The sequence below is a fragment of the Zea mays genome, chromosome 3 (genome assembly GCF_902167145.1).
Source record: "Zea mays cultivar B73 chromosome 3, Zm-B73-REFERENCE-NAM-5.0, whole genome shotgun sequence".
Taxonomy (NCBI): Eukaryota; Viridiplantae; Streptophyta; class Magnoliopsida; order Poales; family Poaceae; genus Zea; species Zea mays.
This window is the reverse complement of record NC_050098.1, coordinates 113,227,191-113,371,369: the sequence shown is the minus strand read 5'-3', so window position 1 is coordinate 113,371,369 and position 144,179 is coordinate 113,227,191.

The window sequence follows — 144,179 nt, the reverse complement described above, 5'->3', positions numbered from 1 at the left end:
TACTCAGCCGAGGATCTCCAATCACATGACATATGTAGCACTTAACCCTTGCATATGTCAACCTTCCACCGGGGTTCTTAAGACCAGATCAGGTTCACGCGAACCGAGAGCACAGATACACCACCGTCCAGCATCTTGCCACGGAGGGTACACGATACTCTCGCCACCGCTCCATGCCCATTCCGTGTTATCTTATTCTGGCCTTAGTCTGCCCGAGGCAAGGCTTACCCATGACGAGGCATGTGACCAGTTAAAGGGTCCTCGGCCAGCAAGCCTACATCGACATGGTCCTTAATCAACTCAGACGGAGACACTACACCGAGACTGCTTTCTCGTGCAAGTCACCTGCCCGGTCTCAGCTTAATCATTTCAACCCAAAAACTTGGTACCTGGTAGAGGTACATCTTTTCCGATGTTGAACCCATCACGGCCATGATGGATCCACCACCAAGTTTTATTTTTGAAAACAACCCTCCCACTTTGCCAAACATCTTTTGTAAAACAAATCCTTTTGTTTTTCTAGAGCAATACTAAGCATGGTAAAACCTTTTTGTAAAAACAGGGTTTCAAGGAGGGTAATCAAGTTCAAGGAAGGTAATGCAGGAATTGTTTAAGCATTCAACTCCTATCACCTAATGCAGCAATCAAGTGAGAAAGATTTTAAAAACATTAAGGAAGGTGGCAAATGCACCGGGGCTTGCCTTCGTTAGTAGGTGAGTCAGGCTCGGGCCCGCAGATGTCAAAGTAGAGACAAGTCCCTGCCTGAGATTCCAAAGGTGGTGGTGTCTTCTCTTCAGTCACTTCGATCTCTTCTTCGTTTTCTAAACATAACCATATATATGTATATAAGAATGAATGCCATGTAATGCTCATGAGAGTGCAAAGATAATAAGAATTTATTATCTAAGTCTTGAATACAACTTTCCTTCATGGAACTCTGAGAACTTAGGGTTTCCGGAGTCAGTAAAGGAGTTCAAAGGGCAGGGGTAGGGTTTTGGGTTCTAAGTATCAAACAAGGTCCAAATCAAACCAAACTCTACCCAAGGCTTCTAAATAATGTGTAGAGCTCATAGAAAAAGTTTGGGCATTTTTGGACTTATTATCTATTTTCTAAAAATCTAGAATCAATGCTTTAGGCTATTTTAAATAACCCAAAATTCCTTATTTAATCTAAAAATCATGAAATTATTTTTATTAAATACTATGAAAAATAAGGAACCTAGGAAAATTAGTTTGACATTTTTAGGATTTTTCTACCATTTTCTATAATTTCCTAAAGCTTCATTGAAAAAGAAAAAGGAAAAATATTAAACAATACTGGGCCGGTTTCAGCCAGGCGGCCTAGTAACACAGGGAAAACGGGGCACGCCAACGCTAGCGATAGAGACTTCACTGACCTAAGGCAACCTAGGAACAACCATTAATTTGACATCAAACCCACTGGGAGTCGCTTGCCCACGATCACGGCGGACACCGAGGTCGGGATCACGCGTTCCCGCCAAACCAAGGCCGAGTTGTGAGAACAGATGCCACAGTGAGCTTCACAAGCACGCAGGGCTATGGAAACAACACATGAATTGGGCAGAGCCTTACCAGAGCGGTTCAGCCACGGTGGGGTGTGTTTCACGGCGGCGGAGACCGAATTGGGGGAAGTGAGTGATTCTCCGGCTATGGGGGCTAATCGGAGACGGGAGTGGTGGCTATGGCTTCGCAACTTGGAGACGAAGGTCGGAGCTCGGTTGATTTGAGCGAAGGGAGCGAGGATGGGGTGAATTTATAGGCGCGGTGAAGCATAGCCGCGACCACGGTGATAACCATTGCCGGCCTTAGCTGGCGATCAACGGCGACGTCAAGCGCTACCCTTTTCTTATGGCTTGCCACGTCCCTGCTGCGACAGTAACATGGCCGAATCGATGCGGTGTGGAAGAACGAAGGTGAACGACGCCGATGATCGGACACGGCCGGGAGGAGGGATGGCCGCGTGGCAGCCTGAGTTAGTGCCCTCCACCGCGACGGTCTTACCCGGAGCAAAAAGATCTTCGCACGGAGATGCTCGCCGCCCGATCATCCTGGCGCAAATCGCGGCGCGGATAGGTCGTCGGCGGTGAGGTTGCCGCGCTAGCGGTCTGATCCAGTTTAGTTACTGTACCATGGCAATCCACCATCAGATGGCCTGACCGAGTGACTTGAAGCCAAATTTTCTCTCAATTCCATGTGGTACCAAACCCAAACACCTATAACAAAGTTGTTCCTCTTTAATAACTCTACAACTTTGTTATAGCAACCCTAGGTAGATTCTCATTGGATCTTAGTCGAAATGGCTCTCAAACTTGGATCAAAGTCACTGTCCATCTGAAGTTTAGACTGTATCAGCCTGACAGCCTGACTTCAGGCTTAATTATCTCCAATATCTTCTCCACAACTATGCTTACACCCTTAAGCAAAGTTGTTCTCCTTTGATAGGCCTACAAATTTGATGTGGTGACCTAGGGAAATTCTCACAAATTTGAAAACTACAGAGCTCCAAAGTTGAGCCAAAACTCTGAAATTCAGACTTAGACTATATGGGGCTTAAGAGGTGATTTTTGCAAATAGACCCAAAACTTAGGGTTTGGCTTGTAAATCTTCCCAAATGTGAACCATGTGACTTTATATGCTTTAACATAGTAGTTTTTACACTTTAGTCCAAATGTGCACTGTTTTTGCACATAGGCCCCTAAGGTTTGGACTTAGGGTTTTCAGGGTTCCAATGGGGTTTTTTGGTATCTCAGGGGTATAAATGTGATTCAAGTTCATTCTTGGGAACATTTTATGACTATCCCCCTAAAGCTTTTAGGTTTTCTCAATTTGGGTTATGTTTTACCCCTTTAATCCCTATTTAGGGTTAAGTTCCTTATCCAGGGTTCTATTTGCAAAGCACTATAACAATACAACTTGATTGAAATTTTTACCTAGTGAATGCACTCTAGGTGTGTCAAACATATGCAATGCCAATGTTTATGATGCCATGCTCAAGTTTTAGTTATAGTAACACCAAGGGTGTTACATCCTTCCCCCCATAAAAGAATCTCGTCCCGAGATTAAAAGTCCTAGGGTAAGTAATGGTAAAGGAAACACATCACGTCTTTATTTCCTTATTCTTGGTACAAGGCATGAGTGGTTTGGGAATTTACTCCTTTATTACAGTAGCTACACATGCTTTACAAATTACAAGAGGCTAAAAAGCCTGGGAAATTCTTATCTAAAAAGTCTTGAGTTTCCCATGTAGCCTCATCCTCGGAATGTTGGTTCCACTGTATCTTATAAAACTTGAGAGTTTTTCTTCGGGTAATCCTGTCCTTCTGGTCCAAGACTCGAATGGGATGCTTGGAATATGTCAAGTCTGGTTCAAGGACAACATCTGTCGCTTCAACGGTTCGATCGGGAACCCGAAGACATTTCTTCAATTGTGACACGTGGAGCATATTATGTACAGCAGACAAGGTTTCGGGTAATTGGAGTCGGTATGCCACTGGTCCACATTGCTCAAGTATAGGGAAAGGACCAATGTACCGGGGTGTAAGCTTTCCTTTAACCCCGAAACGTGATACCCCCTTCATTGGCGAAACCTTTAGGTAGACATAGTCTCCCACCAGGAAGTATAAGGGCATTCGCCGTTTGTCTGCATAACTCTTTTGACGAGCTTGAGCTTTCTTCAAATTATGAATTATTCTTTGAACTCTTTCTTCGGTCTCTTTCACCATATCAGGCCTGAAGAAGTACCTTTCACCAGGTTCAGACCAATTTAGCGGAGTACGACATCGTCGTCCATATAAAGCTTCAAAGGGTGGCATCTTGATACTTTCTTGATAGCTATTATTATATGAGAACTCCGCTAACGGCAAACATTCATCCCATTTCTGTGGGAATTCCAGAACACATGCCCGCAGCATATCTTCAAGTATTGGGTTCACTCTCTCAGTCTGTCCACTGGTTTGAGGATGGTAGGCCAAACTATGGATCAACTTAGTACCCAAGGATTTGTGAAGTGCTTCCCAAAACTTGGCTACAAATTGAGGTCCACGATCCGACACTATGGTTTTTGGAACACCATGCAGACTAATAATACGAGCAATGTACAATTGGGCATAGACAGTAACCGGGTGATCTGTCTTGACTGGCAGAAAATGAGCAATTTTCGTAAGCCGATCAATTATAACCCAGATAGAATCATACCCTTTTGTAGTCCTGGGTAATCCCACAATGAAGTCCATACTAATATCTTCCCATTTCCATGCTGGGATAGGTAAAGATTGTAATGGACCGGCAGTCTTCATGTATATGGCCTTGCCACGTTTACAAGTGTCACATCTAGCTACATAGCGTGCAATTTCAATTTTCATCTTTGCCCACTAATAGAGACGATGTCAGCCAGAAGAACACATAAGGTTCCATGTGTGCAATTTGCTTCTTCTGATGACACTGTACTATCTGAGTCTGTTGGGGGGCAATTATGCAACTTTACCCAAACAGAATCAGATGCACCATCTTGGGTAAAACACAGAAAGAGGTTTACCAACAAGTGGTTATAGCACACGAGACGGGTGTGAATGTCGAATAACATCACGGTCAACTCGTGTTAGCCAGGGAATCCAAGCCTACGAAAAGTGAGATAGATTTAGGAAAAATCACCAGCGGAGGGATCTGTAGATGTGGACTTTGCATCCAGTCCATTTTATCCGGCACTAGTCATGGATCGGCATGATCACACACGCAGGAAAAGCACGTGTGAGGCGGTCGAGGCGCGACTAGAGCGATAATTTACTGGTCGACTTAATTTGATTTTGGTAAGTACTTTCTTTAGGGTGGGTTGAACCAAAGTGAGTTTAGACAACTCGATAAAACGATCTCTAAACTCAGCCTTCGTTCATCGGGCAGTTACAAGTTAGTCAAAACCAACTTGTTGAACTACTTTTGACATTAAGCAAATCCTCTCAATACCATTGGTAAGCCAAGGGTTGAGAGTTCACTCTTTGTGAATAAGAGATTATGTAGGTGGGTAAAAATCTATTTGGTCAAGTTGTTCATCCGTTTTCTCATGCGAGATGAATTATCCACATGTTTAGGGAATATATGGATTAAATAAGAGAGCGAATGAACAAACTCCTGCATTTCAACAGTAGATCTCTATTTTGAGAGCTAATCAGTTGTTTTCCAACACTAAAAGCTCCAAGGCTTAACCTTTACACAAAGGATGTAAAGGGAACTTGTACGAGTAATCACTACCAAGATCAAAAGAAATAAGACCACACATGAAAGTGGTATGCCCTTTTGATCCAACGGAAATGACATATGTTGCTTGATCTCTTCACAAACAACATAGAAATTGTTTCAAGGAAACGTCAATGGAAGATAACACATCAGTGTAATTCCATAATGGATCATGACTAGAGACCTCGATACCGACATGCGCCAAGCAGCAAAATCCTGTGTGCACATTCACAGGAGGCTCTCAGTTTCGCCGCGGTACCATAAGTTCTTAACCATGACACCATTACAAAACTAGCACCAATAATGAATCTCACAAGGTAAGAACAATTTGCGCAAAGATAACATATCGATATAGTCTAATAATGGATTATGACTATTAACGGTGATACCAACGGGTGCCAAGTAGCGCAACCATTTGTGTGCATCCACAGGAGGCCCTCGGTTTCATCGCGGTGCCATCGGTTTTAGTCATAACACCATTGCTAGACGTAACCAATAAGAAACCTCGCGTGACACTAATGGATTGGGTAAGGGTGACAATATACAAAGAGATACTCCACCAGTAAAGATGGTTACAAGTAGAGAGCCAAATAGATCATGGCCCGATGAAGTGAACAAGGCATGGCCATAACCTAAACTTGATGAAATAAGTACGATGGGAGACTGTTAATTCAGCCCCAAGCATATTTCTATGCCCATCATAGAGATCACAAGGTCAAGGATTAGTATCTGATTAGATACGTAGGGAAAAACAATCACAAGGTTAAGTTGGTATGCCTTAGATAGGTATGGGGAATTCAAAGGCATCAAATAAAGAAGATGGTCAGGTGTAACTTTCTTAGGTTGGGTTGATAAAGCAACATGGCGATCCGCAAGGAGAGGCCAACTATACTAGAGACGACAACCTGTATCAGCTAAACAAGAGAATGGTTGTAAAAGGAGACATGACTTGAGATCCTTGTTTGAGGTCCAGGTACACGTTAGGTCCGACAAAGAAATTACCTAGGCATTTATTTGTATGGGTGTGGTCATGGAGCGATATCAGAAAATTCAACTTTGGGTCGGGTCATGGTTCCTTAAATACGAATATAGCCTAATCTTGGGTTTAGGCAATCAAGTCACCAACTCTCTATTGGCCATAACTCATCCTGATGGTTCTCAGATCAGGGTTGAGAATTGCTTTATGCTGTGCTAACCAGTTCATGCCCATGATGACATCCATGTCTTGGCCTTTTAGAACAATCATATTAGTAAGAAAGTCCCATCCGACCAATGTTACGGGCACTTGATAAGCCACTTCTTTTCACTTTTGGTAGCTTTACTGTCAGGCGGGGAAGACCATTCGTCAACCAATCTTCATAGAGGGAGGGGGCCTGAAAAGGTCCAGTTCACCATCAAGTGCTTCTCTAGCTATATGAAAAGGTCCGGCTTCCATCCCGATTGGATCCGCAGGGACGTTCGGGTGCAGTTGTGAATACAACACACGAACTTCTTCATGTAGTGTATTATAATAGACCTGCAAGTTATCCATAGCTAAGCTAAGCTCCTCCACGCAGGCTTGAGCTTTGGCTTCCTTAGCCCAGGTGAGTGGACGAGAGTTAACCGCCCAATCGAGCGCTAGATCTCGTTTCGCGAGTTGGTCTTGGAAGTAGCGGATGGCTGCTCTCAATTTGTTTCTTCTTTCACCATCCGCGACCCATAGATCATTCCAGTGATGGAGTTCTGATTGAAGCAGTTCGACTTGTGCTTCCAGATCCCTGATAGGATCGTTGCTACCACTGCTACTTTCTTCATGTCTTGGGGCAAGTTAATGGCGGGGTACGCCAATGGGTCTAGTAGATTTGTGCGCGGTCTTCCTGGTGCGCGACAGTATTTCTCTAAGGGGAAAATTTTATTAGCATAGTTCTTAGCATGATGCATGTATAATTACAGAATCAACCTTAGTTGATTCACACCTTCTATATGTTGCACTCTTACTACCTGGTCTTTAAAATAAACTCTTCAGAATACTTAGGTAAGAAGGGAAGAGATTTTCTAGGTAAGTCTTTAGAAAATCTTTTTGAAGATGCCTCATAATATCTGCAGAGAAGGGCTTCGCTCCGATACCAGCTGTGACGGAACCTCCCAAGTAATTAGGCCCACCTACAGTTGTCCTTGTCCAACAGACATCAGACAACCCTGTAGATGTTCCTGAATCACTCGACAAGTTCGGTATCTTCTTTCTTACCTTTCCAGGAACGTTTCACTCGTCTTGCAGACATTACAGAACATCGGAGATATAGAAATGCGGAAGCAATTACATAAACTTACATTTATTCAGAAAGTAAGATCAAGTTATTTATTACAGACCAGAGTTATAAAACGAGTGCTGAGCAGTATTATTACAATACCAAGGGACGCAAAAACTCCTCCCGATAGTTTTTATAAAAGTTTTTATGGAGGACCATGTCCTCCCGCAGCTTCACTCTTGTTTTTCTTCATTTGGAACCACCTTAGAGCAAAAGCAACAAAAGTTTGTTGCTTTCCCACCTAAAAACAACGGGGGAATAAACCCTGAGTATGGAATTACTCAGCAAGACTTACCCGACTAAAGAAAAAACTCTCAAGGGTATGCTGGCTTAAGTGAGTCAAGGTAAGGCTTCTCAATAATCAAAGACTCTATTTTGCAGAAATGCTTACTAAAGTGGATCCTTAAAAATCCAGTTTTATTTGTCAAGTTAAGTAAAATTACCTGCAACTAGAGTTCTTTCTACCCTAGTTCAATCACTTGACCTACACTAGCCAATTTCTTAACAAAACCTTTCATCTTTACTGGAGTTCTACGTATAGGGAAGTGACCAAGTCTTCATGACCGCGAAGGTACGGCGATCCGAATCGATTATACTCAGCTGAGGATCTCCAATCACACGACATATGTAGCACTTAACCCTTGCATATGTCAACCCTCCACTAGGGTTCTTAAGACCACATCAGGTTCACGCGAACCGAGAGCACAGATACACCACCGTCCAGCCTCTTGCCACGGAGGGTACACGCTACTCTCGCCACCGCTCCACGCTCATTCCGTGTTATCTTATTCTGGCCTTAGTCTGCCCGAGGCAAGGCTTACCCATGACGAGGCATGTGACTAGTTAAAGGGTCCTCGGTCAGCAAGCCTACATCGACACTGTCCTTAATCGACTCAGACGGAGACACTACATCGAAACTCCTTTCTCATGCAAGTCACCAGCCCGGTCTCAGCTTAATCATTTCAACCCAAAAACTTGGTACCTGGCAGAGGTACATCTTTTCCGATGTTGAACCCATCACGGCCATGATGGATCCACCACCAAGTTTTATTTTTGAAAACAACCCTCCCACTTTGCAAAACATCTTTTGTAAAACAAATCCTTTTGTTTTTCTAGAGCAATACTAAGCATGGTAAAACCTTTTTGTAAAAACAGGGTTTCAAGGAGGGTAATCAAGTTCAAGGAAGGTAATGCAGGAATTGTTTAAGCATTCAACTCCTATCACCTAATGCAGCAATCAAGTGAGAAAGATTTTAAAAACATCAAGGAAGGTGGCAAATGCACCGGGGCTTGCCTTCGTTAGTAGGTGAGTGAGGCTCGGGCCCGCAGATGTCAAAGTAGAGACAAGTCCCTGCCTGAGATTCCAAAGGTTGTGGTGTCTTCTCTTCAGTCACTTCGATCTCTTCTTCGTTTTCTAAACATAACCATATATATGTATATAAGAATGAATGCCATGTAATGCTCATGAGAATGCAAAGATAATAAGAATTTATTATCTAAGTTTTGAATACAACTTTCCTTCACAGAACTCCGAGAACTTAGGGTTTCCGGAGTCAGTAAAGGAGTTCAAAGGGCAGGGGTAGGGTTTTGGGTTCTAAGTATGAAACAAGGTCCAAATGAAACCAAACTCTACCCAAGGCTTCTAAATAATGTGTCGAGCTCATAGAAAAAGTTTGGGCATTTTTGGACTTATTATCTATTTTCTAAAAATCCAGAATCAATGCTTTAGGCTATTTTAAATAACCCAAAATTCCTTATTTAATCTAAAAATCATGAAATTATATTTATTAAATACTATGAAAAATAAGGAACCTAGGAAAATTAGTTTGACATTTTTAGGATTTTTCTACCATTTTCTATAATTTCCTAAAGCTTCACTGAAAAAGAAAAAGGAAAATATTAAACAATACTGGGCCGGTTTCAGCCCAGGCGGCCCAGTAACACAGAGAAAACGGGGCGCGCCCACGCCCGCGAGGGAGACTTCACTGACCTAAGGCGACCTATGAACAACCATTAATTTGACATGAAACCCACTAGGAGTCGCTTGCCCACGATCACGGCGGACACCGAGGTCGGGATCACGCGTTCCCACCAAACCAAGGCCGAGTTGTGAGAACGGATGCCACAGTGAGCTTCACAAGCGCGCAGGGCTATGGAAACAACACATGAATTGGGCAGAGCCTTACCAGAGCGGTTCGACCACGGTGGGGTGTGTTTCATGGCGGCGGAGACCGAATTGGGGGAAGTGAGCGATTCTCCGGCTATGGGGGCTAATCAGAGACGGGAGTGGTGGCTATGGCTTCGCAACTTCGAGACGAAGGTCGGAGCTCGGTTGATTTGAGCGAAGGGAGCGAGGACGGGGTGAATTTATAGGCGCGGTGAAGCACAGCCGCGACCATGGTGATAACCATTGCCGGCCTTAGCTGGCGATCAACGGCGACGTCAGGCGCTACCCTTTTCTTACGGCTTGCCACGTCCTTGCTGCGACAGTAACACAGCCGAATCGATGCGGCATGGAAGAACGAAGGTGAACGGCGCCGATGATCGGACACGACCGGGAGGAGGGATGGTCGCGTGGCAGCCGGAGTTAGTGCCCTCCACCGCGGCGGTCTTACCCGGAGCAAAAAGATCTTCACACGGAGATGCTCGCCGCCCGATCATCTCGACCCCAGCGCAAATCGCGGCGCGGATAGGTCGTCGGTGGTGAGGTTGTCGCGCTGGCGGTCTGATCCAGTTTAGTTACTGTACCATGGCAATCCACCATCAGATGGCCTGACCGAGTGACTTGAAGCCAGATTTTCTCTCAATTCCATGTGGTACCAAACCCAAACACCTATAACAAAGTTGTTCCTCTTTAATAACTCTACAACTTTGTTATAGCAACCCTAGGTAGATTCTCACTGGATCTTAGTCGAAATGGCTCTCAAACTTGGATCAAAGTCACTGTCCATCTGAAGTTCAGACTGTATCAACCTGACATCCTGACTTCAGGCTTAATTATCTCCAATATATATCTTCTCCACAACTATTCTTACACCCTTAAGCAAAGTTGTTCTCCTTTGATAGGCCTACAAATTTGATGTGGTGACCTAGGGCAAATTCTCACAAATTTGAAAACTACAGAGCTCCAAAGTTGAGCCAAAACTCTGAAATTCAGACTTAGGCTATATGGGGCTTAAGAGGTGATTTTTGCAAATAGACCCAAAACTTAGGGTTTGGCTTGTAAATCTTCCCAAATGTGAACCATGTGACTTTATATGCTTTAACATAGTAGTTTTTACACTTTAGTCCAAATGTGCACTGTTTTTGCACATAGGCCCCTAAGGTTTGGACTTAGGGTTTTCCAGGGTTCCAATGGGGGTTTTTGGTATCTCAGGGGTATAAATGTGATTCAAGTTCATTCTTGGGAACATTTTATGACTATCCCCCTAAAGCTTTTAGGTTTTCTCAATTTGGGTTATGTTTTACCCCTTTAATCCCTATTTAGGGTTAAGTTCCTTATCCAGGGTTCTATTTGCAAAGCACTATAACAATACAACTTGATTGAAATTTTTACCTAGTGAATGCACTCTAGGTGCGTCAAACATATGCAATGCCAATGTTTATGATGCCATGCTCAAGTTTTAGTTACAGTAACACCAAGGGTGTTACAGTGTTGAGCCTCCTCTCGGTCTGGCAACGCTCGGGATGAACCAGCGAAGCCATGGCTGCTATGGCGGCGAAAGGCAATGAAGTGTGAGTACGACATAGGCGCAGAAGACTTAGAGGAGGAAGAATGCGACAATTAAAGAAAAGCGCAAAAGCAAAACCGCTGGCCGCGGCATAAGTCCCCTTATCTCAAAAAGGGGGTCCTCCGCACGCGCGCCGACTCCACCCAACGCGCACCTAGTACTCACAGTGACTCGGTCCCCGACATGGGGGCCTAGGTCCACATGTCACGTACCTGGAGAACCAGGCAACCAACTTCCAAGGGCGCGGAAGACGGGCCGTCCATCTCCGGAAGCAAACCGTCACGCACGACCGCACGTCGCCTAGGGGCCGCTGAAAGGTATTTTTGAGGCAGCGGCAATAAGACGCCCCGCACACAGCCCGACGAAACCGGCGGAGGCAGGGGCCACGTACCTGCCTGCTATGGGAACAGACGGGGCAAGCAGCACGATTGAAGACAGATTGGCAACCATTGCGTCAGCAAGTGCCCATAAATGGCACGTCAGCCAGGCTTTGGCCCCACCTACAGGGTCGTAGCCTCCCCTGAGGAGGGCCCGGGGGCCACTGTCGGTACCCTGGAACAGGGGTACCCCTTACTATAGTAAGGAGGCACAGTAAACCACACCTCACCCCCCACGGGGGCAATCTCCGGGGCCACCAGGATCCGGACCCCCGTGAGGGAATGCCGGACCCCAACACACCTAATTGGGATCTCAGTGTTCCCGTAAGACGGAACCTGGGCCCCTCTAGGTGAGGTCCGGACCGTCCACAACAAGATCTCGGGATGGGGAATATCCTGGCTTAAGTCGGGGGCGTACAGGGGTCCGGCACATACACTTGTCGAGATTTTGTCAAGCACGCCTACTCTCCCCGCCCGGGCGGAAACCCGATGCTGCCACGTGTCTGTGGCCCGTGACGAAAGCCGAAGAGCAGGGCCTGACGTAAGGATTCGGGCCCATGTGATCTCTGCATTTATTGTGGAGATCGCGCGCCGCCTGACCGCCCTGCTCACAGGCAAAGTGCCGACTCAGCATTTAATGCACCCCGTCCACTCTGTTTGCAGGCGTCGACCAAAGCGGGCGGCATACCTGTTGTCGGGTACCATAATTAGGGGTACCCCCAACACTCCTAAACTCGGCTGGTAATCACCATCAGCGCAAACTGCAGAGGCTGATGGGCGCAATATAGGTCAAGGATTGGTCTACTCAAGGGACGCAATCTCGCCTCGCCCGATCCCAGCCTCGGGCGGGAACAGTAGTCCCGGACGGATTCACGCCTCGCTCGAGGACCTCCTCAAGCAACGGGCGCTCCCTCGACTCGCCCGAAGCCCAGCTCGGGCAGGCTTCATAGTGAAGCAACCTTGGCCAAATCGCCTCACCAACCGATTGTATCGCAGGTGCATTCAATGCAAGGATCGCCTGGCGCCTTATCCTGACACGTGTGCCCCAGTCGGCAAGGTCGAAGTGACTGCAGTCACTTCGCCCTCCCACTGACTGACCTGACAGGAAAACAGCGCTGCTCGCCCCTCTCCGACTGCTATGCCACCCGCTAGGGTGAGGCTGACAGCAGCTGAGTCCAGCCTCAGGCGCCACAGGAAGCTTCGCCTCGCCCGACCCTAGGGCTCGGCCCCCGCCTCGACCTCGGAAGGTGGACTCCGCCTCGCCCGACCCTAGGGCTCGGCCTCGACCTCGACCTCGGAAGGTGGTCTCCGCCTCGCCCGACCCCAAGGCTCAGCCTCAACCTCGACCTCAGGAGGAATCGCGTCCTCGCCCGACCCCGGCCTCGGCCTCAGGAGGAGTCTCCGCCTCGCCCGACCTCCGGCTCGGACCGACCACGCCGTAGGGGGTACATCATTTACCCTACCCCTAGCTAGCTCAGGCTACGGGGGAACAAGACCGGTGTCCCATCCAGGCTCGCCCCGGTAACAAGTAATGATGACTCCCCACGTGCGTCCATGATGACGGCGGCTCTCAGCCCCTTACGGAAGCAAGGAGACGTCAGCAAGGTCCCGACAGCCTCGACAGCTGTTCTTCTACAAGGCTCAAACGCTCCTCCGACGGCCACGACACCATGTACACAGAGCCCTAGCACCTCTCCGACAGCCACGTTGGCATGTACATAGGGCTCCGGCTCCTCTCTGCCGGACACGTTAGCATATTGCTACACCCCCATTGTACACCTGGACCCTCTCCTTGCATCTATAAAAGGAAGGGCTAGGGCCCTCATACGAGAGGGTGGTCGCGCGGGACTCTCTCTCTCTCCCTCGCGAACGCTTGTAACCCCTACTTCAAGCGCACCCACTCTGGCGCAGGACAACACGAAGCCGCGGTTTTCCCCCTCTGTGTTCCGTCTCGCGCCAACCCATATGGGATGGGGCACGCAGCGACAATTTACTCGTCGGTCCAGGGACCCCCCGGGGTCAAAACGCCGACAGTTGGCGCGCCAGGTAGGGGCCTGCTGTGTGTTGACGAACAACTTCCCGTCAAGTTCCAGATGGGTAGTCTCCAGCAACCTCTTCAACCCGGGACGCTGCTCCGTTTCGGGAGTCTCGAGTTCATGTCCCTCGACGGCAGCTACGACATGGTACTCCTTCCTCCGCAGCGTGACAGCGACACCGACGGCCGTCAGCCCGCCCGGCGGCGGCGGACTCGGCGACGTCTTCCCCCCATGGCGGAAGAGCAGCATCCCGGTTTGTTCCGTCGCCTTCCTCACCGCAGGAGAAGGAGGCAGGGCAACCATGGCCAAGCAGGAGGCAGCACCTCGTCGGCTGTCGAGCGAGTCGACGACGCCGGCGCCCCAGCGGGAGACACGTCGGGCGTTGACCTCGCGCCTGAGACGACGACGAGCGTCGTTTCCCCGCAACACGCCAACCCCAAGCGGACAGATGACGCCAGCACGCTCGCCAAGGGCCTGCTGGGCGTTAGCCTCGTACCTGAGATAATGGTGCAGTCCGTCCCCGACGTGAAACACCCGGGTTTTAGGGGCACCAAGACCCGGGCGCGAACATAATCACCAGGTGTGCTGGGACCAAGTCTCACACATATGATGAATCATGGCACAGGATCGAATGTCACATCTTTACTATATAACAGAAGTTCTATACAAAATAATTACATTATAAGGAGACAACGGTCCAGCAACCCAAAGTTGACTGGGAGACGACGACCTAGACCACTCACGAACTCATCACAACATCCTCCATGCGCCTCATCCTGTGGTACCTGTTCTTGACCTGTGGGGGGGTGTGAGACAGCAAGAGTGAGCTCACATACGTTCATCGCTCAACAAGTTGTGGGGAATAATGTGCATGAACTCGCCAAAGATGGGAGCTCACGTGAAGTGTAAGGCTTACCAAAGAGGATGGTTAGAGCTGAGCATTGCTTTTAAAGTTGGTCAAAATTTTATTAGCAGTTACTAAGTATAAGTAAATACCAACCCAATTAAGTAGTAGAACAAAAGTAACAACATCACCTGCGATGCAATGCATATGACAAATTGAATTTAGTTCCATAAATTAATCATTAGAGAGTCCTGAGCTGCTCATGACCGTGAGCTCGGCTAGTATACCAGTTTTACACTCTGCAGAGGTTGTACCCTTTACCCACAAGTCATGTTACCCGTCTGCCAAGGGATCGCGACTTCCCATACACCTCTACCGAGGAGGCGAGGCAGGGTAACACTACGAGGCCTTTACAAAGTTCCACTAGCTTCAGAAAACCCGCTACAGTTTATAGGAAGCTCCAATGCAGGGTTCTTGTCTGACCGCCATCGCAGCAAAATCAACCAAGGACCTCCCTACACTAACCACTCCCCTACTTCCCTTGCCCCTTTCGGGTAAGGTAGTCTTCCACTAGCTTTCCTAATTAGTCAGCCAAGGGCGTCCCATTAAACCCTTGTGGTGGCACGTGTTTCTCAAGTTAAGCTCTATGTTCCAATTAACATTTAATGATCTTGTCATGAACATAAATAAAATAACAACATAATTGGAACATAGATATGATAAATGATTATCCCAAAACCATGTAAAGCAATAGCAAACTACCCAAGTGCTTCAGGGGTAAACAAGGTAATGAGATAAACAATCTAGGGCAACCTATTGGGTCCCATCAAAATTAACCTATGCAGATCATTATGATTAATCAGAACATGAGTAGGTAAAAAGAAGTGATCAAGGGCACAACTTGCCTTCAATGAGCTCCTGCTCAGCTACTTCAATCTGCTGCTCACCAGGATCCTCGGTCACGGGCTCTTCTACTCGCCACAATACAAACAAGCACAGTGTATATAGAGAAATTAACATCACACCAAACATGTGAACAAAATATACAGAAATATTCTACTCAATAAAATAAAATCCTAGGAACAGAAATCATAATTTTTGGAGTTATAGATTTTAAGATATGAATTTTCAAAGGTTTTATGTGTTTAAAATAGGATTAAGTGTGGGATTAATTTTCTTACTGTTGTCATGATAAAACAGAGACACTAAGTGCTAGAGAATAAAATTACAAAAATTTAGAAAGTGAAATGGCTCAATTTGGACTAAAAATGGATTTTCTATGAATTTATCAAGTTCTAGTGGTTATTTTCATATTAAAATTCTATTTTCAATTCATTTATTCAATTTTAAATCAACCCTGGACTAGGCCTCAATTCCTGGGAAGCGCAGGGGGCTCGGGGCAAAAGGTCCCAAGACACAAAGCACTGCTAGTTGGACTGCGGGTGTATTCTCTAATTACCAGGGGGTTCTTTAACAAAAGCGCCCGAGAAGGGGTATTGGCCGCGATCAGCCATTGGATTCACCACCGAGGCCACGGATTAGATCGAAACTATCATGAAACCCCGGCCACACGATACAGATGGACGCCCAGATTTAAAATCTTCAGATCGATTTCTGCCCGCTCGATTTCTGTTCAACGACATAGATCTAATCTACACCAACCGGTACGCTAAATCTAATCCCGGCCGCCACGTTAGGATCGGACGGCACAGAGGATCTCTCCTACCCTTAGCGCTGGCTCACGGCGAGCAGGCCACCGCACGACGACCGGTTCATCGGAGCCCGCGAAATCCGGTCCTCCCAAGCGCCATACCCCAAATTCGAACGACCCACACGAAATTGACGATGCCCCAAGCCTATTTCACCCCTCAATTTCAATCGCCACACAACGCAGACCCCCGGTCCACGGTGCTTCGCGATTTAGGGCGGCCGACGGTGCTCCGGTGTGAAATTCCGGGGGCACACGCCGAGGTTTCCGCGTGGCGCTACTTCTATTGCCTTCTAACAACTCCAGAGAAGGGGTCGGTGCAAACCTTGATGTTCCGGCTGACGCAGAGGCCCGATCCCACGGTGGCGCGCCGTCCGCTGTTCGTGGTCTGCGCCTTGCCGAGGTCCGCGAGCGATTCCCAGGTGAAGTTGAGATGGCGGTGCAATACGGCGGAGGAGGAGTGCAGAGGAGACGGGCCGAGTGGGGTTTTATATCCCTGGCATGGATATAGCTCAGGCCGTGCCGAGAATCCCGGCAGGTCCGCTCCATCCGCGATTTCTCAAGGGAAGACGACGACCTGATGAAAGGGCCCCACCCGCAAGTGTCTCGCCCGCGCGCAGTGATTAGAGTAGTGGGGCCGGTTTGACAGAGCGCCGCGCGCGGTGAGGAGCGTGGGCCGCACGGGAGCAGTCCGGAGCTGGGCCGAAAACGGGTAAGCCAGCCCAGTAAGGTTCCTTTTTCCCTTTTTCTTTATGTTTTATTTTTTTTGTTTTCTTTAATTGTTTTGAATCCAAATTTGAATTTGAATGTGAGTTTATTCTTTGAGTCCATTATACAAATTCACGCTGTAATGTTGGAATAATATATTTTCATTTAGTTATATTTATCCTCACAATATTTATTTCCTTCTCTTTTCTAGATTCAAGAATTTCTTTTAGGTTCTAAATTCCCTTTTTGGACTTTAATATTTTCTTGTCACATTACTTTTATATTGCCACATAATGCACACAAAATAAAGAACCGACATGATGCACATTTTTTTTGTGATAAGTCTTTTATGAACCATTATTATTATTTTTTTGAATATGGTGTTCACATGTGATGATAAGTAGGTTCAATCATACACATAAAATATTGGAAAATAACTTTTCTCCGCTTTTATTACCTTTACAAATTAGGTATTACAAATCCTACCCCCCTTAAAAATAATCTCGTCCTCGAGATTTTGTAAGAAAAGGGTATATAACCATGTTATCTCAAAACCTATGCACAAACAAAAATCTCAGCATGATGTATAATTTATTAGCAAAACATATGGTCGATTGGACCATATTATTATTCCTAAAATAATAAAATACTGGTTAGGAGATGGTTATGAAAATATGGACATAGTATGTCTAGGCATCTATGAGATTCCCTTATGGTCAGTATAGGTCGTGGCAAGGAAGAGTATAATAAGGAAATACTTTATCCAAAATGTTTATGTCTTGATTCATCTTGAGATTCGCTTTGGCCGTTATATCCTTCCTTGTCGAGGTTGATCTCCTCGTTTCTTTTGGTCTTGGTGTCTCCATCCGAGCTAGGGAGCTAGTTATAGTTAAGATAGCTAGGGTATATGGGTAGGACAAAATCTTGTTTATCGATAGGTTAGCATAGATGGATTATGTAACCTTTTGGGAGTGTATGACTGAGTTGATCTAAGGCACTAACTTAGGCCCAAAACATGTTTATTGGGTCTAATCTATTTCACCAGTATTAACTAACCTATTTATGTAACTCACTTTAGATTAGATCATATTAGGTTAGATGGGATCTAGATTAGATTGGTATGACTAGTTTAACTAGATAAGATCTAATTAATTTGCATTAGGTCATGGGTGTTAAACTAGGGTGGATAAGTATGCCTATTAGGATAAGATGGATCCATAAAGATAAGATAGAATCTTTTGAGGTCAGTTAGATCTATTAGGATGAGATAAAATCTTTTCAAGATAAGATGGATCTATTAAGATCAGGGAGAATCTTTTAAGATAAGATGAATTGGTTAGAATGAGATCTTTTAGGATAAGATAAATCTTTTAAGCTAGATATGTTCCAATGGGGATAATCTAGGTTGTCTAGTTATTTTTATAAGCATTTTTTTCTATATGTATATGCAGATGTAATTGTGGACATTACTCCACAACTCATCATACTCAATCAAAGATCCAAATCAGACAAGTATCATAAGAACAAAACATTCAAATTCATAGATATCTATAAAAATAGTTTTATTTTTGTTCCTAAGAGTAGGTCTCCTATTCCAAAAAGTCACTTTAACCACAAGATTTCAAAGTGTGAAATCCAAGTTTGTCTTTAGAAGTGAAAAGGTAAGAATAATCAGAGTAAAGCGGAAATAGATGAGAAAAGATTAAGAGAAGTTTAGAAAAGAATCAGAGTAGCAAAGGTAAGTCGATAATGGTTGTCCAGTTCTATTTAGGTTTCGTCCTACAGTCAACATTCCTCTGATACCACTTCTGTCACACCCGGGTTTTAGGGGCACCAAGACCCGGGCGCGAACATAATCACCAGGTGTGCTGGGACCAAGTCTTACACATATGATGAATCATGGCACAGGATCGAATGTCACATCTTTACTATATAACAGAAGTTCTATACAAAATAATTACATTATAAGGAGACAACGGTCCAGCAACCCAAAGTTGACTGGGAGACGACGGCCTAGACCACTCACGAACTCATCACAGCATCCTCCATGCGCCTCATCCTGTGGTACCTGTTCTTGACCTGTGGGGGGTGTGAGACAGCAAGAGTGAGCTCACATACGTTCATCGCTCAACAAGTTGTGGGGAATAATGTGCACGAACTCGCCAAAGATGGGAGCTCACGTGAAGTGTAAGGCTTACCAAAGAGGATGGTTAGAGCTGAGCATTGCTTTTAAAGTTGGTCAAAATTTTATTAGTAGTTGCTAAGTATAAGTAAATACCAACCCAATTAAGTAGTAGAACAAAAGTAACAACATCACCTGCGATGCAATGCATATGACAAATTGAATTTAGTTCCATAAATTAATCATCAGAGAGTCCTGAGCTGCTCATGACCGTGAGCTCGGCTAGTATACCAGTTTTACACTCTGCAGAGGTTGTACCCTTTACCCACAAGTCATGTTACCCGTCTGCCAAGGGATCGCGACTTCCCATACACCTCTACCGAGGAGGCGAGGCAGGGTAACACTACGAGGCCTTTACAAAGTTCCACTAGCTTCACAAAATCCGCTACAGTTTATAGGAAGCTCCAATGCAGGGTTCTTGTCTGATCGCCATCGCAGCAAAATCAACCAAGGACCTCCCTACACTGACCACTCCCCTACTGCCCTTGCCCCTTTCGGGTAAGGTAGTTTTCCACTAGCTTTCCTAATTAGTCAGCCAAGGGCGTCCCATTAAACCCTTGTGGTGGCACGTGTTTCTCAAGTTAAGCTCTATGTTCCAATTAACATTTAATGATCTTGTCATGAACATAAATAAAATAACAACATAATTGGAACATAGATATGATAAATGATTATCCAAAAACCATGTAAAGCAATAGCAAACTACCCAAGTGCTTCAGGGGTAAACAAGGTAATGAGATAAACAATCTAGGGCAACCTATTGGGTCCCATCAAAATTAACCTATGCAGATCATTATGATTAATCAGAACATGAGTAGGTAAAAAGAAGTGATGAAGGGCACAACTTGCCTTCAATGAGCTCCTGCTCAGCTACTTCAATCTGCTGCTCACCAGGATCCTCAGTCACGGGCTCTTCTACTCGTCACAATACAAACAAGCACAGTGTATATAGAGAAATTAACATCACACCAAACATGTGAACAAAATACACAGAAATATTCTACTCAATAAAATAAAATCCTAGGAACAGAAATCATAATTTTTGGAGTTATAGATTTTAAGATATGAATTTTCAAAGGTTTTATGTGTTTAAAATAGGATTAAGTGTGGGATTAATTTTCTTACTGTTGTCATGATAAAACAGAGACACTAAGTGCTAGAGAATAAAATTACAAAAATTTAGAAAGTGAAATGGCTCAATTTGGACTAAAAATGGATTTTCTATGAATTTATCAAGTTCTAGTGGTTATTTTCATATTAAAATTCTATTTTCAATTCATTTATTCAATTTTAAATCAACCCTGGACTAGGCCTCAATTCCTGGGAAGCGCAGGGGGCTCGGGGCAAAAGGTCCCAAGACACAAAGCACTGCTAGTTGGACTGCGGGTTGATTCTCTAATTACCAGGGGGTTCTTTAACAAAAGCGCCCGCGAAGGGGTATTGGCCGCGATCAGCCGTTGGATTCACCACCGAGGCCACGGATTAGATCGAAACTATCATGAAACCCCGGCCGCACGATACAGATGGACACCACAGATTTAAAATCTTCAGATCGATTTCTGCCCGCTCGATTTCTGTTCAACGGCATAGATCTAATCTACACCAACCGGTACGCTAAATCTAATCCCGGCCGCCACGTTAGGATCGGACGGCACAGAGGATCTCTCCTACCCTTAGCGCTGGCTCACGGCGAGCAGGCCACCGCACGGCGACCGGTTCATCGGAGCCCGCGAAATCCGGTCCTCCCAAGCGCCATACCCCAAATTCGCACGACCCACACGAAATTGACGATGCCCCAAGCCTATTTCACCCCTCAATTTCAATCGCCACACAAGCAGACCCCCGGTCCACGGTGCTTCGCGATTTAGGGCGGCCGGCGGTGCTCCGGTGTGAAATTCCGGGGGCACACGCCGAGGTTTCCGCGTGGCGCTACTTCTACTGCCTTCTAACAACTCCAGAGAAGGCGTCGGTGCAAACCTTGATGTTCCGGCTGACGCAGAGGCCCGATCCCACGGTGGCGCGCCGTCCGCAGTTCGTGGTCTGCGCCTTGCCGAGGTCCGCGAGCGATTCCCAGGTGAAGTTGAGATGGCGGTGCAATACGACGGAGGAGGAGTGCAGAGGAGACGGGCCGAGTGGTGTTTTATATCCCTGGCATGGATATAGCTCAGGGCGTGCCGAGAATCCTGGCAGGTCCGCTCCATCCGCGATTTCTCAGGGGAAGACGACGACCTGACGAAAGGGCCCCACCCGCCAGCGTTTCGCCCGCGCGCAGTGATTAGAGTAGTGGGGCCGGTTTGACAGAGGGCCGCGCGCGGTGAGGAGGGTGGGCCGCATGGGAGCAGTCCGGAGCTGGGCCGAAAACAGGTAAGCCGGCCCAGTAAGGTTCCTTTTTCCCTTTTTCTTTATGTTTTATTTTTTTGTTTTCTTTAATTGTTTTGAATCCAAATTTGAATTTGAATGTGAGTTTATTCTTTGAGTCCATTATACAAATTCACACTCTAATGTTGGAATAATATATTTTCATTTACTTATTTTTATCCTCACAATATTTATTTCCTTCTCTTTTCTAGATTCAAGAATTTCTTTTAGGTTCTAAATTCCCTTTTTGGACTTTAATATTTTCTTGTCACATTACTTTTATATTGCCACATAATGCACACAAAATAAAGAACCGACATGATGCACATTTTTTTTGTGATAAGTCTTTTATGAACCATTATTATTATTTTTTTGAATATGGTGTTCACATGTGATGATAAGTAGGTTCAATCATACACATAAAATATTGGAAAATAACTTTTCTCCTCTTTTTTTACCTTTACAAATTAGGTATTAAAAATCCTACCACCCTTAAAAATAATCTCGTCCTCGAGATTTTGTAAGAAAAGGGTATATAACCATGTTATCTCAAAACCTATGCACAAACAAAAATCTCAGCATGATGCATAATTTATTAGCAAAACATATGGTCGATTGGACCTTATTATTATTCCTAAAATAATAAAATACTGGTTAGGAGATGGTTATGAAAATATGGACATAGTATGTCTAGGCATCTATGAGATTCCCTTATGGTCAGTATAGGTCATGGCAAGGAAGAGTATAATAAGGAAAGACTTTATCCAAAATGTTTATGTCTTGATTCATCTTGAGATTCGCTTTGGTCGTTATATCCTTCCTTGTCGAGGTTGATCTCCTCGTTTCTTTTGGTCTTGGTGTCTCCATCCGAGCTAGGGAGCTAGCTATAGTTAAGATAGCTAGGGTATATGGGTAGGACAAAATCTTGTTTATCAATAGGTTAGCATAGATGGATTATGTAACCTTTTGGGAGTGTATGGCTGAGTTGATCTAAGGCACTAACTTAGGCCCAAAACATGTTTATTGGGTCTAATCTATTTCACCAGTATTAACTAACCTATTTATGTAACTCACTTTAGATTAGATCATATTAGGTTAGATGGGATCTAGATTAGATTGGTATGACTAGTTTAACTAGATAAGATCTAATTAATTTGCATTAGGTCATGGGTGTTAAACTAGGGTGGATAAGTATGCCTATTAGGATAAGATGGATCCATAAAGATAAGATAGAATCTTTTGAGGTCAGTTAGATCTATTAGGATGAGATAAAATCTTTTCAAGATAAGATGGATCTATTAAGATCAGGGAGAATCTTTTAAGATAAGATGAATTGGTTAGAATGAGATCTTTTAGGATAAGATAAATCTTTTAAGCTAGATATGTTCCAATGGGGATAATCTAGGTTGTCTAGTTATTTTTATAAGCATTTTTTTTCTATATGTATATGCAGATATAATTGTGGACATTACTCCACAACTCATCATACTCAATCAAAGATCCAAATCAGACAAGTATCATAAGAACAAAACATTCAAATTCATAGATATCTATAAAAATAGTTTTATTTTTGTTCCTAAGAGTAGGTCTCCTATTCCAAAAAGTCACTTTAACCACAAGATTTCAAAGTGTGAAATCCAAGTTTGTCTTTAGAAGTGAAAAGGTAAGAATAATCAGAGTAAAGCGAAAATAGATGAGAAAAGATTAAGAGAAGTTTAGAAAAGAATCAGAGTAGCAAAGGTAAGTAGATAATGGTTGTCCAGTTCTATTTAGGTTTCGTCCTACAGTCAACATTCCTCTGATACCACTTCTGTCACACCCGGGTTTTAGGGGCACCAAGACCCGGGCGCGAACATAATCACCAGGTGTGCTGGGACCAAGTCTCACACATATGATGAATCATGGCACAGGATCGAATGTCACATCTTTACTATATAACAGAAGTTCTATACAAAATAATTACATTATAAGGAGACAATGGTCCAGCAACCCAAAGTTGACTGGGAGACGACGGCCTAGACCACTCACGAACTCATCACAGCATCCTCCATGCGCCTCATCCTGTGGTACCTGTTCTTGACCTGTGGGGGGGTGTGAGACAGCAAGAGTGAGCTCACATACGTTCATCGCTCAATAAGTTGTGGGGAATAATGTGCATGAACTCGCCAAAGATGGGAGCTCACGTGAAGTGTAAGGCTTACCAAAGAGGATGGTTAGAGCTGAGCATTGCTTTTAAAGTTGGTCAAAATTTTATTAGCAGTTACTAAGTATAAGTAAATACCAACCCAATTAAGTAGTAGAACAAAAGTAACAACATGACCTGCGATGCAATGCATATGACAAATTGAATTTAGTTCCATAAATTAATCATTAGAGAGTCCTGAGCTGCTCATGACCGTGAGCTCGGCTAGTATACCAGTTTTACACTCTGCAGAGGTTGTACCCTTTACGCACAAGTCATGTTACCCATCTGCCAAGGGATCACGACTTCCCATACACCTCTACCGAGGAGGCGAGGCAGGGTAACACTACGAGGCCTTTACAAAGTTCCACTAGCTTCAGAAAACCCGCTACAGTTTATAGGAAGCTCCATTGCAGGGTTCTTGTCTGACCGCCATCGCAGCAAAATCAACCAAGGACCTCCCTACACTGACCACTCCCCTACTACCCTTGCCCCTTTCGGGTAAGGTAGTCTTCCACTAGCTTTCCTAATTAGTCAGCCAAGGGCGTCCCCCCTTGTGGTGGCACGTGTTTCTCAAGTTAAGCTCTATGTTCCAATTAACATTTAATGATCTTGTCATGAACATAAATAAAATAACAACATAATTGGAACATAGATATGATAAATGATTATCCCAAAACCATGTAAAGCAATAGCAAACTACCCAAGTGCTTCAGGGGTAAACAAGGTAATGAGATAAACAATCTAGGGCAACCTATTGGGTCCCATCAAAATTAACCTATGCAGATCATTATGATTAATCAGAACATGAGTAGGTAAAAAGAAGTGATGAAGGGCACAACTTGCCTTCAATGAGCTCCTGCTCAGCTACTTCAATCTGCTGCTCACCAGGATCCTCGGTCACGGGCTCTTCTACTCGCCACAATACAAACAAGCACAGTGTATATAGAGAAATTAACATCACACCAAACATGTGAACAAAATACACAGAAATATTCTACTCAATAAAATAAAATCCTAGGAACAGAAATCATAATTTTTGGAGTTATAGATTTTAAGATATGAATTTTCAAAGGTTTTATGTGTTTAAAATAGGATTAAGTGTGGGATTATATTTCTTACTGTTGTCATGATAAAACAGAGACACTAAGTGCTAGAGAATAAAATTACAAAAATTTAGAAAGTGAAATGGCTCAATTTGGACTAAAAATGGATTTTCTATGAATTTTTATCAAGTTCTAGTGGTTATTTTCATATTAAAATTCTATTTTCAATTCATTTATTCAATTTTAAATCAACCCTGGACTAGGCCTCAATTCCTGGGAAGCGCAGGGAGCTCGGGGCAAAAGGTCCCAAGACACAAAGCACTGCTAGTTGGACTGCGGGTTGATTCTCTAATTACCAGGGGGTTCTTTAACAAAAGCGCCCGCGAAGGGGTATTGGCCGCGATCAGCCGTTGGATTCACCACCGAGGCCACGGATTAGATCGAAACTATCATGAAACCCCGGCCGCACGATATAGATGGACGCCCCAGATTTAAAATCTTCAGATCGATTTCTGCCCGCTCGATTTCTGTTCAACGGCATAGATCTAATCTACACCAACCGGTACGCTAAATCTAATCCCGGCCGCCACGTTAGGATCGGACAACACAGAGGATCTCTCCTACCCTTAGCGCTGGCTCACGGCGAGCAGGCCACCGCACGGCGACCGGTTCATTGGAGCCCGCGAAATCCGGTCCTCCCAAGCGCCATACCCCAAATTCGCACGACCCACACGAAATTGACGATGCCCCAAGCCTATTTCACCCCTCAATTTCAATCGCCACACAACGCAGACCCCCGGTCCACGGTGCTTCGCGATTTAGGGCGGCCGGCGGTGCTCCGGTGTGAAATTTCGGGGGCACACGCCGAGGTTTCCGCGTGGCGCTACTTCTACTGCCTTCTAACAACTCCAGAGAAGGGGTCGGTGCAAACCTTGATGTTCCGGCTGACGCAGAGGCCCGATCCCACGGTGGCGCACCGTCCGCAGTTCGTGGTCTGCGCCTTGCCGAGGTCCGCGAGCGATTCCCAGGTGAAGTTGAGATGGCGGTGCAATACGGCGGAGGAGGAGTGCAGAGGAGACGGGCCGAGTGGGGTTTTATATCCCTGGCATGGATATAGCTCAGGCCGTGCCGAGAATCCCGGCAGGTCCGCTCCATCCGCGATTTCTCAGGGGAAGACGACGACCTGACGAAAGGGCCCCACCCGCCAGCGTTTCGCTCGCGCGCAGTGATTAGAGTAGTGGGGCCGGTTTGACAGAGCGCCGCGTGCGGTGAGGAGCGTGGGCCGCACGGGAGTAGTCCGGAGCTGAGCCGAAAACGGGTAAGCCGGCCCAGTAAGGTTCATTTTTCCCTTTTTCTTTATGTTTTATTTTTTTTTGTTTTCTTTAATTGTTTTGAATCCAAATTTGAATTTGAATGTGAGTTTATTCTTTGAGTCCATTATACAAATTCACACTCTAATGTTGGAATAATATATTTTCATTTACTTATTTTTATCCTCACAATATTTATTTCCTTCTCTTTTCTAGATTCAAGAATTTCTTTTAGGTTCTAAATTCCCTTTTTGGACTTTAATATTTTTTTGTCACATTACTTTTATATTGCCACATAATGCACACAAAATAAAGAACCGACATGATGCACATTTTTTTGTGTTAAGTCTTTTATGAACCATTATTATTATTATTATTTTGAATATGGTGTTCACATGTGATGATAAGTAGGTTCAATCATACACATAAAATATTGGAAAATAACTTTTCTCCTCTTTTATTACCTTTACAAATTAGGTATTACAAATCCTACCCCCCTTAAAAATAATCTCGTCCTCGAGATTTTGTAAGAAAAGGGTATATAACCATGTTATCTCAAAACCTATGCACAAACAAAAATCTCAGCATGATGCATAATTTATTAGCAAAACATATGGTCGATTGGACCTTATTATTATTCCTAAAATAATAAAATACTGGTTAGGAGATGGTTATGAAAATATGGACATAGTATGTCTAGGCATCTATGAGATTCCCTTATGGTCAGTATAGGTCATGGCAAGGAAGAGTATAATAAGGAAAGACTTTATCCAAAATGTTTATGTCTTGATTCATCTTGAGATTCGCTTTGGCCGTTATATCCTTCCTTGTCGAGGTTGATCTCCTCGTTTCTTTTGGTCTTGGTGTCTCCATCCGAGCTAGGGAGCTAGCTATAGTTAAGATAGCTAGGGTATATGGGTAGGACAAAATCTTGTTTATCGATAGGTTAGCATAGATGGATTATGTAACCTTTTGGGAGTGTATGGCTGAGTTGATCTAAGGCACTAACTTAGGCCCAAAACATGTTTATTGGGTCTAATCTATTTCACCAGTATTAACTAACCTATTTATGTAACTCACTTTAGATTAGATCATATTAGGTTAGATGGGATCTAGATTAGATTGGTATGACTAGTTTAACTAGATAAGATCTAATTAATTTGCATTAGGTCATGGGTGTTAAACTAGGGTGGATAAGTATGCCTATTAGGATAAGATGGATCCATAAAGATAAGATAGAATCTTTTGAGGTCAGTTAGATCTACTAGGATGAGATAAAATCTTTTCAAGATAAGATGGATCTATTAAGATCAGGGAGAATCTTTTAAGATAAGATGAATTGGTTAGAATGAGATCTTTTAGGATAAGATAAATCTTTTACGCTAGATATGTTCCAATGGGGATAATCTAGGTTGTCTAGTTATTTTTATAAGCATTTTTTTCTAGATGTGTATGCAGATGTAATTGTGGACATTACTCCACAACTCATCACACTCAATCAAAGATCCAAATCAGACAAGTATCATAAGAACAAAACATTCAAATTCATAGATATCTATAAAAATAGTTTTATTTTTGTTCCTAAGAGTAGGTCTCCTATTCCAAAAAGTCACTTTAACCACAAGATTTCAAAGTGTGAAATCCAAGTTTGTCTTTAGAAGTGAAAAGGTAAGAATAATCAAAGTAAAGCAAAATAGATGAGAAAATATTAAGAGAAGTTTAGAAAAGAATCAGAGTAGCAAATGTAAGTAGATAATGGTTGTCCAGTTCTATTTAGGTTTCATCCTACAGTCAACATTCCTCTGATACCACTTCTGTCACACCCGGGTTTTAGGGGCACCAAGACCCGGGCGCAAACATAATCACCAGGTGTGCTGGAACAAGTCTCACACATATGATGAATCATGGCACAAGATCGAATGTCACATCTTTACTATATAACAAAAGTTCTATACAAAATAATTACATTATAAGGAGACAACGGTCCAGCAACCCAAAGTTGACAGGGAGACGACGGCCTAGACCACTCACGAACTCATCACAGCATCCTCCATGCGCCTCATCCTGTGGTACATATTCTTGACCTGTGGGGGGGGGGGGTGTGAGACAGCAAGAGTGAGCTCACATACGTTCATCGCTCAATAAGTTGTGGGGAATAATGTGCATGAACTCGCCAAAGATGGGAGCTCACGTGAAGTGTAAGGCTTACCAAAGAGGATGGTTAGAGCTGAGCATTGCTTTTAAAGTTGGTCAAAATTTTATTAGCAGTTACTAAGTATAAGTAAATACCAACCCAATTAAGTAGTAGAACAAAAGTAACAACATCACCTGCGATGCAATGCATATGACAAATTGAATTTAGTTCCATAAATTAATCATCAGAGAGTCCTGAGCTGCTCATGACCGTGAGCTCGGCTAGTATACCAGTTTTACACTCTGCAGAGGTTGTACCCTTTACCCACAAGTCATGTTACCCGTCTGCCAAGGGATCGCGACTTCCCATACACCTCTACCGAGGAGGCGAGGCAGGGTAACACTACGAGGCCTTTACAAAGTTCCACTAGCTTCAGAAAACCCGCTACAGTTTATAGGAAGCTCCAATGCAGGGTTCTTGTCTGACCGCCATCGCAGCAAAATCAACCAAGGACCTCCCTACACTGACCACTCCCCTACTGCCCTTGCCCCTTTCGGGTAAGGTAGTCTTCCACTAGCTTTCCTAATTAGTCAGCCAAGGGCGTCCCATTAAACCCTTGTGGTGGCACGTGTTTCTCAAGTTAAGCTCTATGTTCCAATTAACATTTAATGATCTTGTCATGAACATAAATAAAATAACAACATAATTGGAACATAGATATGATAAATGATTATCCCAAAACCATGTAAAGCAATAGCAAACTACCCAAGTGCTTCAGGGGTAAACAAGGTAATGAGATAAACAATCTAGGGCAACCTATTGGGTCCCATCAAAATTAACCTATGCAGATCATTATGATTAATCAGAACATGAGTAGGTAAAAAGAAGTGATCAAGGGCACAACTTGCCTTCAATGAGCTCCTGCTCAGCTACTTCAATCTGCTGCTCACCAGGATCCTCGGTCACGGGCTCTTCTACTCGCCACAATACAAACAAGCACAGTGTATATAGAGAAATTAACATCACACCAAACATGTGAACAAAATACACAGAAATATTCTACTCAATAAAATAAAATCCTAGGAACAGAAATCATAATTTTTGGAGTTATAGATTTTAAGATATGAATTTTCAAAGGTTTTATGTGTTTAAAATAGGATTAAGTGTGGGATTAATTTTCTTACTGTTGTCATGATAAAACAGAGACACTAAGTGCTAGAGAATAAAATTACAAAAATTTAGAAAGTGAAATGGCTGAATTTGGACTAAAAATGGATTTTCTATGAATTTATCAAGTTCTAGTGGTTATTTGCATATTAAAATTCTATTTTCAATTCATTTATTCAATTTTAAATCAACCCTAGACTAGGCCTCAATTCCTGGGAAGCGCAGGGGGCTCGAGGCAAAAGGTCCCAAGACACAAAGCACTGCTAGTTGGACTGCGGGTTGATTCTCTAATTACCAGGGGGTTCTTTAACAAAAGCGCCCGCGAAGGGGTATTGGCCGCGATCAGCCGTTGGATTCACCACCGAGGCCACGGATTAGATCGAAACTATCATGAAACCCCGGCCGCACGATACAGATGGACGCCCCAGATTTAAAATCTTCAGATCGATTTCTGCCCGCTCGATTTCTGTTCAACGACATAGATCTAATCTACACCAACCGGTACGCTAAATCTAATCCCGGCCGCCACATTAGGATCGGACGGCACAAAGGATCTCTCCTACCCTTAGCGCTGGCTCACGGCGAGCAGGCCACCGCACGGCGACCGGTTCATCGGAGCCCGCGAAATCCGGTCCTCCCAAGCGCCATACCCCAAATTCGCACGACCCACACGAAATTGATGATGCCCCAAGCCTATTTCACCCCTCAATTTCAATCGCCACACAACGCAGACCCCCGGTCCACGGTGCTTCGCGATTTAGGGCGGCCGGCGGTGCTCAGGTGTGAAATTCCGGGGGCACACGCCGAGGTTTCTGCGTGGCGCTACTTCTACTGCCTTCTAACAACTCCAGAGAAGGGGTCGGTGCAAACCTTGATGTTCCGGCTGACGCAGAGGCCCGATCCCACGGTGGCGCGCCGTTCGCAGTTCGTGGTCTGCGCCTTGCCGAGGTCCGCGAGCGATTCCCAGGTGAAGTTGAGATGGCGGTGCAATACGGTGGAGGAGGAGTGCAGAGGAGACGAGCCGAGTGGGGTTTTATATCCCTGGCATGGATATAGCTCAGGCCGTGCTGAGAATCCCGGCAGGTCCGCTCCATCCGCGATTTCTCAGGGGAAGACGACGACCTGACGAAAGGGCCCCACCCGCCAGCGTTTCGCCCGCGCTCAGTGATTAGAGTAGTGTGGCCAGTTTGACAGAGCGCCGCGCGCGGTGAGGAGCGTGGGCCGCACGGGAGCAGTCCGTAGCTAGGCCGAAAACGGGTAAGCCGGCCCAGTAAGGTTCCTTTTTCCCTTTTTCTTTATGTTTTATTTTTTTTGTTTTCTTTAATTGTTTTGAATCCAAATTTGAATTTGAATGTGAGTTTATTCTTTGAGTCCATTATACAAATTCACACTCTAATGTTGGAATAATATATTTTCATTTACATATTTTTATCCTCACAATATTTATTTCCTTCTCTTTTCTAGATTCAAGAATTTCTTTTAGGTTCTAAATTCCCTTTTTGGACTTTAATATTTTCTTGTCACATTACTTTTATATTGCCACATAATGCACACAAAATAAAGAACCGACATGATGCACATTTTTTTGTGATAAGTCTTTTATGAACCATTATTATTATTATTATTATTATTTTGAATATGGTGTTCACATGTGATGATAAGTAGGTTCAATCATACACATAAAATATTGGAAAATAACTTTTCTCCTCTTTTATTACCTTTACAAATTAGGTATTACATGACGCGACTTCATCGCCGTCCATCGATCGAGAGGTACCATCCGTTTTCCACCCTGTGCCTTTTAGATTCAGCTTCGATCCACCAAGCGATCCCACTTCGGTGAGCGCTTTCAGAAAGGCATATCCTAACCTTCCGGGGTACCATATGTGGTCAACCTGGGACCGACTGACGGCCGTCTCGACCTACGGGCCCCCGGGCTCTGAGGAAGACGACGAGCTCGACTCTGGTTGGGATTTCTCTGGGCTCGGTAATCCTAGCGCCATGCGAGACTTCATGACCGCATGTGACTACTGCCTCTCCGATTGCTCCGATGATGGCCACAGCCTTGACGATGGAGGTTGTGGCCCAAGTCGCGAATGTTTCCACGTCGATCTGGGGGTCATGACGAAGGCAACCACCTTGGTATGCCGGAGGACGATGATCCCCCTGGGCCTGCGCTTCGCGTTGACATCCTGCGGGAGCTAGCTGTGGTCCCAGTCCCTGCGGGGGGTCAGGACACACAGCTCGAGCAAATTCGCGAGATGCAGGCCAAGCTCGAGGAGGAAGCAGGACAACTTGTGCAACTCCAGCAAAACATCGGGCAGGAGTGGGCAGGCGAGCACTAGCCGGAGAAGCGCGTTATCAGGCCCAGGACATCCAGCGTCGTATCACTGACGATGCCAGGGCAAGGCTGCCCCCGACTTCCAGTGGAGTCGGCCAGAACCTGGCTGCAGCGGCAACACTACTCTGAGCGATGCCGGAGCCATCCACCACCGAGGGGCGGCGTATCCAGGGAGAACTCAAGAATCTTCTGGAGGATGCCGCGGTCCGACGGGCCGAGAGCTCTGCCTCCCGAAGGCAAGGGTACCCCCCAGAGCATCGCGCCGCGACTTCCCGATTCATGCGGGAAGCCTCGGTCCACACCGGGCGCACGCGGGACGCGACGCTTGCAGCCCCAGGTCGCCTCGGCAACGAGCACCGCCGCCACGACCGTCGAGGCGGGCTCGATGAAAAGGTGCGCCGAGGCTACCACCCCAGGCGTGGGGGACGCTACGACAGTGGGGAGGATCGGAGCCCCTCGGCCGAACCACCTAGTCCGTGAGCCTTCAGCCGGGCCATACGACGGCTGTCGTTCCCGACCCGATTCCGAGCCTCGACTACCATCACCAAGTACTCGGGGGAAACAAGGCCGAAACTGTGGCTTGCGGACTACCGGCTGGCCTGCCAGCTAGGTGGAATGGATGATGACAACCTCATCATCCGCAACCTCCCCCTGTTCCTCTCCGACGCCGCCCGAGCCTGGCTGGAGCATCTGCCTCCTGCGCAGATTTCCAACTGGGACGATCTGGTCAAACCCTTTGCTGGAAACTTCCAGGGCACATACGTGCGCCCTGGGAACTCCTGGGATCTCCGAAGCTGCCGCCAGCAGCCAGGGAATCCCTGCGGGACTACATCCGGTGGTTTTCGAAGCAGCGCACCGAGCTGCCCAACATCACCGACTCGAATGTCATCAGCACGTTCCTCGCTGGCACCACTTATCGCGACCTGGTGAGCAAACTGGGTCGCAAGACTCCTACCAGGGCGAGCGAGTTGATGGACATCGCCACCAATTTGCCTCTGGTCAGGAGGCAGTCGAGGCCATCTTCCGGAAGGACAAGCAACCTCAGGGACGCCAGTCGAAAGACGTCCCCGAGGCGTCCGCCCAGCGCGGCACGAAGAAGAAAGGCAAGAAGAAGTCGCAAGCGAAACGCAACGCCACCAACACAGATATTGTCGCTGTCGCCGAGCACGGGAATCTTCGGAAGCCTCCAAGAGGGGCCAACCTGTTCGACAAAATGCTCAAGGAGTCGTGCCCCTATCATCAGGGTCCCGTCAAGCACACCCTTGAGGAATGCGTCATGCTTCGGCGCTACTTCCATAAGGCCGGGCCCCCGACAGAAGGTGGCAGAGGCCACAACAACGACAAGAAGGAGGGCAACAAGGCAGAGGAGTTCCCCGAGGTCCACGACTGTTTCATGATCTACGGTGGGCGAGTGGCGAACGCCTCGGCTCGGCACCGCAAGCAGGAGCGCCGGGAGGTCTGCTCGGTGAAGGTGGCGGCGCCAGTCTACCTAGACTGGTCCGACAAGCCAATCACCTTCGACCAAGGCGACCACCCCGACCGCGTGCCGAGCCCAGGAAAGTACCCGCTCGTTGTCGACCCCGTCATCGGCAACGTCAGGCTCACCAAGGTCCTCATGGACGGAGGCAACAACCTCAACATCATCGCTCAAGATGCTAGAAAAAAGCAACCAGACCAGTCGAGAAGACTCGCTGGACCAGCTGGAAGAAGCTCGGGGCGTGGCCTTGCTACACTCGGCGCGATATCAGCAGTCTCTGCGACGCTACCACGCCCGAGGGGTTCGGCCCCGAGACCTCCAAGTGGGAGACTTGGTGCTTCGGCTGCGGCAAGACGCCCGAGGGCGCCACAAGCTTACTCCTCCCTGGGAGGGGCCATTCATCATCGCCAAGATTTTGAAGCCTGGAACATACAAGCTGGGCAACAATCAAGGCGAGGTCTACAACAACGCTTGGAACATCCGACAGCTACGTCGCTTTTACCCTTAAGATGTTTTCAACTCGTTCATATACCTTATTTTCTATACATACACAAATAAAGCCTAACCATCAAGGAAGGGTCAGCCTTGCCTCGGCAAAGCCCGACCCTCCCTCGGGGGCTAGAAGGTGGGAACCCCCTCTGCGTAAAAATTTTCCTTGGAAAAAGTCTTTCTGCCAGAACATCTTTCGCGCTTTTCGACTGCTTCGATAGCTGAATCCTGAAAACGACGGAGTAGACATAAGCGGTAAGGCCGATCGAGCCGAGGGACTCCTACGCCTCCGGGATACGGATACCTCACTCATCACCTTCTGCGATAAGTAACTCACGCTCGGATAAGCGATTCTGCTGACCGAACAAGTCTTAACGCTCGAAAACTTTTCTGCCAGAACGATTTTCGTGCCTTCTCGACTATATCGATAACAGAATCCTACGAATGAGTAAGAGTGCATGTAAGCGGCAAGGTCGACCGAGCCGAGGGACTCCTACGCCTCCGAGATACGGATACCTCACTCATCACCTTCCGTGAAAAGTAACTCTCGCTCGGATAAACGATTCTGCTACCGACGAAAAGTCCTGATACTTGAAACAAGAGGAAAGGAAACACAGCTTTACAACACGACAATGGTATGTTTGGGCCTCGACGGCCACAAAAAACATAAGCACACTTCAGACAAACTCTCCCTGCAGGTTCAGACATCAGCAGAGGGAGCAGCACCACCTTCGGCATCGTCTCCACCTTCGAAGGAATCTGGCCCGGCCTCGGACGGCGACGCTGGCGGAAGGATCTCCACCTCGAAGGAGGAGGCGAGCACCAAGCTCGGGCCATCATAGCCAAGGTCTCTGTAAGGGTCCCGGCCCGGGCAGACACCTCGACCGGCCGCTCCGTAGCCTCAGCCAGCTGTCCCCCGAGGACATCAGCCTGGCTCATGGCCTCGGCAGCCTGACTCCGGGGTTGGTCCCGCTAGCGGACGACCTGGCCAAGCTCCAGCCGCCGCTGCCGCACCTCCTCGACCAAGGAGGCCACGTGCTCCTGGGCCAACGAAGCTTCTTCTCGAGCCGACTCCGCCTCTGTCCACGCTAACACCGCTGCCTCCGGCTCCGGCTTATCGCAGAGCAGCCGAGGGTTCTTTAACTGAGCAAGAGAAGCCTTGGGTGGCAAGGCCGACCGAGCCGAGGGACTCCTACGCCTCCGGGATACGGATACCTCACTCGTCACCTTCCGCACAGGGCAACTCACACTTGGTTAAGCGGTTCAGCTAGCCAACAGGCGAGTCCTAGTGCTCGAAATGAGGAAGAAACACGGTATTACACTTAAATACCTAGATGTTCAGGCCCTGACAGCCACAATGAACAAACACCGGCACTCAAGGTGCCATTACAAACGGAACTCCGGTTCCACTCCCGCGGGTATGAACAACCTCCACACCGGAGGGCCTGCGGGACGACAAACTCCGGGTGGCTCGCCGCCGACCACTGCAGCAGCAGCGACAACGACCTCCGCTTCGGGCGGCTAAACAACAACAGCGATGACCTCAGGGCAGACGCTACTGCGACAAGGCCCTCGCTCGCGTCCCCACTCGAGGGGCGAGGACAAGCTATCAAAGGCAAAGAGCCGGAGGTCAGTCCGTGGGTGGCGCCGACGGTCTCGTCGGCGGAGAAACCTTCTTCATCTGCCACCACCTCAGCACCGACGACAGGCAGCCACCCGCCCACTGGCAGATCCCCACTCAAGTCCTCCCGGACAGGCAAGCACCGACCTCCGCGTAGAGGCGTAGTGCCGGAGTGAGGACAAGACAACCCAAGAACACGAACGCCGCCCTAGCGGCGTGCGGCGTCTTGGGCGGTCCCCCGGTGCGCACGGCGCAACAGCCGCCCGTACGGTGGGCAGATAGCCACACTCCACCCCAGCGGTGGGAGGTGGCACCGGAAGCTGCGCTAGAGCCAGCTGAGCCAGCGAGCCATGCATGCTGGAGCTGACGACGCCTGTGGCCGACCGGCCCCGCACTGTCAAAGTCCGCCCCCTCCGCTAGGCCGGTGAGCGCCCACTCCCCTGAATGCTGAAGGAAGAGGTGGCCCGCCAGCCCATATGGGAGGTAGAGCTCCGGCTCAACTCGCCCCCCGCCCCAGCAAGGATGATGAAGATCCTTGAAGCTGAGGGTGGGGTAGAGGCCGCAGCCCGGCTTGCTTCTCCCCACCATCGAACTGGTGGTCACCATCCTGGGTGACCATCGGTGAGGGGATGCAGCCGGGCTGCCTAATGAAACTCCTTGAAGCCGAGCGATGGCTGAAGGGTGCCCACCTCCGTAAGGTTGTGCTCCTCCAACGACAAGACGAAGGCAACGCGGGCGCTCCCCATCCGGGGGCTCGGAAGGTGGAAGGATGCGATGCATGAGGGGAGTGCGAAGGCATGGCTACCGCTCGGGGGATCGATCCCTTTTTAAAGGCGGCTCTCCCTCAAGCGTCGCGGGCTAAGTCTTCACTAACGTGCCCAGGGTCCTCCCCCTACGACACGGGGGCTGGGTCCCACGCGTCATGCAAGCTGGCCCGGGACAGAAGAAGCCAAACCGCCGCGCGCAGAGCGTTTAACCGCCCCGCGGTTACAAGCACTCCTCCACCCTCGCCGAAACCGATGGTTGAAAGGGCGGACCGCCATGCAGGTGGCATGCAACCGCACCACGGAGACGCACCCATTCGATTTTGACGCATCCAGCATGGAGGCCCAGGCCCACACGTCATGTAACCGGCGTGTCGGTTACTACGTGCAAAAAACTGCACCGCCATTTGCGTCAATGCCGCGCCTTCTTGACTGCGGAACCGGTGCCGCGACTCGAGGCAACCCTGCGCGTGGCCCAACAATGCCAACCAAGCACATCGGTCACGGGTCAGTCAGCCGCGGGAGGAGGCGCGACGGTCGATATAGCCAAAAGTGGGCCGGCAGTAATGGCGGCAGCAGGCGAGCGAAAGCAGCAGTCAAATCGTCTGTAGACTCATGTCCTCTCCTGAAGCAACAGGGGAGCCCTCTCCCACGGCGTGAAGACGACGCGCCCGTGTTCTGTCCCTCGAACGGCGCGCACGCACAACGGCTGCCCCGCGAACCACCTGTCCCGTCGCATTAACTTCGCGGCAGGGCTGGCGACACCTTTGGCAGGCGAAGCGGGCGACGTTTCACCTCCGCCATGATGACCACATCAAAAAAGGTGTGCCACATCGTTTAAATTCGTATCCTTTTCTCCTTCCCCTTTCTCTCTCTTGCTACAGGGACCGAGAAAGGGGATATTTCGAAAGGGATCCTTCTCCGCGAAGGAAGCGGGCCCCGAGCCCTCCTACTAATCAGGGGTTCTAAGGTTGGCCCCTCGGAAGGGTTCGATAGACACCCCAGAGCACTCGGGCTTCAGGCTCATTACTGATCAGAGGTTCGAAGGCTGGCCCCTCGGAAGGGTTCGACAGCCGCCTCCGAGCACTCGGGCTCCGCGCCCACTACTGATCAGGGGTTCGAAGGCTAGCCCCTCGAAGGGTTCGACAGCCGCCCCAGAGCACGTAGAGCGAGGGACTCTGGGTACGTCCGATACATGGCCGAGGCTCGGGCTACGCTCCCGAGGTACCCTAGGACATTTCCAAGACCAGCAGGAGCGATTTTGTAACAGAATCCCATCAGAGGGAGGCATCGAGCCCTCGGACCCTATCGAACGGGACCGGGTCCGGCAAATCACCTGCAGGTGCTTTTGGAGCACGCCTCTGGGCCACTAGCCGACCCTTATCAAATGGGGCACGGGTGTCCACTCGGATCACCCGTTAGCAACTCACTAGAGACACCATGTTCGGCGCCCTCCGAGGGCAACATGGCGCTTTCCCCCCCCTCCTTGCGGAAAGGCGACGAAGGGGCGTATGATAAAAGCCGAGTCAGTCCTTGATCGTCCTCTCGCTCTGAGCAGAGGCTCGGGGGCTGCTCTCGCAAACCCGACTCCGGCCAAACCGTTGACAGCGTCAACAAACCAGCCTGAAAACTTGAAACCTGACCATGCACCCGGACTACGATCAGGTCGCATGAGGGAACAAGACCGGCCAAGGCATCACGAAAAGCATTAAGACCTCGGAGGAGTCAAACCACTCCTCTGAGGCCTCGGGGGCTACACCCGGTGGGTGCGCTCGCGCGCACCCACCGGAACAAAATATTACCGAGAAAGGCCGGTCCCCTTGCAAAAAAGTGCGACAAAGCCTCCAAGCGAGTACCAACACTCCCTTTGAGGCTCGAGGGCTACTATCGGGTACCATAATTAGGGGTACCCCCAACACTCCTAAACTCGGCTAGTAATCACCATCAGCGCAAACTGCAGAGGCTGATGCGCGCAATACAGGTCAAGGCTTCGTCTACTCAAGGGACGCAATCTCGCCTCACCCGAGCCCAGCCTCGGGCGGGAACAGTAGTCCCGGATGGATTCACGCCTCGCCCGAGGGCCTCCTCAAGCAACGGGCGCTCCCTTGACTCGCCCAAAGCCTAGCTCGGGCAGGCTTCATAGTGAAGCAACCTTGGCCAACTCGCCTCACCAACTGACCGTATCGCAGGCGCATTCAATGCAAGGATCGCCTGACGCCTTATCCTGACACGCGTGCCCCAGTCGGCAAGGTCGAAGTGACCACAGTCACTTCGCCCTCCCACTGACTGACCTGACAGGAAAACAGCGCCGCTCGCCCCTCTCCGACTGCTGTGCCACCTGCTAGGGTGAGGCTGACAGCAGCTGAGTCCAGCCTCAGGCGCCACAGGAAGCTCCGCCTCGCCCGACCCTAGGGCTCAGCCTCGACCTCGACCTCGGAAGGTGGTCTCCGCCTCGCCCGACCCCAGGGCTCGGCCTCAACCTCGACGTCGGGAGGAATCGCGTCATCTCCCGACCCCGGCCTCAGCCTCAGGAGGAGTCTCCGCCTCGCCCGACCTCGGGCTCAGACCGACCACGCTGTAGGGGGTACATCATTTACCCTACCCCTAGCTAGCTCAGGCTACGGGGGAACAAGACCGGCGTCCCATCCAGGCTTGCCCCGGTAACAAGTAATGATGGCTCCCCGTGTGCGTCCATGACGACGGCGGTAATCAGCCCCTTACGGAAGCAAGGAGACGTCAGCAAGGTCCCGACAGCCTCGACAACTGTGCTTCTATAGGGCTCAAACGCTCCTCCGACGGCCACGACACCATGTACACAGGGCCCTAGCACCTCTCCGACAGCCACGTTAGCATGTACATAGGGCTCTGGCTCCTCTCTGCCGGACACGTTAGCATATTGCTACACCCCCATTGTACACCTGGACCCTCTCCTTGCATCTATAAAAGGAAGGGCCAGGGCCCTCATATGAGAGGGTGGTCGCGCGGGACTCTCTCTCTCCCTCGCGAACGCTTGTAACCCCTACTGCAAGCGCACCCACTCTGGCGCAGGACAACACGAAGCCGCGGTTTCCCCCCCCCCCCTCTGTGTTCCGTCTCGCGCCAACCCATCTGGGTTGGGGCACGCAGCGACAATTTACTCGTCGGTCCAGGGACCCCCGGGGTCGAAATGCCGACACCTGTCCAATCAAAGCAGTGGGCAGTACGCCCGCACCGCTGCATGCGCGCAGTAGTCATCATAAGTTGGTCCATTCCAAGGAACCTTAGGTAGCACGCCAATTCTACTCAGGCAATGGATGTCAAGGCCCAGGGAGATAGTGCAAGGTGACCAACACTAGTTGCTCCGAGTGTTCCACCCTTATGTCTCTGGGCCCACATGTCGGGGCTCAGGGTCTCTTTGTACATGCCCCCCTCTACTATATAGGGGGAGGCCCGCGACGTTACACACACACGCAATCTTAGACTCGCTAAGCTCATACAAGCTCTTGAGCAATACAACTCACAGTGGAGTAGGGTATTACGCTCCGGCGGCCCAAACCACTCTAAACCCTCGTGTGCTCTCGTGTGTTGATCCACCAGCCTGTTTCCCAAGCAGAACGCTTAGGCCCCTTCTCTCTTCAGGATTTAGGGCGGGTGCAATCCGCCACCTGGCCGGGGAGATTTCTTCTCCGACACTCACCCATAACGAAAAGTTTGGGGTACTTCTACCACATTAGCTCCTCAAGTTCCCAAGTAGCCTCGCGCTCAGACTGTTTAGTCCACAAGACCTTAACATACTTAATTGTTCTCCTTCTCATGACACGCTCCGAGGACTCCAAGATACGCACCGGGCGACACTCCAGAGTCAGATCTTGCTGCACTGCAATCGGTTCCAACTCGATTTGATGGTCTGGATCCCACAAAAACTTCCTCAACATAGAGACATGGAATACTGGATGTACCCCTGCCATAGATTTCGACAATTGCAAGCGATAAGCCAAGCTGCCAACCCAGGCCAAGATAGAGAACGGTCCAATGTATCTCGGGCTAAGCTTCCTAGAGACACCGAACTGAACGACTCCTCTAGTAGGTGATACCCTGAGAAGGACTTGATCACCCACTGCAAATTCCAAGTCCCGCCTCCTCACATCAGCATAACTCTTCTAACGGCTCTAAGCGGCCAAAATATTCTGACGAATCTCCTGAACTTTCTCGGATGTCTGCTGAACCCAATCAGGACCGACCAAAGATCTCTCTCCCAAAGTCTCCCAGCACAAAGGGGAGATACACCGCCTACCATATAAGGCCTCATACAGTGCCATCTTGATGCTATCCTGATAGCTGTTGTTATAAGCGAACTCAGCCCAGGTGAGATGATCCTCCCAGCTACCCTTCCATGACAGAACACAAGCACGCAACATGTCTTCCAAGGTTTGGATAGTTTGCTCCGACTAACCATCAGTCTAAGGGTGAAAACCAACACTAAGGGAAAGCTTGGTACCCAAAGCACTGTGAAGACTCTCCTAGAATTTGGATACAAATTTGGAGTCTCGATCTGAAACAATGGACTTAGGCACACCGTGAAGCCTGATTACTTCTTTCATATACAAGGGAACCAACTCTGAAGCTGAATTTGTGGTCTTCATGGGAATAAAGTGCGCAGACTTAGTTAAGCGATCCACGACAACCCATATAGCATCCTTGCCTCGAGAAGAACGAGGTAAGCCAACCACGAAATCTATAGTGATATGCTCCCACTTCCACTCTGGAATTTCCAACAGCTTCAATAAACCTGCAGGTCTCTTATGTTCAGCCTTCACGCGTTGGCACACCTCACAGGCTGCCACATACTTAGAAACACCAACCTTCATTCTCTTCCACTAGAAGTTTTGCTTCAAATCCCTATACATTTTGGTTTCGCCAGGGTGAACAGTGTAAAGCGTTTTATGAGCTTCTCTCAAGATATCCGTCTTCACCTCTGATTTCTGTGGCACATAAAGGTGGCCCCTGAAACGAACCAAATCATTCTCATCAATGATGAACTCACGATGTTTACCATCGCCAACCCTCTTTCGAGCTTCCTGCAACAAACGATCCTGCTGTTGTGCCACGCGCACTCTCTCCAGAAGGGAGGATTGAATGAGCATATGAGTCTCCTCCCTAGCTGTGCCAACATTGCACAAAGCAACTCCCATACGGTCCAGATCTGCAATCAAAGGCATGGCCACTTTTGGAACATTAGTCCTACTAGGGGCATCAGCCACCACATTTGCCTTCCCTAGGTGATATTGAATTGACAGATCAAAATCCTTTATCAACTCAAGCCATCGACGCTGCCTCAAATTCAGCTCTTTCTGAGTGAAAATATACTTGAGACTCTTATGGTCGGTGTAAATGTCATAAGATTTGCCATAGAGATAATGCCTCCATGATTTTAGGGCAAAAACAACAGCGACCAACTCGAGGTCATGTGTAGGATAATTCCCCTCATGCTTCTTCAACTGCCTCGAGCCATAAGCAATCACTCCGCCTTCCTAGATCAACACACAGCCAAGGCCAATACGAGAAGCATCCGTATAAACTGTGAAACGCTTACCACTTCAGGCAAGGCTAAGATAGGAGCATTCACCAACTTGTTCTTCAATGCCTGATAACTGACCACATAATCGTTGGACCAGACAAAAGGAACACCCTTCTCCAAGAGTCTAGTCAATGGCTTAGTAATGCTGGAAAAATTTGGCACGAAATACCGATAATATCCGGCAAGCCCCAAGAAACTTCGGATTTCTGAGACACTAGAGGGTCTCTTCCACTCCACCACAACAGTGACATTTCTTGAGGTCAACCGCAATGGCATGTTGATTAATCACATGACCCAGAAAAGCAACTTTAGACAGCCAAAAGGTACACTTCTTCAGTTTGCCATAGAATTGATTCTTCCTAAGAGCACCCAGAACGAGACGGAGATGCCGCTCATGCTCTTCCTCTATTTTCGAGTAAATCAAAATATCATCCAGAAACACAACCACAAAGTCATCCAAGAACTCATGCAACATCCTATTCATTGCTTCCATAAAAGCAACAGGGGCATTAGTTAAGCCAAAAGACATGATGATAAACTCGAAATGCCCATACCTGGTGCTAAAAGTTGTCTTCTCAATATCCTCCTCGCGAATCCTCAATTGATGATACCCAGAGTTCAAATCAATTTTAGAGAGTACCTGGGCACCTCTCAACTGTTCAAAGAGAACATCAATATGAGGTAGCGGATATTAGCACGATAATCCACACATAACCTCTTGCTTTTATCCTTCTTCTCAACAAACAATACCGGGAAAGCCCATGGTGACCAGCTAGGCCTAATGAAACCCTTAGCCAGCAGATTGTCCAATTGTCGCTTCAATTCAACCTGCTCCTTTGGAGCCATCCGATACGGGGCTTATGAATAGGCTACGTACCCAGAATCAGCTTGATTTCAAAAGCTGCATTGCGCTCTGGTGGAAGGCCTTGTAGCGCCACTGGAAACACGTCGGCATAATCACTCGCCACACTGATGTCCTACACCCGCAAGGCAGCCTCACTTTCCACCATCATGGAGAAAAGGATTCCCGACTTCCTTGACCGATGATCCAAAAGTAATTGGGACAACAAGGAAAGAGTGTACTTTGGAGAGCTTCCCAAGAATACAACCTCCCTACCCAACGGCGCCTGCAATAACACTGTCTTCCAAAAACAGGATATAACTGCACGATACTAAGTTAAACAATCCATACTCAAGATAACATCAAATGACCCTAGGGAAATCACCACGAGATTAGTTGAAAAGACCTCATCAGCAAGAACGACAGAACAACCCGGGCAGACTGAACAGCTACTAACGGAGCCATTAACAGAACTAACCACAATTGGGTGACCCATCCTCTGCACTAAAAGACCAACACGTGACACAAAATTCTCCGAAATAAACGAAAAAACTAGCACCAGAGTAAAAAAGAGCATGGGCATCAAATGAATCAACTGAGACCGTACCTGTCACCACGTCTCCCTGCTCTCTGCCATCCGCAGAGGGTAGCACATAAGCTCTAGAAACACCCGTAGAAGAGGAAGCTCCCGGAGTGAAATTAACAGAAGAACCCCATGGAGTTGCAGGATGAGGCAGACGTGGAGCTCCAAACTGGGATGGTACAGGAGCGGCCAGTGCAGGAGTGGGCGCGACCAGGTACTGAGGGAAACCTGGCATAGGCACGAACTGAGAAGTCCCGGGCATATAGAACTGCTACTGAGGGGGCGGTATAGAAAATTGTTGCTCAGCGCTTGGCATCATGTTGAGAGTGCCCTGCGAAGAGGAAGAAGTCACTGGCTCCTATTTAAGTTTCCCATTGGGATTCCTCCTACACTCGACACGGCGATGTGCTTCACCACAACGGAAACACACCAACCCCAATCCAGGCTTATGAACTGCCCGATACCTCTGAGTACTCCCTCCTGAAGTACTCGATTCAGAGGGTTTGCCACGATAGGCATGGTGGCGCTGGTGTTGTGACTTTCCTCTCTTGTGGGCTGGACCCACAGTGTTGCCCCTCCTCGCGTCCTGGCCATGAGGCTGATCAACACCTGAAGACTTCTAAGATTCCATGGTGTACTGATGCTGCATCTCCACACCCAATTCCTGCTCCACCGTAGTACAAAAATCCACCAGCGGAAAGGCACCCAGAGCATGCCTGATAGAGGGTTTCAGGCCCTGACGGAACTGGCTCACCTTTTCCATTTCATTGTAAGCCACATGAGGAACAAAGCGGACAATCTTGTTAAAGCCCACTTCATATTCTGTGACTGACTTCTTCTCCTGCTTGAAAGACTACAAATCTATCTTCATCTTCTCTAGGAAGGTGACTGGGTAGAATCTCCTTTCGAACTGCCTGATAAAAACATCCCAGGTCAGGACTCCCGGTGAAGAGGAGTGAGCTGCATGCACGCCTCTCCACCAAATTTGAGCCTCCCCCTTCAGCAGCTGTGTGCCAAAACGAACACGATCCTCATACACAATCTCAAAAACATCCATCTTATCTTCCACATAAGTCAGCCAATCCACCGCCTTAACCGGAGTACCACTGCCATTAAAGGTGTCCAACTTCATGCCCATCCACTGCATCAGAGAGAGACCACTGACGGGAAGGGGCACCTCAGCCCCACCACCTGGAGCAGCACCTGCAGGGACAGCGCTCCCAGGAACTCCTCCACAACCGGCACCCTGAGCAGCACCAGCAGGAGAAACAGGAATGGCCAACTCCTGCTGCATGGCCTGCATCACGACTAACATTGCCATCGGACAAATAGAATCCCCACTATGATCTTGCGGGCTGCCACGAGCCCTATGAGGCAGCATAACTGCAGCCACAGGAGTAAGTAAATAAATAGATAAATAAATAAAATTGGCATAACACAAATTTCAAATAATATTGAACAAGCACTGACAATTCATAATATAGCAATAGTAAAGCAAGCAACCCATCCTATATGTGCAGTGTGTATATTTATCATCAATTCCTTGCTAGGACCTACAGTCTATACCTTTGATACCAACTGTAACACCCCATTATCCCAAACACAATAGGTGTCACCAGATACCCTTCCCACAAATTGCTGTGTATAAAAAGATAAAGACCGAAAGAAAAATTCGGCAGCACCTCCCTTGAAAGTTGCATAACGATGAAAGCACAGTGTATAAACATGATGCAAGAGAAGAGTAAACATTTTGTAATACTATAAAAATCATCAACTAAAAATAATGCATTTAGTTTATTAATGGTAGAAATGGTAATGCATTTTTCTTTCAAGTGTTTAATTTTATTTGCATTTAGAATAATTTTTGTTTGCTCATATTTGATTTTGGATGTTTAGTAGAAATTCTTTTATATTGAAAATCCAATTAATTAATATAGAAATATTAGTCCAAAAATAAATATTTTAGTTATAAATAATTTTGGTATAATTATTATGATTTTTTGAATTATTTTAAAATATATTTATTTATATTTTTAAAAAAAGAAAAGAAAAAACGAAAACCTGAAACCCTAGCTGTTTCGGCCCATTAGGGGCCCAGCCGCCACCCCACATTCCCCCCTCTCTCTTGCAGGTGGGGCCCGCCCACCCACGGCCCCTCCTCTTCCCCCAGGCCGCGCCGCCGCCGCCTGGACCTGTGCGCCCGCGCCCGCCTCTCGGCGTCTGCGCCCAAGCCGCGCCCTGGCTCGCCTCCCCCGCAGCCGGAAACCGCCAGCCATTCCTCCTCTCCCTCCCCATGTTCTCCTCCTTAACGACGCCATTAATGGCCGACCGCCCTCCCTCTCCCCCGGTGCCCTCTCCTCTCCCTCTCTCGCTCTATAAAAGGCCGAGCTTCTCCCTCTCTCCCCCATCCCCGAGCTTGCCCTCTCTCTCGCGCGCTCTCCTGGCTCCCGAAGCTCGCCGACGACCGGACCGTCCGCCACACCGCCGTTCATCGCCAGAGCTCCACCGTCCGCGCCCAATGCCGCCGTCCATGGCTACTCGGCCGAGTCCTTGCTCCCTTGCCCGGTCGAACTCCCTCCCCCGTCCATCCCATCCCCGCTCGTGAGCTCTAGCTCAAGGTAGAAGAAGCACATTTTCCATTTTAGTCCCTGGTTTTGTAAATTAAATTAATTCCAAGATTTTTAGTTTAGAAATTACCGAAAAGAGACTCCGATGTATACGTGTAATCGTAAACAAGCCTCGCAACAATATTTTGATAGGTGTATGAATTTATATTTCAAAAATAAGTTATGTCACTAGTCACTAACTTGGTGAATTTCACACTAGAAACGATTACGACTGTTCTCGCTTTAGCACATGAACGATAATTGTTAGTAGTGTTTTAAGTATAATTTTATTGATATAGGAAAGTATAAGAAAATACTAGGCCACGTATTCTCGGTCAGATGAAAATATATATTTTATTAGTTATGATAAAGGTATTCATAAGTATAACACTTAATTACATAGAATTAGTTACTTGTTTATGTCATAATAACCATGATTATGTTATTAAAAGTCCAATTAGTAATTTACATTAATTCTTAGAATATTAATGTTAGAGGAGTTATAAATAAACAATTTTTAGCTATACGTATAATTTCTATTTAGAAATAAAAGGGATAAAACTCAAAAGTCTATTATTAGTAATAAAGATCATAAAGATTGTTAATAAATGTTTATCTATATTTTACTAGATAAAACTAGTGTTATAGTCACTTATTCATATTTCACCAATATTGACTCGCGGTAATAGTCATAAGGAATTAATAAGTATTTATGCTTTAAGACATATTTATGAGTATAAATGTGTGATGTATGAATGTGTATGTAATGGTGAATGATTACCCCTGTAATGGTGTATGTTTATTTATTTGGTGTACATATTCTTTTTGTATGTACGATACACAAATCGATGCTAGAAGTTGACTGTGAGGTAGACGAACCAAGCTCGTTCGAGGACGACCCACAGGACACTTTCGAGCAAGGCAAGTGGATTCTCCCTCTGCATATTCTATTTGTACCCAAGTAATGCATATAATAATGTTTACTTTTTGGATATATTGCATATTTTTATGGGATTTGTCTAAATAAGGATTTCCTAGAATTACCAACCCTATTCCTTGAATTACCCTGGGAAAATACTTTGCTTAGCAATTTTTGCAACGGCTCAACTTGATGAATATGATGTCACTCTTTTAATGATACTATGTTCCGAAAATGAAGTTTTATTTTCTTGTTAACCCGATGGTTAAACAAGAACATTTTGTGTTAAATGGAACATGGAGTGACCACCCAGGATAACAGTGCAACCACGAGTGCTATCATGGCTCTAGCTTTGGTAATTAGCGCTATAGACTTAGTGCTTACCAACCCTATCTAAAAGGTGGGCAAGAGGGCGGCGGCAGTGGTTTGGTGGCAGCTCATGTTAACATGGGGTGGTAGTCTTGGCTAAGTTACCTCATCCAGGGGCCATCAATACTAGCGTGGAAACCTTAGCGGGTGGCTTCGTACTAAGGATATTTTGTGAAAGCCTCATAATGGATCCCTAGCCATTCACCTCAGCAATGTTTACGAGTCCGATCAACCCAGGCTAGACGGGATACATGGCTTGTGGGTAAAGTTGTACCACCTCTGCAGAGTGTAAAAGTGATATGTCACCCGTGCTCACGGTTAAGAGCAACCTGGACCCTCACATGATAAATAAACTTAAAGATGGACAATAAATCGATACCTGATGATCTACCAATGGTTTGCTTAAGTGGTTTCACTTAAGTGCTTTTGATATACTCTTATATCTTTGATTAATTGGGATACTTGGGATACACACTTATTAGTAAGACATGTGTTGTTAATAAAATATTGACCAACGAAAATGCTTACGGCTTATCCATAGCCTACCTTGCACCTTGCATTAATTTTCCCCCACTTGCTGAGCCCCGACCATAAGTGAGCTCACCCTTGCTAATATTTGATCAGAGGGTGATGCTAAAGACTTCGCTGATGACAATGATGAGTTTTAAGTCTAACGATGCGCCAGTAACCTTTCTATGGAAGAGTGCCCATATTTACTTCCGCCCTACTTTGATGTTGATACTTGTTAAAGATACAATGATTCAGATGATGTAATAAAATACTCTACTCTCTTTACGCCTTTATTGCATTGTCTTTTGATACATTACACTTGTGACGTCAATATATGTGTGGTTAATGGATCTTGGCCCATATATGCTATGCATTCGGTTTTGCCCCCAGAACCAGGTGTGACAGAAGTGGTATCAAAGCAATGTTGACTCTAGGTCGTTAAATTAGTTAGAAATGGAAAGACTAGACTGTTCAAAACATGCTAATTTTGTTATTACAAAATTATTTTATTAACCTTACATCTTTAAACATCAACTAAGTTGACATTTTCTCTTATAGATGGTCCGTACCATTCAAACCACTCGGATCAACACCAACTTCATCCCTCCGCCACGACAAGTTCCTGTCTACCTAGTGGTAGTTGAGGAAATTCCTGTGGATCTCCCTCGCATTCGGGTGGAGAACGGAGTCATTCTGGAGGACAGCTCGGAGGAGTTTCTGCCTACGCCCACCCCGTTGGTAGAATCACTAGCCTTCGCAGCTAGATCGTCAGCTTCAGCACTGGTAGCACCAGCAGTCCAAGCCCCTGCTCCCGGAGGCGACGACCCAGACGACTCTAGTGACGATGATGAAGACGACGAGAAAGAAGAAGAAGATGAGGAAAACCTCAACAATGAAGCCAACGAGGAATAGCAAGACGACTACGTGGTGTTATGGCCTGTCACTGAACATTACACTTCAATGTTCGAGACAGGGCACTTCCCTAACCTACTGCAGGATGTTTGCATGCGTTGGGAACCTACGTCCGGCCCCTGTATGAGACAAGGCGAGTGTACGTGCTTCCCCAGGCTTCCTACTACATCACTCGCATTCATGTTAGGGTAATGGATGCAGGTGATAGAGGGTTCATGACTCTGTCAGCATATGAGTCTCTGACGCCGCTATCCACCTACGCTGCTTCAATCAGCGATGCTGCTAGGCGAACTCTGTGGTCTCTCAACCACACCTACCGGCAACAGCTGCACAATACGAAGTACAAGCATCTTCCTCTACGTATTTGTGGAGAGAACTAGACCAACATTGTTCCAGGTGGAGCAAATGAAGATTGCCTCAACACCTTAGCTAGTGTGGTGGTAGGTCTTAACACCGACCTGGATAGTGCTACCCTAGACCTTTCTAGGGTACACTTGGAGCTGGAGGATGCACATGCAAGGATCGCAGCTCTGGAAGCTCAGCTTGATGGAAGGAATCCCCCTGAAGTTCAAGTCCCTGCTTTAGCGTTATCCCCTCCCCGCAAGAGGATTCGCTATGGAGAACCAGGATCCATCACCAGGCTACTTTAGATTTTAAATTTATATTGTAATAAGTTAGTTTCCACAATAGATGAAAAACATCTTTTATATTATTACGATATTAATAATAACAACCATGTGATGGTGTTGTTTGAAATGTTTGATTTGGATTTTTGCTTGAGTGTGATGGTCTTATGGAATGATGGCCATAAGAGCATATAAAAAAATAACAACAAACTTAACATTAATAATAAGCTATTCCGCTTAGAACATTCTCTACTCCTCACTTACCCCGGGAGTGCACTTTCTAACCGAACAGATGGTGAACACTCGACCAGGTCCCAATAATCACTAGAACCAGCGTGGTCAGCAGTTGCCACCACCACCACCACCAAATCCCACGATGGATCAGTTCATCGCAGCGCAGATTCAACTTCTGCAAGGACTTACAACGTCAGTGTAGCAGATTCAGTAGAATCAACAAAACCAACAGTACCAACAACAACAACAGCATGCACACCAAGCTAGAGACAAGCATCGGGACTTCATGACTCATCACCCGCCTGCTTTCTCTCATGCAGTAGACCCTTTGGATGCCGATGACTGGCTTAAGGTCATTGGAAAGAAGTTATACATCACCCAATGCAATGACCGAGATAAGGTCTTGTACACCTCGGGAAGACTCGAAGGAGCCACGTCCGATTGGTGGGATGCCTTCACTGCGGCACACACCAATACTGATGTCATAACTTGGCAGGAGTTCCAAGTGAACTTTCATGCTCATCATATTCCCTCAGGAATTATGAAGCTTAAGAAGGAGTTCCTTTTCCTCACTCAAGGGAACATGACCATCAGTGAGTATCGTGATCACTTCACCTAGCTTTCACGTTACACCCAGAGGAAGTGGACACCGACGAGAAGCGCCAAAAACGTTTCTTGGAAGGCTTGATTGGGCCATTGAACTACCAGCTACAAAGTCACAATTTCCCCAATTTCCAGACTTTGCTGAACAAGGCAATTGGCCTTGAAAATAAAAGGAAAGAACTGTCGGACCACAGGAGGAAGTACCAAGGGCAGACTAGCAGAAACACTCGGCAAAACAACTCCCAAGGTTCTCAGTTCCGCTCTAAAAACCAGAGTGGCAACAACAACTATCAATCACAACTCTCTGGACAACAAGGTCAGAGGAGCAGCCAATACCAGAACCAGCAGAGAAGCAGCACTCAGACCGGTCAAAGGTGTAGTGGTCAATAGCAGAATCGTTAGGGAAGCGCAGTGAACACACCGGCCAAGAACAATAACACAACTACCCAGTTCAACCCAATGGTTGTTTCAAGTGTGGTGAACTTGGCCACTATGCCAACAACTGCCCCAGACATAACCCACAGACACCCCAGAAGAACAACAACTAGAGGAATGACCAGAACACACCTGCTCGTGGATCTGCACAGAACAAGACTCCACAGTACCAGAGTAGAGGAAGAGTCAACCATGTGACAGTGGAATCAGTTCCTGAGGATTTCAACGTGGTGTATGGTATGTTTCTTATTAACTCCATACCTGCATCAGTTTTATTTGATTCCGGAGCATCTTATTCCTTCGTAACAAAGTCATTTGTGGAACAACATAATATACCAAACTATCTCTTGAAGAAGAAACTATTAATTCGATCACCAGGAGGTGAAATTAGAGCCACTCTCTCATGCCCTCAGACTAAGATTGAAATTAGAGGCCTAAGCTTTCTAGTAGAGCTGATAATTTTAGAATCAAGTGGAATCGATGTGGTACTCAGAATAGACTACTTGACCAAGTATGATAGAGTAATATCTTGTGCTAAGAGGATGGTTACATTAACCAGTCCACAAGGAGAAAGAATTGAAGTCAATTTCAGTATGCCAGCAATAGCAGAGACAATGGTGAATTAGTTGGAAGAGAAATCTTTGGAGCACATCAGGATAGTGTGCGAATACCCAGACGTATTTTCGGAGGAATTACCAGGTATGCCACCTGATCGTGATATAGAGTTTTCTATTGAACTATTACCCGGAACTGCACCAATTTCGAAAAGAGCTTACCGAATGGATGTCAAAGATCTATTTGAATTGAAGAAACAAATAGAAGAGTTATTAGAAAAAGGTTTTATTCGCCCAGTTCATCACCATGGGGAACCCCAGTTCTATTTGTGAACAAGAAAGATGGTTCAAGAAGAATGTGTGTGGACTATAGAAGTTTGAACGAAGTAACGATCAAGAATAAGTACCCGTTACCTCGGATTGAAGATCTATTTGATCAGATGAGAGGAGCTACAATATTCTCAAAGATAGATCTAAGATCATGCTATCATCAGTTAAAAAATCGGACTGAAGATATACCTAAAACAACTTTCACTGCAAGATATGGACTATATGAGTTTTTAGTCATGTATTTTGGACTGACTAATGCACCAACATACTTTATGAACTTGATGAATAAAGTATTTATGGAATACCTCGACCAGTTTGTGGTGGTATTCATTGACGACATACTAGTATACTCTCAGAATGAAGAAGCACATGAAGATCATCTGAGATTGGTTCTACAAGAGCTTCACGACAATCAGTTGTATGCGAAATTTTCGAAGTGTGATTTTTGGCTAAAGGAAGTTGCTTTCCTAGGTCATATTATCACCAATGGAGGAATCAAAGTAGTCCCCGGTAAAATAAGTGTAATACTAAATTGGAAACAATCCACAGATGTGTCCAAGATCAAGAGTTTTCTTGGATTAGCAGGATACTACAGAAGATTTATCGAAGGTTTCTCCAAAATAGTGAAACCCCTTACTTCACTGTTGGAGAAAGGTAAAGAGTTCAAGTGGGATGAAGCATGTCAAAAATGTTTTGAGGAATTAAAGGAAAGGCTAACCACTGCACCAGTGTTAATCATGCCTGATATTCATAAAGGATTTGATGTGTATTGTGATGCATCACATCTAGGACTTGGATGTGTGTTAATGCAGGAAGGAAAAGTGATTGCCTACGCTTTAAGGCAGCTACGAAAGCATGAAAAGAATTGCCCTTCACATGACTTGGAATTAGCAGCCGTACTGCACGCTTTGAAGATTTGGAGGCACTACATGATTGGAAAACAAGTGTAAAATCTTCACAGATCACAAAAGCTTGAAATACGTGTTCACGCAGAAAGAACTCAACCTAAGACAAAGAAGATAGCTTGAGTTAATCAAGGACTATGATTTGGAAATACAATATCGCCCAGGAAAAGCAAATGTAGTGGCAGATGCTTTGAGCCGTAAAAGTGAAGTGAACAACATCACTGATCATTTGATGTCACAGGAATTGTGCTGGGAGATGGAACAACTCAACCTTGGCATGCTCAATAATATGGAAGCAACAGTTATGGAAGTTGAATCTTCTTTAGAAGAAGAGATTCGTAAAGGACAAGAGACTGTTGAGAAAATCAAGGAAATTAAGACACAAATTAGTTTGGGTAAAGCCCCAGATTTCACAGAAGATGATCAAAGCACGATATGGTTTAAAAAGAGAATCTGTGTACCAGAAATCGAGCACCTACGCCAACTTATCTTAAGAGAAGCCCATGATTCATCTTATTCTATTCACCCTGGAAGTACTAAGATGTACCAGGATCTTAAGGAAAAGTATTGGTGGTACGATTTGAAAAGAGATGTGGCTACTCATGTTGCACTATGTGATGTGTGTCAGCGAGTTAAAGCTGAACATCAAAGACCAGCAGGATTGCTACAACCTCTCAAAGTACCGGAATGGAAATGGGAAGAAATCAGTATGAATTTCATAGTTGGACTACCCCGTACTCGGGATGGCTACGATTCAATATGGGTTATAGTGGACAGGTTGACTAAAGTGGCACACTTTATACCTATGAAGACAACCTACTCAGGAGCCCAGTTAGCAGAGTTATACATGTCAAGAATTGTTTGTTTGCACGGAGTACCAAAGAATATCGTATCGGATCGAGGAACCCAATTTACCCCGCGCTTTTGGAAAAGACTACATGAGTCCATGGATACCAAGCTAAACTTTAGTTCAGCTTATCATCCGCAAATGGATAGGCAAACAGAAAGAACAAACCAAGTGTTGGAAGATATGCTAAGAGCTAACGCTCTAAAGCATGGTAGAAGCTGGGATAAGAGTTTGCCTTATGCAGAATTCTCGTATAACAATAGTTACCAGGCAAGTCTAAAAATGGCACCATTTGAAGCACTTTACGGACGAAAGTGTAGAACACCGCTTTATTGGAATCAGACCGAAGAAAGTCAAGTATTTGGTCTAGAAATTCTCCAAGAAGTAGAAAAACAAGTATAGATTATCAGAGAGAATTTGAAAATAGCACAGTTGAGACAGAAAAGCTATGCTGATAATAGAAGAAGAGAGTTGATATTTGAAGTTTGAGAGCACCTAGAGGGGGGTGAATAGGTGATCCTGTAAAACTTAACTTATAGCCACAAAAACTTGTTAAGGGTTAGCACAATAATTGCCAAGTGGCTAAAGAGGAGATCTTGCACAATACGACAATCACAGAGAATTCAACACAGAGAAGACACGGTGATTTATCCCGTGGTTCGGCCAAGTACAAAACTTGCCTACTCCACGTTGTGGCGTCCCAACGGACGAGGGTTGCAATCAACCCCTCTCAAGCGGTCCAAAGACTCACTTGAATACCACGGTGTTTTGCCTTGCTTATCTTTATCCCACTCGCGAGGAATCCCCACAAATTGGAGTCTCTCGCCCTTACACTTAAGATTCACAAAGAAGCACGGAGTAAGGGAGGGAATGAGCAACGCACACAAGACTTCAAAAGATCAGAGCAACAACACGCACACAAGTCGCAACAAGAGCTCGCAACACAACTCAAAGAGTTCGCAACTCAACAAGAGCTCTAGATGCTATCACAATGAAACGAATGCGTGAGATCGATGTCTTGGTGCTTAGGACTGTTGTAGGAATGCTTGGTATACTCCTCCATGCGCCTAGGGGTCCCTTTTATAGCCCCAAGGCAGCTAGGAGCCGTTGAGAACAAATTCAGAAGGCCATCCTTGCCTTCTGTCGTCGGGCGCACCGGACAGTCCGGTGCACACCGGACAGTGTCCGGTGCCCGATTCCCTTAAATGGCGAAGCCGACCGTTGCAAATCTGGGAGCCATTGGCGCACCGGACATGTCCGGTGCACACCGGACAGTCCGGTGCCCCCTTCCGACCGTTGGCTTGGCCACGTGTCGCGCGCAGATCGCGCGGCTGACCGTTGGCCCGGCCGACCGTTGGCTCACCGGACAGTCCGGTGCACACCAGACAGTCCGGTGAATTTTAGCCGTACTCCATCAGCAAATTCCCGAGAGCGGCCTCTTCGGCCGAGGTAGCCTGGCGCACCGGACACTGTCCGGTGCACCACCGGACAGTCCGGTGCCCCAGACCGAAACAGCCTCTTGGCTGTACACAGCCAACTTTCTTCTTTTCTTCTTCTTCCTGTTTCTAACACTTAGACAAGTATATTAGTACACAAAACCAATGTACTAAGACTTAGAAACATACCTTTGTTCTAGATTTGCACTTTGTTCATCCATGGGCATTGATTCACATTTAAGCACTTGTGTTGACACTCAATCACCAAAATACTTAGAAATGGCCCAAGGGCACATTTCCCTTTCAATCTCCCCCTTTTTGGTGATTTATGCCAACACAACATAAAGCAACTAGAACAAGTGCAAAATCACTTCAAATAAAACTCAAGTTGATTTTGATTTAATTTTGGCATATATGGATCATCCTTTGCCACCACTTGGTTTGTTTTTGCAAATCAAACTCAAATCTCTATCTCTATGTCAAACACACATGTTGAGGCATAAAGAGAGTCATTCCAAAATAGATTGATCAAAGATTTCAAAAACTCCCCCTATTTCCCATAATTACAACTTCTCCCCATAAGAAGCCAACTTTTGACAAGGGACACAATAAAAGAGTTTTGCCAAAACAAAAAGCTCTATTCTATTATTTTCAAAATCTCTCAAGTGGTAGCTGATCCATTTATCACTTTGGCCTTTATTTTCTCCCCCTTTGGCATCAAGCACCAAAACGGGATCAATCTTGGCCCTTTTAACCCCATTGCCTTACCAAAATCTTCAAATGAGAACACAAAGGCAATAAGAGTCTAAAGATGAACTTGGAATAAGTTACCCTCTCATCGGAGTGCAGTGGAAGTCTTTCATGGTCCAAGTCCACCTTTTCCCTTTCAATCCTCCTTCGAGACTAAATCATCAAACTCAAGCACATGGTTAGTCTCAAAGGGTCAAGTTGTAACACATCTCCCCCTAAACATGTGCATCACTTTGCAACGGACTTGTGAGGTCCAGGGAGTGTTTGTACAACTTGAGCACCATAATAAGCAACAAAATGCAAAAAGGAACATGATCAAAAGCATAAATACATGTATGCTACAATTCAATCCAGGTTCCGCGAATCTAAGACATTTAGCTCACTACGCAACCTGCAAAAGGTCTTCTCATCTAGAGGCTTGGTGAAGATATCGGCTAGCTGGTTCTCGGTGCTAACATGAAACACTTCGATATCCCCCTTTTGCTGGTGGTCTCTCAAAAAGTGATGCCGGATGTCTATGTGCTTTGTGCGGCTGTGCTCAACAGGATTTTCCGCCATGTGGATAGCACTCTCATTATCACATAGGAGTGGGACTTTGCTCAGATTGTAGCCAAAGTCCCGGAGGGTTTGCCTCATCCAAAGTAGTTGCGCGCAACACTGACCTGCGGCAACGTACTCGGCCTCAGCGGTGGATAGGGCAACGGAGGTTTGTTTCTTAGAGTTCCATGACACCAGGGACCTTCCTAAGAATTGGCACGTCCCCGATGTGCTCTTCCTATCGACCTTACATCCAGCATAGTCGGAGTCTGAGTATCCAACTAAGTCAAAGGTAGACCCCTTTGGATACCAGAGCCCGAAGCAAGGCGTAGCAACCAAATATCTAAGAATTCGCTTCACCGCCACTAAGTGACACTCCTTAGGATCGGATTGAAATCTAGCACACATGCATACGCTAAGCATAATATCCGGTCTACTAGCACATAAATAAAGTAAAGACCCTATCATTGACCGGTATGCTTTTTGATCAACGGACTTACCTCCTTTGTTGAGGTCGGTGTGTCCGTCGGTCCCCATCGGTGTCTTTGCGGGCTTGGCGTCCTTCATCCCAAACCGCTTTAGCAGATCTTGCGTGTACTTTGTTTGGGAGATAAAGGTGCCGTCCTTGAGTTGCTTCACTTGGAACCCAAGGAAGTAGTTCAACTCGCCCATCATAGACATCTCGAATTTGTGCGTCATCACCCTGCTAAACTCTTCACAAGACTTTTGGTTAGTAGAACCAAATATTATGTCATCGACATAAATTTGGCACACAAACAAATCACCATCACATGTCTTTGTAAAAAGAGTTGGATCGGCTTTCCCAACCTTGAAAGCATTAGCAATTAAAAAGTCTCTAAGGCATTCATACCATGCTCTTGGGGCTTGCTTAAGTCCATAGAGCGCCTTAGAGAGCTTACACACGTGGTCGGGGTACCGTTCATCCTCGAAGCCAGGGGGTTGCTCCACGTACACCTCCTCCTTGATTGGCCCGTTGAGGAAAGCGCTCTTCACATCCATTTGGAACAACCTGAAAGAATGGTGAGCGGCATATGCTAGCAGGATACGAATTGATTCTAGCCTAGCCACAGGAGCAAATGTCTCCTCAAAGTCCAAACCTGCGACTTGGGCATAACCTTTTGCCACAAGTCGAGCCTTGTTCCTCGTCACCACCCCGTGCTCGTCCTGTTTGTTGCGGAACACCCACTTGGTTCCCACAACATTTTGCTTGGGACGAGGCACCAGTGTCCAAACTTCATTGCGCTTGAAGTTGTTGAGTTCCTCCTGCATGGCCAATACCCAATCCGGATCTAGCAAGGCCTCCTCTACCCTGAAAGGCTCAATAGAAGAGACAAAGGAGTAATGCTCACAAAAATTAACTAATCGAGATCGAGTAGTTACTCCCTTGCTAATATCACCCAGAATTTGGTCGACGGGATGATCCCTTTGAATCATCGCTCGAACTTGGGTTGGAGGTGCCGGTTGCGCTTCTTCCTCCATCACTTGATCATCTTGTGCTCCCCCTTGATCAAGCGCCTCCACTTGAGGTACCTGTTCGTCATCTTCGGTTGGGAGATGCACCATAGTTGAGGAAGAAGGTTGATCTCGTTCATCTTGTTCCTGTGGCCGCACTTCTCCAATCGCCATGGTTCGTATAGCGGCCGTCGGAACATCTTCTTCATCTACATCATCACAATCAACAACTTGCTCTCTTGGAGAGCCATTAGTCTCGTCAAATACAACGTCGCTAGAGACTTCAACCAAACCCGATGATTTGTTGAAGACTCTATACGCCTTTGTATTTGAGTCATAACCTAACAAAAACCCTTCTACAGCTTTGGGAGCAAACTTAGAATTTCTACCCTTCTTCACTAGAATGTAGCACTTGCTCCCAAATACACGAAAGTAAGATATATTGGGTTTGTTACCGGTTAGTAGCTCATACGAAGTCTTCTTGAGGAGGCGATGAAGGTAGACCCTGTTGATGGCGTGGCAAGCCGTGTTCACGGCTTCCGACCAGAAACACTCGGGGGTCTTGAATTCTCCAAGCATCGTCCTTGCCATATCGATTAGCGTCCTGTTCTTCCTCTCTACTACACCATTTTGCTGGGGTGTGTAGGGAGCGGAGAACTCGTGCTTGATCCCTTCCTCCTCAAGGAACTCCTCCACTTGAAGGTTCTTGAACTCGGACCCATTGTCGCTCCTTATCTTCTTCACCTTGAGCTCAAACTCATTTTGAGCTCTCCTGATGAAGCGCTTGAGGGTCCCTTGGGTTTCAGACTTATCCTGCAAAAAGAATACCCAAGTGAAGCGGGAAAAGTCATCAACAATAACTAAACCATACTTACTCCCTCCTATGCTCAGATAGGCGACAGGACCGAAGAGGTCCATATGCAGCAGCTCCAGGGGTCTTGAAGTGGTCATCACATTCTTGTCGTGATGCGCTCCTCCCACTTGTTTACCTGCTTGACAAGCTGCACAAGGTCTATCTTTTTCGAAATACACGTTAGTCAAACCTATCACGTGTTCTCCCTTTAGAAGCTTGTGAAGGTTCTTCATCCCCACATGTGCTAAGCGGCGATGCCACAGCCAGCCCATGCTAGTCTTAGCTATTAAGCATGCATCTAGACCGGCCTCTTCTTTTGCAAAATCAACTAAATAAAGTTTGCCGTCTAATACACCCTTAAAAGCTAGTGAACCATCACTTCTTCTAAAGACAGACACATCTACATTTGTAAATAGACAGTTATATCCCATATGACATAATTGACTAACAGATAGCAAATTATATCCAAGACTCTCTACTAAAAATACATTAGAGATAGAATGCTCATTAGAAATCGCAATTTTACCTAACCCTTTTACCTTGCCTTGATTCCCATCACCGAATATAATTGAATCTTGGGAATCCTTATTCTTGACGTAGGAAGTGAACATCTTCTTCTCCCCCGTCATATGGTTTGTGCATCCGCTGTCGATAATCCAGCTTGAACCCCCGGATGCATAAACCTGCAAGGCAAATTTAGGCTTGGGACTTAGGTACCCAACTCTTGTTGGGTCCTACAAGGTTAGTGCAAATTTCCTTAGGGACCCAAATGCAAGTTTTGTCTCCCTTGCATTTTGCCCCTAACTTCCTAGCAACTAATTTCCTATCCTTTCTACAAATAGCAAAGGAAGCATTTAGTGCATGATAAATTGTAGAAGGTCCATGAACTTTCCTATGAGAATTAACAACATTTCTCCTAGGCATATTGTGAATAACATTTCTTCTACCAACATTTCTATCATGCACAACATGAGAACTAGAAGCAGTCATAGCATAAGAATCATAAGCATGTGAAAAAGCATCATAACTTCTAAAAGCATTTCTAGAATTTTTTCTATCATGATACAAAAAGGCATGGTTCTTTTTAGCACTAGTAGCCATAGGGGCCTTCCCTTTCTCCTTAGCGGAAATGGGAGCCTTATGGCTTGTTAAGTTCTTGGCTTCCCTTTTGTAGCCAAGTCTATCCTTAATTGAGGGATGTCTACCAATCGTATAGGCATCCCTTGCAAATTTCAATTTATCAAATTCACTTTTGCTAGTCTTAAGTTGGGCATTAAGACTAGACACTTCATCATTCAATTTAGAAATTGAAGCTAGGTGTTCACTACACGCATCAATGTCAAAACCTTTACACCTAGTGCAAATCACAACATGTTCTACACAAGATGTTGATTTACTAGCTACTTCTAGTTTAGCATTTAAGTCATTATTAATACTCTCTAAAGTAGCAATGTTTTCATGACAAGAAGATAATTCACTAGAAAGTACTTCATTTCTTTTAACCTCTAAAGCATAGGATTTTTGTGCCTCTACAAACTTATCATGCTCATCATACAACAAATCCTCTTGCTTTTCTAAAAGCCTATCCTTTTCATTCAAGGCATCAATCAATTCATTGATTTTATCAATTTTATTTCTATCCAATCCCTTGAACAAACTAGAATAATCTATTTCATCATCACTAGACTCATCGTCACTGGAAGAATCATAAGTGACATCATTACGAGTGATTACCTTCTTCTCTCTTGCCATGAGGCAAGTGTGACGCTCGTTTGGGAAGAGGGATGACTTGTTGAATGCAGAGGCGGCGAGTCCCTCATTGTCGGAGTCAGACGAGGAGCAGTCCGAATCCCACTCCTTGCCAAGATGAGCCTCGCCCTTTGCCTTCTTATAATTCTTCTTCTTCTCCCTCTTGTTCCCTTGGTCCTGATCACTATCATTGTCGGGACAGTTAGCAATAAAATGACCAAGCTTACCGCATTTGAAGCATGATCGCTTTCCCTTAGTCTTAGCCTTGCTTGGCTGTCCCTTTCGACCTTTTAGTGCCGTCTTGAATCTTTTAATGATGAGGGCCATCTCTTCATCATTAAGACCGGCAGCCTCAATTTGTGCCACCTTGCTGGGTAGCGTCTCCTTGCTCCTTGTTGCCTTGAGAGCAATGGGTTGAGGCTCGTTGATCGGACCATTTAAGGCATCGTCGACGTATCTTGCCTCCTTGATCATCATCCGCCCGCTTACGAATTTTCCGAGTACCTCCTCGGGCGTCATCTTCGTGTACCTGGGATTCTCACGAATATTGTTCACGAGATGAGGATCAATAACGGTAAATGACCTTAGCATTAAGCGGACGACGTCGTGATCCGTCCATCGCGTGCTTCCGTAGCTCCTTATTTTGTTGATAAGGATCTTGAGCCGGTTGTATGTTTGCGTCGGCTCCTCGCCCCTTATCATCGCAAATCGTCCGAGCTCACCCTCCACCAACTCCATCTTGGTGAGTAGGGTGACATCATTCCCCTCATGAGAGATCTTGAGGGTGTCCCAAATCTGCTTGGCATTGTCCAAGCCGCTCACCTTGTGATACTCGTCCCTGCACAAAGAGGCTAGCAACACAGTAGTAGCTTGTGCATTTTTATGGATCTGTTCATTAATAAATGAAGGACTATCCGAGCTATCAAATTTCATTCCACTTTCCACAATCTCCCAAATGCTTGGATGGAGAGAAAATAGGTGTGTACGCATTTTGTGACTCCAAAATCCGTAGTCCTCTCCATCAAAGTGAGGAGGCTTGCCAAGTGGAATGGGGAGCAAATGAGCATTTGAGCTGTGCGGAATGCGCGAATAATCAAAAGAGAAGTTTGAGTTAACCGTCTTTTGTTTGTCGTAGTCGTCGTCCTTGTGGGAAGAAGTAGACTCGTCGCTGTCGTAGTAGACGATCTCCTTGATACGTCTTGTCTTCTTCTTCTTCCCATCTTTACGTCTGTGACCCGAGCCAGAGTCGTTGGATTTGTCATCTTTTGGCTCGTTGACGAAGAACTCCTTTTCCTTGTCGTTGATCACGATTCCCTTCCCCTTAGGATCCATCTCTTCGGGCGGTTAGTCCCTTTCTTGAAGAGAACGGCTCCGATACCAATTGAGAGCACCTAGAGGGGGGGTGAATAGGTGATCCTGTAAAACTTAACTTATAGCCACAAAAACTTGTTAAGGGTTAGCACAATAATTGCCAAGTGGCTAAAGAGGAGATCTTGCACAATACGACAATCACAGAGAATTCAACACAGAGAAGACACGGTGATTTATCCCGTGGTTCGGCCAAGTACAAAACTTGCCTACTCCACGTTGTGGCGTCCCAACGGACGAGGGTTGCAATCAACCCCTCTCAAGCGGTCCAAAGACTCACTTGAATACCACGGTGTTTTGCCTTGCTTATCTTTATCCCACTCGCGAGGAATCCCCACAAATTGGAGTCTCTCGCCCTTACACTTAAGATTCACAAAGAAGCACGGAGTAAGGGAGGGAATGAGCAACGCACATAAGACTTCAAAAGATCAGAGCAACAACACGCACACAAGTCGCAACAAGAGCTCGCAACACAACTCAAAGAGTTCGCAACTCAACAAGAGCTCTAGATGCTATCACAATGAAACGAATGCGTGAGATCGATGTCTTGGTGCTTAGGACTGTTGTAGGAATGCTTGGTATACTCCTCCATGCGCCTAGGGGTCCCTTTTATAGCCCCAAGGCAGCTAGGAGCCGTTGAGAACAAATTCAGAAGGCCATCCTTGCCTTCTGTCGTCGGGCGCACCGGACAGTCCGGTGCACACCGGACAGTGTCCGGTGCCCGATTCCCTTAAATGGCGAAGCCGACCGTTGCAGATCTGGGAGCCATTGGCGCACCGGACATGTCCGGTGCACACCGGACAGTCCGGTGCCCCCTTCCGACCGTTGGCTTGGCCACGTGTCGCGCGCAGATCGCGCGGCTGACCGTTGGCCCGGCCGACCGTTGGCTCACCGGACAGTCCGGTGCACACCAGACAGTCCGGTGAATTTTAGCCGTACTCCATCAGCAAATTCCCGAGAGCGGCCTCTTCGGCCGAGGTAGCCTGGCGCACCGGACACTGTCCGGTGCACCACCGGACAGTCCGGTGCCCCAGACCGAAACAGCCTCTTGGCTGTACACAGCCAACTTTCTTCTTTTCTTCTTCTTCCTGTTTCTAACACTTAGACAAGTATATTAGTACACAAAACCAATGTACTAAGACTTAGAAACATACCTTTGTTCTAGATTTGCACTTTGTTCATCCATGGGCATTGATTCACATTTAAGCACTTGTGTTGACACTCAATCACCAAAATACTTAGAAATGGCCCAAGGGCACATTTCCCTTTCAAAGTTGGAGACTTTGTATACCTTAAAGTTTCACCGATGAGAGGCTTGAAAAGATTTAAGGTTAAGGGTAAACTATCTCCTCGCTAGATTGGCCCATTCAAGATTTTGGAAAGAAAAGGTGAAGTAGCGTACCAGTTAGAGCTACCTGATAGTTTGTCGGATGTGCATGACGTTTTTCATGTGTCACAACTTAAGAAATGCTTAAGAGTACCAGAGGCGCAATTACCTGTGGATGAACTCAATGTTAAGGAAGATTTGACTTATTCGGAGTACCCTATCAGAATTTTGGAAATATCTCGCAGAATTACACGGAATAAAGTTATCAACATGTGTAAAGTTTTGTGGAGTCACCATTCAGAAGATGAGGCCACTTGGGAAAGAGAAGATGAACTCAGAGCAGAATTCCCCCAGTTATTCTGAGAAGTTCCTTAATCTTGAGGACGAGATTCTTTTAAGGGGGTAGGTTTGTAACACTATAAAAACCATCAACTAAAAATAATGCATTTAGTTTATCAATGGTAGAAATGGTAATGCATTTTTCTTTCAAGTGTTTAATTTTATTTGCATTTAGAATAATTTTTGTTTGCTCATATTTGATTTTTGGATGCTTAGTAGAAATTCTTTTATATTGAAAATCCAATTAATTAATATAGAAATATTGGTCCAAAAATAAATATTTTAGTTATAAATAATTTTGGTATAATTATTATGTTTTTTGAATTATTTAAAAATATATTTAGTGATATTTTTAAATAAAAATGAAAAGAAAAAAAGAAAAAGGAAACCCCAAACCCTAGTTGTTTCGGCCCATTAGGGGCCGAGCCGCCACCCCACATTTCCCCCCTCTTTGTCTTGCAGGTGGGGCCCGCCCACCCGGGCCCCTCCTCTTCCCCCTGGCCGCGCCGTGTGCCCGCTCCCGCCCCTCGGCGTCTGCGCCCGAGCCGCGCCCTGGCTCGCGCCCACTCGCCTCCCCCACTGCCGGAAACTCCGGCCGTTCCACCTCTCCCTCCCCACGTTCTCCTCCTTAACGACGCCATTAATGGCTGCCGTTAATGGCCGGCCACCCTCCCTCTCCCTCGGTGCCCTCTCCTCTCCCTCTCTCGCTCTATAAAAGGCTGAGCTTCTCCCTCTCTCCCCCTCCCCGAGCTCGCCCTTTCTCTCTCGCTCTCCTCGCTCCCGAAGCTTGTCCTCGCTCGCCGACGACCGGACCGTCCACCACGCCGTCGTTCGTCGCTGGAGCTCTGCCGTCCGCGCCCAACATCGCTGACCCCGGCCACTCGGCCGAGCCCCTGCTCACCTGCTCGGCCAAACTCCCTCCCCCGTCGATCCCCATTCTCGCTCATGAGCTCTAGCTCAAGGTAAAAGAAGCATATTTTACATTTTAGTCCCTGGTTTTGTAAATTAAATTAATTCCGAGATTTTCAGTTTAGAAATTACCGAAAAGAGACTCCGATGTATACGTGTAATCATAAACAAGCCTCACAACGATATTTTGATAGGTGTATCAATTTATATTTCAAAAATAAATTACGTCGCTAGTCACTAACTTGGTGATTTTCACACTAGAAAAGATTACGACTGATCTCGCTTTAGCACATGAACGATAATTGTTAGTAGTATTTTAAGTATATATTTATTGATATAGGAAAGTAGAAGAAAATACTAGGCCACGTATTCTCGGTCAGATGAAAATATAGATTTTATTAGTTATGAAAAAGGTATTCATAAGTATAACACTTAATTACTTAGAATTAGTAAAATACTTGTTTATGTCATATAAACCATGATTATGTTATTAAAAGTCCAATTAGTAATTTACATTAATTCTTATAATATTAATGTTAGAGGAATTATAAATAAACAATTTTTAGCTATACGTATAATTTCTATTTAGAAATAAAAGGGATAAAACTCAAAAGTCTATTATTAGTAATAAAGAAAATACTTAGCAATTATTTTCCATAAAGATTGTATGTTTATCTATATTTTACTAGATAAAACTAGTGTTATAGTCACTTACTCATATTTCACCAATATTGACTCGCGGTAATAGTCATAAGGAATTAATAAGTATTTACACTTTAAGACGTATTTATGAGTATAAATGTGTGATGTATGAATGTGTATGTAATGGTGAATGATTACCCCTGTAATGGTGCATGTTTAATTATTTGGCGTACATATTCTTTTTGTATGTATGATACACAAATCGATGCTAGAAGTTGACTGTGAGGTAGACGAACCAAACTCGTTCGAGGACGACCCACAGGACACTTTTGAGCAAGGCAAGTGGATTCTCCCTCTGCATATTCTATTTGTACCCAAGTAATGCATATAATAATGTTTACTTTTTGGATATATTGCATAATTTGATGGGATTTGCCTAAATAAGCATTTCCTAGAATTACCAACCCTATTCCTTGAATTACCCTGGGAAAATACTTTGCTTAGCAATTTTTTCTACTTCTCAACTTGATGAATATGATGTCACCCTTTTAATGATACTATGTTCCAAAAATGAAGTTTTATTTTGTTGTCAACGCGATAGTTAAACAAGAACATTTTATGTTAAATGGAACATGGAGTGACACCCAGGATAACAATGCAACCATGAGTGCTATAGACTTAGTGCTTAGCAACCCTACCTGAAAGATGGGCAAGAGGGGGCGGCAGTGGTTTGGTGGCAGCTCATGTTAACATGGGGTGGTAGTCATGGCTAAGATACCTCACCCAGAGGGCCATCAATACTAACATGGAAACCTTAGCGGGTGGCTTTGTACTAAGGATATTTTGTGAAAGCCTCATAATGGATCCCTAGCCATTCACCTTGGCAGTGTTTACGGGTCCGAACAACCTAGGCTAGATGGGATACATGGCTTGTGGGTAAAGTTGTACCACCTCTGTAGAGTGTAAAAATGATATGTCAGCCGTGCTCACGGTTAAGAGCAACCTAGACCCTCACATGATAATTAAACTTAAAGATGGACAATAAATCAAGATATGATGATCTAGTAATGGTTTGCTTAAGTGGTTTCACTTAAGTGCTTTTGATATACTCTTATATCTTTGATTAATTAGGATACTTGGGATACACACTTATTGGTAAGACATGTGTTGTTAATAAAATAATGACCAACTAAAATGCTTACCGCTTATCCATAACCTACCTTGTAACTTGCATTAATTTTCCCCCACTTGCTGAGCCCCGACCATAAGTGAGCTCACCCTTGCTAATATTTTGATCAGAGGATGATGCTGAAGACTTCGCTGATGACGATGATGAGTTTTAAGTCTAACGATGCACCAGTCACCTTCCTATGGAGGAGTGCCCATATTTAATTCCGCCCTACTTTGATGTTCATACTTATTAAAGATACAATGATTCAGACGATGTAATAAAGTACTCTACTCTCTTTACACCTTTATTGCATTGTCTTTTGATATATTACATTTGTGACGTCAACATATGTGTGGGAAATGGATCCTGGCCCACATATGCTATGCATTCGGTTTTGCCCCCAGAACCGGGTGTGACACATTCAGAACATGATTAATTCAGCTAACCAAAAAAAATACGACCACCATAATGACCAGAACATAATAGTCCACTTGCACACACTATTTAAAAATGACCAACATCCTTAACCCAAAACCCCTGATTAAAGGCATTACTACTCAGTGGTAAAGTTGTTTAGATGTGAAGTGATCGTGCTGCTACTTCCCTCCTTTCCCCAAGCAAGGTTCAAGTGCCTGCATCAAACAATGCAAGAGTGAAATGACACATCACAACAAGTAAAATGATTAACCAACAGTTAGACAACGTAAAAACGGTGTTTTACCAACCACAGAGTTCACGACTCCCTTCTTAAATATTAGAGTGCAGCAAGTATACAAAGTACCAAACACCTAGTTCCCAAATCACAAAGAGGAGATCCACAATATTAACATATCAATGACAGGTTCCACATAATCCTCATGAGTGCATATGACTACAATGCAATAATGACTTCTACCTTCATACCTCTAGGGATATGAAGCTGTATCGTACCTCTTCTCGGGCAACATATGATGCTTATTGCACCGGTACAGTCGGACCATATGATCACGACGAAACTTCAATGCAAAGAATGATGGATGCACTATGCATGACAAACCAACATAAGTCCACCCCATTTAACATGTGTTAAATAGATACTTCCACTTCCTCAAGATAGGAATCAACACATATAACACGCTCGAACAATGCCCTCAACGTAATTAAAACAGTAGAACATGAGTAACTTCAAACTACAATTCTTATAATGGAATTCAATGATAAACATATTCGATACTGTATATAAGTTCAAGAACCGGGCACATAATACAACCGAATGGTATAATCATCACTGTTTTACTTGCCTGCACCGGAAATTTGGAATGGTACTAAGTACGATCCGGAGGTCCACCACCTGTTTTGACACACACCTTAGTGCACGTATTCACATAACAATCGCTAATAATCAACGCCGCACCTACGCACAATTCCAACCCGTCGCGAGCAACAACTCTCCCCATCACCCACCAAACTGCAGCAATACTGTTTGATAATTTCATAACTTTAAAATTATAACAGCAGTGATATCAAACAAAAACTCTAGAAACATCTACATAAAATTCCCTACAAGTTTCGTATCCAATAGATAATTAAATTTCAATATCTCGATGACCCCAAATAGCCGACAAAGTACACCCTGTGTTCAGTTTTTGGACAGCAACCTAGCTGAGTTCAAAATGCGATATCGCCTAGAATATTCCACTGAATCAAACACATAAGTACTCTATGGAAAGATATGACAAAGCTCTACATGATTTTCATAGTGATTACAGCTAATTACCCCCCGCAAAAATCCCAGAAACTACACACACTACTGCTGTCCGCCCGCCACCAAAATCAGGACAGCACTACTACCAATTCGCCTAGGTGAACGGATAATCAAATGTAATTGCAGCACAAATACAAAATAAACACAAGATCACCTTGAGTTCTTCCTTCACCCCTTTCTTCTTCCTCCCACCAATTCTCCAATTAGAGGCTTGCACTAACTCGATGGAGATCCAAGGGAGGTGGGATGGCTGCACCTTGGGAGGGAATGGAGGGGGGGCGGCTAGGGTTGGATGGGGAGAAAGGGGCGACAACTGCAATGAGAGTGGGGAGAGGATGGGGGAGAGAGAGAGGGGGGGGGGGGTCGACTGCAAGGAGATGGGGGGGTGCAAGGGGTGGGGAGGGTAAGAGGGGGGCGGCTAGGGTTGTATGGGGAGAGGGGGCCTCCCATCCATCGGATGCGAATCAACGGCTCAAAACGTACTCTCACATCTGAACTCCCAGCTCCAGCGAAAGAATGCCAAAAAAGATCTACTATTTCTCTGAGGTATGTGCCTCCTAAAACTCCAAACCCCATTGGCACAGAGCACGAAAGAAAGAGGAAAAATAAATTTAACTTCTTTTCATAAAATTGGGTATCACAAACATGCTTGGAGAAAAAGACAAAGCACATATATTGTCCATGCATGGACTGCAAAAATGTTGTTGTATTTGATGACACAAACCAAATCTTATCTCATCTGGTATGCCGAGGATTTGTGAAGGATTACACAGTTTGGATAAAGTATGGAAACGGTAGCGCGCCTTATTTGACTGAAAACCCTAAGGACGAAATATTTCAGTTTGTTCACGGGACACACCAACCTCTTCCACAGAGTGAACATGTAGTGCCAAATGTTACTGATCATGGTTACTGTGGAGGAAATGAACATGATAGAACTCATATTCTGCCAAATGTTATGGATGAGGAAGATGCAGAGTTGTTAGAGGCAATGTTGCATCGTCATATGGATCCATCGATGTTCTTCAAGAAAGGAATGGTGTCCCTGAAGAAGGCAGCAGAAGAGTCTTTGTACGATGAGTCTAAGGGTTGTACCAAAGAGTTCACGGCGCTCCGGTCTGTGTTAAAGCTGTTGATGTTAAAAGCTAGATATGGTCTGTCTGATGCTGGCTTTGATGCGTTCTTGAGTATCATCGCAGACATGCTTCCAAAGGAGAACAAAGTGCCTGCTAACACGTACTATGCAAAGAAACTAATCAGTCCGCTCGCTATGGATGTGTTGAAGATCCACACGTGTAGAAATCATTGTATCCTTTATCGAGGCGATGATTATAAAGACTTGGAGAGCTGCCCAAAGTGCAATGCAAGTAGGTACAAGACGAATAAAGACTATCGAGAGGAAGAGTGTGTTGCATCCATGTCTAAAGGGAAGAAGCAAAAGAAAGCCCCAAAGAAGACTTCAAAATCCATGAGAAAAGAAAACGAAGAAGTAGACTATTATGTGCTCAAAAAGATTCCTGCTTTGGTGATGTGGTACCTCCCCGTCGTCGATCGATTGAGGTGTTTGTTCGCTAACCATGAGGATGCCAAACTTATGAGCTGGCATACTTCTGATGAGCACAAAAACGATGGGAAGCTTTGACATCCAGGCGATGGGAAGCAGTGGCAAGATTTCAATGACAACCACCGAGACTTTACCGATGAACTAAGAAATGTTAGGTTCGCACTGAGTACTTATGGAACGAATCCATTTGCTGAGAGGAGCAGTAAGCATAGCACATGGCCGGTGATCCTCACTATATACAACCTTCCTCCATTGTTGATGCAGAAACAAAAGTACATTTTGCTAACCATTCTTATTTCTGGACCTACACAACCTATAGTTGACATGGATGTATTTTTGGAGCCCTTAATGGAGGATATAAAAATAATGTGGGAAACAGGTGTTCAAATGTTAGATGAGTATCGTAAAGATTCGTTCACACTAAGAGCAATTATTTTTGTTACGATCAATGATTACCCTGCTCTCTTCATATTATCAGGCCAATTTAAGGGAAAGGTTGGTTGCACAGTATGTATTGATGAAACTGCTACGTGTCCCTTACTGCATCTAAGAAGATAGTGTACACATGAGGCACAAACACTTTTTATTGGAAGGACATAGGTACCGCATGAGAAAGATGGATAAGTTCTTCGACAATAATGGTTAACTACATTTTACTCCTCCATCGGGTAACAATAGAGTTTTTGAAATAGCCAGGAATATCAACTTTGTTTTCGGGAAGAAGACAAAAGATGGGAAAACAAGGAAGGATGCCAAACCAACTTTGGGGGCTATATTAAAAAAGAAGTCTATTTTCGTCGAGTACTTGCCTTACTGGAAAGAGTTAGATGTGCGGCATACGATCGATGGTATGCACGTTCAAAAGAACGTGTTTGAAAGCATAATTGGCACCTTGCTAGACATAAAGGGCAAAACAAAAGAAGGGCCCAAGTCACGCGTGGACTTGGTAAATTTAGGCATAAAAAAGGAACTACATCCTGTTCTTCAAGAAAATGGGAAGTACCATCTCTCTGCAGCAAGCTACAATCTTAATGTAGATGAGAAACATGCGATGTGTGTTTGGCTCAAGAATTTGAGAGTCCCATTCAGATTCTGCTCTAGCATACAGAGTATTGTGTCAATGAAAGACCTGATGGTCACCAACTACAACTCACATGATTGTCATGTCATGTTGACTACATTCCTACCTATTGCCATCAGGGCTATAAATCCTCTGTTTTTAAATATGACAATCACACAGTTGTGCTACTTTTTCAATAGAATTTCACAAAAGGTAATTGACCGTGATAAGTTGGCATCTCTTCAGGAATTCGCAGTGGAGACAATATCATAGTTTGAGATGTGTTTCCCTCCATCGTTCTTTGATATTATGGTGCACCTTGTGATGCACTTGGTACCACAAATAGAGGCATTGGGTCCTATGTACTTGCCTAAAATGTGGACGTATGAGCATTTCATGTCAATACTGAATGGTTATGTATCAACACGTGCTCGTCCCTGGGCATCCATGATAGAGCGGTACTGTACCGAAGAGGCCATTGAGTCCGGAGGTCCATTTTGCAATAGTATCCTAAAAGATCAGGTTGCAATAGATCTGCCTCCGTCACGACACGAGGGTAGACTGTATGGAAGCGGTAGGATGGGACAAAAATCCTTCATCCCACTGGATTACAATACAGTACTTGAGGCACATCACAACATCCTACATCAGCTAGAGATAATGGAGCCATTTATCCAACAACACATCAATGAGCTTCGTGAGCAAAATCCTGGGCAAACAGATGATTGGGTAATGAAGCAACATAAGCAGCGGTTCAACACATGGCTAATTGTGAAGGACATTCCACATGGAGATACAATAGAAGAACAAACCATCAAGGGGTTGGCATTTGGACCATCATGCCAGGTCATGACAAGGCAAACCTATGACATTAGTGGATTTACATTTTGTACCAAGTCCAAGGACAAATGGAGCATATCACAAAACAACTGTATTCGATGCGAGGCCATAGACGATGAAACTGGTCAGACTATTACATATTTTGGCTTTATTGGGGACATATGGGAACTAGACTATGGTACATTTAATATCTTAGTTTTCCGATGTCAATGGGTTGAAGACAAACATGTCATGATAGACAAATATGGGGTGAGAGTTCTTGATCTAAGTAAGGTAGGTTACAAAGATGACCCATGGATCCTTGCTAATCGTGTTGCACAGGTCTTCTATGCTGAACAGATCATTTCTAACAATGAGAAGAAAAGCACCGACAAATCGAAGCATGTAGTTTTTCCTAGAAAACAACAAGCTATAGGAGTTGATGGTGTATCTGATATGGAGGATTTTAACCAATTCAACGACATGTCTCTTTTCATAGACCATCCAACCAAGATAAGGAACGTTGAGCGAAGCATCCCACGTAAATTGTTGCTCTGGGTACGCCACGATGGACAAGGCAGAATAATAGCTCCGTAGATTATAAACTTGTCTGATAATTGATTATTGTTAGGACCATGTCTACTATAAGTTCGAGATCAATAAATATATATTTCTTCATTGTCTTAATTTACTGGCGGTTCTCAACGACCAAGTTGCCCTTGTCATAGAAGATATAAAAGGATACTTAATGTAATATATATATATATATATAAGTACACTAGACAATGGAAATCCATTGTAAATATTTTATACTGGTGGTTCTCAAAGACAACTGCCAGTGGCAAACTATTTATACTGGCGGTTCTCTAACACAACCGCCAGCGGAAAACACTTTATACTAGTGGTTCTCTATGACAACTGCCAGTACAAAATTGCGCCTATATAACGGGTGGCGAGCGGGAGCTAGAAAAATTTACAAGTCCCCTAGAGCCGATTCATCTCATCACGCCGACAGGCTGCCGGATTTCGTCCCCGAGGGTTTCATTGTCGGTGATCCTCCGCGTCGTCCCCGTGCTCCCGCGCCACCGTAAGGTTTTCCTCTATCCCTTTATTCACTCTTTCCCTTTCCCCTCTGCCACCGCCGCCGCTGTCATTAGCCACGCCGATCGCCGTGCTCGCCGCTGGTCGTAAACCCTAGGGCGCGTCGTGCCGGTTAGTAAACCCTAGGCGTGCTATGGCCATCGCGCACTCGACGCGCTAGCTATGGCGGCTGCCGCGCTGGCTATGATGGCAGCCATCGCGCGCTAGCTTTGGCGGCCGCCGTCGGTTTGCCCCTTCGCTAGCCTGCAGTATATATATAGTTCAAGCTAGACTTTTCTGTCATCGATGCAGCCTCAAAATGGACCCAGTGGATGCCATCGCAACGCGTCTCAAGGCACGTACACTAGCGAAGTGGCTGGCAACGGCGCGGCTCATGCATTGCCACCACCTCAAGCTCCGGCACTAGCCGAGGCTCAATCATCAAGACGTCGTACGCCATATTTTCATGTGCGCCTGCAGAGTTCTCTTGAAGCGTCACCGTCAACGCGCCGCAGTGGGCTCCTCGGCTTCGACGACTGCACGTTAGGTTGTCTCCGCGCCCGTGCATGTGGAGCTGGTAGCGCCAGTCATCATCCTCTCTGACGATGAAGATGGGGAGATCGATTGGACGACACTGATGGATGACGACGACGAGTAGAAATTACGATATATGTTCTAATCTTAGTATGATGGATGACGTACTATATCTAAGAACTTAGTATGATGGACTGCGTATTATGTAAGAACTTAGTGTGATTATATATATATATTGTGTTCTAATCTTCTGTTCCAATCTTTGTGTTCAATTTTTTTGAATCTTTGTTGCAATCTTATATATATAGCTCAATGAGTTCTCTAAACAAGGACCAAGGTTTAATGCCCGACCACATGAACACAGGGTGTTTCTCAAGAACATTCAAGTGATGAAGGATATGAAACACCTAGCATAGATAGGGCTGCTCGGCGTCATTTGCAACATGACCCTAATTATGATCCACAAGAGTGTGAGGTAAAGTACACATCTTTAGTTTCGTGTGTGTACCTAATTAGTTGATTTCACAATGTCTATTACACATGCATGTTTTGCATTTCATTACATGAATAGGAGGTCTTGTCTCAATATCGTGTGATACTTGATGAAGCCGTGGCACTATACCAAGACACACCGAGGCTAAACCAAGACAAAGACGCACCGGTACCGACCGATACAACCACTGAGTGCTCAATGAAAAGGAAGCAGAGCGACCAGAAAATAGGTGATAGGGGACTGAACATGTTTCCTGACAAAACATATAAAATCTCAGATGTGAGCCCAAAAGGTCAGCCCCTAGCTCCAGAAGAGGCACTCCCTAAGTTCCAGAATGCACTTGGGTTCTTAGTTAGGGATAATCTTGACATCACAATCCGACATTGGAAAGATGTGTTAGTTGATGTCAAGAATCAAATATGGAATAAGCTATTAACGAGGTTTGTTCTACCTCGGGGTTCAGAAGAACTCGTAAAGGAATACACGATGAAGCAGCTTGCAATCAATTTTCAAAACTATAGGTCTGAGATGAATACAAAATTTGCAAAGAAAGGCCTAGTCCCGACAAAAATATAAAATCTCAAAAGGTCAGTGGGCAGTATTTCTAGAGCAGAGGAGCAACCCTGAATTCATATCTCTAAGCGAGGCAAATTCAGAACTATCTAAGAAGAACAAGTACCACCACCACTTAGGCACAGATGGTTACAAGCGTCAAGTTTCTAAATGGAGACAAGAAGACACCGAGAAGAAGGTCGCAGGGTTGCCGACGTTTTCCGCGCAACTTGGTGAAAGGATGGCTAATTGGATCCGCGCTAGAAAACCCAGGGAAACTGAGGCGGGTGTATCTTTTGATGATCCAAATGTCGAAGAAGCTGCGAAAAACATATATGCAATGGCAGCTAAGCAGAGCCAAGGACCATTTAAGCAACAAATGGAGAGAGACATCCTAACGGCTGGTCTCGGTAACCCTGAGCATCCAGACCGTGTACGAGGAATCTCGTCTAAGGAAGGATGGAAGGAAGGATTCAGACCACAGTGGGAAGGTTTGTACAAGAAACGTGATCGATCCAAAGAAGAGTTGTCGGATTATTTTAAGCAGGAGGCAAAGAAAGAGTTCAAAGACCTGATGTCTCAAATGCTATCAAATCCTCCACTAGAATTGATGCAGCAGTTGGCGAGTGCGATGTCTGTTCAACAGATGACCACACCACATCTACAAATAATTCTAGCAGCTCAACCGCTGGCTTCCATCGATTGTACAACCGTCCCAAGCTCTGTCACGTCAACGGGAAATAAGGTCCATTATCCAGTTGATGACATAACAAGGCCAGTGATGTTCACACTAGTTATAAGATATGATATTAACAATAATCGCATGAAGAAAGTAGGAACAGGCATTGTGATCCTAGGACACAAGTTTCATGGAAGCGACCTACCAGATGATTATTGCAGGGTAGAAGTGACGACGGTCGTCCAAGGATCTGAGGATGACATGCTAGACATCCCTGGGCCCAAAGGAATCGAGACACGTGGACAAGCCATAAAAAATTTCATCCTTTGGCCTCGAAGGGATGTTGAATTGATTGATCCACCAACACCGTCGTCATCTCATCCCAACCATCTCTGCCTCCTCAAGCTTTAGTACCTTTACATCAATCATCACCTCCACAATCTTCCCATGCTGCTCCTCATCCTCTTTCTAATCCACCGTGTCCACCACAAGCATCAACATTTAGGACACCACCACCTTCTCCACAACCATCAAGGGATTCACGACAATCAAAGAAATCTAAATTCCCTGTACCAAAATTGGTGTCCACATTTGAGAAAACGAAGAGTAAAGCTACTACTGCTGGCACATCTCGATTTTTGAAAGGGATTGCACGGGACCTCATGTCACATATTGTAGATTTGGCCGAGCAAGAGGAGTCTATAGAAAAGGCTAAGGCAATGGCCACAAAGATAAAAATCCCAACTAAGGCAGATTATAAAAATGTGCCTAAACAATATGTGCCGCGCAGACCTCTACTAACTCTTGAGAAACTGAGGAAGGTCCTGTTGGGGGCCTTCCTATTCCGAAGGTCCTCAAAAATGTGATTAACCATGTGTTTTCAGTATATGGATTATTATAGGGGTGCTTCGGCATAAAGGTCTTCTCTTATGGCAAAGACATACGATGTGAAGATGTAACCCAAAGGTGATAAGAATAGTCACCGAAGCTGTAGCCGAAAGAGCTTCGGCTTAATATGATGACGAAGACCAAATATGATGCTGACCGAAAGGGGGAAGAAGACTATTTAGTCCTTAATTATTCATGTTATGATTATAAATAGATGTCAGGGACATAAACGTACTTTTACCCGGGCCTCGTCCCGTGCCTATAAATAGATGAACAGTAGCACCATACTGTTCACACTGGATTGTATTCACTCTCTAGCATCCTCACCTTCGAGCAAGCCGAAGGTATCAATGTAATATTAACATTGTTGATATTCATTTATGTTTTTATGAAATGCAGAAATAAATGAATTATTAAGATATAATTACCATACTTATTCCTTTGCATTCCTATCCTTATATTAATATGATGAAGGTATGCCCTTCTTGACCTTCGTCCGAGAAGCATTATACCCGCAAGGAGATAATGCTTCAAAGTACTAAGGTCCTTAATGATTAACAATCGTGTTGCCTTGTTCTTGACTCACATCATTTGAGAACAAGTGACCAACATTGGCACCCACCTCCGGTGAACTCACTTCCACAACCTTCGGAAAGCATTCACCTTCGTCATGCCACCAAAGAAGGCAACGGTGCCAGGGGCAGCCCTGCAGCCACTGGACACAAATTAGGATGCACTTTCCCTGCAAGAGGCTAGGAGCCAAAAGAGAAAGGCCACCAGCCCGACTCTTCATGAGGAGCAGATTGACCAGGAGATCAGGGATTTAGAAGCAATCCATCAGCAAGTACAAAGGAAAAAGGAGAAAATGTTCCGGCAGGCCGACCTTCAGAAGATTGACAAAGCAGTTGAGGAGATGCGTCATTTTACTCAAGATGACTAGGACCGAAGGCCTCAACACAAGGAGCTTCGTCAAGAAAGCCCATTCAACAAAGATGAATGGTACAACGACTTCCGTCATGGTAACTTTACTTTCGATGATGCTTCTCCTCTGGCAGCAGAACTGCAGGCTACCCCGTGGCCACAATCCTACAAGCCACCTCAGTTACCCATGTATGATGGGCATTCAGATCCAAAGCAATTTCTGATGAGCTACGAGGCAACAATATCCTCGTATGGCGCAACGCTGCTGTCATGGCAAAGTCCTTCGTCATGGTAGTCATAAGCGTGGCCCAGACATGGTATTCCTTTCTTCGTCTAGGGACAATCACATCATGGCAGAAGCTGAAGGACATGCTAGTCACCAGCTTCTAGGGCTTTCAAGCGAAGCTAGTCACTGCTCAGGCCTTGTTTCAATGCACACAAGACCATGAAGAGTACCTGTAGGCGTACATCCAAAGGTTCCTGCGTTTGAGAGCTCAAGCGCCTACAGTGTCCAATGAAATTGTTATTGAGGCCATGATCAAGGGGCTTTAGCTAGAACCTACAACCCAATATTTTGCAAGGAAGCCACCACAGACCTTGGAAAAACTCCTTTAGAAGATGGATGAATACATCCGGGCTGATAATGATTTCCGCCAAAGAAGGGAGGAAGCATACATGTTTTCCGAAATGACTATGGGCTTTAGAGGAAGACTTCATCCCATGCATGTCAGGTTAATCCATAATTCCAATGCCAATGATGAAAGGGCCAACAATGCTCAGAGCAGTCATCATAGCTCACAGTCTTCGGGCATGCAGCAAACTTCTTACAGACCGCCAGCTCCGAGAGGCAGAGGAAGAAGCTTCAGTGGAGGAAGGTTCAGTAATCAGTCGAGGAAGTTGTTTTGCATTTTCTGTGGCGAGGCCAACGGTCACACAACGAGGACATGCCAGGTCATGATCCAAAAGCAAAAGAAAATCGTTGAAGCTGAGGCACGGCAGAACCAGCTGAAGCAGGTCCTCCATACTGCTTCGTGCTAATCTCCATACATCCCGGAATACATAGGCAACCAATAGCCTATGGCTTCTGCAGCTTCAGCAAGTCACTCTCAAGCTTCTTGGGCTCAATTACCACCACCCCCCACCAATGGCGCCTACCCCAAGTCATGACCAGCAGCCAGAAGGGCATTTTTGGCCTTAGCAACAATGTGACCTTCAGGAGCAGTCTGAAGCTCCCACAGTTAACAACATTATGCCCAAATCTAGGCATATCTACTGAAGATGACACAATGTTTTGGCCAAAGGAAAGCTCTGATTTGTTTCATTCCTACTCTTTTTTGCTTTTATATTTCCGTCACAAAAGACAATACAGGAAGGTTTAACCTTCAACTCGATGTAATAAACATGTGGTTACACCATCGAGTGTGACAAAACCAAGTTACGAAGCCCCAAAGTCATTCCTAAGGGAGCGCAGAGTAAGTTACGAAACTCCAAAGATGTTCCTAAGGGAGCGCAGAGTAAGTTACAAAACTCCAAAGATGTTCCTAAGGGAGCGCAGAGTAAGTTCTGAAGCTCAAAAGTTGTTCCTAAGGGAATGCAGAGCTAAGATGCCACCTAAATCAAAGGTGAAGAAGCTCCAAAGTCATTCCTAAGGGGATGCAGAGCTTAAATGCCACCTAAGTAAGAGTCGTTCCCAAGGGAATGCGGAGCTTAGCTCCAAAGTCGTTCCTAAGGGGATGCAGAGCTGAAATACCACCTATGTAAAAGGTGAAGCGACTCCAAAGTCGTTCCTAAGGGGATGCAGAGTCTGGGTGTGTATTCGCGTGGGTTTTTACCTTCGGCATAAACATCATTTTGCATCATACCATCACATCATATTACATAGCATCGCATCATACATCATCTCGCATCGCTAAAAAGATCTGGAGAAACAAAGAAAAGTTGCTCTCTCTAAAAAATCGACCGGATTATGAAAAGGAATGTTACAACACAAGATGAGCCTTTGGCAGATATATTGTACTACATGAAGCTAACTTTCGTCAACGGTGGCACAAGAAAAAATCCTTTTCTTTGCGAAGCATGAAAAGAAGGGAATGTGTTTTTTTCGCAAAAGGCTAAAAAACGGTACGTACGAAGGTTTCGTGAATCGCAAAGAGATATATTACATTAATGTACATACAAATACTTGATGTTTGATTCTTACACAAGACGATAGCTATACACAGGTATTACATTTTCAAGCATACAAAAATTTAATCTTCCTTTAGCACTTTTTCAGCAGCTTCGTGTAATAGTCTGTCGACGACTTCGTCAACGACTTCGTTAGCAATTTTCTTTATATCCAAAGCTTCTTTCATGGCCGGGTTGGCTTCGGAATTATACGGCTCCGGTGGTGGTGAAAGGCTAGCCGCAATAAAGAAAATGTTGGTTAACTTCGAAGCTAAAGGCGAACAACGAAGCTAAACCTCAATAAAAGTACCTATAATCCTAGCGCGTTCAATAGCTTCTTTAGCCCGTTTGGCCTCTTCTTGAATGTCGTGAGATTCTTTCTCATTCTTTCTAATTGCTTCGTCAGCCATCTCACGACCGCCTTTCATTCAGACATCGGAGTAAAACCTCCCGCCTAGCAAAGAGGCTTCGGTCAAGGGGTCCTTGGTGTCATCTGCTGAGAAAATAGATTCCAACTGGGTTGCGGCCTTAACATGTTCACAATCGGCCTTCTCTAAAATTGCCGCGACCCCTCGTGCACCGGCGAAAGCGCTGAAATCCCCATGATAGCTGAGTATTTCATCAAAAGCTTCGGCATCTTCGCCGATCCACTGGATAACCCCTTTGGGATGACCGTGAATAAACTTCTGCTCCGAAAAGTATGCTACCACCTTTGCAAAACTATTGTTTAGCTTCCTGGCACATTCCAAGGATATTTCGTAGTATCTCTCCTTGGAATCCTGGAGCTCTTCAACATTCTTTTGCACCCTTGACCTTTCCATTTCACTTATTTCCTTCTTAGCATTTGCAACTTCAAAATTTTCATTCATTTCCACAAGCTTCTTCTTTAATTCTTCAACCTTGGCCTTGTGAGCTTTGGTTTGTGCATCAAGCTTGGCTTCGCTGGGTTTTAGCCTGTCCACTAAGGAAAATAATATCTTATCGAGAGCTTCATTCCTTAGTGAAATGACCTCCATCCGAAGGTTACCAAGAGCCATTTGGCAACTCTCATCTTCTGCTTCCTTTTGGGCCTTTAAAGCCTTACTTAGGATTAAGCCCTGATAAAAACAGTATATGAGAACATAATGATAGCAAGAAAAGCTACAAGTATAGTTTACTTTACAATAAAAATATATATATCTTCAAGCTATTATAAGCAAGGCTATCTGCAAGATCATCCTTTGACATTGCAGATAGGCCGAGCTCAAGCTTCGGAAATCCCATCTTCCTCATCATTTCCCGGCAAACAGATATCTCTTTATTGTCTGGTAGGCAATAGAGAAAATCATCTTCATCATTGCCGCTGTACACCAAGGATCCTTGTGGATACTTTAGATCCTTGGCGTATTGCCTTGTTTCGGCAATCTGCTCCTCCGATAATTGTTTCCCCGAAGCATGTCGCACGATAAACTCCAGCTCTTCGGCAGGTGCTTTGGGAGCAGGAGACTTGAATTTCTGAGGGACACCTTCTTTTTTCAAGGATAGAGGAGCAGCCTCCGAAGGACGTGCTTCGGCAGGAACTGAGGGTCCAGGCTTACAAGTAGCCTATGCCGTGCCAGCTTCGCTAGATTTCTTTAAAACTTCGCCCTCTGTATCAGGCGCGGCAGTGGAAACAGGAGTTGGTGCCTTTACAGATTCCATGACAACGTCTAGTATGTTGGCCATTCTCCTCTTCCATGGAGTTGCTGCAGGAATCATTGATGCCTTCGGCAGCTCTGTCTCGCGCAACGGACTCAGGGTCTTCGGTTGCTCTGCCGCTTTCTTTAGTTCTGGCCCTTCAACCGGTTCTGTCCTAGCTTCGACAATAGCAGAGCGACTTAGCTCAGATACGGAAGTGGACACCCTCAATTAGCCTTGGCATTTTGGCTATCTCAATGCGCTTGGGACGATGTATCAAAACCTTAACTTTCTTTAACCTCGGCGTGCTAGAAGTTGTCGAAGTAGCAATCTTTATTTTCTTTCCTAGCTTTCGCGAAGGATAACAGTAATCTGCGTATAAAAATCTGATGACATCAAATACTCTATTCAGCCTCTTTTTGCTTCGAGCCCCAAAGGCCGTTGTCTTAGCATCATCTTCAGCCTTCGAGTAGGCTCCAAGCAATTCATCACTAGTTGCTTCAATGGCATCTAGCCAATCATCATTTGGCTCATCAAACTGGCTCCTGTATTTGAACGTGTACTTCAGGTAGATTAAACCACCTTGGCTAGACCTAGCAGCAGCCTCCTTCGGCATCTCCCACCCACTTGCGAGTGGCCACACTCTATAAGCAATGTGTTCCTGGACTAAGTCCCTTGTGCCTATGTAAGTACATACTTTATTAAAAATAGCCTATCATGCTTGTATATCATTCCTAAGGGCAGTGGATGGCCTCCTAATGCCGAAGCGAGACCATATAGGACGTTAAATAATCCCCTTAATATCATCCCTTTCAGCTAGGTCATTCTTCACGTAGAACCACTCCTGCATCCAGGCCCCCGACCATCTCTTCCGAAATATCGGAACTTGGTAGCTCACCTCAGAGCGAGGAACGAAGCTGTAGCAACTGAAGTTGTTGTTATATTGCTCCTTTCCGGTAGACTTCGTCTCATAAGACAACTCATGGATGTTAGAGAAACATTTTGCATTTGGTTCTAATCCCTGGCTCCTCATGACCCATAAAAAGATCACCATCTTGATGATAGCTTCGGGAGTAAGCTGATGAAGGTAAATTTCAAAGGTTTTCAGGACTTTGATTAGCAATTTATCCAGAGGGAACCGAAGCCCTGCCTTCATGAAGCTTCTATAAACTACCTCCTCGTCAGCTTCGGGCAGAGGGACATTATTTCCCCTCCAACCCTTGCAATTGATATATCACGGAAGTATCTTTCCCTCATTGCATCAATTTGCCCTTGCTTGATAGTTGATTTCACGAAGACAACATGGCTTGGTCTCCAGGGCCGATCCTCGACATCTTCATTCCCGCTTTCTACATCAAAGCTTTCACTATCTCTAGAACCCTCCGATATCCCAGCTAACATCTCATGTGCAATCTTCTCTGCGTTGGTTTTTTCCATAGCTTCATAAAACCCGGACAGCGTCGGATCAACAATCTTCTTCTCGTCAACCATTAAGTCGATGGTTGTTGAAATGTCGAAGCATGAAATCCAATTAAACTCAGCAAAGCAAGAAAGTTTAAAATGACAAGCACAATGTAAGAAACTGAAATGACACAAGAAATGCTTTCAATGCAAGCTCCTATTTATATGTTCAGCGCCCCACAGTTTGGTGGGTCCCGCATGTCAGTGTCATTCGCTATTCTAGCAAAGGGAAGGTGTTTTTTGGACCTTCAACTAAAGGCCTTCGTTCACACCGCAGTCTAAGTTTTTTGCAAAAAAAAACAAATCAGTACTGCGAGGGGCTACTGTTGGGGGCCTTCCTATTCTGAAGGTCCTCAAAAATGTGATTAACCATGTGTTTTTAGTATATGGATTATTATTGGGGGACTTCGGCTTCGGCATAAAGGTCTTCTCTTATGGCAAACACATACGATGGGAAGATGTAACCCGAAGGTGATAAGAATAGTCACCGAAGTTGTAGCCGAAAGAGCTTCGACTTAGTATGATGACGAAGACCAAATATGATGTTGGCTGAAAGGGGGAAGAAGACTATTTAGTCCTCAATGATTCATGTTATGATTATAAATAGATGTCAGAGACATAAATGTACTTTTACCTAGGCTGCGTCCCGTGCCTATAAATAGATGAACAGTAGCACCGTACTGTTCACGCTGGATTGTATTCACTCTCTCGCATACTCACCTTCGAGCAAGCTGAAGGTATCAATGTAATATTAACATTATTGATATTCATTTATGTTTTATGAAATGCAAGAATAAATGAATTATTAAGATATAATTACCATAGTTATTCCTTTGTATTCCTATCCTTATATTTATATGATGAAGGTATGTCCTTCTTGACCTTCGTCTGAGAAGCATTATACCCGTAAGGAGATAATGATTCAAAGGACGAAGGTCCTTAATGATTAACAATCGTGTTGCCTTGTTCTTGACTCACAGCATTTGAGAACAAGTGACCAATAGGTGCCTGCTGGTATTAAAAGGTTGCATGACTAGTACATGCGTGCATCATCATTTGGCATTGACGCCATTAGTGTGCATATACCAGACCGTGCTTTTATTGGTTCGGACCAAAAGGCATTTCTTGCATTCGAGGATATGTGGTTAATGATGAACCTTCAGAAACTCGTCGTGCAACTTGTGACTCTGTTTGCACTGTAAGTGTCGCTCATATTTCCACATATGTCTAAACCCAATACTGATATCTGAGGAATGCCACACTTTCAGAATCGGCAAAGACAATGAAGAGTTAAAGGGAAAGATGGGCGAAGAAGTTGAGCAGCGTATAAATACTATGAAGAAGGATTTTGAAGCAAGATACGCCACTTACATAGCAAACGCAATGCTTAAATTTCAAGACAGGGAAGCCATAATGGCACCATACAACTTTAAGTAAGTGTGATTTTGCATAAAAAATAATTTCAATACACATGCATCACAAATTAATTAGATTCGTACAGGGACCACTGGATATGCTTCCTCATTTATCCTAAGGTTGGAAAGGTGCTGGTGCTCGACTCCTTGAACTATAACCCTTCAACCTATGCAAAATTCTTCAGTATCTTAGAGCAGTAAGCCTTTTTTATGCATGGATGCATACTTATATCATTGAGAATTCTAAAATAAAATGGAGATTCTACTTGAGATCACAGAGCATTTAGGTTCTATAAGTTTATAGGTGGAAAGTACGACAAGACCAAAAAATGTGTGCCACTAGGCATCCATCATCACTGGCCGTAAGTATGTGAATTTATGAATACATATCATACACAATGCTGCAACTAAATAACCAATCTCCTATTATGTATGTAATGCCACAAGCAACCACAAGGATCGGTCCTATGTGGGTGCTATACGTGCGAGTTTATGAGAATGAACGGACGATACATCACAAGCCCTAGCAAGGCATTATTAGTAATAGTCATGTTTGTATTTGTCAATTAAAGATGCAAATGTGTTATCGAGTGTGAATAGATGATGTTTATAAACTTCCTTTATAGGAATTTCAAAAAGGAAATCCGGAGAACTTGACCGAAGGTGCATTGTATGGTATAGTTGAAGACCTGTGCACATTCATATTAAAAGAGATCATTCCCGCTGAAGGGAAATATCTCGACGCTTCCAGTACATTAGCTATGTCAGAGTTTAGAATATTAACAGAAGTTAGTAGACTATCTCTTAAACGAGATAGTTACTAGAGCATAGGTGAAAACAATTGATGTATAGAATGTATGGAATGTAATTCAGTTTTGTTTGAAAATTTATGGTTGTAAACAGAAAAATATATGTTGTAAACAATATATTGTAAACAGAAGAATATATTGTAAACAAAAGAATTTGTGTTAATAAATATAAAATTCAGTTTTGTTTGAAAATTTGAAAAAAGGCAGAAAAACTTATACTGGTGGAAAATGGTAAGTAGCCCGCCAGTGCTAATGTTATTTCCACTAGCGGGCTGCTAAATAAAACCACCAGTGAAAACCATGTTTCCACAGGCGGTTTTCTTAAGCAGCCCGCCAGTGCTAATGTTATTTCCACTAGCAGGCTGCTAAAGAAAACCACCAGTGAAAACCATGTTTCCACAGGCGGTTTTCTTAAGCAGCCCGCCAGTGCTAATGTTATTTCCACTGGCGGGCTGCTAAAGAAAACCGCCAGTCAAAATCATGTTTCCACAAGCGGTTTTCTAAGCAGCCCGTGAGTGAAAATAACATTAGCACTACGGGCTGCTAAAGAAAACTGCCAATGAAAATCATGTTTCCACAGGCGGTTTTCTTTAGCAGCCCGCTAGTGCTAATGTTATTTCCACTAGCGGGCTGCTTAAGAAAACTGCCAGTGAAAATCATGTTTCCACAGGCGATTTTCTTAAGTAGACAACCAGTGCTAATGTTATTTTCACTGGCGGTTGCAAAACAACCGCCAGTGAAAAAGGTCGATTTCTACTGGCCCCTAGCACTGGCGGCACTGAAAAACGCCAGTACAAATAGCTCTAGGACCGCCACTATAAAGCTTCTGTATACTAGTGATATGACTACCAAAGAAAATAACTAAGTATGGATTAATTTATTGTGATGTGACATAGTCATCTATGGTTGGTTCATTGTATTATCCAAAACGAGATATTATATGCGCAATAAAATGAGATAGTCCAACTAAAAATGAAAAAAACGAAAACCGTAGGAAAAATACCGATATCATTTTGCCCATTTTCAAATTCGTCAAAAACAAAAAAAGATAACGATCAGAACATCAATAAATATATATGAATTCAAACAAGTTCATATAAAAATTAGAGCGGAACGACCAAATAGAATATATCTCGACCGTAGTGCGATGCAAACGTAGCGAGTAGTGCCTAGCTAGTAGCTAGCGTGCTCTAAACTGCACCCGTCGCATCGATGATCTATCTCTACTATGGATAAGTTGGGCTCACTAACCCCTGATAGATAGGTAATGTTGGCCCACCAGACCCATTGTACTAGCTACTCTAGTGACTCTGCGCTACTATCGGAATTTTTATGTATCACACTAGAGACTATGTTTTAAAAAATATAAAAATATATGTGTTCTTTTGGTTAGTTAAGTATCGACGTGGAGCCAATAACCAAGATTCAAACTCCTATTTGTGCACAATTTTATCTTATTTTTACATAAGATAAACGCAGCCATGCACAACCACTAACTATGGAAACTGTTGTTGTGCTTCTTTCAGTTACAAACTTACAATTGCTTTCAGTTACAACATAGCTATCCGAGTGAGTGCATGAATGCACATCGTATATATAATGTTGTCGTCTCGTCTGAATAACAATCAAACATGTATGGAGCATCATGAACGTACCCTAGAGATGGAAATCCGCTGTTGCGAGTTGCGGTAGAGAACAATGGGTGTTATCATAAACGGTTTTAGACGGGCGTTTAAATGGGTCTAAATAGTGAACGGAGGAACACTGTGCAATTTAGGGCATAGACAGTCCCATTTAACGGCCAACGCTCGGTCTAAACGGTGAAAACAACCTAAACAGAATGGGTTTATGTAGGACCGGTAAGGCGACCAGGGGATGAATGGGAGCCAATCGGATTTTGCTTCCAAACACTAAAAATGAACACTTCACTTCAATTGAGATGAAGCAAGTGCTCAAACCATGAACATATAAGTGAACAAGTGATCTCATGAGTGCAAAACGTTTCAAATACTTACATGAGACCAGCAAAACAAACGGATCGCAAATTGGACACCAAAAAGTCCAAAACGTTCCAATACAGTATCGTCAACAAGTGTTGTTTTCAGCAGTACGAAATTCTGTTCTTGAATTCAAAATTGAACCAAACGAATTCCGATTGAGATAAAATGTTACACATATCTGAGCACATATGTTTCCAAGATCTCCCCAAATTTTGAGCTCAATCGGACTTGTGAATCACCCACAGATTTAAAAATACAACAAAAAATTGGGGTTTTGTTGGGGTTTTCTAGAACGAGTTCAAACTGAGTTTTTCTCAAAATCGCGACCAAAACTATAACAACTAGGTGTATGCAGTGGTCCGAATAGTGCAACTCACCACCAATCAATCCCCAAACCAAATCCTCTCAAAGGAATCAAAGGTTTTTCACCAACAACACAAGATCGGGGAAAAGCAGAAACCAAGACTATAAAACTTCAAAAATTCCAGCAAGGGTACAAACTGAGATTTGAAGCCAAAGAGCCCTATGGGGCGAACTGACGACCCTTCCTCTGATTAAACTTGAAAATCAAGAACACAATCGAAGTACAAAATCGCTGCGGAACCCTCGGCTCAACTGGTGTCTACCTAGAGAGAAAACTAGGAGCTCTAGAATGATTGCTCAAAACAAATGACAGCCAAGACATGCTGAACTAACTAGCCCTCCCCTCTATTTATAGAGGGTTATTCTCACTTTCTAAATTACCCCTAATTGCATAGAGCCTATCCACTCCACCGAGGGCGAAATGGACCAACTCCTAGGTTTTTGATCTGACGGCCACGTCCTTCATGCGGAGTTGCTTCGCCTTGACGCACCCTCCGCGATCACGCCGTGTACCGCCACTGGTTCCCATCGGAACCGCCATCGCCGAGTTTTGAGGTCCAAACTCAGCAAAACCCGCCATCCTTAGCGTTGGGTGGTTTTTCAGGCCCAAAACACCAAACCTATCGTGAGCACCGCACCTCGTGCACGTCCTCCACGATCAGACGCGTGTCCCGCCAGTCCTTGACCACACCGGTAACATGGTCCACTCCCGGTCCATCAGCACGAGCCCGCATGACCTGCACCTCAGCCATCGACCACCAATCTTGTGCTCCACACCTGCACACCACAAGTCGACCGACATGGTTGCACAAGCATAATCTCACACTCTGGTCAGTCCACTGACTACCCCAGAGTGCTACCCGTTGATAATCACTCATCATCAACCCGAACCACAAGGGACAAGTCAACCTTGTGTTCGCAATCTCCCCCTTGATGAGTGCATTGTCAACACCACCTTTTGAGCATATGTAAACAGAAAGAGGAAGAAGAAGAGAAACTCACTCAAATTACCATAAGCTAGATAAAAGCCAGACAAGTCATTTAGAGTAAGCAAAACTTGGTCCCCGAAGAAATGGGCAACGGCTCAACACGACCAAGCAAGAAAAGGCTAGCCCTCAATAAGAGGCAAAAGCAGGGTTCAACATAACTAGCCAGAAGCCGAAATCTCAACGGAGCACAAAAGGCTTTATCAGAGCATAAAAAACCAATTCAGAGCATAAGACCAACACAAAAGCTAAAATCAAAGCTAGTTCCTCCACAAGGAGGCAAACGGCTCAACACAACTAGCAATAACTCCAAATGACACATCTCGCCCTCTTGAATGAGAGGAAGCCCGAAAGACAAAATTCTCCCCCTATATAGAGGAAACGGGAAATCTCAAAATCTCTTCCCCTTGTTGACAAGTGAACTTATCAAGCACAGACAGGGGTAAAAAGAAAAAAAAACCTTGACAAGAGAACCTCCCCTGAGAAAAAACATAAATGCAACAGAGAGTATGAAATAGAGAAAATGCATGAGCTTCAGGAGTATACCAGTCAGAGTGTAAAAAATGCTCTAAGTGGTGCTGTGCTAAGTGTGCAACAATAAATGCACGTGCTAGCAGATGCTCAAACTAGGCATATGCACAAGATATGTGAAGTGTAAGTATTTTGATTCAGTTTTAAGCATTTCAAAGAGGTGTTCACCATGACGAAAACACTAAGCATATAGTAAGCAAGAAATCAACTAAGTGCTAGTCACCAGTGAACAAGGTGAACTACCCCAAACAGTGATCACTCATCATGCTAGAAACATATCTGAAATAGATATCATTTGAAATTTTAAAAAAATTTCGGATTTTGCAGAGGATTCCAAATTTCATTGAAAAGCATGTGAGTGCGAGAGGTTGTAAGCATTGTCTTTGTCTGACTTTTCAACCGGGTGTAGCCTATGTAGACAAGCAATCAGAAGCTAAAAACACCAGTTTCGATCGTCCACTACACTTCTCAAGTTCATCCAAAAGTGCAAATGGAAGCAGTCTCGATACAATGATGTGGTGACAAATACAAACCCATCTCGATCTTTCTGATTATCACTTATCTTGATTTTGAATTTTTAGCATGATATGAATAAATTAAGACAAGTGAATGACTCAAGGCATGAGACATAGCCACCTAACATACTAGTAATAGCAAAAAGGATTTCAACACATCCTACACATGCTAGGTGCCAATCTTAATGGTGAACAATTTTAGATTGAGCAAGTAATAGTCAAGTTCACAATTATGAAAACATCTTAGCTCAACAATATTGTATCAATATGAGCAAAACGAGCCTAAGCATGCCATAGCATTATCATGTACACAAAGAACATACTACTAGGAGCAGAATCACATTCTAGCAGTTATACAAGTGAAACTCAATATGGCATGCAGATATAACACAAAAGAAAGTGAAAGCAGAAAATAAGAAGAAAAGACCAAAAGGGAGCCCTCTAATAAAAAAGGGAAACAAACACCCAATTCCCCTCGCAAATGAACAAAAGTTTTTTGATCAAGGGGTTTGGTCAAAATGTCAGCAAGCTGGCGAGTGGTATCAATATAGCGCAATTCGATGTCGCCTTTCTCATAATGATCACGAAGAAAGTGAAAGCGAACATCAATGTGCTTGGTCCTCGAATGTAGCACATGGTTCTTGGCAACAGTTATGGCACTCATGCTATCACAAAGCAGAGGCACATGATGAAAATCCAAGCAAAAATCTCGTAAGGTAGCCATCTTCCAAAGTAACTACGAACAACAGCTAGCGGCAGCAACATACTCGGCCTCTGTGGTAGACAAGGCAACACTAGACTATTTTCGAGAAGACCATGAAACCAACGAAGTACCTAAAAACTGACAAGTCCCAGAAGTAGACTTGCACTCCAAAAGGCAACCCGCAAAATTAGCATCAGAATAACCGCACAAGGACAGAACGGACAAAGAGGAGTACCCCAAACCAAACTCAGGAGTGAAACGTAGGTACCTCATAATCCGTTTCACAGCCTTTCTATGAGATGTGCATGGGGAAGCCTAGAAACAAGAGCACAAAAACACTGCCAAGTGTATGTCCGGCCTCATCACAGTCAAATACAAGAGAGAGCCAATCATGCTCCTGTACTCCTTCTGGTCCACGGGTTCGCCATCCTCATCAGTGTCAAGTGTCATCGAGGTGGACATGGGCGTCAAAAGAGGCTTGCCCTCGCCCATGTCGAACTTCTTCAGGACGTTCTTTGTATACTCACCTTGATGCACAAAGGTCTCGTCTTGAGTCTGCTTGATTTGCATCCCAAGAAAGAAATTCAGCTCGCCCATCATGCTCATCTCAAATTCCCTACTCATAAGATCTGAAAATCTAGACACAAGAGCATTAGAAGAACCACCAAAGATGATATCATCCACGTAAATCTAGACTAAAAGGGTGTCATTATTATGCTTGAGGAGAAAAAGAGTTTTGTCCATAGAGCCCATTTTAAAACCCTTAGAAAGCATAAAAGATTTCAAACGCTCATACCAGGCTCTAGGGGCTTGTTTCAAACCATACAAAGCTTTTTGGAGTTTAAAAACATGGTTTGGAAACTTGGAACTCTCAAAACCATGGGGTTGCCTAACATATATCGCTTCCTATATGTACCCATTCAAAAAGGTAGTTTTGACATCCATTTGAAAAAGATTAAAACCCTTTGAAGCAGCAAAGGCTAAAAGGATCCTAATGGCCTCTAAACAGGCAACAGGGGCAAAGGTCTCCTCATAATCAATTCCCTCTTTTTGCTAATATGCTTGGGCAACCAACCTCGCCTTATTTCTCACTACCAAACCATCCTCACTCTATTTGTTTTTGAAAACCCATTTTATACCGATGGGATGGCAGTTAGAAGGAGGTGGCAACAAAACCCAAACCTTATTTATTTCAAAATTTTCAAGCTCCTCATGCATATCATTAACCTAGTTAGGATCAGATAAAGCATGTCCAACATCTCGGGGCTCAAAAGTAGCAACAAAAGCCGAGTGAGCAAAATGAGAAATGTATTGTGACCTAGAGTGAGTGACTCGCTTGTGAAGCTCCCCGATCATCTGCTGAGGTGGGTGACGACGCTGAATATGCTGTGGAGCATCCCTTGAGGAAGTGGCCTCCCCCTCAACAGCAGCTTCAACTCCTCCAGTCTTAGCAGGAGCTGGCTCAAGCGGACCCCAAGTGGTGGAAGGACTGGGGTCGGGTCTGTCAAGCGTAGTAGTGGAAGCAGGCTCGACTGGGGTGGTCGGTGCAGTTAGCTCGAGAGCAATCCAATCGGTGTCGTCGTGCTCCTCCTCCACAAAGATGGTTTGTCCCATCTGATATGGACCCGCAGGCTCAAAGACAGGGGTTGTACAAGGTGCAGTCACATCGAATGTAACATCACAAGTCTCCATAATGCGGTTAGTCTCTAGGTTAAGAACATGATAAGCATGAGAATGTAATGCATAACCCTAAAAAACCCCATCAAAAGACCGAGACTCAAACTTGTCCAGATTACCCTGTTTTAGCACAAAGCATCTACAGCCAAATACCCTGAAATGGATGACCTTGGGTGGCTGTCCAAATCGCAGCTCATAAGAAGTTTTGTTCAGAAAAGCCCGAAGAAAGATGCGATTGGACACATGGCAAGAAGTGTTGATCGCTTCGGCCCAAAAATGCATAGGAGTCCTATGCTCATCAAGCATCGTCCTGACCATATCAACAAGGGTACAATTTTTGCGTTCAACAATACCATTCTGCTAGGGCACATACGGAGAGGAAAACGGATGCTCGAGTCCCAAAGAAGCACAAAAGGTTGCAAATTGAGTATTTTTTAATTCTGTGCCATTGTCACTGCGTATAGCTATCATGGCATTTTTAGGAAACTCATTTTGCAACCAAAGAATCAAATCTCGAGCATGAGTAAAAGCCTCATCCTTCACCATCATAAAGAACACCCAAGAGTAGCTAGAGAAGTCATTGACAACGATAAGCACATACCGCTTCCCTCCAAAAGAGCAAACCCTAGCTGGACCAACAGTGTCCATATGAAGCAATTCGCCAGGATGCGAGGTCATCACCTTGGTGACCGGGGAATGGGAAGTGGCAATCATTTTGCCATGACGACAAGGGTGACAAACAAGATCTTTCTCAAATTTTAATTTGGGCAATCCTTGGATGAGGTCAAGTGAGGTCAAACGACACAAAAGATCAAAGCTCAAGTGACCTAGCCTCTTATGCCACTTCCAAAGAGAAGAGGAAGATCCTGCCAGCAAACACCAAGAAAGGCCAAAAGAATGTGAAAATCAGCACTAAAAACTCGACCAAAAGGGGAAATCTGGCAAATAAGATCCCCACAGGCATCCAAAACTCGAGAAACGCCCTTTTAAAGTGCACTTCATAGTCATCCTCAAGGAGTTGCGAAACTGAAAGCAGATTGAAATGCAGATTCAAAACCAAAGCAACATCTTGAGAATAAAGCTCTCATTCACCCGAATGGTGCGACGAGAAACAACCTTACCTCTTGACTTATCCCCGAATGTGATGTATTCCTTACCAATTACGGGGTCGAGGCTGGAGAACCCTTTTGAGCTTCCGATCATGTGGCGCGAACAGCTAGAATCTATGAGCTACGTGTTCTCTAGGCCTTCGTCCTTAGAAGTAGTGTTGTCGCTGATGTCTTTGTCGTCGCCGGTGTCGAACGTGTCCTCACCAAGTGCCATGGTGCAGAAGCCTCCTACGGTGTCGGTGATGAAGCACAACCCGTTCAACTTGTCCCCGACCCTCCTCTCAGTCTCCTCGTCACTCGAGGAAGATAGAACATCGTCGGAGTCGTGGTCGAGGTCGCTGAGGGAGGCAAGGAATGCACGCTTCTTGATCTTTTCCTTTTGAAGGTACTTCTTCTTGAGCGCCTCCTTGTCAAATCCTCCCTTGGACTTGTACTTGCCGAAGGAGTACTTGCCCTTGCACCGACCAGAGTGATGGTCACGTGGGCTAGACTCCAATTTGCCCTTCTTGGGGCAGCTGGCAATGAAGTGGTCGGGGCCGCCACAGTTGTAGCATCCATCCTTGGACCCGCCACGCCACCGGCTCATACGATTGTTGTGGAACCACGTGAACCGGCTAGCCGCAAGTGCCATCTCCTCGTCCCCAAGGCTCTCCACCTTCTCTATAATAGACAACAAAGAAGATAGAGCAAACATAACAGGTGAGGAGTTAGAAGCAGAACCACCTCTAGAGACCAGGGCCATGGTGGGTGCACTAGGGTTCTCAATTTTGGCCTGAGTATGGTGGTCAATCTCTACGGACTTGAGCTTGCTGAAGAGCTCATCCACGGTGCGAGTCTCATAGTTGGCCAACTCGATGATCGCCGAGACTTTCACCTCCCAAACCCTCCGATCTAGAGCATGTAGTAATTTCAGCGCTATCTCACGATCACTATAGGGTAGTTGTGCCTTGTTGGCACACATCTTGTTCACAATTGACTTGAACCTAGAGAACATAGAATCAATGGTCTCTCTAGCCAAATGTGTGAAGTCCTCATACTCTCGCATGTACGTCTCAAATAGTCTGATCTTCACATGACCGTTGCCCTCATGGAATCTCTCGAGGGTAGACCAGATCTAATGAGTCGTAGTCAGATGTCCAACTCGCTCAAACTCACCAAGCGAGAGACACGAGAACAAAGTGTTTTGAGCTTTGTTGTTCGAATCATGGAACTCCATTTGAATTGGAGTGATCCGGTCACTTGTAGCATCGAAATTCGCATCAAGGTAAATTTGCCAAACTCGGTAACTGATGCTCTGAAGATACGCAGACATGTGAAACTTCCAGTATGGGCAATTGGACCCATCGAAGAACGGAGGTTTGCCAACACCTTGTTCCATGTCACCTACGTGGATTTTGAAACGATTAGAGAAGAGAAATACTTAACCGGCTTTGATACCAATTGTAGGACCGGTAAGGCGACTAGGGGGGTGAATGGGAGCCAATCGAATCTTGCTTCCAAACACTGAAAATGAACACTTCACTTCAATTGAGATAAAGCAAGTGCTCAAACCATAAACACATCAGCAAACAAGTGATCTCATGATTACAAAATGTTCCTAATACTCACATGAGACCAGCAAAACAAACGGATCGCAAATCGGTCCAAAACGGTCCAATACAGTATCGTCAACAAGTGTTGTTTTCAGCAGTACGGAATTCTGTTCTTGAATTCAAAACTGAACCAAACGAACTCCAATTGAAATGAAATTTTACACACAACTGAGCAAGTATGTTTCCAAGATCTCCCCAAATTTTGAGCTCAATCGGACTTGTGAATCATCCGCAGATTTAAAAATACAGCCAGAAGTTGGGGTTTTCTAGAATGAGTTCAAACCGAGTTTTTCTCAAATCCCGACAAAAAACTGCAACAGCTAGGTGTATGCAGTGGTCCGAAGTGTGCAACACACCACCAATCAATTCTAAAACCAAATCCTCTCAAAGGAATCAAAGGTTTTTCACCAACAACACAAGATCGGGGAAAAGGAGAAACCAAGACTATAAAACTTCAGAAATTCCAACAAAGGTACAAACTGAGATTTGAAGACAAAGAGCCCTGTGGGCCGGACCGACGACCCTTCCCTTGATTAAACTTGAAAATCAAGAACACAGTCGAAGTACAAAAACGCTACGGAACCCTAGGCTCAACTAGTGTCTACTTGAGAGAAAACTAGGAGCTCTAGAATGAGTGCTCAAAACAAATGGCAGCCAAGAGATGCTGAACTAACCAGCCCTCCCCTCTATTTATAGAGGGTTATTCTCACTTACTAAACTACTCATATTTACATAGAGCCTATCCACTCCACTGGGGGCGAAATGGACCAACTCCTAGGTTTTCGATCTGACGGCCACGTCCTTCACACGGAGTTGCTTCGCCTTGACGCACCCTCCGCGATCACGCCGCGTGCCGCCACAGGTTCCCTCCAAAACCGCCACCGCCGAGTTTTGAGGCCCAAATTCAGCAAAACCTGCCATCCGTAGCGTTGGGTGGTTCTGAGGCCCAAACCACCAAACCTATCATGAGCACCACACCTCGTGCACGTCCTCCATGATCAGACGTGTGTCCCGCCAGTCCTCGACCACGTCGGCAACACAGTCCACTCCACCACGTCCTCGCACAAGTGCGTGTCCTAGGTGTCAGCCACCGTGGTTGGTCACCTGGCTGCTCTGATCCGTCGTCAAGACCCAGCACGAGCCCGCATGACCTTCACCTCAGCCATTGACCACCGTTCCTATGCTCCACACCTGCACACCACAAGTCGACCGACATGGTTGCACAAGCATAATCTCAAACTCTGGTCAGTCCACTGACTACCCTAGAGTGCTACCCGTTGACAATCACTCATCATCAACCTGAATCACAAGGGACAAGTCAACCTTGTGTTCACAGTTTAAACTAGTATAAACACTTTTAGCATATTTATTGGACAGTTTTCTTGAAAGGGCCAAAATGTGACGGGTTCAGCTGCATTGGCTTGTTACTGTTAAGGTTCCCTCACCTTCCCTACCTAAGCTTGCCTTCTTTTCTTTGGTTTTTGATAGTTTCTATACATGAATATGTCTTCTTCTAGCATGTTTTAATTGTTGTTCTATAATTAGCTAAACTAGGGGTGAGTTTAGTTGTCTTGAATTTGTCATTTTGGTTATATGGATATGTAATATGTCATGTGAGAGATATTGTTTGTTTTTCACAATATTGTATCACTAAACCAAATTGAAAGGATCAAGATGTCCAAGAGGGGCGGGTGAATTGGGATTTTCTAAAATTCTTGCAAAAGATTAAACCCTAAACAAGAGCCCAACTTCACCCAATCTACTAGCTAGAACATAAAAAGCTATGCTATGGTAAGCAATCCTAAGTTATTATGGCAACATTACCAAAGAAAATACACAAAGTAAATTGCTCAAAATAAAAGCGAAAAGTAATGTAGGGATAAGAAAACTCCTCCAAATTTTCCCAATGTATCAAAGAGTTGGCACTCTCCACTAGTCCTCGTGGGAGCACCCGTGCAACGGTATCGCTCCCTCTTGGTCCTCGCAAGAACCAAGTGCTCACTATGAGATGATCCTTTGCCTCTCCAGTGCGGTGGATCACTCACGACCTCGTACAATCACCGAGTCAGGTCACCAACGAATCCTCCAGGGTGGTCACCGAGCTCGAATCGCCACCGAGCTGTCTAAGTGATGCCGATCACCAAGAGTAATAAGCCCTAGACTTTCACTTGACTAAGAGAAGCCTAATGCATTTGGTGTGTGCTCTAGGTGCCTCTCATACGCACTAATGAGGTACTAACATGGGATTATGATTTTTCTAATCACTTCACTAGGCTTTGTGGACTTGCAATGCTCTAGCAATGAATTCTAGTTGGTTGGGGCAGCAAGGCAATAACTATGGCTGGTGGAGGGGTTATAAATACCCCAACCACCCCAAACTAGCCGTTACTATGCTCTCTGCGCATGGGCCCATCGGACAGTCCGGTGCGCCACTTGTGCACCTACTGTGTGCCAACGGTGCTCTTCCAACGCCTAGTTCTGACAGCTAGCCGTTACACTGAGGAGCACCAGACAATGCACATCGGACAGTCCAGTGTCTATCTAAAATTTGCTCTGCGCCAAGTGCCTGCTCTCGGATTTGATCTGCTCTTGGGGACTGCTCTTGGGTGCTCTCTGGCCAGCTGTCGAGGCGACTACCTAACAGTCCGGTGCCCTCAAAGCAGTTGCACTTGTTTCTAATCTAAGGTTTTTCTACACCAATTTTGATTCTAACATGTGAGTGACACTTAGCACTAGTTTTGAGTGTGAACATACAACGACACTACACTAGTTATCTCTTGGTCAAACTACTCATCCACATCCCCTCTTTAGTACGGCTAAAGTAAAAATAAAAGTCCTAACTCTATACCAAGTGTTGGTTACGTGTTCTCAATTGTTGTGAATAAAAAACAAGACAACTCATATATTAAATATTAAGGACCTTCGTCCTTTGAAGCATTATCTTCTTTCAGAGATAATGTTTCTAGGATGAAGGTGACGAAGAACGGATCTTCATCAATCATAAAGATAATATTACAACGTAATATTATATTAATTATTCATTTCATTTGGCATGTTAGAATAATGTCATAATCTAGATTGCATGCTAATAAGACATTACAAGCGTTACATTACATTAATACCTTCGGCTTGCTCAAAGGAGGGAATGCAAGAATGACTCTTAATAAAAGCGTGAGCAGTACGCATCTATTTATAGACATGGATGTAGCCCAAGAAAAAGTACAATTATGACCCTAATGCCTATACATTGTCCTAATACAGATACCAAGGATAAATGGGTCTTTTCACTGTTGATTTGGTTTCTTGTATGACCTTCGGAGCACCTTAAGCCGAAGCTCTGGTTCTTGTCAAAGCTTTGTTGTATCCCTTGTGTATCTGCCATAGCTTCAGTATTTAGTCCTTCGACGTTTCTATCAAGATGAATCAAAAATGGTTTCCTTCATTCTGAGGACCTTCTACACTTAGGATACGAAGACCTTCATCTTTTGATTTGCCTTTTCAACTGTCGCTTCAAGTTCTCATCTGAGGGATTGTTTTCACAGGTTGGAGTGCAAATTCCTGCATTGTGACCTAACTTACCATTTGCTCTGCAAAACACACGTTAGTCACAAATAATCTTACGTTGTCATTAATCACTACAACCAACTAGGGGCCTAGATGCTTTCACAAGTATATTTGTGCATTTACTCATTTACTCTTACTAAATTTTACATACTACATACTAACCATTAAACCTCCTTTTGTAGGTACATGGTTTAGATGGAGAGGACATCAAAAGCTTTGTGTTTACTTAAAAAAGGCTGGTGAAAAGCTATTTAATCTTGCTGAAATTTTGATATATTAGAAAACCGTTTAGATCGTTTAAATCCATTTAAAAATGTTTAAACACATCTAAACACTAAACAGAGCCTCATCGTTCGTCTACCGCTTACCGTTTACGTTACCATTGCAACGGGTACGTGTCATCTTGAACCGACGACGGCCGGTCAAGAAATGGTACTCCCTGCTAATCTCGATTAGCTAGACACTAGTAGAAAAGAGCTCAAAGCCGTCGATACGTTCAAATTTTCACAAGCGGTTTCAGTTATCAAACGTCAGTGAAAAAATGGGTGGGGCTGGCTTAAGGAACAACCAGTGGAAACCTATTTCCACAGATGGTTCTCTTTACACAACCGCTTATCCTCTCTTCTTTTTCATGTTTAGTTCTCAAATCAGTTTCTCCATGGTATATTAAGTTGTTTAACGAATTGTGCATGTGTTGAGAGAGAGGAAGATATGTTTGGTAATTAAGATTGTTTTTATTATTTGCTATGAAAGGTTGGTTTAATTATGTTTCAATTGTCAATTATTGTTTATTTTTGCTCAATTTTAGCTACATTTTGGAACAAGGACTTCACCATGTGTTAGAGAGAAGAGTATAACTAGGAAAGTTTGGTTTATGTTTCTCTTGCCAATTTTTGTTCATTTTCCTCAATTTTAGAGACGTTTTGGATATAGGGTTTAACCTCTTTGTCCTTCTCGACAAGAACTATGGCTGTGGAGAAGATCCACGTGTGAAGAAATCACTGTGTCCTTTATCGAGGTGATGATTATAAAGACTTGGAGATCTATCCAAAGAGCGGTGCAAGTTGGTACAAGATGAATAGAGACTATCGGGAGGAAGTGTGTGTTGTATCCATGTCTAAAGGGAAAAGCAAATGAAAGCCCAAAAGGTGACCAACAAAGTCAAAACCCATGAGCAAAGAAAAATAAGAAGTAGACTATTACACGCTCAAAAAAAATCCTGCTTTGGTGATGTGGTACCTCCCCATCATTGAACGATTCAGGTGTTTGTTCGCTAACCTTGAGGATGCTAAACTTATGAGCTGGTGTGCTTCTGATGAGCATAAAAGCAATGCGAAGATTTGACACCCAACCGATGGGAAGCAATGGCAAGAATTCAATGACCACCACCGAGACTTTATCGATGAACCAAGAAATGTTTGGTTCGCACTGAGTACTAATGAAATGAACCCATTTGCTGCGAAGAGCAGCAAACATAGCACATGGCCGATGATTCTCACCATCTACAACCTTCCTCTATGGTTGATGCAGAAACAAAAGTACATTTTGCTCACCATCCTTATTTCTGGACTTACACAACCTGGAGTTGACATGGATGTATTTTCAGAGCCCTTAATGGAAGTTATGAAAATTATTGGGTATCGTAATTAGGCGTACCTAGATTACGCCTCTAAACACGCTTAACCGCTAACTACCCAAAAAAGATCATAGGACACATCCCTCGAGGTCAAGAAAGGATGAGCCATGATTTGCCCGAGACCCCGCTCGGCGGTCGCTCAAAACTCCGTCTCGCCCGAGCCTGCCCTCAGCCGAGGGCAGCACTCGGGGAAATCCTCGTCTCTCCCGAGGTCCCCCCTCCACGGAACAACAGTTTCTGCATCACCCGAGCCTATCTCGGACAGGAGGATAACCCTGAGCCTGGCCCAGTCAAAGGTCACGGGAACCATGGAGATGTGATCATTTAATGCAGATACCTACCCCACATGACGAGACAGTCAAACAAGAGCGATAGAACCACGGTCCCTTCCACTTTCGCCAACTATGATGACGCATGCCCAGGAATAATGGTCACTGCTCCCCCACGTCGTCTGCTGAGTTCAAACAACTCTGGATGGGACGTGCGTATGGCAGAGCATGGTCTCACCCTCAGGAGGGAACTTCGCCTCGCACGAAGTTAGCCTCAGCCTCGGAGAAAACTTTGCCTCGCCCGAGCTCGACCTTGGCCAACTGCCCCGCACAAATCCCGCCGGAGGCCACTGCTTCAATTGTTCTCTGCACGACTGCATGCCCTAGAGCAGGCCTGACCATGGCCTCGGGAGGACTACTGTCTCGCCCGAGCATGGCTTCGTCCTTGATAGTATCGACAAAAGGACGCCCGACGTCACCAAAAGCTATAGAGATGACGATAGGATACTTTACGAATTGTCAAGCTCTTTTTGCCATACTTATTGTAACACCCCAGGTGTTACTTAGGGTTTTCACTCAAGACTACACAAGTAAAGCCCATCATCACATGTGACTTAAATTAAGTAAATGACACCAAACTTGGAAATCAAGATCCTAAGTAAGTGCAACCCATCTTAGAAGTCATGCCTTGGCTTATCATGCACATATAGTGGAGAGAATTGCCCAAACCCTAATTCAAGCCCAAAATGGACAATTGTAGCCCTAGAAGTGAGTATGACCAAAAGGCTATGAAAACCACATGATCATGACTTGGGCCAATTATTAAAGTTGTAGTACACTTAATACCCTACAAAAAATAGTAAGAAAGTGACCCCAAAAAGGTTTCAGAAAAACCCCAAAAGGTTCACCCAAGGGAAAAACCTAAGAGAAAAATCAGAATTTTTCTAAGTCCAAAACCAACCCTCTTCCAAAGATCAAACATGTTCACCCTTTTTCAAACTTCAAAACCACTTGACCCAATTGACAAAGTGGCGCCTAAAGACCTCTAGAACACCCTGGAAAAGTTTGAACCCAACCCTAAGTCGTTTGACACGACTTGGCACGAGTTTTGTCTCGGTTTGGACAGCTAGGACAGAGCCAACTTCCCACCCCCATATCTCTCAAACCCGACCACATCTCCCCTTGGAACTCACATGAACTAGGTAGCCCTAGGTGCAGGGAAGAGATCTCTCAAAGGTCTTAGGGCAAGATTCACACGTTTGGCTGCTCAGCAGGGGATAGAACAAGAGCAGAAACAAACCTCCACGTGTTCGACGTGCACTGAGCTCGCCAGAGCACGCCCGACGCCCGCCCTCTCGTGCCCCGCGTCGTGCCAAGCCGAGCCGGCGCCGTGGCCCGCGCCCGCGCCTATAAAACCACCAGAGACTTCGACCGTACTCCCCCGCACGCTCTCGACCTCACAGGAGCACTAGATCACCGGCGTTGCCCCGCGCACGGCGTGCCCGCGGCCACCCGAATACCCGCCACCGTAGACCGGCCAGCAGAGCTTCTCCCAATCCCGTCCAACCCTCGGAGTAGACCCTGCGTGCCTCGGTGAAGCTCCCCGAGCGAGGAATCGAACTTTGCCTCGCCGGAGAAGCCAGTTCACGGTCGCCGGACTTCACCCGACCGCCGGCAAGCGTAGACCGAGCGCCACGGTGAGTCATTCTCCGATTCCTTGCACGAGTTGATTGCTTGACATGACGTGAAGCTCCCCGTGCCCTTGGATTGACCAGTATCGCCGTGGTTAGGCCGGAGCACTCGCCGCCGACGAGTTCACCCGCCTGCGCACGTGGACCGACTGATTCCGGCCACCACCGTCTTCGAGTCGTACTTCGCTGTGATCGCAAGAACCACCCGGAGCCAACCCCGCACTTCTCCGGACCTCCCTCGCCGTCGGTATGCCGCGCCGCCCTGTTTACTCCCGCGGGTACTATTTAAATAAAGGGAGGGACCTCGGGGGAGAAGAGATAAAGGTCAGGGGGATTTTTGAAGTGTCAGCGACTCAAAGGAATAGTGGCGCAGGGGTATAAATGAAGGGATTGTTTTAGGAAAAGCCCAGGGTCTTCGATGCAAATTGGTTTTCCAAAAAACCTTTTTAATAATTCTGATTTAAATACAAACAAAACTTGAAAAATTCATAACATCAGTTTTATTCACCTAAATCAAGTCAAACCAATTTTGCCAGATTCTAAATAATGTAAACTACTCAAGAAAAATATAAAACCCCTAAGTGTTGCAGAAGACTTCAAAGTTTTGATTTAAATGATTATCTGGTCAAAAGCTAAATGAAATAGGGAAAAATAGCTACACTATTAGACTGGGGTTAAGAAAATTCAGAGAAGTACTTAATCACTTCCTAACCTGTTTAAAAATAATAAACCCCTCTGTACACCAAATTAAGGTAGAGTTTGCCATTAAAATCATTTTTAGCTTAAAGTTAAAGAAAATATGATAGGTAGTTAAAATAAGAACCAGAGAGCACCCACATTTTTGTTAGCTCCCTTATTCAGTAGAGTTCACTAGAAAATTTTGTTAGACCCTTGTTTAGTACAAAAGACATGAGATACCTTTTATTTTAGGAAAACAAGGAAAACTTAGAAAAACCCTAGAAAAATAACCCTGAGAAGGAAACACCCCAAACCTTGGGATAACTAATGTTTTGTTATTCTAAACATAGAAAAATCATGAGTTCTGTTGTTTGACATTTTTCAAATAACAAGTTAGTTGTAAGTGTCTTTTTAGCATTAAACTTTAGAAAATCCTAACTAAATAACCACTAAGTAGCCCTCTGTGATTTTTGGCACAGAAGCATGTTATTACCTATAGATACCAGCAAAAATGACTCTTATTGCTGAACCCACCCCTAGATAAGAGTTGTACAAAGTGACCCCTTTGCCCCAACTTTTGTTATTTTTGTCCAGGGCATATTCTAATTATTCTGGACCTCAAATTGATAGGACAGACTATAGTGACCAATAGTAAACCACTGTAATTTTTACAGAATGTTTGGAAAAATTTAAATCACTGTTGTAGTTCAAACCCACCCTAAAATCATAAATAGAAAATGAAAAGGGGAAATAATAGTGGAGACTAATGTTACCCTAACCAAACCAGCAAAACCCCTTGAGTGCCTACTAAAATTATTTAAGGGGCAATCCAAGTCTTAATCCATTATGCTTATCTCTAGGCAAAACCCCAAACCTAAATTGATAAGTATAAACCACTAAGAGCCTCTTATAACAAGGAAAACCCTAAGTTATTAACCAACTTAGTTTTTCTTCAATAGGCATAAATGTTACTAAATTCTACATATCATATCATACATATATCTTATTCATTGCATTCGATAGATTGTAACCTCGTGGACGGAGAATACATCCTCGTGCCGGAGCAAGGAGTTGCTCAGGAGGTAGCCCCGGATCCAGCACCAGAGCCTGCCATCGAGGATCTGCCTGCCCCAGCTTTAGAAGGCAAGCCCCGGTTTTATGCATAACCAGTTCTATATATTATTTTACTACACTTAATGATTGTAGGCTTATATTGTGCACTTAAGTGTAGGAGTTGCCTGAAACCCTAGTTGCATTACCTCAGGATTCCTTTAGAGATGGATACTAGTATGCTAGGTCGAGTAGCTACTTTCATAATTAGGGATCTCGGTAGAAGTCGAGTGATTTTTCTAGCACTCGCGCGAGGTCAGGAATTGGTTGTATCCACTCTGATAACAGAATGATGATGGTCTGTGGACACGGGTCCATGGGGACACGTGGTCTACGAGATGGGAATTGGAATAAGGATTAACGTGCGGATACCTGTGTCAAGCGTTTGAACGTACTAAACACATGCCGAGAAATATGGTAAATCGGTAAGCCTAGTACCTGAGTGAACCTGCCCGCAGACTTTACCCCTCACGCAACCTGAGACGTGGTCTCCCATTCTGGTTATGGTGGGTACAAGTGCGGTCACTGCACGACGGCAGTCGGGGTCAGTGAGGCATTGTACGCCAAGGCGGTGAGCCCTGATCTGTTGCCAGGGAATCGATGGGGACGGTTGATGTGTGTGGGGACGGAGTGCCTTGCCACGTCGTGTGTTTAGGTTTACCTTGCAAGGATAAAAACTCGATTCGAATCGTCTGCTTCTCGCAGCTAATGAGACTGCTTGATCCATTGTACTGCATTGAGTAACAAGTGGAAATGCGAAGTTTTGGCAAAAGATGTTGATTGTTAAATTGCTTGATACCATGAACGAGTAGATAGTACACATTTATTTTAAGAGAGTCACACTAAAACTCGAAAAAGCTAAAACTTGATTTTTAGACCCAGCTAGTGCTTTTGGCAACCAAACCCCTTAGTCAGAGAACGGCATGTCTAGAGGTAGAGGAGTAGACTCCTCACACCGGGTAAGTGTAGCTGAGTATTAGTATACTCAGCCTTGCTTGTGGCATAATTTTACAGGTTCCCTGGAGGACATGGTTGCTGGAGTGACTTGGTCGTCCATCTTGCCACCGGGTTGGACAGTCGAGTGGGACCCTACCTCGGTCGAGGAGGAGCATGAGGAGTGATGGGACAGGCTTCCCCATCTCTCTGTTTACTCATCGTTAGTTTTATTCCGCTGCATTCCGAACAATGATCTCCACTTTTGCAAAAACTCCGATGTTGATGTAATAATTTGATACTCCTTAATGTATGGTTTTATGCTTTATTGTATTTGCTCTGTGCCTCACCATCGAGTGAGTACATGGTACTTGATCCTGTTAGTGGCCTCGTCGGACTAGATCCGAGGGACTGACGTGTTATTCCTATTTAAGTGTGGTCTAGCCTCTAAGGCGGGACTTAGGCACTTAAGTTGGAATAATTCGAGCGGTTCCGCCACACTTATCACTGTTTCAACTACTACGACTAGGACAACACGTTCACCAGACAGGCTCGGGTACACGTCCGAGCCCTAGACCCTGGCCTCGACTCTCTGCTCGGTCAAGTTGCGAATACAGGGACCGAACATCCTCTTCCCGGTTCAAGTCAACAATAGGTATAAAGGCCATGCCGACGACCATACCAGCTATAGAGGCTTGGACATGTCTCCTCTCCCATACGTGACAAACCATGGCGCTCCTGGTAGCCCTCCTAGAGGCTATAAATAGAGGAGCCCTGGGCTTCATTCAAGGAGGAGAAGACTTCATGGTTTTTCGCTTCCACAACTTATACTAGAACTTGCCTCAATCACCACCAGGGACTTGGAAAATTCTCCCTCTCCCAACCAGCTTGTATCCCCTACTACAAGCACTTAGGCACAAGTAATATAAGTCTCATCCCCTCTCTACTGGAAGTAGGTCCTTCTCTTGCCCGAACCAGGATAAAGACTTGTGTCTCCTTGCATCACCCATCTAAGTCTAAGCACACAACACTTATTCACTAGTTGGTTAAGACCCTTGGGTCAAGACACCAATAGTTGGTCCACTAGGTAGGGGCTCACTACGTGTAGATATCACTCTGCCACCAAGGTTCCAGATGGCCAACCGACAGCACCCTTTGTGGCTCGGCACGGTGATCTGGTACGAGAGTCTTGAGTTCATGTCACTTGGCTTCGACTACGACATGATGCTCCTGCCGCCTAGACACCCAACTAATGCTGACTACCATTTCTCCCAGTCAGGGGTGCGAGGCCACTCCTGCTCCCCTGGCCCATGGAGGAACAACTAGACTTCCTTCCCCGAACTCCTCGCCGCACGGGACGAAGACGAAACAAACACAATTGATCCACAGGTAGCGCTCCATGCCCAGTCGACGCTCCCAGGCCGGCCGATGATGCAGATTCCCTTGTGAGGGACCTATCGAGTGTTAGCCTCATGCCTGGAGCATCGACATCAACATGCGTTGCCCCAATGCCAACTCCACTGGCTCCTCCCCATGCAGAATAGGGGCACCAGCCCCACCGGCTCCGCCTCCCACGGGTCGAGTGACACTAGCTTTGCTGACTCCTCCACCTGCGGGTTGGGACGCGCCAGCTTTGCCGCCTCCAACTGACCAGGAGGTGCCGGCTCCGCCATTTGTTAGGGGGAACCATTGGTGTTCAATCCCATCCCCTTTCAAGCATGCTTTGACACAAGCACCTACACCAACATGTATGTTGATCTCCCATTCCCCTCGGGGTACCTAGACTCTGAGGAAGAAGACGGTCCGGGTCCCGGCCTAGACTTGGCTCCATGATCCTAAGGCCATGCGACATTTCCTATTCAAGTGTGACAACCTCCTCTTCGATAGCTCCAACGACTACAGCTTCGACGATGAACGCTGGCCATTCTCCTCCCTTTCCTAGGAGTTACCACTTGAGCAGTGGCTGACTTTGACAACCTCGTTATTGCTGGGGGACTCTGCAGCTTCGGTTGCTGCTCAGTCTTTGAACTCTTTGGTTCTATTTCTTTTACCTGAGTGACAGTAGCTTTGATAGTCGCAGCAGGTACTATCTCCAAAGCCAAGGGAGTAGCTGCATCATATTCAACAACTTCTATCTTTTCTATAGCAGACAGGGCAACAACCTTTTCTAAAGAGTGCAGCTTCGGTCGACGAGTCAAAACTTTAGCACTTTTTGGTTTCGACGCGGCGGAAGAGGTCGTAGTTGTGATTTTCCTCTTTGTCCCTTGCTTCCGTGCGGGAAAGCAGTAGTCAGGGTAAATAAACCCAATCACATCAAACACTCTGTTTAGTCTCCTTTTCCCTCAGGCACCAAAGGCAGTGTTCATGGCTTCATCCTTTGCCTTTGTATAAGCCCCCAGCAGCTCATCACTGGTCGCCTCAACGGCTTCAAGCCAGTCATCATTCGGCTCATCAAACTGACTTATGTAGCGATAGGTGTTTCTCAGATAAACCAGACCACCTTCGCTGGAGCCATTAGCGGTCTCCTTCGGCACCTCCCAGTCATTAACAAGAGGCCATACCTTATTAGCAATGTGCTCCAGAACCAAATCTCTAGTGCCAATGTAAGTTCACACTGTGTTGAAGGCCATCAAACATGCTTGTGCTTCGTTTCCACTTGTGATCGAAGGCCTCCTGATACCGAAGCGTGATCATATGGGGTGTTGGATTATGCCCTTCACATCCTCTCTCTCACTCAGATCATTTTTGACATAAAACCATTGCTTCATCCATGAGCCCAACCATTTTTTCCAAAACGTTGGCATAGGACACCTCACATCAGATCGATGCACAAAGCTATATCATCTGATGTTGTTATGATATTGCTTTTTCCCAACTGCCATCATCTGGTAGGAGAATTCGTGAATGTTGCAGAAGCAGTTGGCATCTGGTTCCAGCCCCTGGCTCCTCATAGCCCAAATAAAAACTCCAACTTTAGTCAAAGCTTCGGGAGTAAGCTGATGAAGGTATATCTCAAATGTCTTCAGCACTTCGACCAACATCTTATGCAAGGGAAAATGAAGCCCAGCCTTCATAAAACTTTTAAATACCATCACTTTGTCTGCTTCAGGAAGAGGAACAATACTCTCTCCTCCAGCCCTCACTATGGATATATCATGAAAATATTTGCCCTTCATCGCTTAAATTTTCCCTTGCTTAATAGTGGATTTCCCGAAAACAACATGACTTGGCCTCCATGGCCGATCTTCGGCATCTTCGTTCTCACTCTCGACATCAAAACTCTCATTATCGCTTGAGGCCCCAGACAACCCAGCTAACATTTCATCAGTGATTTTGTCAATGTTGGTCCTCTCCATGGCTTCATAGAAACCAGCAAGCGCGGGGTCCATGCTCTTCTTCTCTTCGACCATTTCAGCGACGATTACAAAAAAAGCCGAAGCTCAAAAAACAATTGCGTGCGCAGAAGTAGAAAGCTAAAACGACAAACACAACACAAAGCTTGATAGCACAAAAATATTTTCAGCACAAGCCCTTATATATACACGCAAAGCACCACTGAGCGGTGGGGCCCGTAATGCAGAATGTTTCGCTATTCTAGCGAAGGGAAGGTGTTTTTTCGAACCCTCGGCTAAATGCCTTCGTTATTTTCGCAGTCTGAATTTGTTACAAAGAAACAAACTAATACAATGAGGGACTACTAATGGGGGCCTTCCTCTTCTGAAGGTCCTCAAAAACACGGCTAACCATTTGCTTTCAGCATACTACTAAATATTATAGGAGCTTCATCATCAGAAAAGCTTCGGTACAACACAAGAGGAGCGAAGCAAGCTTTGTCTGTCAAGCGTCATCATGGTGAAACAGATAGACAACGTGGCTTCGACATAACAAAAAGGAAGTACAATGAAGAACGCGTCATCAAGCAGGCTTCGTCACAACGAAACTGTTGGAGACTTGTTCTCAAGTGCTAAGAGTTAAGAACAAGGCAACATAAAAAGTGTTAAGTGTTAAAATCCTTCGTCCTTCGAAGCATTATGTTCCTTCGGGAAATAATGAGTCTCGGACGAAGGTCATGAGAGACATACCTTCGTAAACATAACAAGTAATGACGAAGGACTCACATAAAGCATGAAATATGATATAAGCATCACCATAGAATCATTTCTATTTTATTAACATGGAAAAACAGAAATGATTCCAAATTACAAATGTACCTTCGGTCCTGAGAGAAGGTGAAAAGTACGAGCGTGATGCCAAAAGCAAATGCCAAGTCAGCGTGAACAGTACGGGAGCACTGTTCATCTATTTATAGACGCGGGACGCAGCCCACGTAAAATTACATCCATGTCCATTACATTTGTTAACGGCTTATGGAAATCTGTCGAGGCCCCCGAAGTCTTTTCATCTTTAAGTCGGTTCCCCCTTCTGCCATCGCGCCGAAGCTTCCCTGCGCACAGCTTCGGCTACACTCGACCTTCGTCTGGTTCAGGCTTCGTCCTGGCCGTGCTCCATATTCATAATTCTGGATCCGAAAATACCTGTTCATATAATCCACTCGGAAAACATTGTCAAATCATGTTTTTGAGGACCTTCGGAGGACGAAGGCCCCCAACAGTAGCCCCTCGCAATATTAATTTGTAAATAATAAATTCAGATTGCGATATGGACGAAGGCCTTGAGCCGAAGGTCCGAAAAAACACCTTTCCTTTGCTAGAATAGCAACATTCAATGACAAGTGGGGTCTTTCAACTTTCAACGCATCAAGCGTATAAATATGGCCATGCCGCAAACTTATTTCGCACGCTTTCTGGCCAACCACTCCTGCTCATTCATTTTTTAGCTCTTGTGCACTGTGATCTGCTAAGTTTTTAGCTTTGAAGCTTCGGCGTTTAAAAACAGTTTTTTAGCGCTTCCGAAGATGTCTGAAGCTGCTAAGAAGGCTGCTGCTGAGATGAAGCTGAGTCTTGATGAAGAGAAGAACCTAGGGTTTCTTATAGCGATGTCGAAGTCCAACACAGAAAAGATTACCAAGGAGATTCTGGAGGGGCTGTCTGAAGATACTGGTGACAGTGAAAGTTATGATATGGACAGCGGTGGCGAAGACTCCGAAGATCGCCCCTGGCGACCAAGCCATTCAGTTTATGGTAAATCAACTATCAAAGAGAATCATCTTGTTAATATGAGAGGAAGGTATTTCCGGGACCTGTCCATTGTGAGGGCGGACGAAGGGGAAAAAACTTGTCCACACCCTGAAGAAAATGAAGTTGTGGTGTACCGAAGCTTTTTGAAAGCTGGACTGCGATTCCCCTTGAGCAGCTTCGTCGTGGAGGTGTTGAAAATCTTCGAAGTCTATCTTCATCAACTTACTCCCGAGGCAATTATAAGGCTAAATATCTTCGTGTGGGCCGCGAGGAGCCAAGGTCTGAAGCCTGACGCAAGAAGCTTCTGTAATGTTCATGAATTATTATATGAAACAAAGCCCTGGGGCAAAGAACAGTACCATAACAACTTTGGCTGCTACAGCTTCGTTTCTCGGTCCGGGGCAAGCTGTCCCGTACCAACCTTTCGGAAGAGATGGCCCGGGGATTGGATGACAGAATGGTTTTATGTGAAGAATGATTTATCAGCACGAGAAGACATCAAAGGTATAATTATGCGTCCTATTTGGCAAAGCTTCGGCCTTCGGAGGCCGAAGGTTGAAATGAACGAAGCCGCCGAAGAGTGCCAAAGAGCCTTCGGCGTTGTCTGCTCTTTTATAGGAACAAGGGACTTAGTACAAGAACATATCGCCTTCAGGGTGTGGCCGCTTGCTGAGAAATGGGAAATGCCACAAGAAACCATGAAAGAGGCCGACGAAGGTGAGCTTGTGAGACTGAAGTACACCTTCAAATTTGGAGATAAATTTATTGAGCCAGATGATGAGTGGTTGAAAAGCATTGACAATTTAAGTGATGAGCTACTCGGGACCTACTCGAAGGCTGAAGATAATGCAATGTCAGCAGCCTTCGGAGGCCGAAAAAAGAAGAGACTGAATCGGGTATTCGATGCCATTGGGTTTGTCTACCCTGACTATCGTTATCCCACTCGAGGGCAGAAAAGAAAGAACACAACCTCTGCAGAAGAGGAAGCTGCAACTGCTCCTATCGAGCCAGAATCAAAGAGAAAAAGGATAAAAGTCCTCACACACCGGCCACGCTATATTGAACCAGCTTCGGTGCCTGAGTTCACCGGAGAAGCTTCTTCGGCCACCGAAGCTGAACAGCCAACCTTGCTGCCAGAAACTGCAGAGATGGCCGAAGCACCATCCACAGAAAAAATGGAAGAAGCGAAAAAACCGACCAAGGAAAAAACATTAGAAGTTTTGAGTCCTGCAGTAAATATTGAAACAGCAAAAAACCAAAAGGGGCCATCAGTGACCCCAAAAAGGAAAAGAATGGTAAATGTACTAGACGTCTTGGAGACAATTAAGTCTTCAAGCACAATTCCAAAAAAGAGTGTTGAAATTGCTGAAGCTTCTACTGAAGCTTCGGCTCAACAAGCTGGAGCTGAAGCTGGGCCTTCAGAGCCCTACAAGGAGCAACCTTTTGAAGCCGAAGCAATAAAAATTCCAGAACCAGTATTAGTTGAAGAAACTGACACCGCCATCCCCGAAGCACCTGCCAGCATGCGTGATTACATGATACGACATGCTTCGGGGAAGAAGCTATCTGAAGAAGAAACTCATGAAGCCATCCATTATGCAAAGGAACTAAAATATCCGAAGGGGGCAGTAATATTCAATGGAACGAATGAAGATGACTTCTTATACTGCCTGCCTGACAACAAAGAGCTATCTGTCTGCCGAGAAATGGCCAGAAGTATTGGTTTCCCGAAGCTTGAATCGGGATTAAGCGCCATGACAAAAGAAGATCTCGCAGACAGTCTTGCGTACAACAGCCTGAAGGTATAGGAATTAAACACTTGAAAAAAAAACCCCTATTTTATTTTTTTTTACGCAACTCATTCCTTTTTTCTTATATGAATTCTTTTTCATATAGGGCCTGATCCTAAGCAACGCGTTAAGAGCGCAAAAGAGCGCCGAAGATGAAAGTTATGAAATTGCGTTTAATAATTTACGCTCCGAAGTTATCAGACTGAGAAACGAAGCTTTGGAAAAAGATAAGATTCTGCTTACACTGGTAGATAAAGTGAGAAAAGACGAAGCTGCTTCAAAGGCCCAGGCCGAAGCTCAAAAACTCGAAATTAAAAAACTTCAGAAACAGCTGGCCAGAGCCGAAGAGGATCGCGCTCTTGAGGAAACGAAACGAGAACTTAGTGATTTTATGGTCAGCAAATTGGAATCAAGAGTTAAGGAGCTTCGCACATCTCAGAGGAAATATTATGTGAAATCTGTAGAATGTGTTAATAAAATTAAATCCAGCTTCGCCAGCGTAGGCGCTTTTTCCAGCGAAGAGAATTTCTCTCGAGGCAATCCCGAAGGTCCGCTGGAATGGATTAGCCACGAAGCAGAGGCCTTCGAAGAGATTCTGAACAGTCGTGGCGACATATGTGCTTTTTCGGGCGCCAGAGGAATTGCTTCCGTCTTAGAGAAGAAAGGTTGCGAACATGTAAAATTTTTAGCTCAATCCGAAGCTACCTTATCTTCCGAAGACATTAAGGACCCCTCGGCCGAAGCAAGCGTGGTTGGTGGCAAATTTTTTACTGATATCTGGAACGACGGCGGCCGAGGAATGGCGCGAGAGATCATTGAAAGAAGCGAAAAAGGCATTCACGATGCTAGAAGAGTAGCAGACGCTGCCGAAAGGAGTAGGGAGCCCGAAAGACAGTTAGGTACCAACTAGTCGTTCTTGTTGCGTTGTAATTTTCATTTTAAACTTTGCTCGCGATTTGTAAAAGTACTGAAGAAGTGTTCTCTTCGCTCAGAAACTGTTGGACGATCTGCCGTCCCCCACACAAAAGGGGATGAAGAAATTAATCAAATGGCCGAAACTATCATGGACAAGGTTGTTGACCAACTTCTGAATGAAGCCGCCGAAGCAGTATTGAGGGAGGATTAGGTGCTATTTGGAAAAAACATTTAAAGTGTAATCTATGCAACACTTTGTACATTTGAATGTAATATACAAGTCTCTTTTCATTATTGAATTCTTTACGATGCATGAAACTTTAAATACATACCACTTTTGAGCCTTCGGCGAAAAAACACCTTCCCTTCTTTTCATGCGTCGTGAAGAAGATAGCCTTCGTCAAAATTATTCTGATGAATGACATCGATGCCTCGTGAAAACATTTTCCGAAGCTATTTTCCGAAGCTATGCAACTTTGATATTGATCTGATAAAGTTCGCCCATGTTTCGTGAAAATATTCCCCGAAACTGCATTCCGAAGCTATACAATTTCAATGTCACTTTTTCAAAGCATCCCTTCGAAGGTTGAGAGTATCCCCTTCTCTTGCCAAATGCGATATGATGTATGATGCTTATGCTATGCAAAATGATGTGATGATGTTATGTTATGCATGTGACATTTGTTCCGAAGATACACATAAAATATATTCGTAAGCTCTGCATTCCCTTAGGAACGTCTTTGGAGCTTCTTCGTCTTTTACTTAGACGGCATCAGCGTTGACTTTTCGCTGTAAGCCTCCCTTAGGAGCTTCTTCGTCTTTTACTTAGACGGTATCAGCGTTGACTTTTCGCTGTAAGCCTCCCTTAGGAGCTTCTTCGTCTTTTACTTAGACGGTATCAGCGTTGATTTTTCGCTGTAGGCTCTGCATTCCTTTAGGAACGACTTCTGAGCAGAAAACTTACGCTGCGCTCCCTTTGGAACGACTTTTTGTGACTTTATAAACTTACTCTGCGTTCCTTAGAACGACTTTTTGTTACTCCGAAGGATTTTTAGTCCGAAGGTCCTTCTTGGTAACGGAAGAAATTTTAGGCTTCGGCAACTTAGGCCTGTGAATCAAATAAATTTTTCTCGTGGAAACAACGAAATTATTACATGGAAACTATCAATGTTTTTTGCTTCACAGAAAATAAAACTGAATAGAAAAGACTGCTATCAAAGGTAGGATATGTCAATAAATGTGCTTCGACTCTGGCACAGTGCTGTTGACTGTGCGAGCTTCGGACTGTTCTCTGAAGTCCCTCTGCTGTGGAGCGTATTGACTCCCTTCTGGCTGTTGACCTTGCTGCAATGGAGGTGGAGGCGGAAGCTGCTGCCAGGAAGCTTGAGGTTGACTTGCCGAAGCTACAGAAGCCGCAGGGTGGTTGTCTATGTATTGTGGGACATAAGGCGGATGAAACGAAGCAGTATGCATAACCTGCTTCGACTGAGCTTGTTGAGATGCAGCTTCGGCTAGTTCCTTTTGCTTCTGGATTGTAACATGGCACGTCCTAGTGGTGTGGCCCTTGCCCTCTCCACAGAATAGGCAAAACAGTCTCCTTGGCTGATCTCCGAATCTTCCGCCGAAGCCCCTGGCGCCTCTGCCTCTTGGAGCTGGTGGCCGAAAGGAAATTTGTTGTTGCCCCGAAGCCTGTGAGGAGCACTGCGGCCTGTTTTGCTGACTCCCCTTATCATCATTCTGAGTGCTGTGAATGGAACGGACATGCCTCGGGTAGTATCTTCCTCCGAAGCCCCTGGTCATCTCAGAAAATCTGAAGGCCTCCTCCCTTCTTTGGCGAAAGTCATTGTCAGCACGAATGTACTCATCCATCTTTTGGAGCAATTTCTCCAAGGTCTGAGGAGGCTTCCGAGCAAAGTATTGAGCTGCAGGTCCAGGACGAAGCCCCTTGATCATGGCTTCGATAACGATTTCATTGGGCACCGTTGGTGCCTGCGCCCTCAATCGTAAGAACCTTCGGACATACGCCTGAAGGTATTCTTCGTGATCCTGAATACACTGGAAGAGAGCTTGAGCTGTAACCGGCTTCGTTTGAAATCCTTGAAAGCTGGTCAGTAACATATCCTTCAGCTTCTGCCATGAAGTGATTGTTCCTGGCCGAAGGGAGGAATACCAGGTCTGAGCAACATTTCTGACGGCCATGACGAAAGACTTCGCCATGATTGCAGCGTTGCCCCCGTACGAAGACACTGTTGCTTCGTAGCTCATCAAGAATTGCTTCGGGTCGGAGTGGCCGTCAAACATGGGGAGCTGGGGTGGCTTATAGGATGGAGGCCAAGGTGTAGCCTGCAGCTCAGCAGACAGAGGAGAAGCATCATCAAAAACAAAATTTCCCTGATGGAAATTATCATACCAGTCGTCTTCGTTGACGAAGCCCTCCTGATGAAGGTCTTTCTGATGAGGCCTTCTGTTCTGCTCATCGTGAGTGAGATGGCGAACTTCCTCAGAAGCTTCGTCAATTTGCCTTTGCAACTCAGCTAGGCGGGCCATCTTCTCCTTCTTCCTCTGCACTTGTTGATGTAGCATCTCCATCTCTCTGATTTCTTGGTCTAGCTCTTCTTCCTCAAGCGTCGGGCTGACGGCTTTTCTCTTCTGGCTTCGGGCCTCCCGAAGAGAGACGGTCTCCTGGTTGTGGTCCAGCGGTTGTAGTGCTGCAGCCCCAGCCGCTGAAGCTTTCTTCGGCGCCATAGCGAAGGTCTATAGCTTCCGAAGGTGTTCACGAAGACTCGAAGTGGAAGTGAGTTTCCCCACGGTGGGCGCCAATGTTGGAGACTTGTTCTCAAGTGCTAAGAGTTAAGAACAAGGCAACATAAAAAGTGTTAAGTGTTAAAATCCTTCGTCCTTCGAAGCATTATGTTCCTTCGGGAAATAATGAGTCTCGGACGAAGGTCATGAGAGACATACCTTCGTAAACATAACAAGTAATGACGAAGGACTCACATAAAGCATGAAATATGATATAAGCATCACCATAGAATCATTTCTATTTTATTAACATGGAAAAACAGAAATGATTCCAAATTACAAATGTACCTTCGGTCCTGAGAGAAGGTGAAAAGTACGAGCGTGATGCCAAAAGCAAATGCCAAGTCAGCGTGAACAGTACGGGAGCACTGTTCATCTATTTATAGACGCGGGACGCAGCCCACGTAAAATTACATCCATGTCCATTACATTTGTTAACGGCTTATGGAAATCTGTCGAGGCCCCCGAAGTCTTTTCATCTTTAAGTCGGTTCCCCCTTCTGCCATCGCGCCGAAGCTTCCCTGCGCACAGCTTCGGCTACACTCGACCTTCGTCTGGTTCAGGCTTCGTCCTGGCCGTGCTCCATATTCATAATTCTGGATCCGAAAATACCTGTTCATATAATCCACTCGGAAAACATTGTCAAATCATGTTTTTGAGGACCTTCGGAGGACGAAGGCCCCCAACAGAAACAATGAGATGATGCAAGGAGAAGGTGTTGCTCAAGTTATTAAGTAGAAATAGCGATATTGCCCTTGTTACATTTTGTAAAACTCTGTATGTAATCATTGAGGGCATAAATGTAATAGCGTACGAACCCTTATGGTTGCCTTTAAATAAATGAACAGTACCCCGTACTGTTCACGGTGGATTGTAATTGCTCTCGCGTCATCACCTTCGAACAAGCCGAAGGTATCAATGTAATATAAATTTTGATAATGTTAATATGTTTATTAAGGAATAAATATATGAATAAATAATACGTCTCGTGTATATATACTCTTATTCCTTGTGAATCATGAAGATGTGTTCTTCATGACCTTCGTCTGAAGATCATTATATCCAAGAGGAGATAATGCTTCGAAGGACGAAGGTCCTTAATTTTTGGCAATTGTGTTGCCTTGTTCTTGATTCACAGTATTTGAGAACAAGTGACCAACAACTATGTTGAGTGCATCGAGTACGTCGAGCCACTCGTTGAGTCCGAGGCACTCATCGATTACCTGGACAACCTCGTCAATGAGGTTCCCGACCCCAAGAGACATTCCAACAGCTTTGAGCTGGCCGAGGCAACCATGACCATCCCCCTCGATCCTAGCGGCTCCGACGATAAGATGCTATGGATCAGTTCTGAGCTTGACCCCAAATAGGAAGAAGTGCTCATCAGCTTGCTCTGCATGAATGTCGAGGTATTTGCGTGGAGTCCGTCGGACATGCCGGGCATACCGAGGGAGGTCGTCAAGCACTCCTTGGACATCCGTGCTAACTCCAGACCGGTGAGGGAGCACCTGCACCGCTTCGACGAGGAAAAGCATAGGGTCATCGGGGAGGAGGTCCACAAGCTTTTGGCGGCCGGGTTCATTTAAGGAAGTCTTTCATCCCGAATGGTTGGCAAATTTAGTGTTTGTCAGAAAAAGGGGGATGGAGGATGTGTATAGACTACATCGGTTTAAATAAAGCATGTCCAAAAGTTCCCTCGGATTGACCAGATCATTGACTCCACTGCGGGATGCGAAACATTGTCCTTCCTTGATGCCTACTCCGGCTATCACCACATCAGGATGAAAGAGTCCAACCAACTTGCGACTTCTTTCATCACCCCTTATTGCATGCATTGCTATAACACCATGCCCTTCGGTTTGAGGCACGTAGGTGCAACATACCAACAATGCATGAACCATGTGTTTGGCAATCACATCAGCGCAATGGTCAAGGCCTACGTCGATGACATCGTGGTCAAGACAAAGAAGATTCACAATCTTGTCCCCGACTTAGAAACAACATTCGCATGCATGTGGGCCAAAAGCATCAAGCTCAACCCCAAGAAGTGTGTCTTCGGTGTCCCCTGAGACATGCTTCTAGGGTTCATCGTGTAGGAGCGAGGTATTGAAGGCAATCCAAAGAAGATCTCGGTGATCACCAACATGGGTCCGATAATGACATTAAGGGAGTCCAGCGAGTCATGGGGTGCCTTGCAGCTATGAGCCGATTCATCTCAAGCCTCGGCGAAAAAGGCTTACTCCTGTACGGCTACTAAGGAAAATCGAGCACTTCACTTGGACCCCGAGGCCGAGGATGCTCTAGGGAACCTTAAGAGGCTCCTCACCAACACGCATGTCTTTGTGCCTCTCGCCTAGGGAAAACCCTCTTGCTCTACGTCGCCGCAACCACTCGGGTGGTCAGTGCCACAGTTGTAGTCGAAAGGCAAGAGAATGGACATGCCTTGCCTATTCAAAGGCCAGTATACTTCATTAGCAAGGTATTGTCCGAGACAAAAACTCGCTACCCTCAAGTCCAGAAATTGTTGTACGCAATAATAGTCCTAGCTCGGCGCAAGCTGCGTCATTATTTAGAGTCTCACATGGTAATGGTAGTGTCGTCCTTCCCTCTGGGGGAAATTGTTCAAAATAGAGAAGCCTTAGGCAGGGTAGCTAAATGGGCGGTTGAGCTCTTGGGAGAAACCCTCTCATTTGCCCTAGAAAGGCTCTCAAGTCTCAGATCTTGGGAAACTTCCTAGCCAAATGGACCGACACTCAGTTGCTGATGGCTCTGATTCAAGTTGAGCTATGGACCATGTACTTCGATGGGTCGCTGATGAAAATAGGAGCGGGCACAGGCTTTCTCTTTAGCTCACCCCTCGGAGTACACCTATGTTATGTGATACACCTCCACTTTGATGCGTCCAACAACGTAGTTGAGTACGAAGCCTTGGTTAATGGCCTACGCATTGCCATTGAGCTGGGAGTTAGGCGCCTCAACGTTCGAGGGGACTCCCAACTCGTCATCGACCAAGTCATGAAGAACTTAAGCTTTCACGATGCAAGGATGGAGGCCTACTGTAGAGAGGTCCAATGCCTAGAGGACAAGTTCTTTGGGCTAGAGCTCAACCATATCGCGTGTCATTACAACGAGGTTGCCGACGAACTAACAAAGATAGCTTTAGGGCAAACCACGGTTCCCCCAAACATCTTTTCCAGGGATGTATACAAACCCTCTATTGTGATGAAGGAAGCGCTCAAACCGGCTCCCAACACCAGCACGCCTCTAGCCGATGTGCTCGAAGCCATGCAGATCGATGGAGAAAAGGATCAGGCCATTCCAGTCCCTAAATAGCGAACCCCGTACCTAGAGTACCTCCTTCGGGGGGAACTACCTCTCGGCAAGGCTAAGGCCAGACGGCTTGCTCGGTGAGCCAAGCCATTCATACTACTGGGGGAAGAAAAAGAGTTGTAGTGACGCAGCGCCTCGGAAATCCTCCAACGGTGCATATCGATCAACCAAGGTCAAGAGTTGTTGGGTGAAATCCACTTGGGGGCTTGCAGGCACCATGCGGCGCCTCAAACCCTCATTGGAAACACCTTTAGAAAAGGGTTCTACTAGCCAACTGCGGTTGCCGATGCCACTAAGATTGTATGCTCCTACAAGGGGTGCCCATTTTACGCTAGGCAAACACACCTACCATCTCATGCCCTACAAACAATTCCAATCACTTGGCCTTTTGCTTTATGGGGGTTAGGCCTCGTTGGTCCTCTGTAGAAAGCACACTGAGGCTTCACGCACCTATTGGTCACCATCGACAAATTCTCCAAGCGGATCAAGGTCGGACCCATCACCAACATCGTCAAGGCTCAGAGGTGGTGACTTTCTTCACAGACATCATCCATTGCTTTAGGGTTCCCAACTCCATTATCACGGACCACACCACACAATTCACACGAAAGAAGTTCCTGAGTTCCTGTAGCGACCACCACATTTGAGTGGACTGGTTAGCTATGGCTCATCCCGAGGACAAACAGGCAAGTAGAACATGCTAATGGCATGATTCTGCAAGGCCTCAAGCCAAGGATCTTCAACGAGCTAAACAAGTTTGGCAGACAATAGCCTAACAAACTCCCCTCGAAGATTTGGAGTCTAAGGATAACCCTGAGATGGGCCACGAGATTTGTAGGATATGGTGACGCCTAAGAGGGTGGGGGTGAATTAGGACTACTAAAAACTCTCTAAACTAGGCCACAATTAAATCCCTAGAGCAAAACCTATGCAATTAAACAATATAGAATCTTCAAACTAGGTTTTGTCTAAGTGTTGCTATCTCTACCATAAAGCCAAAGTTTCAATCCTAAATAATCTAACTAGAAAGGTGAGGTTGAAACTTCAATACTTAATATAAATGTGGAAGGTAAAGAGCAAGGTATAGATGCAAACTCTCGTGGATGACGCTGGTTTTTTTACCGAGGTATCTAGAACCATGCAAGGTTCCGACTAATCCTCGTTGGTGCTCCTATGTAAAGGGTAGCCCACGCGAGGGCCAAGCACCTCGGTCGAGTAACTCCGTAGAGAGCCACAGGCCTTCTCCATGCGCAAGTGGTGCTCCACTTCCGGCTCCTCTCGAACGCTCCCATCGTCTCCACTATCGAGCTTTCAACCGAAACGCCATGGGCCTCGTTCCCTCCGATACAAGGTGGCAGTCGTGACACAAACTTGGTTGTCACGGTCTCGGAAGACTCTCACCTCACTCGGTACAATTACAATGGCTCGCGCAAGAGCCAAGGGGTTTTGTGATTTATCTAAACTCACTCAACTAACTAGGGTTCACCTAGAACAAGCGCTAATGCGATTTAACTAACCTAAGCACTTCGCAAAGCACCTACGCTAATCACCGAGTGATTCTAATAAGCACTTGGGTGTTTGAGCACTTGGAAATGTCAACAATATGCCTTGGTATGTTTCTTGGGCTCTCACACCTTGAAATGGCCGGTTGCGGGTATTTATAGCCCCCCCACAATTATAGCCGTTGGACAGAAGCAAAAGCTTTCTGTCGACGGGTGCATCGAACAGTCCGGTGCACACCAGACATGCACTATTCATTGTTTGGTGCCCTGCCATGTCAGCCGACCGTTGGGGTCTGTAGCAGTTGACCATTGGATCCGACCATTACCCAGATAGTCCGGTGCTATAGCCCGAGGGCGCCTGGTTGCGGGCCCCTCTGCGCAGACTGTCCGGTGCACACCAGACATGTTACTGTTCACTGTCCGGTGCACCACCAGCGCGCTGGCTGACTGCCCACTTCATGGATTTCTTCGTTGTTTCCTTGGGCTTCTTTTGTTCTTGAGTCTTGGACTTCTATGCTTATTTTATGTCTTCTTTTGAGGTGTTGCATCCTCAGTTCCTTAGTCCAATCATCTTCGCATCATGTGAACTATAAATACAAACACTAGCAAACTTATTAGTCCATAGGTTATGTTGATCATGAAACACCAAAATCCCTTTAGCCAAATGGCCGGGGGTCCATTATCCTTACAATCTCCCCCTTTTTGGTGATTGATGACAACACAACCAAAACAAGCAAATATAACAAACATTTCAATGAAAATATGCAATCTACTTGCTAGGATGCATGAGTGTCCCCTTAATTTGAGATTATGGACTTAAGCCTCCCCCTAACTCCATAATCCACATACTTCCTATTTTAGACCAAAGATATTTGTAGAACCAAAACCACTTGTAAGATCAAGATTTTAAATTTTTGAAATTGGGTGGTGTTTAGTGTTTGATATATTTTGAGTTGCTTTGGTCCCTAAAAGTTCTCCCCATTGGAATCAAACACCGAAAAGGAAGACATTAAAAGCCTATAGGAAGCAAAAAGACTTGCCCTCTAAAGTATTTACTACTTGTAGCTCTAAAATCTTACCCCCCTAAACGAGTGTTCTCCCCCTTTGAAAGAATATTCTCCCCCTTTGTCATAGACGGAGATATACTCCCCAATTGTGGAATGAAACCACTTCTAGAATCAATTGAAAATTCTTGTAGATTTGCAGTGGAAGCTTATTGTCTTTATCCGGGGACTCCATTTTCCTTCAATGAGACTACTATACATAATACACTTGAAAACAAGTATTAGTCTCAAAGACTTAGATTATAGAGTAACCTCCACCTGGAAGTGTGCATACAAGTTTTGAATACTCATAGGAGACTTGCACTTTGATTTTTAGATCAAGAGGGGCAAATTATCTATAATCCGAGCATTGGCACATATAAGTCAAAATGACACCATTTGGAGAATACCACTAGTAGGATATAAACTTTGAAGCATTAGTGTTATTTACTTAGGAATGTTAAATAAGATATGTGCCATGCTTAACTAAACATTTTAAGACATGTAGGTTTTCTCAAGAATATGAATTGAAAACAAGCATTCCTACCATATGATTGACCTAGTATGCATGCAATTATAATCAAAAGTAAATACCACATGAAAAAACTAGGCATGTAAGGTAAAAACTAGATATAAGAAAATAGATACTCATATCTAAAAACAAAGAAATGCAATAAATCTAGTTACCTTAGTCATGGGTGGGGAATTTGGGTCCAAAGTAGTTACTAACCCACTTGGCAATAGACTTGATCCAATATGATGCATCCCATGATATACATCCCAATTTGCCAAGTCTTCAAATTCCCCGAAGTCCTTCGGACTTCTCACTTCCCTCTTGGGATCCAAACATTCTTGGTGCTTTTCATGGTTGAAAAAATTTCCTTTGGCACCCAGATGCGTCTGGCCCCTATTCCTTTGTTGGCTTGCTTGTTGGCCTTGATTGCTATCACCTTTCCATTCTTTTTCTTCTTGATAATGGTGTAGCAGCCTTTTTATCCATCTTGTTGATGTAGGTGTTGGAGATTTTGATTGTTGGATTTTGCTTTTGCTTATCCCCGGTCTTCGCCTTGCATTGGTAAGACTTGTGGCCTTCCTTGTGGCATAGCCTACAAATCATAGTTTCTCCCTCGACAGGCTTGCTCACTCCTACAGTGGTGTTATCCTAAGGAGGTTGGATTTGTTTGGCTTTACCTTTCTTGTCATACAAAGCCTTGCCAAGGCAAGCCACCGCTTGCTTTAATTGCTCATTCTCCATTGCAATCTCATCCAAACATGTTTATATAACAATATTCTTAACAAGAACTTGATTGCAGGGATTAGAAGCATCAATCAAATCAAAGCAAGAAGTAGAAACATCTTTCTTAATAATTTTAGGCATTTCAACCAAAGATACTCCTGGGGTGTACCAATGTTTTCTAGCTTTGTAGTTAGCTCATTATTATGTATGCTAAGAATTTCCATTTTCCCTAGCAAGTTTTCAATGGCTTCTTGAGAGCTAGCTAACTTAGCCTTAAGTTTTTCATTCTTTTTAATAAGGCCATCATCGGTAGCTGAGGATGGAGCATTAGACTATAATTGCTTAATTTTAGTGGATAGCCCACAATTTGAATTTGCAAATGTTTCAAAATTTTCTAGCAAATATTTATAATTATTTTGAGAGCTAATCAACTTATTTTTCAATGTTTTAAGTTGAGCATTTTGTTTAGTGCATACATTCTCAAAAAAATTAACGGCTTTCGTAAGCTCATCTAAGGAGGTTTTCCCTCACCTTCATCATCATCACTAGAGGATGGCATACTCATTTTATCTCTTGCCATAAGACACTTGTGTGATGACCGTGATGAGGATCGGTGGCTGCATGTCCTTGGAGGTTCATCTTTACTTGATGTCATTCCAAGTTTTGACACTTGTAAGCGCCTTGCCTTTGCTCCTCCCCTTTATGGGTTTGGCCATATTTGGACAGTTGTCCCTGAAGTGGCCCTTCTCCTCGCATGCGAAGCATCCTCTCTTTCTTTGCTTTTTCCTATCAATGATAAAGAGAAGGTCCTTGACCTGTAGGGGCACACCCATTAGATTAATCTTGTGGATTATGCCCATTACCTTTCTAATGCATTGAATTGTTTCTTCGTCCTCGGAGGATGATGCTGATGGTTAATCATCATCATCACTTTCTTCTTCTTCCACTTCTTCACTTCAGGAGCTTGGAGTGGAGCCTTCTTCTTTCCTTTCCTCTTTTCATCACATGCAAAAGTATATGGTCTTGAAGAAGTTGGCTCCACTTGTTGACCCATTTTTCGCGACATCTCAAATGCCGCAATTTTCCAATCATAATGGTCGGGGTCATTGTACTCAAGTCCTCCATGTTGTGAAGAATAGTGATGATGCTCCCATATCTTTGTTGTGGTAGAAGGGAGATGATCTTCCTCACAATGTCTGCATCATCTAGCTTATTAATGCCAATAGAATTGAGCTCATTAATGATTAGATTTAAACAAGAATACATTTCTCTAACAAGCTCATTTTCTTTCATGGCAAAAGAATTGTACTCATTTAAAACTAGGCAATGTTTTTGCTCAAGGACATTAGATGTGCCGTCATAGAGCTCATGCAATTTTAGCCAAATCTCATTAGCAGTTTTTAATGTAAAAACTTGATTGAAAATTTCCATGCTAAGAGATTCATACAAGCAATTTTTAGCTCTAGCATTCAAATGAACTTCCTTTTCTTCACTCGTGGTGAGCTTCTCGAAATTTTTAGGTGGTTTCATCCCGTCACGAGTGACTCTCCAAACACCTAAATCAATGGCATCTAGGTAACAAGACATTCTAGCAATATAATATGGGAAGTTAGTGTCGTCAAAGTCTGGTGGCCTATGGGTATCCATCCCCTTCCTCTAAAAAGCGTCAGCTCTTTTAACGGTGAAGCTAAAACATTTCTAATGAGCCAAATCACCTCTGGTACCACTTGTAGGATATGGTGACGCCTAAGAGGGGGTGAATTAGGACTACTAAATACTATCTCTAAACTAGGCCACAATTAAATCTCTAAAGCAAAACCTATGCAATTAAACAATATAGAATGTGCAAACTAGGTTTTGTCTAAGTGTTGCTATCTCTACCGCAAAGCCTAAGTTTCAATCCTAAATAATATAACTAGAAAGGCGAGATTGAAACTTAAATACTTAATATAAATGTGGAAGGAAAAGAGCAAGGTAGAGATGCAAACTCTCGTTAATGACGCTGGTATTTTTAATGAGTTTTCTAGAACCACGCAAGGTTCAGGCTAATCCTCGTTGGTGCCCCTACGCAAAGGGTAGCCCACGCGAGGGCCAAGCACCTCGGTCGAGTAACTCGTAGAGAGCCGCGAGCCTTCTCCACGTGCAAGTGGTGCTCCGCTTTCGGCTCCTCTTGGACGCTCCCCTCTGTCTCCACTATCGAGCTTCTAGCCGAAACGTCGTGGGCCTCGTTCCCTCTGGTACACGGTGGTAGCCGTGACACAAACACGGTTGTCACAGTGCTCAGGAGAAGATGAAGGCAACATGGAGGACTCTCAGGATTTTCAGGACTTCGACGAGTTGTAGAAGAGATTAGTGGCAAACCCCTAGTAAACTGTCTATGAAGGCCTTATCGTACTGTGTCTTGTTTAGCACTTTGATGATAATTTAATTTAATGACTTTGTGGATGTTTCGGACATCGTGATGAAATAAAGTACTTATTTCCGCTATTATTTTGAGCAATGTGCGATGATGTCCAATTATGTAATCGCTGTGTATGTGAATTTATGATCCTTTCACGTACATGGTTCACATTCAGTTTGCCTTCCAAAACTGGGTGTGACAAAGGCCTGATTGGGTGGAGATCTCGATGTTGATGATCCAAGGCTCCGAGTGAATGGATCCTCGCAATCACTATGCCACTGCTCTATTGGTTATTCCCCATTACACACGAGTGACCTCGCCACGAAGGCTTATCCCTACAAGCGCAATCAAGAACACAAGCAAGAACTGGAAGAACGCAATCAAAACTACATTGATCACGAGGTGGGGTCTCACAAACTGATGAACGATGACACTGTTCAATGATAGGTATGATCTAAGAAAAACTCAAACCCTAATGTGGTGGCGGCTGCTGACAAAATAAGAGGTTAGGGTTGTGTGTGACCCCTGGTCACACCCCTAATGGGCTCCAACACGATACACGGCCCAACAGCCCAACAGACGGTGTCACAGCACCAAAACTGAATATGAATGCTGACTTGTTTCGATGATTACCGTTGACTCCAGATGAATTTTAAAGTGGTTCTAGTTGGGATGGAAAGCTTATCTTCTTAGCTTTCCATCCATATAAAGCCCAACCTAATCTGAGTTTGGATACTTCCTGGGCGTCTGTTTTAGTGCATATGGGTCCTAGACTCCAAGGTAGAGACGAAGTTGAGTTAGACTTGGCTTTCTCTTGTTGTGAACGTCCATTCTTCTCCTCCTTGACATATTGGCCTTTCCCAAGTCCTTACTGGTCCTCTCCAAGGTTTATAATCATCAAAACATCCATGGCACCAAGCGTAAGCTATAAAACACAAAAGACTAGGCAAGAACGGACCTACAAATTTAGTTGTCATGCATGTGCTCATGTTGTCGATCCATGCATTGTTTGTATGGGAGTGATGTCCTCATCAGTACTTGCATGTAATGTGGATGTATGAGTGTTTTACGTCAATATTGAATGGTTATGTATCAACCCATGCTCATCCTGAGGCTTCCATGATAGAGGGGTACTATACTAAAGAGGCCATTGAGTCCTAGGGTCCATTCTTTAATAGTATCCTAAAAGACCAGGTTGCAATAGATTGGCCTCCATCACGGCAAGAGGGTAGATTGTGTGGAAGCGGGAGAATGGTACAAAAATCTTTCATTCCACTAGATTACAATACAGTGCTTGAGGCACATCACAACATCCTACATCAGCTAGCGATAATGGAGCCATTTATCCAACAACACATTAACAAGATTCGCAAGAAAAATCCTTGGCATACGGACGTTTGGGTAATGAAGCAACACAAGCAGCGGTTCAACACATGGCTAATGGTGAAGGACATTCCACATGGAGAAACAATATAAGAATGAACCATCAAGGGGTTGGCATCTGGACCATCATGACAAGCCACGACATGGCAAACCAATGACATTAGTGTATTCACATTTTGTACCAAGTCCAAGGACAAAAAGAGCTTATCACAAAACAATGGTGTTCAATGTAAGGACATAGGCGATGAAAGTGGTGAGATTATTACATATTTTGGCTTTATTCAGGACATATGGGAACTAGACAATGGTACATTTTAGATCTTGGTTTTCCGACGTTAATGGGTTGAAGACAAACATGTCACGGTGGACAATTATGGGGTTAGAATTCTTGAGCTAAGTATGGTAGGTTACAAAGATGACTCATGGATCCTTACTAACAATGAGAAGAAAAAAGCACTGACAAACCAAAGCATGTAGTTTTTCCTGGAAAACAAGAAGCTATATGATTGATGGTGTATCTGATTTAGAAGGATTTAACCAGTCCAACGAAATGTCTCTTTTCATAGATGTCACACCCGATTTTGGAAGGCAATCCGAATGCGAACCATGTACGTGCCAGGATCAGAAACTCACATACACAGCGATTACATAGTTGGACATCATCACACATTGCTCAAAATAAATAGAGGAAACAATACTTCATTACATCAAGATGTCCAAGACATCCACAGAGTCATTAACTGAACATAGTCATAAACGTAATCAAAGTGTGAAATACAAAACATAGAGATAAGGCCTTCATAGGCAGCTGACTAGGGGTTTGCCACTAACATGACTAGAACTCATCATTGTCCCGAAACTCTTCAAAGTCCTCCATGTTGCCTACATCTCCTCCTGAGCATTGATTGCAATGGGGCAACCTGGGGGTTGGGGGGTTTTAAGCATGGGTGAGTACACATCAATGTATTCAGTAAATGTCCTGTTTGGCTAAAGTGGACTAGCTGTATGTGGAGTTAAGGTTAAAGCAGATGCTTTTAGTTGGTCAGATATTTATTACTAGTAGTAAGCCAAGTTTTAGTAATAACGCAGTTATTACCAAAAAGTTATAATCATTACCATTAACCATTATCATAAAAGTATCCTAAGTTACTCTAATCAAAGAGGATCCCAAGGCTGCTCTTAACTGTGAGCATGTCTGATATACCGGTTCCTAACACTTTGCAGAGGTTGCACAATTTACCCATGAGTCGTGATCCCTTTCCAGCCTGGGTTGTACAGACCCAATTTTTACTGTCGAGGTGAATGCCTAGGGATACACTACGTAGCCTTTACAAGGACTCCACTGCTGCATAGCTACTCGTTAGGTTTCGCCGATCGTACAAACATATTACTCCCTAAGGTGGGTGACTAACAAAACCAAATCGAATGAACCTTGGCACCCACCCTTAGCAGAGCAAGCACTATGCCTCGGCCCCCATTGACGGCCCTCCGGCAAAGTCAACCACACCCCTAAGTTCATCTAACTAATCAGCTATGGGTGTCCCATTCCACCCTCATGCTTGTACTGTTATCCTGGGTGGTCACTCAATGAACAGGTCATTACGGAGAGGTACTCAGGAAAACAACCTGAGTCCCCTAAAGTGCCACAAGAACATCATCATAATCATAATAACAACATCGTATCATAAATAATCTCATCATGTTCGTTGATTAAAGTAAAGCAATAGCATGAAGCTAACCATAATAACCCAAAAGGTAAGCAAGGACAAGGTAAATATAAACTAGTCAATCCATAGGTTTCAGTTAAGTAATGTGGAACCGTGAATTATAAAGTAAGTAGGACATAATGGGTCAGAGGACACTTGCCTTCACCAGGTTGCTGCTTAGGGAAGTCTTCGGCAACACACTCAGGAACCACGGGCTGCTCGTTGTCTACGCAAAGTGATCATGCATTCAACACATTTGGATAATGACATAGGAAAAGTACACCAAACATGTACAATCAAGTGAACACAAGCTCGAAAGAACAGTAGAAACACAAGAGGGGAAATCTAGGTTCTAGGGTGGGCAATCACACCTAGAAGTTTGTGGTTCTGTAAGTACTGCTTATCTCAATAGACTACATACCTTAACTTCATTTATCTTAATGAGTCACAAAAAATATACAAGGGATGGGTTCATACTTCACATGATATTACTTTCGCAAGGTTGATTTCCTAATTACCATTACGCCTCGTTTGTATCATTGGAATTGAATTCCATTCTAATAATAATAATTTAGGCATATATCAATTAAAGTTAATTCGGTTTTATGCAAAATATATGTGTATACTATTATTAGCAAGATGTCAGAGATATTTATGTGCTACATTTTTACTATAGAGGAGTGAGACAAAGAGTGTAATGTAAGTTATAGAGTAGAAACAAATTATACTAATGCATAAAATCATTTCCCATCCTCCACCCCGTGAATTTGAGAAAAGCTTATATCTGAACTTTGGAAAGTGGTGGAATGTAAAATTCCTAACTAAATAAGTTAATTTATTGAGTGAATTCCAATTCCTCTGAAATTAAGGGATCCAAACGCTCTGTTAGGGTTTTCTTTTTAATAAATAAACCACCACTTAAACTAACCTATAGTCTAGACATAAAATTAATACATGCAGATAGTGAAAGATTCTAATTTAAACAGGTGGAGAATAATCTTATGAACATTTTGCAATTTGAATCACTCAATTTGGAGTTCATATGCAAAAGATATGAAATAAACAAGTTTTGGAATTCAAAATACAAAATTAGGTCAATTTTGTGATAAAATAAAAGGTCAGGAGCTTTTCTGCAAAAACACAGGGGTCTGTGCGCAAAACGCTGGGACATCGGGTTGATATCCAGAAAGCCAGGCTTTTTTAACAAGTTTTCCAGGCGAACGGGTATCGTCTGATCTCGACCGCACGATCACGAATCAACGACCAGGATTAGATCTGAGCGCGAGCGTGCGCGGGCGAGGGCTGACAAGTGGGCTAGGGGTGTGAGCAACTAGGGAGGGAGGCATGCTGACCAGCCGAGCCCAGCGCCAGGGGGCGCAGACACTGACAGGCGGGGCCCAGGGGCAAAGCGTGAGGACGCGGACCGATATCCGCAGATCTGAGCCGTTGGACCAGGGACGGGCGGTTGCGATGGGGCACGCAGGGGTTTACGGCTCGGTGACCGGCGCTGCTCCCTCCGCGGCGGTGAAGTCGCCGGAGACGTGGCAGACGCGGCCATCGGGGGCCTGGGGTCACCGACGAGGGCAGGAACAGGTGAAGAAGGTCCGACGAACTCGTTGGCGAGGGCCTGGGGTCGTCGGCGAGGGCTAGAACGGGGACACGACATAAGGAGAAGGTGTTGTTCAAGTTAGTAAATACATATGGCGATGTTGTCCTTGTGTCATTTTGTGAAATCTGTATGTAATTGTTGAGCGCATGAATGTAATAACGCACAGAGCCTTATGATTGCCTATAAATAGATGAACAGTACCCCCGTACTGTTCACGCTGGATTATAATTGCACTGGTGTCATTGCCTTCGAACAAGTCAAAGGTATCATTATAATACAATCTTTGAAGATATATTTATGTTCATCATGAAATGAATACATGGCATGAAATTACATCTTGTAAGTATATTTTTATATTTATGAGTAATGTAAACTTGTTATTTATGACCTTTGTCTAAGATTCATTGTACCCAAGATGGAATAATGCTTTGGAGGATGAAGGTGTTTAATACATAACAAATGTGTTACCTTGCTCTTGATTCACAACAATTAAGAACAAGTGAACGACATTGCCGCCCACCTCCGGTGAACTCAGACGACCACCTTCGACAACAAGAACTCGAATAACTACATTCGCCATGCCGCCGAAGAAGGCAATAGTGCTAGGGGTTGCCCTTGCACCGCTGGACATCAATCAAGAGGGGCTCCCTCTGAGAGAGGTCCAAAGCCAAAAAAGGAAGGCCATTAGCCCAACACCACTGGAAGAAGAGTTGGATCAAGAAATCAGAAATCTAGAGGCTATCCACCAACAAGTGGAGAGAAGGGAGAAAATGCTTCAGCTATCTGAACTCCAGAAGAAGATTGATGAAGCTACCGAAGAGATGCGCCACATCACACAAGACAACAAACAAGGGCATAGGCCACAGCAGTTAGGAAAGCCCAAGCTATGATGACGTATGGTATGACGATTTCCATCATGATAACATTAATTTTGATGATGCTTCCCCCTAGCCACAGAATTGCTGGCCACCCCATGGCCACCTTCATACAAACCACCATAGCTTCCCATGTATGATGGGCATTCGGACCCGAAGCAGTTCCTCATGAGTTACGAAGCAACCATATCATCATATGGTGGCAACACTGTTGTCATGGCAAAATCCTTCAACATGGCAGTCAGGAGTGTGGCTCAAACATGATATTCTTCACTTCAGTCAAGAACAATCACATCATGGCAGAAGCTGAAGGATATGCTAGTCACCAGCTTTCACGGTTTTTAGACGAAGCTAGTGACTGCTCAAGCCCTATTCCAGTGCACGCAGGACCACGAGGAGTAATTGCAGGCATACGTCTGAAGGTTTCTATGTCTCAGAGCTCAGATGCCAACGGTGCCAAATGAGATTGTTATTGAAGCCATGATCAAGGGCTTTGTCCAGGACCAACAGCGCAATATTTTGCTAGGAAGCCCCCACAAACCCTAGAAAATCTTCTACAGAAGATGGATGAGTACATCAGGGCCGACAATGATTTCCGGCAAAGAAGGGAATAAGCCTACAGATATTCTGAGATGACCATGGGCTTCGGAGGAAGGCTCCACTCAAGGCATGTCAGGACAATACACAATCCCAGATCAAGTGAAGATAGAGGCAATCACAGTCAAGGGCATCAACACAGCTTCCAATCATTTGGGACACAACAAAGTTCCTTCAGACCTCCAGCTCCAAGAGGCAGAGGGGGACAAAGATTTGGAGGAAAATTCAGCTCACAACCAAGAAGGTTGTTCTGCTTGTTCTGTGGAGAAGCTAAGAGACACACAACTAGGACAAGCCAGATTAAAATACAGAAGCAAAAGGAGATAGCTGAGGCCGAAGCAAGGCAGAATCAACCAAAGCAAGGCAGAATCAGTCGAAGCATGTCCTACATACTGCTTCGTGCTACTCCCCGTACATTCTTGAGTATGTGGGCAATCAACATCCATTTTCACAAACCGAAGGGTCACTAGCTTTGGCGAGCCACTCCCTAGCTGCATGGGCTTTGCCACCGCCACCACCAGTCATGACTGCTGCTTCGTCCCACAATCAACAACCCGAAGGACACCGCCAAATTCAGCAACAACACAATGCAAGGGAAGAGTCCAAAGCCCGGACGGTTAACAACACCGTACTAGAATCAAGGCACATTTACTAAACTAATAGAGGGGCTGAATCAAAAAACTTTCATACACAGCCAATGTAATTTTTATTTCTCTTGATTTTATGTTTTTACCTCAAAGACAATTTGAGAAGGTACAACCTTCAACCTATTGTAAATAAATCTGGAGTTACACCATCGAGTTTAACAGAAAGAGAGAAAAGGCTCCAAAGTCGTTCCTATGGGGATGCAGAGCTAAAATACCACATAAGTAAAAGGTGAAGAAGCTCCAAAGTCGTTTATAAGGGGATGCAGAGCTTAGCTCCAAAGTCGTTCCTACGGGGATGCAAAGCTAAAATGCCACCTAAGTAAAAGCTGAAGAGACTCTAAAGTCGTTCCTAAGTGAATGCAGAGTCTTACTTTTACGAGGCGATTTGTCGGCGTTTCGACCCCGGGGGGTCCCTGGACCGACGAGTAAATTGTCGCTGCGTGTCCCAGCCCAGATGGGTCGGCGCGAGATGGAACACAAGGGGGAAAAAGGGAACCGCAGCTCGTGTTATCCTGCGCCCAAGGCGGATGCGCTTGCAGTAGGGGGTTACAAGCGTTCGCGAGGGAGGGGGAGAGTCTGCTCGTCAGCCCGTCCTCCCGCGCGGCCACCTTCTCATACGAGGGCCCTAGACCTTGCTTTTATAGATGTAAGGAGAGGGTCCAGGTGTACAATGGGGGGTGTAGCAATATGCTAACGTGTCCAGCAGAGAGGAGCCAGAGCCCTATGTACATGCCGACTTGGCTGTCGGAAAGGTGCTAGTGCCCTGTGCATGTGGCATCATGGCCATCGGAGGAGCGCTTGAGCCCTATAGAAGCACAGTTGTCGGGGCTGACGGGACCTTGCTTACGTCTCCTTGCTTCCGTAGGGGGCTGAGAACCGCCGTTGTCATGGGAGCACGCGGGGTGTCATCATTACTTGTTTACCGGGGCGAGCCAGATGGGACGCCGGTCTTGTTCCCCATAGCCTGAGCTAGCTAGGGGTAGGGTAATGATGTACCCCCCTGTGGCGTGGTCAGCCCGAGCCCAAGGTCGGGCGAGGCAGTGGCTCCTCCGAGGTCGAGGTTGAGGCCGAGCCCTGGGGTCGGGCGAGGCGGAGACCGTCTTCCGAGGTCGAGGTTGAGGCTGAGCCTTGGGGTCGGGCGAGGCGGAGACCGTCTTCCGAGGTCGAGGTCGAGGCCGAGCCTTGGGGTCGGACGAGGCGGAGTCCATCTTCCGAGGTCGAGGCGGGGGCCAAGCCCTGGGGTCGGGCGAGGCAGAGCTTCCTGTTGCGCCTGAGGCCGGACTTGGCTATTGTCAACCTCACCCTGGCGGGTGGCACAGCAGTCGGAGCAGGGCAGGAGGCGCTGTTTTCCTGTCAGGTCAGTCAGTGGAGGGGCGAAGTGACTGCGGTCACTTTGGTCCTGCCGACTTAGGAGCGCGCGTCAGGATAAGGTGTCAGGCGATCCTTGCATTGAATGCTCCTACGATACGGTTGGTTGGCGAAGCGATCTGGCCAAGGTTGCTTCACTGCGAAGCCTGCCTGAGCTGGGCCTCGGGCGAGTCGAGGATGTGCCCGTTGCTTGAGGAGGTCCTCGGGCGAGGCATGAATCTACCTGGGTCTACTGTTCCTGCCTGAGGCTAGGCTCGGGCGAGGCGAGATCGTGTCCCTTGAGTGGACGGAGCCTTGACCTGAATTGCGCCCATCAGGCCGCTGCAGCTTGTGCTGATGGTGATTACCAGCCGAGTTTAGGAGTCTTGGGGGTACCCCTAATTATGGTCCCCGAAAGTAGCCCCCGAGCCTCAAAGGGAGTGTTGGTACTCGCTTGGAGGCTTTGTCGCACTTTTTTGCAAGGGGACCGACCTTTCTCGGTTACATTTTGTTCCGGTGGGTGCGCGCAAGCGCACCCGCCGGGTGTAGCCCCCGAGGCCTCGGAGGAGTGGTTTGACTCCTCCGAGGTCTTAATGCCTTTCGTGATGCCTCGGCCGGTCTGGTTGTTCCCTCATGTAATCTGATCGTAGCTCGGGTGCATGGTCAGGTTCCGAGTTCTCGGGCTGGTATGTTGACGCTGTCAACAGTTTGGCCGAAGCCGGGATTGCGAGAGCAGCCCCCGAGCCTCTGCACGGAGCGAGAGGACGGTCAAGGACTGACTCGACTTTTATCATACGCCCCTTCGTCGCCTTTCCGCAAGGAGGAGGGGGAAAGCGCCATGTTGCCCTCGGAGGGCGCCGAACATGGTTTCTCCAGTGAGTTGCTAACCCTTCCGAGGGGCCAGCCTTCGAACCCCTGATCAGTAGGAGGGCTCGGGGCCCGTTTCCTTCGCGGAGAAGGATCCCTTTCGGAGTATCCCCTTTCTCGGTCCCTATAGCAAGAGAGAGAAAGGGGAAGAGGAAAAGGATACGAAATTAAACGATGTGGCGCACCTTTTTTGACGCGGTCATCATGGCGAAGGTGAAACGTCGCCCGCTTCACCTGCCCTACCACGAAGTTAATGCAACGGGATGGGTGGTTCGCGGGGCAGCCGTTGCATGAGCCGTTCGAGGGACGGAACATGGGTGCGTCGTCTTCACGCCGTGGGAGAGGGCTCCCCTGCTGCTCCAGGAGGGGACGTGAGCCTGCAGATGATTTGACCGCCGCTTCCGCTCGCCAGCTGCCGCCATTACTGTCGGCCCACTTTTGGCCATATCGACCGTCGCGCCTTCTCCCGCGGCTGACTGACTCGTGACCGATGCGCTTGGTTGGCTCTGTTGGGCCATGCGCGTGGTTGCCTCGAGTCGTGGCACCGGTTCCGCAGTCGAGAAGGCGCGGCATTGGCGTAAGTGGCGATGCAGTTTTTCGCACGTAGCAACCGGCGCGTCGGTTACATGACGTGTGGGCCTGGGCCTCCATGCTGGATGCATCGAAGTCGAAAGGGTGAGTCTCCGTGGTGCAGTTGCATGCCACCTGCATGGCGGTCCGCCCTTTCACCCACTGGTTTAGACAAAAGTGGAGGAGTGCTTGTAACCGCTGGGCGGTTACACGCTCCGCGCGCGGCGGTCTGGCTTCTTCTGTCCCGGGCCAGCTTGCATGACGTGTGGGACCCAGCCCCCGTGTCGTAGGGGGAGGACCCCAGAGCACGTCGGTGAAGCCTTAGTCGGCAACGTCTGAGGACGCGAGTGGGGAGAGTCGCCTTTAAAAAGGGATTCACCTCCTGGGTGGTAGCCACGCCTTCGCACTCCCCTCATGCATTGCGCCCTTCCTCCTTCCGAGCCCCCGGATGGGGAGCACCCGCGTTGCTTCCGCCTCACTGCTGTTGGAGGAGCGCAACTTCGCAGAGGTTGGTGCCTTTCAGCCATCGCTCGGCTTCAAGGATTTTCATCAGGCAACCCGGCTGCATTCCCTCACTAATGGTCACGCAGGATGATGACCACTAGTTCGATGGTGGGGAGAAGCAAGCCGGGCTGCGGCCTCTGCCCCGCCCTCAGCTTCAAGGATCTTCATCATCCTTGCTGTGGCGGGAGGCGAGCTGAGCCGGAGCTCTACCTCTCGTATGGGCCGGCGGGCCACCTCTTCCTTCAGCATTCAGAGGAGAGGGCTCTCACCGGCCTAGCGGAGGGGGTGGACTTCGACAACGCGGGGTCGGTCGGCCGCAAGCGTCGTCTGCTCCAGCGTGTTTGGCTCGCTGGCTTAGCTGGCTCTAGCTCAGCTTCCGGTTCCACCTCCCACCGCTGGGCGGAGTGTGGCTATCTGCCCGTCGTACGGGCGGCTATTGCGCCGCGCGCACCGGGGGATCGCCCAAGACGTCGCACGCCGCTAGGGCGGCGTTCGTGTTCTTGGTTTGTCCTGCCCTCGCTCCGGCACGACGCCTTCGCGTGGAGGTCGGTGCTCGCCCGTCCGGGAGGACTTGAGTGGGGATCTGCCGGTGGGCAGGTGGCTGCCGTCATCGGTGCTGAGGTGGTGGTAGCCGGACAAGGCTTCTCCGCCAACAAGACCGTCGTTGCCCCCCCCCCCCCACGGACTGACCTCCGGCTCTTTGGCTTTGATAGCTTGTCCTCGCCCCTCGAGTGGGGACGCGGGCGAGGGCCTTGTCGCAGCAGCGTCTGCCCTGAGGTCATCGCTGCTGCTGTTTAGCCGCCCAGAGCGGAGGTTGTTGTCGCTGCTGACGGAGTGGGCGGCGGCGAGCCACCTGGAATTTGTCGTTCCGCAGGCCCTCCGATGTGGGGGGTTGTTCGTACCTGCGGGAGTGGAACCAGAGTTCCATTTGTAATGGCACCTTGAGTGCCGGTGTATGTTCATTGCGGCTATCGGGGCTAGAACGTCTGTGTATTTGGGCGTGAAGCCGTGTTTTCCCCTTATTTCGAGCATTGGGACTCGCCTGTCGACTAGCTGAGCCGCTTAACCGAGTGTGAGTTGCTTTGCTCGGAAGGTGACGAGTGAGGTATCCGTATCCCGGAGGCGTAGGAGTCCCTCAGCTCGATCGGCCTAGCCACTCAAGGCTTCTCTTGCTCAGTTAAGGAACCCTCGGCTGCTCTGCGAAGAGCTAGAGCCGGAGGCAGCGGTGTCAGCATGGACAGAGGCGGAGTCGGCTCGAAAAGGGGCTTCGTCGGCCCAAAAGCAGGTGACTTCCCAGGCCGAGGAGGCATAGCAGCGGTGGCTGGAAACTGGCCAGGTCGTCCACTAGCAGGACCAACCCCGGAGTCGGGCTGCCGAGGCCATGAGCCAGGCTGATGTCCTCAGGGGTCAGCTGGCTGAGGCTACGGAGCGGCCGGACGAGCCGTCTGCTCGGGCCGGGTTCCTGGAGGAGACCCTGGCGGCGATGGCCCAGGCGCGGCGCCGACATCTTCCTTCGAGGTGGAGATCCTCCGCCCGTGTCGCCGTCCGAGGCCGGGCCAGATCCCGCCGAAGGTGGAAACAACGCCGAGGGTGCTGCTGTTCCCTCTGTTGATGGTTGAACCTGCAGGAACAGTTCGTCTGTAGCATGCGTATGTCTTTTGCGGCCACCGAGGCCCAAACATATCATTGTCGTGTTATAAAGCTGTGTTTCTTTTCCTCTTGTTTCGAGTATCAGGACTTGTTTGTCGGTAGCAGAATTACTTGTCCGAGCGAGATTTACTTATCGCGGAAGGTGATGAGTGAGGTATCTGTATCCCGGAGGCGTAGGAGTCCCTCAGCTCGGTCGGCCTCGCCGCTTACGTGTACTCTTACTCGTCCGCAGGATTCTGTTATCGATATAGTCAAGAAGGCACGAAAAATCGTTCTGGCAGAAAGGTTTTCGAGCGTTAAGACTTGTTCGGTCAGCGGAATCACTTATCCGAGCGTGAGTTACTCATCGCAGAAGGTGATGAGTGAGGTATCCGTATCCCGGAGGCGTAGGAGTCCCTCGGCTCGGTCGGCCTTGCCGCTTACGTGTACTCCATCGTTTTTAGGATCCCGCTATCGAAGCAGTCGAAGAGCGCGAAAAGATGTTCTGGCAGAAAAACTTTTTCCGAGGAAAATTTTGACGCAGAGGGGGTTCCCCCCTTCTAGCCCCCGAGGGAGGGTCGGGCTTTGCCGAGGCAAGGCTGACCCTTCCTTGATGGTTAGACTCTTTTTGTGTATGTAAAGAGAACAAGGCATATGAACGACTTGAAAACATCTTAAGGGTAAAAGCGACGTAGCTGTCGGATGTTCCAAGTGTTGTTGTAGACCTCGCCTTGACTGTTGGCCATCTTGTATGTTCCAGGCTTCAAAATCTTGGCGATGATTAACGGCCCTTCCCAGGGAGGAGTGAGCTTGTGACGCCCTTGGACGTCTTGCCGCAGCCGAAGTACCAAGTCCCCCACCTGGAGGTCTCCGGACCGAACCCCTCGGGCGTGGTAGCATCGCAGAGATTGCTGATACCACGCCGAGTGTAGTAAGGCCATGTCCCGAGCCTCCTCTAGCTGGTCCAGTGAGTCTTCTCGGCTGGTCTGGTTGCTTCGGTCGTCGTACACCCTCGTCCTCGGGGAACCGTATTCTAAGTCTGTAGGCAAGATAGCCTCGGCCCCATTGACTAGAAAAAACGGCGTGAAGCCCGTGGCTCGGCTTGGCGTCGTCCTCAGACTCCAGACCACCGAGGGGAGTTCCTTCATCCATCGCTTGCCAAACTTGTTGAGGTCGTTGTAGATCCTCGGCTTAAGTCCCTGTAGAATCATGCCGTTGGCACGCTCCACCTGCCCATTTGTCATGGGGTGAGCTACGGCGGCCCAGTCCACACGGATGTGGTGGTCCTCGCAGAAGTCCAGGAACTTGCTGCCAGTGAACTATGTGCCATTGTTGGTGATGATGGAGTTCGGGACCCCAAAGCGATGGATGATGTTGGTGAAGAACGCCACCGCCTGCTCGGACCTGATGCTGTTTAGGGGTCGGACCTTGATCCATTTGGAGAATTTGTCGATAGCGACCAGCAGGTGCGTGAAGCCCCTGGGTGCCTTCTGCAAGGGACCGACGAGGTCTAGACCCCACACAACAAACGACCAGGTGATGGGTATTGTTTGCAAGGCCTGAGCGGGCAGGTGTGTCTGTCTTGCATAGAATTGACACCCCCGGTAGGAGCGTACAATCCTAGTTGTGTCGGCCACCGCGGTGGGCCAGTAGAAACCTTGTCGGAAGGCATTTCCAACGAGGGCTCGAGGTGCTACGTGGTGACCGCAAGCCCCCGAGTGTATCTCTTTCAATAGCTCCTGACCTTCAGCGATGGATATGCATCGTTGGAGGATGCCTGAGGGGCTGTGGTGGTAGAGATCCTTTTCATCACCCAGTAAGACGAATGACTTGGCGCGCCGCGCCAGTCGCCGAGGTTTGGCTCTGTCGAGGGGTAGCTCTCCTCGGTGGAGATATTGCAGGTACGGGGTCTGCCAGTTTCGATTAGGTGCGACCCCATTCCGCTCTTCCTCGACGCGCAGTGCCTCACCCTCGGGGGCCGAGGGTGCCTCGGGCTGGGCCGAGGCCTCCTCGGGCTCGGGCGTGTCGTTTGTCTTGACGGAGGGTTGATGTAGGTCTCGGGAGAAGACGTTTGGGGGAACCGTTGTCTGCCCCGAGGCTATTTTAGCCAGCTCATCCACAGTCTCGTTGTACCGTCGGGCGACGTGGTTGAGCTCGAGCCCGTAGAACTTGTATTCCAGGCGCCAAACCTCGTCGCAGTAGGCCTCCATCTTCGGGTCGCGGCAGTGGGAGTTCTTCAAGACTTGGTCGATGACAAGCTGCGAGTCGCCACTAGCATCGAGGCGCCTAACCCCTAGCTCGATGGCGATGCGCAACCCGTTAACCAGAGCCTCGTACTCGGCCACGTTGTTTGACGCCGGGAAATGGAGGCGCAGCACGTAGCAGAGGTGCTTTCCGAGGGGTGAGATGAAGAGCAGGCCCGCACCCGCTCCTGTTTTCATCAGGGGCCCATCGAAATACATGGTCCAGAGTTTCGGTTGGACTGGAGCTGCTGGAAGCTGGGTGTCGACCCATTCAGCCACAAAGTTCGCCAAGACTTGGGACTTGATGGCCTTCCGAGGACCGAACGAGATCGTCTCGCCCATGATCTCCACCGCCCACTTTGCGATCCTACCCGAGGCCTCTCGGCACTGGATGATCTCTCCCAGGGGGAAGGAAGACACCACAGTCACCGGATGAGACTTGAAGTAGTGCCGCAACTTTCGCCGCGTCAGAATTACTGCGTACAGTAGCTTCTGAACTTGCGGGTAGCGGATCTTGGTCTCGGATAGCACTTCATTGATGAAGTAGACCGGCCTCTGGACGAGCAATGCATGCCCTTCTTCTCGTCTCTCGACTACGATCGCGGTGCTGACCACCTGAGTGGTTGCGGCTACATAGATCAAGAGGGCTTCTCCCGCAGCGGGGGGTACCAAGATGGGCGCGCTTGTAAGGAGCGCCTTTAGGTTCCCGAGGACTTCCTCTACCTCGGGGGTCCAAGTGAAGCGCTCGATCTTCCTTAAGAGGCGGTACAAGGGTAGGCCTCTTTCGCCGAGGCGCGAGATGAAGCGGCTCAGAGCCGCAAGGCATCCCATGACCCTCTGTACTCCTTTCAAGTCCTTGATAGGCCCCATGTTGGTGATGGCTGCGATTTTCTCCGGGTTGGCCTCGATGCCCCGCTCGGAGACGATGAACCCCAGGAGCATGCCTCGGGGGACTCCGAAGACACACTTCTCGGGATTGAGTTTCAGGCCCTTCGCTCTCAGACACTTGAATGTCATTTCAAGGTCAGAGAGGAGGTCGGAGGCTTTCCTCGTCTTGACTACGATGTCATCGACGTAAGCCTCGACCGTTCGGCCGATGTGCTCTCTGAACACGTGGTTCATGCACCTTTGGTATGTCGCGCCTGGATTCCTCAAACCAAATGGCATAGTAATATAGCAGTACATGCCAAAAGGTGTGATGAAAGAAGTCGCGAGCTGATCGGACTCTTTCATCCTGATTTGGTGATACCCTGAATAGGCATCGAGGAATGACAGGGTTTCGCACCCAGCAGTGGAATCCACGATTTGATCGATGCGAGACAGAGGGTAGGGAACCTTCGGACATGCTTTGTTTAGACCAGTGTAGTCTACACACATCCTCCATTTCCCACCTTTCTTTTTCACAAGCACAGGGTTGGCTAGCCATTCAGGATGGAATACCTCTTTGATGAACCCTGCAGCCATCAGCTTGTGGATCTCCTCGCCTATGGCTCTGCGCTTTTCTTCGTCGAATCGGCGCAGAGGCTGCTTCACGGGTCGGGCTCCAGCTCGGATATCCAGCGAGTGCTCGGCGACATCCCTCGGTATGCCAGGCATGTCCGAGGGACTCCACGCAAAAACCTCGGCGTTCGCGCGGAGAAAGTCAACGAGCACTGCTTCCTATTTGGGGTCGAGCTCGGAGCCGATCTGGACTTGCTTGCAGGCGTCGTTGCTGGGGTCGAGAGAGACGGACTTAACCGCCTTTGCTGGCTCAAAGTTGCCGGCGTGGCGCTTCGCATCTGGCACCTCCTTGGAGAGGCCCTCCAGGTCGGCGATGAGGGCCTCGGACTCGGCGAGGGCCTCAGCGTACTCCACACACTCCACGTCGCATTCGTACGCTTGTCGATATGTGGATCCGACGGTGATGACCCCGTTGGGGCCCGGCATCTTGAGCTTGAGGTAGGTGTAGTTGGGGACGGCCATGAACTTGGCGTAGCATGGTCTCCTCAGCACGGCATGGTAGGTTCCTCAGAACCCGACCACCTCGAACGTGAGGGTTTCCTTTCGGAAGTTGGAGGGAGTCCCGAAGCAGAAGGACAGATCGAGTTGTCCCGGGGGCTGGACACGCTGCCCGGGGATGATCCCGTGAAAGGGCGCCGCACCGGCCCGGATCGTGGATAGATCGACCTGCAAGATCCCGAGGGTCTCGACGTAGATGATGTTGAGGCTGCTGCCTCCGTCTATGAGGACCTTGGTGAGCCTGACGTTGCCGATGACGGGGTCGACAACAAGCGGGTACTTTCTTGGGCTCGGCACGCGGTCGGGGTGGTCGCCTTGGTCGAAGGTGATGGGCTTGTCGGACCAGTCTAGGTAGACTGGCGCCGCCACCTTCACCAAGCAGACCTCCCGGCGCTCCTGCTTGCGGTGCCGAGCCGAGGCGATTGCCACCTGCCCACCGTAGATCATGAAGCAGTCATGGACCTCGAGGAACTTTTCTGCCTTGTTGCCTTCCTTCTTGTCGTTGTCGTGGGCTCTGCCACCTTCCGCCGGGGGCCCGACCTTGTGGAAGTAGCGCCGAAGCATGACACATTCCTCAAGGGTGTGCTTGACGGGACCCTGATGATAGGGGCACGACTCCTTGAGCATCTTGTCGAACAGTTGGCCCCTCCGGGAGGCTTCCGAGGGTTCCTGTGCTCGGCGACGGCGACAAGATCTGCGTCGGCGGCGTCGCGTTTCACTTGCGACTTCTTCTTGGCCTTCTTCTTCGTGCCGCACTGGGCGGACGCCTCGGGGACGTCCTCCTGTTGGCGTCCCTGAGGCTGCTTGTCCTTCCGGAAGATAGCCTCGACCGCCTCCTGACCAGAGGTGAACTTGGTGGCGATGTCCATCAGCTCGCTCGCCCAGGTGGGAGTCTTGCGACCCAGCTTGCTCACCAGGTCACGGCAAGTGGTGCCGGCGAGGAACGCGCCGATGACATCTGAGTCGGTGATGTTGGGCAGCTCGGTGCGCTGCTTTGAAAATCGCCGGATGTAGTCCCGCAGGGATTCTCCTGGCTACTGGCGACAGCTTCGGAGATCCCAGGAGTTCCCAGGGCGTACGTATGTGCCCTGGAAGTTTCCGGCGAAGGCTTTGACCAGATTGTCCCAGTTGGAGATCTGCGCAGGAGGCAGATGCTCCAGCCAGGCCCGGGCGGCGTCGGAGAGGAACAGGGGGAGGTTGCGGATATGAGGTTGTCATCGTCCGTTCCACCCAGTTGGCAGGCCAGCCGGTAGTCCGCGAGCCACAGTTCCGGCCTTGTTTCCCCCGAGTACTTTGTGATGGTAGTCGGGGCCTTGAACCGGGTCGGGAACGGTGCCCGTCGTATGGCCCAGCTGAAAGCTTGCGGACCGGGTGGTTCGGGCGAGGGGCTCCAATCCTCCCCTCTATCGTAGCGTCCCCCACGCCTGGGGTGGTAGCCTCGGTGCACCTTCTCGTCGAGGTGGGCTCGACGGTCGCGGCGGTGGTGCTCGTCGCCGAGGCGACCCGGGGCTGCAGGCGTTGCGTCCCGCGTGCGCCCGGTGTGGACCAAGGCTTCCCGCATGAATTGGGAAGTCGCGGTGCGATGCTCTGGGGGGTACCCTTGCCTTCGGGAGGCATAGCTTTCGGCCCGTCGGACCGCGACATCCTCCAGGAGATTCTTGAGTTCTTCCTGGATACGCCACCCCTCGGTGGTGGATGGCTCCGGCATCGCCCAGAGTAGTATTGCCGCTGCAGCCAGGTTCTGGCCAACCCCACTTGAAGCCAGGGGCAGCCTCGCCCTGGCATCGTCAGCGATGCGATGCTGGACGTCCTGGGCCTGATGACGCGCTTCTCTGGCTAGCGCTCGGCCTGCCCACTCCTGCCTGATGTTTTGCCGGAGCTGCACAAGTTGTCCTTCTTCCTCGTCGAGCTTGGCCTGCATCTCACAGATTTGCTCGAGCTGTGTGTCCTGACCCCCCGCAGGGATTGGGACCATAGCTAGCTCCCGAAGGATGTCAACGCGAGGTGCAGGCTTAGGGGGATCGTCGTCCTCCGGCATACCAAGGTGGTTGTCTTCGTCGAGACCCCCTAGATCGACGTGGAAACATTCGCGACTTGTGCCACAGCTCTCGTCGTCAAGGCTGTGGCCACCATCGGAGCCATCGGAGAGGCAGTAGTCACATGCGGTCATGAAGTCCTGCATGGCACTAGGAGCACGGAGCCCGGAGAAATACCAACCACAGTCGGGCTCGTTATCTTCCTCAGAGCCCGGGGGCCCGTAGGTCAAGACGGCCATCAGTCAGTCCCAGGTTGACCACATATGGTACCCCGGAAGGTTAGGATATGCCTTTATGAAAGCATCCACCGAAGCAGGGTCGCTTGGTGGGTCGAAGCTGAATCTTAAAGGCATAGGGTGGAAAACGGACAGTACCTCTCGATCGATGGATGATGACGAAGTCGCGTTGGAGACGGACTGCACCGTTATCTCAGGTACGAGGTTAACGCCCACCAAGTCCTCCGCGAGAGTGCTGGCGTCATATGTCCGCTTGGGGTTGGCGTGTTGCGGGGAAACGACGCTCGTCTTCGCCTCAGACGCGAGGTCAACGCCCGACGTGTCCCCCGCTGGGGCTACGGCGTCGTCGACTCGCTCGACAGCCAACGAGGTGCCGCCTCCTGCTTGGCCATGGTTGCCCTGCCTCCTCCTCCTGCGGCGGGGAAGGTGGCGGGATAGACCTGGATGTTGCTCTTCCGCCCTGGGGGGAAGATGTCGTCGAGTCCGCCGCCGCCGGGCAAGTTGACGGCCGCCATTGTCGCTGTCGCGCGGCGGAGGAAGGAGTACCATGTCGTAGCTGCCGTTGAGGGACATGAACTCGAGACTCCTGAAACGGAGCAGCGTCTCGGACTGAAGAGGTTGCTGGAGACTACCCATCTGGAGCTTGACGGGAACTTGTTCATCAACACGCAGCAGGCCCCTACCTGGCGCGCCAAATGTCGGCGTTTCAACCCTGGGGGGTCCCTGGACCGACGAGTAAATTGTCGCTGCGTGTCCCAGCCCAGATGGGTCGACGCGAGATGGAACACAAGGGGGAAAAAGGGAACCGTGGCTCGTGTTAACCTGCGCCCAGGGCGGATGCGCTTGCAGTAGGGGGTTACAAGCGTTCGCGAGGGAGGGGGAGAGCCTGCTCATCAGCCCGTCCTCCCGCGCAGCCACCTTCTCGTACGAGGGCCCTGGACCTTCCTTTTATAGATGTAAGGACAGGGTCTAGGTGTACAATGGGGGTGTAGCAATATGCTAATGTGTCTAGCAGAGAGGATCCAGAGCCCTATGTACAAGCTGACGTGGCTGTCGGAGAGGTGCTAGTGCCCTGTGCATGTGGCGTCGTGGCCGTCGGAGGAGCGCTTGAGCCCTGTAGAAGCATAGCTGTCGGGGCTGACGGGACCTTGCTGACGTCTCCTTGCTTCCGTAGGGGGCTGAGAACCGCCGTCGTCATGGGAGCAGGTGGGGTGTCATCATTACTTGTTTACCGGGGCGAGCCAGATGGGACGCCGGTCTTGTTCCCCGTAGCCTGAGCTAGCTAGGGGTAGGGTAATGATGTACCCCCTTGTGGCGTGGTCAGCCCGAGCCCAAGGTCGGGCGAGGCGGTGGCTCCTCCGAGGTCTAGGTTGAGGCCGAGCCCTGGGGTCGGGCGAGGCAGAGACCGTCTTTCGAGGTCGAGGTTGAGACCGAGCCTTGGGGTCGGGCGAGGCGGAGACCGTCTTCCGAGGTCGAGGCCGAGCCCTAGGGTCGGGCGAAGCGGAGTCCATCTTCCGAGGCCGAGGCGGGGGCCGAGCCCTAGGGCCGGGCGAGGCGGAGCTTCCTGTTGCGCCTGAGGTCGGACTTGGCTGTTGTCAGCCTCACCCTAGCGGGTGGCACAGCAGTCGGAGCGGGGCAGGCGGCGCTGTTTCCTATCAGGTCAGTAAGTGGAGGGTCGAAGTGACTGCGGTCACTTTGGTCCTGCCGACTTAGGAGTGCGCGTCAGGATAAGGTGTCAGGCGATCCTTGCATTGAATGCTCCTACGATACGGTTGGTTGGCGAAGCGATCTGGCCAAGGTTGCTTCACTGCGAAGCCTGCCCGAGCTGGGCCTCGGGCGAGTCGAGGGTGCGCTCGTTGCTTGAGAAGGTCCTCGGGCGAGGCGTGAATCTGCCTGGGTCTACTGTTCCTGCCCAAGGCTGGGCTCGGGCGAGGCGAGATCGTGTCCCTTGAGTGGACGGAGCCTTGACCTGAATTGCGCCCATCAGGCCTGTGCAGCTTGTGCTGATGGTGATTACCAGCCGAGTTTAGGAGTCTTGGGGGTACCCCTAATTATGGTCCCTGACATGTTTGTTCATTAACATTTTTTGCATCATATCATCGCATCAATCATCATCTCGCATCATCCAAAACAGTGGGAAAAAGAAGGGAAATTGCTCCTTCAACAACGATGGCTAACTCATGAGGTTATGCCTATCTTTGATAAAGAATTGTGAAAGGATGCTTCAACAATACAAGACCTACAGCAAGGCCTTCGGCAATGGTATTTCTTATGCAAGATCCATGACAAGACCTTCGAGTCTGATAATGCCATTTCAGCGGAAAAGGGATTTTTCTTTATGAAGCGTGAAAATAAGGGAATGTGTTTTTTGCCTCTCGCTCAAAAACGGTACGTATGACGGTTTCACACTCCACAAAGAAATATATGCATCATGAGATATATAGTTGGCAATTGTTTTTTACATAAGAGAACAACACACAAAAATTCTACAAGTGTTTTTATATACAAAGTCTAATCATCGTCCTTCAAGATTTTCTCAGTAGCTTCATTTAGGAGCCTATCCACAGCTTCGTCAATTGCTTCATTTGCTATCTGGATTACATCGAGAGCACCCTTCAGGGCTAGATCAGCCTCAGGGTTGTACGGCTCCGGAGGAGGAGAAAGTTCAGCTACACCAAAATATAAGTCCTCGTCAAAGTTAAAATATTTACGAAGCTAAGAAATAACAAACATACCTATACGCCTTTCGCGCTCTGTGGCTTCTTCAGCCCTTCTCGCTTCTTCTGAAGCAATGTGATATTCTTTTTCATTTTGCCTAATAGCTTAGTATGCCATTTCTCGGCCACCATTCATCCATACTTTAGAATAAAATTTTCCACTAAGGGCAATAGCTTCGGCTAAAGGATCCTTAACGTCTCTCGCTGAAACTGAGAATTCTGGCTGAATTATAGCCTTTGCATGCTCACAGCCAGCTTTTTCAAGCAAATAGACAGCTCCTCAAGCGCCGATACAGGCACAAAAATCTCCCATGTCGCTAAGGATCTCAACAAAGGCTTCAGCTTCGCCTTCAATCCATTAGATATCTCCTTCAGGATCACCACGAATAAAGTCTTGTTCAGTAGAGAACACGCCAACCTTAGCAAAACTACTCTTCAGCTTGTCGCATCATTGCATAGCA